The following is a 123,149-nucleotide window of genomic DNA, read 5'->3' as shown; positions in this document are numbered from 1 at the left end:
CCTGGAACACAAAATCCTGTCACAAAACTGTTCTAACAAAATCCAGGAGCCACACAAGAAATATAGCAGCTTAACGAGCTTAAAATCTTCTGGTGCACATTGAAGTCCCTCTCCCAGTGTTTGGTTTATTGTTACTTCAGTTGGATGTTTGAGCTTCACTGTGCAGAATGATGTATGTGCAGAGTTTGACACTAGAAGGCTGTGTTAACATCCATCTCCTAAAAGTGGAAAGTTTCTCTGTGCTCATCGAAAATCTGATTATTAAGGCTATGAGTGTGATTTGTGACATCACAATTAGTTTGGAGTGTGAAGTGGAAACTTCACACCTCCAGTGCTTCCACTGAGAATAGACTTTATAGTGAAGTAGAGGACAGTTTGTATCCAGCAGTTAAACTTTTGAGATGAAAAATATTTTACATATTCATAGATTCTGGATTTTTTAATGAATGAGAAGGACTAGGTGTCATTTTAAGGGTTTTAATGAGATAATTGAACTTTCTTTGTGAAAAAACCATGTCAGACACAGATTATTATTCAAAGTAGAGTGTTTTATATACATCTTTAAACATGTCTGGGGGGGATCTTTAAGTTTTTAAAAGTGGCAGAAGTGGTTTGTTTGGAATAATTACAGAAAGAACTGGAAAGTATGTGTGAGCATTAATAGCCAGCATGACTGAAAAGACTAAGAAAACAGCATAACTTACAGAAACTCAAACTTTATCTCAAGGCGAACTTAAACTTAAATTTAAAGCATGTACTATTAAAACATCCACTACTAAAGTCTGGACGTCAAGTTGAAAAATAACCTTGTGCAATAAGGTCACATGCAGGTGAACCTCAACTCATCTTGAACGCAACTTAAGTCTCTTGATTATTATCTCTGACCTCTAACCTTCCACATGCAGCACAGAAACGGATCACGCTCGATCATTCTTCTTCCTTAACGCACCCTCATACATATGCTTATCTCGGGCAAGTCTCAGTTATTAAGTTGTGTGTCCTGATTTATATATTGGCATATAACTCAGAGCAACTCTATCCACTCTAAGCATGTCATGAATCCGTAAGTGTCTCTAATTTGGGATGGAGAAAGGAGAGCTGGAGCAAGGTGACCCAGCTGAGTTCTTAATCATCAGCTGGTCTGGATGAGGTTAAGAATGAAAATTGGTTTGGCTCTGAAGTGAATCTATTATCATATCTCCTCACCCCTCCACCCCTCTTTTCTTTGTTTCTCATCTCTGTTAGACACCATTTTACATCTCGCTCTCTCTCCTTGTCTATCTGTCTCCTCTTTGTCATTCACTCTTTCCTCCCGCTCACTTTTTCCTCTACGATGTCTTCTTCTCTGTGATGTAAAAACTGCCTCAGCATATTGATAATAGGATTTATTTAAATAGCCCTCCATAAAGCGAAGGACATTCTCTATGACATCTGCAGTTATTATATTGAATCATGTAGGTGTCTGCATTATTCCTCTGCTCCCGCCCGTCTGTATAATCCTCAAGGCACTTGCTGACCAAGAATCAGACCGATTCTCTGTATTTTTTATCAGCGTTATCTTCACGAATCATCGATCGGCGTTTGGCAACAGAAAGCCTTCCCTTCTGCATCCATTCACACAACCCAGACACAGTTCCACAGACAGTATGATGGTTTCCTTTCACAGCAAACACTTGTTGGTTCATTAGGAACCTGTCGGAGTGACTGACTGACTGTGCCTTGTTAGGCTGATTAAACCATCACGTCTAATTAGGGGCTGTATCACGGCTCAGTTCACTGCTGCTGTGGCATCAGAAAGATAGAGGATACACTGTAAGCATTAGAATTGCTATACTCTCCCTGCCACCTGACTACGGAGCCCAGCAGTGGTCTCCACTTGAGTCGTAGTCGTGGTAGCGAAGTATTAATGTGTGCACACACACATATTGATGATTGATTAGGGATCAGCATATCATACCCATCAATTCATTCCACTTTGTATGTTTAGTAAACACTAAATGAAAAAAATAAAATCAATACACCTGTGCAATCAAGCAAATGTAACTAATCATAGCACGCAAGGGAAATCAGAAATTTGCTTCATGAACTAAATAATACACACTAATTTAAAAACATTTTTTGTTAATTAGTTCACACTGATTATGACATGTGCACACAAAATAATTTGAACGAGGGCATGAATTAACCAAACAAAACACAGTATCAATTAAAATCAGAGCACTCTCTTGTACATAAGACACTATCTGATGCATTGAATATATTAAAGCAACTTCCATTCAAAACTGTTTTTCTTCTTGTTCTCACAGTTGGATGTTTGAGCTTCACTGTGCAGAATGATGTATGTGCCGAGTTTGACACTAGAAGACTGTTTTCACATTCATCTGCTGAAAATGGAAATGTTCTCTGTGCTCACTGGAAATCAGATTTTTAGGTGAGGGCTTATGAGCATGATTTGTGGCATCAACACTGGTTTGGAAGCCAATAATGGTCTAGTATGCAACCTCTGTCAAGCAGTTAAGTTTTGGAATGAAACATTTGCTTATTCATAGATTCTATCATTTTTAATGAATGAGTAGATGCCATTTTAAGGATTTTAAAGTGGTAATTATACGTTTTTGTGTAAAACATATCATACACGGATTATTGTTCCAAGCAGAGTATTTTTATGTCTTAATACATGTCTGGATTGGATCTTTAAGTTTATTATTCTGCAGATGATAAGAAGGCTACAAGATGATAGGAGATTCTTAATCAATATTCCTGTTTCTTGTATAATTTATGCAATATCCAACAGCACTATAGTGTTTGTAGTACAGCTGCAGCTGCATCAGTAGAACAAAGGAACAACTCTGCCCAAATTGATGTTGTCACATTAAAACGCACAATTCATACAGTAAAGATATTCTCCCATCTTGCTTTCTTGAGAAGTTTGTTTTTCCATAACATCACAGGAGCGTTCTCTGCGAGGACTAATTTATCGACTTGGCACTCTTGGATGTGATATTCACCTGAGAGGACATTTTAAGAGGTCTGCTAGAGTCCGACTCAGTCTGCATCTATCCTGCATCAGCAGTGCAGGTTTTTGCAAACAGCGTCTGACAGTAAAACAGCAGGGCAGGAAGTTGATGGAGTGCAGAGAAATGTTCATAGTGTCAAGCAGGGATCAGATATGTTAACATTAACCTTTCATTGGTTTAGGAAGCCGTGTGCTGCAATGTGAAAGAGGTTACATTACAAACTGTAACCTAAATGTATTTGGCACACAGTCAGAACTGTGGCTGTTTGTTTTTGCAAAACCAATCATGTTTTACATTATTTTTTTAGTTAAATTCGGGGTCAGGAGGGCTTGTGGGTAGTGAGATCATCTTAAGCCTCATTCCTGAATGACCCAGGAAGCCAAAAAACAAAACTGTGAATCATTCAATCAAATTTTAAATATTCTTTGAAAAATAGCTAGTTATTTTTACTTCTTCATGCTATGGCCTTGTACCCAGCTGCAGTAGTGTGATAGACAGTTTATCGATACATGACTTGATGTTAATTGTTACAATATAGCCATTGATTTGGTGGATTTGGACTTCAAATTCCTCAACCTGACAATAGTAAACAAGTGACACTGATTCTCAGTCTCAGTTTTTTAAGATGTTACCATATGTTCCCACTGTGAGAAATGAGATCAGCAAGTCACGAGAGCTCCATTTATTCACTCCAGAGCTTGGTGAACAGGGAAAGTCAGCCAGTGTCGTGACAAACAGCAGGCTTGTTGGCCAAAAATAGTTGGCCGCAATGATGAGAGCCACTCAAGAAAATTAGATGATTAAAGTTGATGAAACTGAACTGACAAATGTATTTTTAAAGTTGAAATTGGTTTTATAAAGGCATGAATAGTTGATACAGTACTTGATAAAATAAGAAACGCCTTCATTTTGTTACTGTCTTTATCTTGCTATGCTCACTATCTTTAAATGTTTGCACTGGTGTGAATATTTATCATCAAACATGACGCTGTCAGTCATTAGTTGACACATCATGATTTCTGTTCTTAAAGAAAAACTTCAACAATGTTAGTGCACCCATTAATTGTGTATAATACATTTGGTGTCAATATGGTGGCAGCAAGCAATGAAAGGGAATGTAATGCAATTAAAAAAGAAGGGAAAAAACTCACTCTCATGCTGCCGACGACTCAAAGCCACAGTGGGTGTCTTGTGTCTTCCAGTCAACACAATCAATAGTTGAAGCAGATGATTTACCTTGTGAGGCAGCTGGATTGGCAGGACCACGACATCTCGAGAGAATCCATCTTGTCAGACTTCAAGTTATGCGCCTGAGTCAGTGTCCTTTGAGGATTCTCGCGAGATCTCGAGAATCCAGCTGCCTCGCAAGACAAGACAGTTATAGACAGATGGTTCATCCAATCACCTGCCAAGTATTTGTTTTTGAAAGTGCCTGCCCTTTTCCAAACAGTTTCCAAGGATGACTTCTCAGATGGTTCCATGCAACAAACCATCTGGCATGTCAGGTTACTCATTCATATTTTTATTTTTTTATTTTTCACCAATATCAATTGGTAAAATTACTATGAATGATGTGAAAGGAGTCGTGACATTTTATGGCGTGCAACCTCACTGTTTTGATTAATTCTCACCATTATCGTTTCCAGTTAAAAGCTTGATTAATCTAAGACTAAGCTAGTAAGTTTAGCAGCTAAAGAGCCAGGTATTTCCCTCAGGAGCTGGTGGAGACCAAAACAGAGCTAAAAGGAGAGTGAAATTTTGACTTATATTCATCAGGTGGGCCAGAAACGCCTCTCCAAAAAAATCCAACTGCTGCAAATAGCGGACTGTTTCTTAGCATGTTCGCCATATTGATTTTACAAGGTGATTAAAAAGTCAATGTCATGTTTGCAACTTGCAAAAAAATCAATTAATGCAGGTTTAATAAATAGAGTGTGCATTATCAAGATGCATCTGGATTTAATAACATATTCTCCAGTTTCTTTATTTAAAAAAGGGTAAATTTTAAGATTGTGTATAAATTTCGTTTATTTTAAACAAGTCTGTTCTTGTAAAATCTTCAGCTTCACTTCTAATATGTATTGTTTTGGTACTGATGATATTTCTTTTTTGAATAACAGTTCCACCTGAAAAGCCTCCAAAAACTTGTTAATGACGTGTAAAAGTGTGACCACATTTATGTAACAGAGTGCATGTCTTTGAGGGGGCTTAAGACAACAGTTGAATAGAGTGAAAATGAGGCTTGGTGAATAGCTGCATCACTGGAGGTTGATGATAACACATTTAAAAAAAAGTTTATGAGAGAAAATACAAAGGCAGCTATAATACACAGTATGTTAAAAACTTCAAAGCTGCAGATCACATATATTCAATCAGAGCCTGTCACGCAATTATAAATTAGCACTGTTAACCCATTCATGCCTTACCTGCATTATAAGTGCCTCATTATCCAAAGTGTTTTCTCTGGCTTTGAGCGATAATTTACCATTATATTAGTTTGCTAGCATGCTGGCTACCACGCCCAGCCAAAAAAGCTATGGTAAAAAAAAAGAAGCTTGAAAACATGCGGTCTGATAATAAAAACAGATGCTACAAGAAAGGCATCACATCCCAAACATCAGTAATACACAATTTACTTGATTTCCTACCCCGTCTGCAATTGAATGAGCTCGCGAATGAGTCAGTGAGAAGATTATCAATAGCAGGAAATAACATGATTCACTGCACTGTAATTAGAGATTCAGTGAGATGAAAAGAGAAGATTTGCTCTTTGAGACGGGTCACCCACAGAGAAACACAAATACTATCTAAATGTTATCAGGCACACTGTAGCTGCAGAACCTTGTGTGAGAATGTGCACAGTGAATTCATTATTTTCATCTATTTTCATCTCACCACCATTATGACTCTGTCAAAGGAATGTGACTCACAGAAGAAGAAAAATTGGAAAGCAAAGTTAAAAGCCAAGGAACAGCCAAGGAAAGTGTTCGATTTTTTTTTTTTTTTTTTTTTTACCCTCTCAAATGAGAAATGCTCTCCGGAACAAATAGAGTCCAATATTAATTTGTATGATCAGATTTCTGTGATGATCAAATGGGACAACGTCTTCATTATATATGACGAACCGGTAGATTGAAAACTATCTGCGGCTTTATCTCCCCCTCCTTGGACTTGGTGGCTGAAGCTATCAGAGCACAGATCAGTAATTACTGCAGGTTGTCAACAATTTATCACTGAGGTCCCATGGGCTCCTACACTGACGCTGGACGTGATTGCACGCATGCACACTCATGCACACACACACACACACACACACACACAAGAATGTGACCGTGTACGGACACAAATGCATGGGTTGGCAAACAAAGTTACAGGAATGCACGGAGCCTCAAAGACACACAGGTGTCACTGTGACAGTACATTACCTCTCTGTCCTTCGTGATAACGCTGAGTGCCCTGAGGAAGGTTTTGTATGACTCTTTTAGACACACACATACAAGAGCAGCAGCAGCAGCAGCCATTCATTGTGCGGCCAGCAAATTGGTTTCTATAAATATCACATTTAGTTTTTTTATTCTATTAGTTTTCATTTTGCAGGTAAACAAACCTCTCACTTTGGTGCCACGCAACATTAACATAAAAACCGATTAAGCAAATTTTGTTTTGGCCATTATTTTTACAGACGCACATTTATTGAGTGAGTATAACATCAAGTTTAAGTTTTTTTTTTACGCTCAGTTGTCAACAGCTCATCAAAATAATTCTGTTACGGATGTTAAAAAACACAGCAATCCATCATCGAGCTGCTAAGGTCACGTTGTAAGTCATTTCCTCTGTAGTTTACGCCTCTCATTGCACACACACACACACAAACATGACAGTACACACTGACACATGCACACGAACCCTCCACCGCCATACTGTTAAATAAGATTTATGAAAAGTGACAACAGCATCAGTGTTTTTAATTATTTAGAAGGAAGAGTCCATGGGAGTCATCTCTCAATCCTCCCACAAAGGTAATGGGGTTATTTGTTGTGGTGGAGGCCCTTAAACTTTGATTCATTTGACAACCGTCCCTTGTGTCAAGTGGTACAGCAGCGGCAGGTAGATAAGAAGGCTATTCCCAGTGATCCAGTGACATTGACCCACCTCACAAGAAGGTACATGCACTCACACATGCCTGTGCGCACACGTACGCACACATTTAAACCCATTTAATCTTTTAGCCAGTGTTACAAGTCCCCCTAGTAGGATACTGACACTATTACAGAGGCTGAAGGTCAGGGGGTGACCCCTTCTAAATTGCACTTCAGTAGGACTGAATAAAAAAAAAACACATTAAAAGGTTAAACGAAAAGGTTAAGTGATCCTACTCACACTGCAATATCCTTCCATAAATCCGAATGTCATCAATATTTATTGTTTATCCAGATTTTAAAATCCAACCGTAAATGCAGTCTCACATGGCTGCACGCTGTGTTTATCATTCCAGGCATCTGTCATGCTGCACAGGGGTAGGTAAGGCACAGCGCTTCAATCTGTGCTAATTACAACCCTCCTGTGAAGGTACACTGTAGTCCGAAACCTTTTCACTGCTCCTCTTGCAGGACTGCAGGAGCCCAGAACAAATTAGACTAATAGCTGGAAAGTGCCTTCTAAGCAGTGGCAGAGGCTCAAACTAGCTCAACTAGCTGTAAACACACGCTGGTGCGCTGGACAAGGACAAAGCATTATGAAGCAGGCTCATGTCATTACCTTTGGATCTGATGCCTGAAAGGTGTTCCTAACAGCAAACAAATGCAGAATCACAGGCTGATCAGCATAATATCAAAGTGACATAAACTAAACTGCGCATGATTTTCAAGCTAAAATTAATTGAGCAAGCAATGAGTTAGACTTAGCTGAGTGTTGCTAATGTGTTTTCTCTTCCTCACACAGCATATGCAGTTACAAATGATAAAAATTCTGAGTAATCTTTAAAACAATGGGTCCTTGTGTTCAAACATAGGTTGACTAAATCTTCTCATTTCTAGTTGGCCACCGTATTTTGTCAGCTGAAAAACAATCGTCACCAGCAGATTTTATCAACTAGTATAGCTAGCTAGCTACTTAAGTTTGTTAGCTCCATGAAGTGGTTGAAAACAGTCTTTGGCTGACTTTTTTCTTTTTTGCCGAGTCATTTTAAAATTGGAATCCTGTAAAAAGTGTCTCAAATATGCACTCGATGGCTACATACATGATATTGTGTTTAAAGACTGAGTCTAAAGCTACATATGTCCCAGGCAAAAAGTGAGATCCTTCTACATGGAAAATAGAAGAAACAATTGTGTTTGTATTTCAGAGCTACGTATTGGGGGGAAACGCACATATTTTTTCCCATTTTGCTTAGGAAACTATTACACATGCAAGCATAGATTGTACTAAGTATGATCAAAAAAGACAATATATGATGGAAGAACTCAGGAAGACTAGAGTTCCAGAGCTCAGCATTAAAACTTTAATGAACCTGCCAACTGGGTGGAGTAGCAGTTTTTTTTTTTTTTTTGAGTTTATTAGACAGACAGGATTGATGCGTAGGATTTAATATTTGGTCTACAGTCTGAAGCAGAGGGTGGCAGTAATGTGCCTAATATGCTATAATTTAGCTATCGTTGAAGTGTGTGGCTGTGGGGTGGCATCGAGTTTTCATGTTTCGCCATGACAGAGGACATTTCTATAACTTTAGTGCAAATGCTCCAGTCTGCCCCAAACTTTGCATGTTTGATAAGAGTCCCGGCCTGAACACGTCCTCATGACAATATTCAGTCAGTGATGCAAACTGGCTGAATAGCGCCCCCTACGAAATTGCAGCAAAGGAGCCCCAGCAGCAGCAAAACAGTGGACAAAGGAAGTGATGTTTATCTCCTTCTTGCACTGTCATCTACATGCCCGTGACAGAAGCCCTTTGACTGCGCCGCGGCCCGACGTGCACAAGGGCGTGAAGGCCCGTTCAACGCTGCTTTTATTCTAAACCTGTTTGGTGATTTATTCTTATTTTCAAACTACATATTTTCACATGTAAATGCTACACAATCGATGTGCTAGTCGTGAATTGGGCATTTTTGTAAGTGTAACCTGTAATGCCACAAATTAATGATATGCTCTTGTCCTTGGAAGAAATGGACAGTTACTCCTGTAGATAGTAGGCTACATAGTTAATAATATAAACACACTGTTTAATCCATTTAGACCATTGTGTTTTGGGGTTTGGGGGAGCTAAAAAAAAAAACAGCACTTTTAAAACTTTTTAAAGTCAAGATAAAATGAAAAATGCCTTTTTAACCCTTTTACATCACATCCGCGGTCATATTTTACACCTACGGACGGTTGACAAATTGAAGGAAAAACTGGTACAGGTCTGAATGCTTGACCCCTACAGTGAGGGAATCTGGTGGCTCTGTTATGCTGTAGGGGGCATTTTGTTGGCATGGTTTGGGTCCAGTTGTCCCTTTAGAGGGAAGGGATACCGCAAATCAATACAAAGTTGTTCTGAGTGATAACCTTTATCTATGATGAAACATTTCTATCCTGATGGGAGTGATCTCTTCCAGGATGACAATGCCCCATTTCACAGGGCACGAGGAGTCACTGAATGGTTTGATGAGTATGAAAATGATGTGAATCATGCTATGGCCTTTGCAGTCACCAGATCTCAACCCTATTGAACAACTATGGGAGATGTTGGACTGACGTGTTCGACAGCGCTCTCCACTACCATCATCAAAACACCAAATTAGGGAATATCTTTTTGAAGAATGGTGTTCCTCAGCCTTGGCATTGATTCTACAGTCTCTGAACTCTTCTGGAGGGATGAACGGAAGTTTGATACTTTCAAAATGCTGTTTCATCTGGACTTTAACCGGAGTGTATTGCTCTTACTACAACCCCATGCACACTACTTTAACTTGTGGAGAAAGCTGACGCTTGACAGGCCTGCTACAATTTCGAAGCTATGACTGGATAGTCACAGTTCAGAGAAGGGTTTTAGCCAACAATCAGTTGAGAACCCTTTTCATCTTCTGCAGGTAGCTAAAATTGAACACACAGTAATTAACTTCAATACATTTATGAATATTCTCTTTACATTAGCTGCCCTTACCCATCTTTATATGTACCAGTATATAAATGTCTTTCAGCTTAAAAATCTCATTACCAGTGTTACTACATGCTACACCCACAAAGTCAACCATTAAAAACATAACCAGGAAATCCATCTCTGTCTAAGATCACGCCACTATCTATTTGTTTATCCCTCAGAATGCATCAGCAAACCAAATTAAAACTCATATCTTTGTGCTCCAGGCTTCCCAATATTATTTCCAATCAGGAAGAGAATTATTCACCATTGTGTGACTATAGCGACCTGCTATATTTGTAAACGGTTAGGGCATATTACCAGCATGGGAGGGTACAGTAAGGACAAGATTAAATATTAATTGCTTATGTATTTATACTGCATATTTATATTTATCACCCCTGCCGAAAAGCATGCAGGCTGTGCTGGACAAGAGCCCTTATTTCTGTTCTGCAAGCCACAAAAATATCAGCACTAAATGATTCAACCAGTACAGAGAAACATTATAAACACAAGTTTTTTATTTTATTTATAACAGTGAAACATATGATTTGCAAGCTACAATATGTCATTTGCTGTTGCTGCTTATGGTGTTATCATTGAGACTGAATTTGATGGGAACCAGGTGAAACTGAAACCAGATGTCTTTTGCACCTGCTGGATGTGTGTTCAGTGGTAAATGAGTACAACAGCATTGACTAGTAGCATTGTTGCTATAAAAGTTTATATGGCCAATGTGATAGCAAACAGTTGCATGGAGCAACATCAGTATTCGTTTGAAGTTGTGTTTGTGTCCACCTGGTGAATGTCGATCCAGTATTCACTCTCCTTTTTAACTCTGTTTTGGTCTCAACTCCTGAGAGAAATATCTGACTCTTTAGCTGCAAAATGCTCCACCATGTATAGCACCTGAGAGCAGTGGGAGTGAATTAAAACAGTAAAGCTGTGAGCTGTGACACTAAAACACTCCGCTGAAAGACACTAAAATGCTCAGTAGAGCTGAGAGAAACTGCAGAGTTGAGTGATAATTATTTGTGTATCTGTCACTACCAGGAACTCTTAATTTCATCCTAGGGTTAGGGTTAGGGCTAATCCTAACCCTAACCCTCATCTTATTAAAAAACAAAAAAAGTATAATCAATATTTTTAATTAACAACGGATCACATCAAATATTTCTGATTGTTAACTTAACATTCAGTTGCTACAAGGTGTCACAGTCACCGGCCATCAGTCTACCTATACAGTCAATGCACTTAACACGAGCACTGCAACAAATTTGGCTTTGTCTTCCATGTTCAACTCCCAAAACTCAGAGAGTCTCTTTTCTATTAAATGACATCATGAAAGTATCTCAAAAAATGTACATATTATTTTTTAATAAGCTTAATAATCTTCACTATATAGGGCCATGTCTGTAAAAGAGTTACTATTTTTAACCTTCCCGCCCCGTGGTTGCTGTCAATGATAACAAGTGTCAGTGTCCCTCAAAAAAACAGTGATATCCACTGCAGGTCCATTAATTCTGACACTTTCTTATTATTTCCTCTTTTTCTTTTCATTCTCATCTTTCGGTGCCAACAAAGTCAGGAGGTCTCTTTTCATCTGCAAATGCCAAACTGAAGCATATTGTCACAAGCTGTTCTTTTTCTCCGCGCTCCTCCTATCACGTCTCTTTCTCTGCCTCTCACTGAACCTCGTCGACAGGTTGCCGAGCCAGAATTATACGGCATCTCAGGATTAATGAGTGGCTTTGGAACATTTTTCTCATATTCATCAAGATGAACCTGCTGATCCCCTGTCTCTCCAGCCCTCTACTCAGTTTGTTGTCTAAAGTTTTAGAGGGACTCCAACTTCAGACTTCACTCACAATATCACAGGGATTAGAAATTATGGAAGTTTTTATTAAATAATGGGCACCCTGGAGACTATGCTGGTCTAAGACTGGAACCTTTTCTGGCATTTCCTTTGTGTCAGATGTTTTGAACTCTAACTCTGCTCTGTTACAATCAAGTAAAAGTTTAGAAAAAAAATACTGTCTAATGCTAAATAATAAATAACAATTTGAGTTTGCTCCCTGCTTTACTGGATGAAAGACATTTTCTTCATTTCACTCTTTCTAAATTTCTCTCTGCCCTACTTGGTAAAGACCTACAAACCCCCTTTTTCCCCTCAAATGAATCACACGATTGTCTTTTACCAGCAGTCTTGTGGAAGAGACATTCACTGACTTTCAATTACTAAATATGGGATATAACTGGCCTAATATGGAAATCTTGTAAAATGTTTCACTGGGGCAGCAAATGGGATTTGTGGTAGTAGTGAACATTAGTTCTTGCATTTGTGAGGTAATGGAGGATATATCCTTCCACATCTCAGTCAGACGCAGGGATTTGCTTTCACTGAAAATCTCCGACCTTGTTCCAAACCCATTTGGAGGTGTAAATTCACCAGGCTTCCCTCTCAGAAGTCAAATTTACCCCAACTCCCCTGATAATTTCTTCTGATCCATTACCCAGCATGCTGATGTGCTTTGTTGTTTGTAGCTGCCGTGCAGCTGCGTCTGCTGCAAAACATACAATCAACCGGAGGCAGACCTAACAGACACAGAAGAATTTATTTTGTAAACAGGGTTTTATTTGATTTCCTGTTGTGCTGCAGCATACAGTAGTGGAAAATGACATTGTGTTCATTAGTTTATGTGCATTAGCAAAGGAGTCTAATGGTTTATGCATATGAGGCCAACAGCGGAGGGTGCGGATGATTTAGGGTGATGCTCCTTTTATGGAAATCAAAGCAAGAAATAAGAATAGTTCTTGTAACGCACAGATGCATCCTCTCCTCCTGGTTCTCTGTCCTGCAGTTGTCTCTGTCAAGACAATTTCTGTGCCTTTCCCCATCCCCCCCACCCCCCCACCTTCTTTCTCCTTTCGATCTTTCTCTTTCACCTTCCCTCCATCCCCTTCTCTTGTCGCTGTCAGAACACATTAGGACGTTGCTAACGAGTGACTTAAATTAGGATCCCCGCAGTCCTATCCAGGTGTGGGTAATGAGGTGGGAAGACGGGAGATTGGGACTCCTCCTCCATTCTTTCACTCACTAAACAACAGAAAATGATCTTTCAGTGTGTAAAATTCCCCTATGTACCTTAGGTATAACAAGGTTATATGCTGGTGATATTGCAGACAAAACAGTGAGTGAAAAACATACATTTTTGGATGTTAAACTATAAACAACACAAGCACTTTTACTGTAGCCTTCATGACAATTGTTATTTGTTATGTATTTCTGTGGGTTTATGGAGACTAGCACTGAAATACACTAATGCAGACAAGCTTAATGATATGGAAATTGAAGTCGTAAGTTCGTGAAATGCAGTCATGAGTTCTCTTCTCAAGGCCATCAGTTAGATCTGAGCTCCCTGCAGCTGATGGGCTGTGATCTGTTATCTTCCCTGTGGCCTGGCCTCTCACAGACAGGCTAAATAGGTGGTCTCCCTCCACTGGAGGTGGAAATGAATCTGGCCTCAGATCCCCACTCCTTTCTGCTCCCTCTAACACCCTGCTTGTCTCCCCGTCTACCTATCTAGGCCATCTCACTTCGTTTGACGTGACGGATGCGAGCAGTGGATATCTGTGTGTGTGTGTGGGTACATGTGTGTATATCTGTGAGCCAAAGCCTCAACTTTCCAAAAGTACAGAATGATCAACTGCAGCACGATTTTATTGAATGCAATTGCCTTCGATTCTTTCTCAGGCTGATCCAATGCTCTAAAGCAGCAGAGTCAGCTAAACACTCAGGGACTCACATTTTTCCTGCTCTTCATCACTGTCCATCAAGCCGCCATGACTTATCAGGAACAACAGAGGCCTTGACAGAGTGACATAGTCACAAATGATGGCCATCTACCTTGAATGAAAGTTTTGGGAAAACTGATCTGATTACCATCTCTCCTCACTGCCTCAGCAGGTTTCTGCTCCTGGAGCTTTTAATGTTTGAGTCACAGTGGAGAAGCAGAGACACAGACTTTGAGTTTCCATATATACGCGTAATAAGGTTCACCGGTTGTCTTGTCTGTCTACTGGGTTGTTAAGATGTCGCTCCAGACATAGTATATACACAGTGTCTGCTCTCAGCCTCTGCACTCTTTTATTAAACCCTTTTCAGGAGGATTGCTGTAAGGATAATAATGTTAAGTCAACGTGGTGGGTATCACTCACAATAATGCAGGTGTGAATAAATCCTGGATCTGAACTCTGGTCATTTGAGAATGGCCAAAATCAAACTACCATTCAAACACAAAAACATATAAAACATGAATTAATTATGAATTGATCTGTGAAGTTCATTGAAGGAGTTATTTTGTGTGTGTGTGAGTGGAGTGGGGTGGGAGTGGGGTATGTGGGTGGGGGAGTTCACTCCCATTCCTTTAAACTTTCTCTAAAAATGTATTTTTTAATTTGATGACTTTCAGTAGTTCCCTGGATGAGTTTCAAAATTCCCCAGAGAATAAACAAGAACTTTCTGTCAGTCAAATGTGCATTTACATAAAGCTAGTTAGCATACCTGGATTCCTCTGTGTATGATGAATGTTGAACCTTATGAATGTTGGTGCAAAATGAGTCTGGGAAGACGACTGAAGCAAAAACGTCATTTACTATAATTTTAGTGCGACTGAATTCCACTGTAAAAATGCTGTAACTGTTTTGATATGAAATCATTTAATCTATGTTTGGCTAGTTACTGGTTAGCATTAGCACTCCGCACAAATAGCAAATTCATATCAACAAGTCCTCTGTATGACCGTGCTAGTGTTGTGATTTATTAAAATGCTATTGAGAAGTGGATGTAATGCATTTTATAGTGCTCAGTTGGTCATATAACAAGAAATGACAAATGAACTAGCTGGATCTTTTATAGTGTGCGGTGTCTGATCTGACCTTGGCAAACCAACTGTATGACTAAAAAGTTCATATACTGTGTTTTACAGGGAGTTACATGCTGTAACTGTTTCGTGGTGAGAAGCGGCTAGGTGGCAGTGACTTCCTGGAGTCCTGCAAGGAAATTGTAAAAGTAGGAAGGGTCATTACATCACTGTGTAGCATGTGAACACACATTTGTGCCACAATTGAAAGCTCTTGGCGCAGTTAGCATAGTGTTGAATGGGCAGACCACTCTGTCATCTCTCCCCTCTCAGTTTCACAGGTTATCAGTCTGGGTGATGGAGGCACCAGTACTTTGTTGTGTTTTTATTTAGCTAATGTTTCATGTTTTCTCAAGGTAAATTTCATTCAATTTGAATGTTAATTCAATCATTTATTTGCACGCACGGTACATTAATGTTATGCTAGATTTATAACAGACTGGAGCTTCTTATGTGATTGAGGTTAGTAACAGACTAACGTTAGTAAATTAGTTAAACTGTGATAATACCCTAACACTTGCAACTTTTTTTTTTTATTTGCCATGGTGAGCATTTAAATTTGACCTGCCATGAGCCCTGTTAAATATGACTATAATCATCTTTGGATACTATTTTGAGTCCAATAGCAAATAAACGAATGCGCACATTTGGAAAAATCAGTCAGTGTTCTCTGAAATATGTTCTTTCATTTGCTGGAGGCATTTCTTCATCAAAGGTCATACGACATAGATATGTTGGGTTTTTGTGTGCTTCTCCATGCATCTTCCATAGGCTTCAATAGAACTGGCATCAAAGTCTGGCACCAAGCAGAGCATTAGATGTTGGTATTATGACAATGACCCTTCCTTCTTTTATAGTTTCCTTGGAATGTTGTCATCATGTGAGGTTTCCAGGTGACCAGTAAGGACTCCAGCCTCCAAAACTACATTTTTGCATTTCTGTTTGTGTGTAAGATAAACAACAAAATTACAACATGTTAATTAGTAAGATTTAGAGGTGCTGGTAGGCATATTTTTAGCTTTGCTAAAATGGCTTAAGTGACTCTAAACATGGCGTTGCTGGTTTTCTGGTCAGTCCACCATTGAAATATCTCAACAGCTATTACATGGATTGCCCTTAAATTTTGTACAGACATTCATAATCTGCAGAGGATGAATCCTACTGACTTTGGTAATCCTTTGACCTTCTAGCAAATCTGAGTTGCAGTTTTTGGCTTTTAGTGAAATATCGCAACATCTATGTCACAGATTGCCATGACATTTTGTAAAGACATTCATGGTGCCCAGAAGATGAATCCTTCTGACTTTTCCTCTAGTGCTATTAGCTGGTCAAAATTGTCACTAATCCTGAGAAATATCTCAACATGTATTTGGTGTATTGGCACCAAATATTCGACAGAAATTTCTGGTTCCTACAGGATGAATTCTACAGAGCTCATTGGACCCACTCAGAGACAGCTGTCACCCTGCCTCTCACTGTTAGCAGAAATTCTAGTCTGCAGTATATTTAACTTTAATTACATTGAGTAAATATCACATAAAAGTTGACTTTCAGTAATTGAATGAGCTTATTTCCAAATATGTTCAAGAAAAGATGATATTCTTATTGTAGTTATTGTATTTTTTTGTTGTTATTTGTATTTTATTGTTGTTAAAATGCTCATAATGAACTTTCCTTACTCACAGGAAATTAGGTGACAGGAGATACCGGTAACGTAATCGTTACCGGTATCTCATCTTAGATTACCACAAAGAAAGAGAACAACTGTTGCAAATAAGTGGCAAATTGGGAGAACTGAGAATGTTTGGACTTAAAAATAAGAAGCTGTCCTCTGTAATATCTGTGATCAAACACAGAGTTTGAAGATCTGAGTTGACAAAATAAATGTGACAAATTATAACGAGATCCATCACACACTACAGGATGAGCTGTCTTGCCAGAATCTCTTTGGAAGCTGATTGGACTGATTGGATGAGCTCCAGCATGTTGTTGTGGAGCAGACTGGTCCCCAGTAGCACCTGGTGCTTTGTCTCCATTTTAAACAGCTTCAGTCTTCATAGCTGGCTCCCTTCCTGACACAAAACTCCCCGGTGGAAAAAAGAGAAGTGAATTGGTGTCTGTCTTCCTCTCAGGTACATCCTTGATTCCTCTTTTCTCCTCTGCTCCCTCCTCTTCCTCTCTCTACTGCAATCCGCTGCCCACTCAAGCAGCTGTCAAGGTGAGGCGGTTTTACATGGTGAGGCTCCAATGCCCTTGTCCAATTTCACTTTGGAGTGAAGCTGGGCTGAACATGCCAATCCTGATATTACCAAACAAATTAAATCACGCGGTTGGGCGCAGAGGAGAGGGAGAGTGCTGACGATGCTGGGATGGATGGGTGGAGGACAGGGAGTGGGGAGGGGAGCAGTTGTCAACCAGGCTTAGCAGTTCTCTGCCTGGTCTGATCAGGACATCCTAGGAGGAGAATCATTAATTGGTTCGCGATGGAGGGGAGCACTGGTGGGAGACGACTCGGTTGCTGCTGGCCATGTCCATGACGGAGCCATGATGGCTGGCAATTAAAGGCCTGATCAGAGATGAAGTGGAGTAAAAACTGGTCACGTTAATTGAAAAAAATCTACCTGATTTAACATTTCCAGGTATGTTTTGGTGGTCTATTCGTCCTCTCCTCATGGATTAAGTCACAAATGATGTGATATCATTTTGTGGAGGTTCAGCAGAAAGACTAGCCACAGTAGCAGCAGTGTGAGGTTGTACTTGTGCTTTGAGCTAAATGCTAACGTCATCATGCTAAAATCTGTACGATCACAATGTTAAAACACTGATTTTTAGCAGGTATAACTTAATGTTTAACATGAACACCATCATCTGTAACATGTTTACATTTTCCAATTAGACATAAATACAGCACAACTGAGGCTGATGGGAATGTTTTCAGGTATTTATATCTTAAACCAAAGTATTAAACAATTGGAAATTTCAACTTGATGATGGTGAGAGATGAATTCATCCTATGTGGGACATGGTTGTTGGTACCTAATTTCATGGCAATCCATCCAATAGTTGTTGAGATATTTTAGTGTGGAACAAAGCAGTGGTCCAACTGACAGACATGAGCTGCTGTGACTATATCAAATGTATCAAGGCAACATTTGGCATCACAGCCTCATAATCATACAACAAAACTTCTTGCTGATCGTCAACAATTATACAGGAAGAAATCCATTACACAAGAAACAGAACTGCCAACTTTCCTACCAAGAGTGTCCTCAATCAACTGAACAGAGCTTCCTGACTCCACTCCTGCTGCTTTTCATTTGACATGGCTAATAAGGAATGATTTAGACCAGACACCAGGTGAATGCTGTTGGACGACTGCAGTTTGGAAACAGCATAACTCAGTGTTAGCCACTGCATTTTGAATAAAAAGTGCAACTTCTTCACTGAAAACAAAATGCTCTTTTGCTCTTACTACTGAACACCATCAGTACTGCTTTGCCGTCTCTAGCTCCACTGCTAAACCATTGCTCAGTGCCACAAGTTCAGGCCTGGTGGGGTTGTTGTTGAAAGTGATTTTGTGAAAGGTGGGAAATCTCTAACTTAAGTAGAGCAGATAAGGTAGGTTGAGGGAAAATGTGCACCAAAAGGTATATTACAACACTTCATCACAAACTACCGGAATGGATTGATCATAACAGTAAGAGTATCATGGGGTGAAGTTTTCATCAAGTAAAACTGGTTCACTTACTTATTCCTGCTGGCATGTATAATATATTCTCTGAATTACTTTTTCATTTATCTCAAAAAGCTTTGAAATCTATTTCATCACCTGGGAAAGATACCTGACATTTTTTTTTACATTGATGCTGGAGAAAGTGTCCACTGAGTGAAGTTTAAATTTTATTAGAACATTGCTCATTGAAGCTAAAGGAGAAAAATATGAGTGCGATATGAGCTCGTATTCTGGAAACAGACACATCTCTCGATTTAAAGTGAATCATTTTATAATATAATTCATGAATGGAGGTTCTCAATGTAAAACCATGATTTATTGCATTTACCAAATGAGCAGGAAATTAACTGTCAACCACCTCAGAGAGACTTTTTACTTAAAAGAATGGTTTGACATTGTAGGAAATACTGTTATTCACTTTCTTGCTGAGTGAAATGAGAAAAATTGATACCACTGTTATGTCTTTTAGTATGCAGCTACCACCAGCAGCCAGTTAGCATAGTTTAGCATAAAGACTGGAGACAGGAAACAGCTAGCCTGGCTCTGTCCGAAGGTAACAAAATGTATTTAAGAGTGTATCTGAAGTTCACAAATCTACATGTATCTTGTTTATCTATTCCAGACAAAGTTAGACCAGCTGTTTTCCCTTTTTCATTTTTTGCTAACTAAGCTAATGGGCGGCTGGCTGGTTTAGCTTCATATTTACCATACAGTGGTATTGATCCCCTTATCCAACTCTTTAAGTGAATACATTTTTTTCCCAAAATGTCAAACTATTGAAAAAATTAAAAATGCTTGATTTTGCAGTGACTTTTCTCAAAAATTGCAACACAATTTGCAATGTTTTATGTGCTCTTTTTGTGGTAAAATTGCAGGCAAAGGAAAACAATGCATTTTTAAAAAAAATTAAGAGTCAATAACTTCCTTCGATAAAAAGCATACTGCATATCACAGAAACAACTTAATTTCAGTGCTAATTTCTTTTATTTTCTGAACATGAGGGTCAGAGTTATGTAAAAAAGAAAATATTGTACTTGAGTTCCATTTATAAGCCTTTATTAAATAAACTTTCACCTCAGCATTAGCACCAAATAAAATCAGTCAATAATTCCATTGAAATAAATCCATTAACGCCTGAATCCTTGCTGAATTTGCACTGCAATGACCTAACTTTACACAAAATGAAATGCAGCAATTGGTCTAAATCATAAGCAGTCTAATGATTTGGCCAAAATTGCAAGCTCTCTCAAATATTATGGAGATTTCTTGAAATTCCAGTAATTATTATGATTACAAAATCACAATTTCCTGGAGGGACTGCATTATGTAGTCTGATAAATTCAAGAGATAGTATTACTGCTTTACTCCTCTCTCTTGGAAAACATTTTTTTCTTACAAATACAATCACAACAGTCACCATTTCTCCTGGAATTAAACTGCAGCAAGTTTCGAAATGGTTTAGAAATGTTCTACTATGCAAAGGACTTGTCATTACATGTGTCGTTTGAAGCCACACCACCTCATACTGCTCTCAGGTGCCATTGCGGGCTACCCTTCATTCAAATCCAAAATCCGTCACTGGTAATTGACTTGCTGGTCAGACAGCCTCCTTGTTCTGTTCAGGCAGTAACATTGACAACAGCCAACACATTCCCAGATACGTAGCAGCGAATCAATGTGTGCAGCAGGAGCAGAAAGGTTCACACTGAGCCCTACCGCACAGGATTGATTTCTGAAGCACTGTGATGTGCTAAATAATGTTCAATATCAGGAATCATGTGAACACTACTCAGCCAGCTACTCCTGTGATTAGAACAATGCTTGATTAAGGAAGGAGTAAGGCTTTCTAATCATGGAAATGAAAGGGACCACAGTTAAGAGAAACAGAAACGAAGAACAGAAAAAGACCAACAGATGATGTTACATAGAGTGCATTCGAAGGAACACACTTAGCAACACACTTTTTAGTACTGCTACAAGCTAGACGGTACTAAAACAGAACTCAGGTCATTCATATTTCATGTGTTTCTGTCCTAGTCAGTACTGATATCTCACTTTAATGTTGTTCTGTTCTGTTCTTACCTGCACTCTGTCCACCTGCAACCTACTTAACCATACTTTAAGAGTGCACAGTGAGCCAAAGCTGAGGATCAGCCACAGGTCTGATATTAACTAAATAAATTAATACAGTGGATTGCATAGAAAATCTTTTTGATACTTATACAGTTATGTGAGCAACAAGCACATGCACACTTTTGTTATTTTGAGGGGAAAAAGGTTGTTTACAAAATGATTTATTTAGACTGAATAGGTGTCCCATGTCTGAAAAATACCAATGTGAAATACAGTACCCTTACCACTTCATGCACACTTACACTAATAACACTTCAGCACGGTATTCAGTGCCAAGTTTATTCCTTAATTAATTACGCTCTACTGCTCCACACTCCATTACAGCTGACGCTGCCAAATGGCAACAGTTAAGAGCAGGAAGTTGATGTCATCACTGTCTTTAGTGCAGTTTAAGCTTCGACATCATGACGTGATGTCATCAACACAGTGGCCAGATCATTGACTGTATATACATATGGACATCGTGCTCCCTTTAAGTGAAGCCAAAACATCTTGATCGCCCCCTGGTGGCTGGCTGCTGTATAGGTCATAAACCCCGCCCCCTCCATGTTAGCGGATGGGACCTGAGCCACTCTAAAAAAAAAAGTACATGTCATCATTTCTGTCATTTTAGGCAGTTCTTATCACACTGATGTTTGTCCAAATGTTCATTTTTCTGGTAGGTTTGTTTTTAATGAGTTATTTGATGATATAAAAAGGGGTGTGATGTCATGATTGACAGCTGTGAGAACCACTCTCAAACCTCTGGAACCTCAGGAAGCGAGACAGCTGAGGGGGCGACAAAATCTTTGAGTAAAAGTTTGTTTTGGTTGATAACCAGATGTACTGATTGTGTAATTTTTTTGGTGTTTACACTGAGATTTATAAAATGCCAATCAATGGCGCATTTACAAACAGGCCTTTAAATTGGCGTGTTGATTAATCCATTTTGTGTGATTCATTTGATGATTCTTTTGATTCTTTTAGTTTACAAAGGAGTCAACACTGTATTTTGCTGTTAATATTCTTTTTATTTTATCCTTAGTTGTGACACACTTTGTAAAGTTGGTTTAGAAATTTGTGAAACTGCATGTTTCTTTCCTGTTTGTTTCATTAACAGGTGTACAGACTGGTAGAGCAGGCAGCAAATTGATATGAAAACGGCTGGTTAAGGGCATATCTTCATCCATTTATGGATACGGTGGGAGTGGAAATGAGGCTCATGTACGTGCGCCCAGCTTCACAATGACTGAGGTTATAAATATGTAATATTTTTATAGAATCCTGCTGTTGTAATGCTAGCTAGTAGGTTCAGTAATAACAGTAACATGGCCAATGTAACTTCTTTAGGGTCAGTTTTTGCTTATTCAGAAGTTCATATGATGTGTTGTCCAACCACATTGGAAATCAAAAGTGTTTATAGTTGTTCAGAGCGGCTACGCTGGTGGAGTGAAAAGATGGCCATCACAGAGAGGGGACGTGATATCGTTAAAATATAGGGATTCTTTTTTTTGACAGTCTCTCCTGGTAGAGTTGGCGGTGACTGAAATATTGTGTAACAAATGAAAAAAGTGAGCCAGAGAGAGAAGTTCAAACCCTGACTCATTTCTCACCTCCGCACAGCTGGCTGATCACGGCGTGTGTGAAGTAAGTGTGAACGTTGGATTGTCCGTTTTGGAAAGTAACAGAAACGGCCCTTTGTAATCCAACTTTAGAAAGGTGTAGGGGGAAGTTTCCAGAGCTATTCAACCAGACAGAATATATTGGCCCCTTTCACAAACATGATACTTGGAATTGAGTTGCCTGCAGCACAACTGTTGCAATTTAGGGAGCACAAAACATGAATATGTTTAATCACAAGCTTTGTTTAAGGAATAAATATTACTCTGGTCTCATTCTGTATGTCAGAATGGAAGCTGGTTGCTTATATAATTAGGTAAAAGGACGTTTTCCACGGCAGACATTTTGACTTGTCATAGCAGGAAAAGCGCAGGTGTTACTAATAACATTAATAATGGCTCCATTTTATTTGACAATGTGACACTGAGCCACTCAGTTAAAAGTAACAATGAAAAGTAATAATGGCTTCCTACATTATGTTTCAAACCGAAGAAGATCCAGTCATTAGAAGTTATGTTTCCACATTGCTATAAAATTATTAAACTGTCAATTGAAGCCCATTCTTTTCTGAACCCTCTCCTCCTCTAAAGTGTATGAGTACATATTTAAACCAGCGTGAGTTGTTGATGTGCCACTGCATCACTGTCACCAAGAGGGGAGGGAAAAAAAAGGGACTTTGATTGCCTCCCGTACTGCTGCGTGCAGTTCGGGCAATTAAAATCATAATGGCAGATTTTAGACACAAAACTAATGAGCTCAACTCCTCTGAGTGAAAACGCCATTAGAAGTCCTAATGGGGCTCCTTCACTGAGCAACAAAACAAATCCTCAGCCGCCTGATATGAGACGCTTCCCAGACTAGAGATCACAACACACAATCGTTATTTGATTAACACTGTTTGTTTACACGAAGATACAAAAAAAAAGATTCTTCCGCCTACTGTGCAACGAGGCCTGATACAATGTGCCGGCTGTGAAAACAGGAAAAAAAAGATTTGGTGGCATCCTGGTCTTGAATGATGAACTGTGAAGAGAGGAAAGATTAGAGGGTATTTTTCACTTCTGTTCTCTTTATACTCACAACAGCTTCATCCACGTTTTCTGTGATTCAGCAGACTCGGTGTTACAGCCGCCGATTTGTGTACAGATGTGTTGAACGATGTGCGGTAATGTGAAATGACACTTTGCATCAGCGGGAATCAGGAAGACGGAGCTTTTGTGTCACGCAACTCTCATTTCTACTGTAAGTTTTCATTGCTGTGTATCCAAATATGCATCTAGACAAATGTTATGACAGCTTAGTTGCCAGATAAAGCAAACAGACAGCTCCTGAAAAATTCTCCCCCTCCTCCGTTCCTCCCTTAAGCTCTTCCTCCTCCTCCTCCTCCTCCTCTTTCTTCCCCCTCACCCATCCTCCGCGGGGATCATTGGAGGAGGTGGGGGGGGGAGGAGGAGATTTCATCATCTGGTCCTGCCAGGATCTATTCCTGCTTTGGTGTGTCCTCTGAGATCTCTGCTCTGTGCCAGCGCTGACGATGATCCAGGCTCTACACCTCCGCTCCCCCTGGAGCACATCAATTACCTCCACTCCTCTCACACTACAGCAGAAGGAGGGAGGTGTGGGAGTGAGGAGGGAGGGGGTTGCTGGGGCCCTGCACTTCCACTTTACTCATATCAGGCAGAGAGAAAAAAGGAAAGAAAAGGAGGAGGTGGAGGTGGCTGCAACCATCACCTCTGATCCTGTGATATCTGTCTGCAGTCGCAGGGCGGGACTGATGCGAATAAAAGAAGGGGCAAAGGGGCATGTGTGTGCGTGCATGTGTGTGTGTTCTGCTGTTGTGGGTTTCATATTTCACCTAATCTCCCTCAAATTGTAACAGACACCTGAGGCGTGAAATGGACGCCTGTCCCAACAGAGGGCAGCTACAACTTCAGACCGGACGTGTGTCTCCGTCTCCTCTCATTGAGAAACTAATTCTCTCCATCGTGTAACGACCTCAGACATGACGTGAATATCGTTTCTCGTTTCTGAAGAGGCATCGGTTTCAGGTCATAATGTCAGTCTGGCTGCTGCTGAAACCCACTGTGACTGTGCTGGGAAAGTGTCTGAGTCAGTAGGATGATATAATTACAGTATTTTACAGTATACTCCTAATTTTGGCCTCAGAATCTCACATAGCAGACATTTTACTGTAAGAGTAATTTAGTTTTATGTGAGGTTTGGAAGTGAATTTTAACAGTTTTTAAAATAGTATATAAGCATGTGCAAATTTGACTGAAAATAAACCGAGCTTGAAGTTGTAGTAAGAAAATGATTCATAAATTTTTAAAGATGTGGTCACTGAATGCATCTCGTGTCAAAGCAGTGAAAAGTGATCCACAGTTTAGTCGACATTGTTCTGACTGAAACTGAAATGCTCATTATCATACAATGCTTTAAAACTGGAACTAATTCTCATCAAAACAGTTTGAAACAATCATCTTAATGGTTACAGACAGCAATGAAAAAAAAAAACAAATGTATGCAGAACTCAGTATTTAAAATGATGTAGGGTTTGTTTTATTTACTCAACATGCTGCATTAGTGAGAAATAGATAATGAAGTCTGGACTTAATCAAACAGTAAATCTGACGTTCACACAAGGAAAAATCATCACTGCGATTGTATTTTACTGCATCAGTTTCCATTTTCTGTTTTTTTATCGACCATGTTTGTTTTTTATTCAAAACATCAAACCTTAAAGAAAACCTTGGATATGTTGATCGGAACTACAGTCATGTTGTAACACTGGAAAAAATATAACATTAAACCAGTTTATATAACTGTAAGAGATATTCGATACATTTTGATGGTTATTAAAAGGAAAAAGTAATTTGCAATTATTTTTCAATGTTACCGCCAGGATAATATTATTAAAGTAATTGTGGACACATGTTGCATGGATTCAGTGATCTGTACACCTGGGGATAGAAGGATTGAAACTAATATGAGGAGGCTGTATTCACACGACTGACTGTTTTGCATTTTGTAGAATTCTGTGAGTCATTTTGCACTAAAGGTTTTGCACATTGAGACTGTTGGGAGACATAAAATACTGTAACTCTGATACTCAGCTGCTTCCTGATGTTGGAAGATATTAAAAATGATCTCATTCAGGTGCTCCATCACGCCATCCCTGAATTCAGAGGCAAAATGATCATCAAGTTCTTCACATCTCCAGCATAAGAAAATACTGCAACTGAAGAAAATTGTTTTGAAAGCATGATTTGCAGATGCAGAAAGATGTCCTCTTATTTAAGCCAGGTGTAGTATAACAGAGTAAATGAAGGAAAAATGGAGAGTATCCGCACACTGGATTAAAGCTCTGAAAAAAGCTTTCAACCATATTTATTTTTAAGTATTTCTGTATATATTTGTGTGATATCTATAACTGTTGTGCAACTTTTTTGATGTTTGATGATGTATCTGAAAGGTCATATTGTCAGTGTTGCTACATATATATATATTTTATGATCGCTTGTCAACAGGATGTAATCACTTTTGTTCCCATATATACTTTGTCCTTTGGCTTTTTTTTTTTTTTTGCTTTTTTCATGCCAATAAAGTTTCAGGAGCTTTAATTCAAATGAGTCAGATGTTGTAAAATGACATGACTCACCTTGTCAGGCAACTTGAAATGACTCTTCTTCCACTTTTCCTGCATGTACACAGTTAAGCACCTAATAAAAATATACCGCAGCCTTCTCAAAAAACTAGAAAATGTAGATTCTGTTGGAAACTACCAGCTGCTGAGACTTATAGACAACACAGTGTTTCCTTTCCTGTGTGGATCAGAGAGGAAGAGAAATGTTAGAGACAGTGTGTAAACATGTTGAAGCGGAGGCTGTGTATGTGGATTCTATAGAGGCGAACAGAGATATAACCTTTGTTTATGAGCGCAGGCGGGCCAGCTGACAGCGTGTATAAGTCAACGGGGCAAGCCCACTCGGAGATCTACAGGCACGCATTAATCACACACCAGGGGAGGAGAGAAACGCCTCAACGCACCTCCACAGGACTTTCTAAACACAGGGAGGGAATGACCACAAGGTTATTGTACCTCCAAGAGACAGAGCGACACTGCTGCGCTGCAACGCCTCTCCATAAATGTCTACTAGCTGTGAACCGTAAGGATGATGGCAATAGACTTTTTAACGTCACAGAACAGTTTGTCTGGAGTCATTTCACTGCATGAGTTATTACTGCAATAATATCCAGGAGTGCATCCTTGGGGGTGATTATGGCTGTGACAGTGATGCAGTAGATGGGAAGCACAGATGGGGATTACTGGTTATTATTTTTGTTTTACAACTGGTTTAAAAGAAACAACTCGGGTAGAAAAGTAATTGTTTTGCTTTATGGTAATTGTGAGCACAGCTGAAATTTATTTTTGAGATTCATTGGTTGAAAATGTCTTAAAGCGTAAAGAAAGACACTGGAGGAGGTCACTGCACACAGTTTCCGCATTAAAAAAAGAGCATTTTATTAAAACAAAATGCTTATTTACAAGGCAAGAGATAATACTTCTGTTGGAAAAAGGCTTCTGTACCTTTACAAAAAGAGGAAGAATATGCATACACGACCAGCTTGGGAATGACATATAGGCATTACAGCTGTTATAGCTTATTACAGTGTCTATTTCACCCTGAAGTTTATTACATTTTTCTTAAAACAGGACTGATGGAAAGAAAATATGTAAAGTAAAATGGCTTTTGGAAGAGTAGTTCAGGCCGTGGGTAAAAAAAAAAACAAAAAAAAAACAAGAGCATCATCTATTATTCACACGAGCACAATATTCTTCATTCCGCAGGAATAGAAAACAAGCTACACATTTTTCTGTTTAAATAAAAATACAAGTTTCAGAAGACAAATGGCTATTTTGTGAAAAAAAAAAAAAATCCAAGTAGAAAATTTTTAAGCTATTGATGCAGGTGAAATACAACACGGACACAGTTAAAGAAAAAAGATTTTTTTCCCGTCTCTTAAATTATATAAAAAAAGTCCTGTTAGGTTTACTGAGTGGCTCATTATGACACCAACACATATTTGTTCTGCCTCCTTGTCATGTTTAAGACACGACGAGTGGCGTCACAGATAGATTCCTTGTTATTTAGCTATAAAAATAAATAGAAGTTGAAGGAGAAATTGTATTTTCATAGAAAGATTCGCATACTGGCAAACCCTGTTCAAACCAACAATGTGACGGTCGAGCCTTTGTTTCAACTTGATTCCACTTTGCAGAGTATCTGCGTGTACTTGTGTCAAGAGAAAAAAAATAGTCCCACGTGTGCATCGGGCCTCTGTTACAGTGAAGAGCAACACACACCTAAAAACCTTCATCTGTGTTTGTCAGATATGTCATAAAAGTAAACAAAGACACATCTTCTCGCCCTCATCTTCCTAATTCTCCTCCTTTGTGTCGTGTCTTTTTTTTTTTCTCTCTCTGGTTCCTCAGAGCCAGGGGTGCCAGGCAGGGTCCATGCGGCACAGGTTGTCCAGGCTGTTTGCTGCAGCCACCAGCGTGTTGACTTTACTCTCTCCTCCCTCAAACTGAGCCAGGTTATGGAGGCGGGTCATGATGGCTGTCACGGCCTTCTGGACCAGTGAGACCAGCTGCTGGGAGTCCATGTTCTCTGGCTGGCCGGCAGGGGACAGAGGCATGGATGTGTCCTCCTGGGTTTTCTTGTGCCAGGCGATGATCTCATCGCGAAGGACTGCCTTTAAGATGCCGTCCACCTATCAGAGACAGAAGAAACAAAGATTTATTTTTTTGTCTTTTTTAAAATTAGAGGTGGGGTGTGTTTATTCTTTTTAAAAACAAACTATTGAAATTTTATATTGTGTTGCAACAAATTATGCAAAAACTCAAGCTTTTCACAGCCCTGTATAATTGCTGATGAGATTCAGAGCTAACTGGATACCATTAAAGTTTAAATGAAGTTGTCAATTATGCGTCTTAAAGAATGCTGCAACGGTTTTTGTCCGTCATGGGAATGAAAGCACTGAAACATGATCAAGCCTCAGTTATATAAGCCTCATTGCCAATTTCAAACATACACATAAAACAAAGCTGTTACCTCCAATCTAGGATGTGTCAATCTTCCTCGGGGAAATCTGTCTGTGTTGTTAGCAGCTCATTATGGCGACAAAGAGCTGAGATATATAACACTCTACACCATGACGGGGCCACAACACCAGCAATCATCACCTAACTAGGTACACACAGTTCCCTTCCCTTAAGTGTTTATATGGTCTCAGGCGGCAATAGATTGTTTATATGGTTTAAGGCTTCACTATATTTGAGTGGATGATTGGTACGTGTTTGTTGTGTTGTTCCGCGCTCCCTGGAAACATTTTCTTCGACCTCAAGAAACGCTGGCCTCTGGCATTCAGCTTTAACTAGCTTACATAGTGGAGTGTTTTGTTTATTTGCATCTTAAAGTTTGAGCTATACATAGACACCACAAGCCCGTCATTACTGCCCTGCTGTAGATACATCATACCACCCTCTGCTTGTCTTTTTCATTGAATTGTTTTTTGTTTGGTTTGGTGAACGTTCTTTCTGGGTTTGTCTAAGTTTAAACGCTCAACGATATCCGGAGAGTTCGGCAGGAGTTTAAAACTGACAAGATGATCACTCACTGCAACCTCAGAATGAAAATTAACCTCAATGACACCGCCAGCTGACTGAACCTCACCTCCCAAATATAATTCTTCTCCAAGTCGAGCGACTACACATATATGTAAATACTTCTATTTTAATGTAACATTGTCACAGTTTGGTTGAATGTTTCAAGACAATGTTAGCACTTTTCGCAGAACTTTTTAACAAAAACACATCGAAGATATGTCCTTTAAAGCAGCCTTATTACAGAAATTCTAATTTTTAATTCATGTATACCTGCTTCATTAACGCTATAAAGGCTCAATTGTAACTGGCTAAAGTTGAAACCATTGCGAAAAACTTTAAACTCCATATCTCATGTCATGTATTGTAAGGGGAAAGCCTCTAATCACGTACTATATTCAATAACAACCCTGAGCTGTAGTATTTCAGAAAACACAATATTGCCATATAATATGAACAATATAGGCTACAATAAAGGCTTTTAAAAGCTGTAGTATGTTTGAAAATCATAATACTGTGAAAAGCTGACAAGCTCTTGCAGACAAACTACCTTAAAGTTTGGCTGTGCGAAGCATCGTGCCACGGCGATCATGGAGGCGGTGAGCGGCCCGGAGACCCCGATGGTGGTCAGGAACTCTGAGATGTTTGGCGTCAGGCGGAACGGGACGGGCCGATTGGCGTCCAGGTCGCCCGTGGCGTCGTTGATGTCGAAGCGGAAGTAGGAGACGTTCAGCTTGCCGGTGTCCTGGAAGCAGAGGAAGTCAAATTTAAGCTACATGTTAGCAGTCTTGCAAACAAGTGTGTATATATGTATTTGTAAGAGGGAGAATGTTTTAAATAAAGCTTTGTTTGGAAGTATCTGCACATAAAGCTAAAAAAAAAAAAGGACAAATGATCTATAAATATTACTTAATGCGGCGCTCTTCCTCTTAGACCACATAAGCACCATAAGACAATGACTCTTCTTCAGAAAGGCTGGGGGGAGGCACAAAACAAGCTCACACCAACGAAATGGCTTCTGTTATTGATCTGTGTGCCCCAGACACAGTAACATGTCAAACTATCAGCAGCAGAACATCTATAATCCTCAACTCACTCCCACTCCCCCCATCCCCCCTCCCCCCCATCCCTCTCTGCTGACTTAAATATATACAGCCAAGTTTTCATCTTTAAGCCTGCATTTATGTGCGAGAGGACCGCTGCACGAGCAGCCAGTCCGGGGAAGATAAGCTCCCTTATATGAAAAGGTGAGTGGCTCTGACAGCTTTATAGCGGAGCATTTCATTCCAGCTCGTGCTCCCTCTCCTCCTCCTCCGTCTCGCCTCTTTCCCCCTCCCTTCCCCTCCCACTTCTCTCTCTTTTTCTCTCTCTCTCTCTCTCTCTCTCTCCCATGTCATTTGCTCCTCCAGGCCCTGGCGGAGGGCCTCAAGGCAGTGGTCTGAGACACCAGCAACCCCCAGGAGGCTCCGATAAGCTCCGCAGACAGTTGGATGTGGAGGCAACGCTTGGAATGCTCAATCGCCACACTACTGGCCAGCGATGGCTTCATTTTTTGGGGGCTGGTGTGAATGCGGTGACGCAACATTAGAGTGTCACATGTAGCGACTCTGTGCTTGACTGTGGGAAATGATGGATACTGGGTCATTTTCAGAACTAATGTCAAAGATATCAGAGGAGATAATTACACCAGGAAATTCAACAGATTCTCAAAAATTAAGCCCTGATTACACAAGCTGTGTTTCATAAAGCTGTGCCCTCTTTTGTGTTGCAGCATCACCGGGCTCTATAGGTGCCCAACTTGAAGGAACATGAGGTCTCTATTTAGTCAGGGTTGGGCGTGATGTTGAGGCTATAATGTCCTGTCCTTGCACTCTCTCTGCCTCTCTCTGTTTGTGTGTGTGTTTGTGTGTGCGTACACTCTCCGCACCATAATCCTCCTGTGTCTAATGGGATCTGCGGAGTGGAACAGGCAGAGTGGGGGCTTAATACCAGCACTTAGCTGCCCGGAGGAACGCCTGTCAGCAAAGGCCGATTAGGATCAGAGGGGAGGGGTGGCCGACTGACACAATCATCTTTAATAATGACTTTGAGAAAGCTGTCTGCAGACCCCGAGCATCCAGACGGATGCGTGTGAACCAGGAGGCGGACGCACACACAAACACGGCCTCTTCAAATTGAAACGTCTTTGATAGCTGGAGAGCAGAGGGACTGCATATAATGTTCTGTCAAAACATCCTTCGCATTGACAGCAGCTGGCTGACTGATAGGCCTAGCGTGAATGTCATCGGGGAGAATGGTAATTCATACGGCCAGATATGAAACGGGTAATGCTGATCTCTCAATGCATCTATGAGAGCGTGTATCTATTGAATTAGCCGTCACATGGATCCCGCTCGCCCTTGATAACATGCGTCTGCTTGTGTGTGTTTGTATGAATGTATGTATGCGTCTCCTACCTGCGCGATCTGCAGCATCTCTGGGTTGAGCCGGTTGAGGTGGAGCATGAACTCGGCCAGGCCGATGAGGGCCAGCTGGATGGTGAACATCTTCCGGAAGGTCCAGTAATCGGTGGCGTTGGGGAAGGTGTGGAGAGCCCACTCCTTCAGCATGCTGCGAGGTACCATGTTGCCTTGCACCTCCTTCAGGATGTCCCGCAAGACCTAGTGGTGAGAGGGAGGAACAGCGAGGAAGGAGAGGTTAGGTAGGTGGCGCTGGATCTGAACACACTGAGGATACCAATGTGTAGACATGATTCACTGTCCACATTCCAATTTGCTGCTGGATTTTTCTTATTCCAGAGGGCAAAAGTGAACAACCAGAGAGCAGATCATTTTCTGAAATGTTAACAGTAAATGTCAGGGTTTGGTATTTAAGAATCTGAGTGTGAAGGCTTTTTGCTGGTGCCAACATTTAACTTTTAATCATACAGATATATCTATAATAGACACAAAAGATACTATTTCTCCAGAAACCAGAATGCAATGCATTCACAAAAACATTGCCAACTGAATGAGCTAGACTTTAAAAAAAATATATTTGATTTTCAAAGATAGTTTAGGTGAAGATCTCCAGAAACAAACACGATGATTTTACAGTTTGTAATCTTGAAATAAGAGTGAATGACGACACAGTACGTAGTGGCATTTAGCCATCTGGTCCAGCAATAATTACTGTGTCTCTAATGCTTGACATCTGTCTGTTGTGTGTAAAGCACTTTGTAACGTTGGTTTTGAGAAGTACTATACAAACAAACTTTAATATTATTATATTCACTTGCAGGAAGGATTAAGGTTGAGTTTTCCGTGAAGAAGAACACGCCTATTATCCACTGACTGGTTAATATAAAAGCTTACAAAAGGCCACTTTTAAATTAGAATTAAGGATGAATATTAATGCAGGGCATTAAAAGTTATCCCAGGCTGCACAGCTGGATTATGTGCTGTCTATTTTATGTTTGTGTGGATGCAGATCGTCCTCCGTACCTGGTGGCTGGCCTGTGTGCCTCTGGCCTGCACGGTCGCCAGACGATCATAATATCGGGAAATGGGGTTGTCATGCTCGATACCCTTCTTGGCGCAGCGCTGTTTGTAGATTTCCACCAGTGACAGAGATGAAGGGTTGTCCTCTACTAGCCGCATCTGAGGCGACACTGCCACCACTCGGGGCACTGGAGAGATGGAGAGACGGAGGGAGGGAGGGAGGAAGAAGACAGGAGGGCACAGGTGGGGAAGAGATGGCAGAAGGGAGAGCAGAGGGAGCAGATAAGGTGAAGGGAAGCCCGGGAAAAAAGAGAAGAGGCGAAAACAACCACGTCAGTGACACATAAACTGTAAACATTTGGCTGCACTTGCTAGCACGCAGTTCCTGTTTTACCACAGTGTAAACCTCAGATCTAAACCTACAACTAAAATACTCCAGAGTTGGGAAAACAACTGCTCTGAAGGCGTGCCATCAATCAACACTAAGTGGGGTCAAAGAAGGTAAAATGCTGTGCATGGGCTGCATGGTGAAAGCAGTCTAAACATTTACATACACTGGCACCCCAAATCAAATCAATACGAGCCATTCCAGTTGGGAGGAAATGGGTTGGAAGGGACTGTTGAATTCCCCGTCCATATTTCCCCTTAAACAAACCAATCAAGTGCATAAATTGAGAGTGGGCAAACATCTGGGTGGAGGCTAACCACAAGGGGATGACAGAAGAGGAAATAGTGCTTGAAAGCGAATTGAAATTTTGTGTGTGTGTGTGTGTATGTGTGTGTGTATTGGAGACAGAGAAAGAGAAGAAAAAAAGGAGAGGGTCACTGCGACACTGGGACACAATACTGATGAATTTTTGCTGCAAGCACCTACACCCCCCCCCATCTCTCTTATCCCTGGTCCTACCAGTGAAGAAAAGGTGTCTCTTGGTGGTCTCTTTCCTCTTCTCCAGACAGGGGTTGAGGAGGCGCAGGAGCTGCAGGACCCTCTCTTCTCTGCGTGACTCGGTCAGGCAGGCGTCGTTCATCACCAGGTAAGGGTAGATCTTGCCGTTGTGGCCGCGGATATAGAGACGACGTGCCGCGGTATTGTGTTTCTGAACAATTTCCACTCTGGGCATGAACCTGGAGAGAGGTGCAGAGAGACAACTGTGGGTACATCTCTGCTGTGTGTGGTGTGTATTCATTTTCTGTTTGGGTTATACAATTTTTTTTCCCAATAGGTGTAAAAGTTAAGGATAAAATTCATATTTTGTTCTACTCCAAATCTACAACAAAATTCAGTCTGAACAGGATAAGAAAATAAGCAATTTAACTATACTTTGTACATTCTCTTACAATAATGACACATTTTGGCGTGCCTGAAGGAGAAGAGCTGGTCAAAATGAGTAAAAAAGTCCTTGATTTTTGGCTCACACAGTAGCTGATGTTAATAACGAGTCTGTTACCTGGCAATCTTGATGTAGTAATGCGTAGGTTTGGGCATGAGGAACTCCCCGGGGATCTCCACCTCGGCCGTCTGTGCTGAGAAGTTGCTGAGGAAGCGGCACTTCTCCTCAATGAGGAAGAACTTGGGCAGCTGCTTGGTCTTGGCCTCCAGGATCTTGATCCACTTCTTGAGCTTGGAGATCAGATTGTGAAGTTTCATGGAGCCTGGGACACTGAAGTCAAAGTCTGGTAGGAAGGAGGGGAGAGGAGAAATGTTATGTGGTTATAACAAGAATCTTCTGATGACCTTTCTCTGTGACAATCAAATAAAGCTCACTTGTGCTTCAAACCGCTTTTTAAGAACTGCATGGAAACAAAAAAACAACATCCTGCAGCTACCTCCAATCATGATTTCTAAAAACTAACTAAATAACAGGATCTTGGTGGGCTTGATGAATTGAGATCAATGACTAAAATATGGTATTTAAAACTGAATTAACTATTAATCATCTATCCTCAAAATGCTCTTTAGCAAGTCACTAACCCCCCCAACTGTTCAAGAGAAGCTGCTCTCAGCTGCCAACACTGCAAGACTGTAACAGTAGTGGGCAGCTCCCAGGTGTGTTTGTGTGTGTGTGCAACCTTTAACCTCCCCCGCAGCTATATGCTCCCAGACATGTGCTAAAAATATCAACATGTTTCTTAGTAACCTTGCCAAATAAAACACTGTAAGGGGTTAAAACGCAAGCAGGCAGCATACACGCAAGGGACGCTGCTAAAAGTAGAGTCAAATAAAGCTAAGGAAATAGAACGGAGATAAATAGAATCAAAAAGGATAACGTTTAAAAGGTTGTATGTTTCGAGGCCACAAACAGTTAAGATTAATTAAAGAGAGATCTGGGTATTGACTTTACCTTTATTTACCCAGTAACGTGGACTAAGAACACCTTGTTTTTCATAGTGATGGCTTGGGGGAGGGCAGTTGCTACACAAACTTACATCTGGGAAATGTCCATTATAAATATTGTGTTGCACTGCTGGCCACTCCACTCCAGCAGCGTGGTGCAGTGCCTTGCTTAAGGGAACTTCACAGATAAGTTATTCATGGCAGGCAGGCAGTACAAGGAGAACTGTTTGCTCTATCGACTTAAAACTCCCTCGTGGAGGCTGGGAGCTGATTAAATTAGAGCTATAAAAATGAGAGTCTTAAAGTATTAAATTCCTGTTTCAAGTCACAACTCATATTGCACATAACATATTGTGATGAGCTGCAGCAATAACAACGGAAGGAGGAGAAGTGAGACAGGCAGGTTTTCCATTTTAGAGAAAAGCCCCTAGGACATCTCTGCAACATGAATGCTCGCACACACACACACACACACACACACACACACACACCTACCTACATCTCCTATTTCAGTACACCCTATTGTGCCGCCTGTTATAATGAATCCATGAAACTGCAAGGCCTTGCCATTTCAAACACATTCAATCTGAGACCTCCTAATACTTTAAATAAGCCCTTTAAAACAGCCAATGTTCTTTTTGTAGCGGCCCTATTTTGCTATCCGTCTGCCTGCAATTCACCTGCCTCGACAGCAGAGGTAAAATTGAAACAGTCCTGAGAAATTGCCACCCGACAATTCAGCGCCATGAAAGTGTATAATGCTTACAAATAGAAATGGCAAGGCATGCTCCACTCCTCCGTAGCTATGAAGCCATGTAGTAATATAATTCCAGCTTTATGGACTGATATAAAACCTTTTAGCTGTTTATATCTGGAGATGACACAAGTCACATGTATTGTGTTATCAGAGCTCATAAAAAATACCAGATGTATAAAAATGTATAAAAAAAATTCTACTTTGAATAATAGTTTGTGTCTGATATGTTTTTCCACAAAAAAAAGTTCAATTATATCATTAAAATCCATAAAATTACTTCTAATCTGTTTCCCTCATTAAAAATTCCAGGATCTATGAATATGCAAATATTTTTCATTTCAAAAGTTTAACTGCTGGACACAAGATGTCTCCTTGTTCACTGTAAAGTTTATGTTTGTGTTTGTGCATTGGAGGCCTCATATTTCCTCATTCCACTTGTGTAAGTTGAATATTGGACCAGGATTGGCCTCCAAAATAGTTGTGATGTCACAAATCCCTGTTTGTAGGCCTGCCTCTTAAAATAGTTCTTTCAATGAGCTCAAAGAAACTTTCAGCAGATGAATGTGAAAACAGCCCTCTAGTGTCAAACTCTGCATATATATCATTCTGCACAGTGAAGATCAAACATTCAACTGTAGGGACAAGAAGAAAAACATCTTTCTGAGCGGAGGGGGACTTGAAATATTTTAAGAAGCCAAAACTTTGGTTAAACATGAGCAACCTTGTTTTAAGGTTCTATTATAGTTCCAACACGAGTCTTTCCACAAATTTGAATGCTTGAATGTCGTGGTGAGCTGCAACATGTCCACACCTTTTGTTAAAAATCAAATCAGTGGTGTATGAGATATTGTGCATCACATATTAAAGTGTGAACAAATGATGTAGCACCTATCTCCCCCTTAGGCCGCTTAGTTTAACTTTAAAAAATGAAGTGACAGCAAGAGATGCATCACTCCTCATTTTTAGTAAAATCCAATTTGTAAACCTAACAAACATTGTAGCGCCACCCTCAGGCCAGCCAGAGCAAAGCAATGGAACAGTTACATCATATTCATTATTATCTACCTTGCCACACAAATTTGCGCAAAACATTTTGATGGTGAGAGCCTTAACCCTTAAACCTGACTAGATTAAAACTGCAGACAGTTGCACAGAGAAACTACAGGAGTGCTATGTAGTGAGTGCAATACAGCCAGCCAGACCAGGACAGAGTTATTTTCACTCTCCCTGAACTCATCTTTGACCCCTGCTCTGTCAGCTAGCAGGGGGAATAGAATGCTGAGAAAAATAGTGCGGTGTGGAAAGTAGCCAGGCTGCTCTCTGACCTGTGTGTAGAAACCTGTGCTGGTATTCTGCCCTATCTGGCCTGACTGACAGACCACAGCACAGAGGATCTGCACTGCTACACCAAATTATGGCTCCAGAAATCAGGAGGTAGCCCACCTCTGTGTATAGGACCATTATTGCTTCATGTACCTCCTTGTTCCGAGCTCAGTGTGGGACTGCATGTATGTGTGTGGTGTGCTGGAGTCACTTGATTATGTCTGATTGGTGGGCTGAAGTTGTGAGTGTTTCAGAGGTCATCTCAGCAGTGTGGAAGTAGGTAGACGGGTTTCTGGCTTCAAGCAGTAAAGGTTCACATTTAAAGGTTACTACTGAGGACTAACTGACGGTACACAGGTACTCAGCCAAACTATTATACAAAATTAAAGTGAGTTGCATTTAACTATGCTTAATGTCATTTTAATGAGTATTCAATAGGCACACAATTAAAAAGATAGGAAACTTGTGCAATTTTTTTCAGGAAAAGCTCTCCTGACAAAAGTCTCCGGAACAGATCCACTGCTAAAACAGTAACTCATGCAAATAGCATTCTCTGTAATTGGATTTGAATGCCTCCCTGCTGCCAAATGTTATATGTGCACACATAAACCCATATTTTCCGGCCCACAAACCCTGTGAAAGCGAGTGAGCCACTAACGTGGTGCGGGGAATGGGAGCTTGGCTGCTCAGCAGCTCTGTAAACCCTGTTTGTTCCGCTCTGGAAGGCTTGTGTGGTTTCAGTCTCTGTCGGCCCTGCTCCCACGTCGCCGTGGGGACAGCTGGGTAGCGATGGTCGGCAGGCACCCTGCGAGGCAGAAGCCCTGGTGATGCCTGGCTGCGTGAGCACAGCTGGCACTGCAACATCTGGTAAGATTCATCAACGCAGCGCTCGCTCTGAGTCTCGCTCACCCTTTGTTTGTGCTGTTCATTCAGTCGGTCTATGTGCCGTTTCCATGCTTTTGCTCGCTAATGCCATCACACCTGTCTTCTTGGTTCCTCTCAGGCTCTCGTTCCTATTGTTTTCTATTTGCTAATCTCCTTTCTTCCATCTTATCTGTAATTTTCTATGCTTGTCGGTTCTGGCTTGCCCTTATTGTGGCTTCTCTCTCTGAGTCAGGTGATCCTTTTTCTCCCGAGCTACTTTCCATTCACTTTCCCTGTCCTCCTCTATCCCAGGGCCAAACACATTAGTTCTATTGGCCACTCTCAGGACCAGTGGATGAGAAAAGCACATGAGAGACTGAAGAGCAGACAGGTGGAGAAAGAAGCAGAGGGAGGAGTTGCTGTGTGGAAATGCAATGAAAAGGACACACTGGGCTTTTCACTGAGAGTGTAACTTAGAGAACATGTATGTGCAGTCAGCCCGTAGGAGTGAAACGGAGTCAGCAAAGAGGTTTATTTGAATGCTGAAAGCTGGGGGAGCTGCAGACGGTCCTTGTATAAACCGGGTCCAGTGAACTGTGGTTCAACTCCCTTATGTAATGTAGGAAAACAGACACGTGGCTTCCCAAAACAGGGGTATGATTGTTTTCAGAAAAATGTCTCAGAGGGGGCCTTGGCTAAGCTAAAACTGCACCTGTCCTGTTGGATTCCACAGCTTGCATATGAATCCCAACACGCAGGCCAAAATGACTGGAGGCTTCGTCATGGCCTTACAAGCATCCACATGAGTATCACAGAATTTCTGCTTTGAAATATGTTAATCTAGAACTGGGGATAGATGAGAGAACTGTCTCTCATTGCAGAGTGTCTTCCAACTCCTAATCTTTGATGTCACATTGGCATACAACACCTCAGAGAAGAGATTGGGAAAGAAGAAAATATGCCAGTAGGAATTTTCTCAGGTTTCAGGATTAAGAAGGTTGTCAATTTGGAAATACAAGCTACATATAATTTATAATTCACACTGTCAATGGGTCACCTCAGTGATGTTAAACAGCATGGTACTCTTGTATATCATCCTACCTTGATGACTAAATTGAACCTGCACAGACGAGAGTTGTTTATGTTGGTAATTCATTGCCAATTGTACTCTTTAATGAATGATTTTCTCTGTAATGGGAAGATAACAGCAACACTGGTATTATTTTAGACTGATATATACCAAAGAAATTGAATTAAGGGTTTCATCTCTGTGCCACAGGAGCTGAAGTAGCTGTAGACTCTTGAATTCAGCTACCTGTTAGAATATCTTATGAGCCATATTCACTTTTTTTCGCAAGCAGCCTGTAAACAATTCTTGGTTTCTTGTCAAAGAGGCACAACTTCCAGCTCCAGCAACAATAAAACACCACTTGACTGGTGGCTAGTGGTAATTTGCCTAGCTGCGGTTATAGTACATTTATATTTCAATATAAAAGAGCAAAAGTAGCCCAGTGCCAGTATGGTGGAAATCATTTTACTCAGCCTCCGGTGGACTTTAAGTCTATAAAACTGCATTGAGATTCATTTCACACTGATATAAAAAGCTGCTAAGAAATACAATTATTTCATTACAGTGCGTTTCAGTAAAAAGATGTAGTAGAACAAATACTTTTATACAGATTTAAAGATTAAAGACTGGACCTTTACACCAGAGTTCACTGTTTCAGCAGAGGCAAGAGCAAACACAGTCTTCTGCTTCATTTCATCAAACCTGGACGGGTTTGGTGCCTCATGTGATCATCGCCACAGTGCTGCTCCAGCTTAGATTAGAAATGCCGCTGACTTGTGTATAATCAAAACCAGTGTGGGTGTGTGCACACAGTGTAATAAAGAGACAAACAGACACACACACACACACCTTTTTCTGACCAGTCACTAGCCCCAACCCCTCCCTGAAATCAAATCATCTGGTTGGAAACCTTAATTACATCGCAGAGCACCAATTCTGCAGTGTACTTTGCTCTGGAGATATGAACGATATGAACAGCGGGAGTGTCCACACACATATAACAGAACCGGTTCAATATATTTCTACAGAAGCCAGCTGAGCAGCCGTCTCATCATTTAAACTGCTGTGGACGTAGCATGAACACTGCTCTCGTTTGCTGAATGGTTGTTGAGTTCTGATAAAGGGCTGCAGGGAGAAGAACTTGGAGGTGTTGCTTGTTTTGTTACCTTGCTACTTGTTGGTTGCCTGAAATCATGTGCGTCATGTTTTGTGTCTTTTCAAATTTCTAAGTGTTAAGATGCAGTTTCAAAGAGGTAAACAAGTGATGCTAAAAGTTAAGTTTCATGGCTGGGAGTCATGTTAAGTTCAAAAAGTAAACACAGGAGAAAGAGGGCAGGTGTTTGTAAAGAAAACCTCAAAATGAAAGGCCGCTTCCAACACTTGTTTTTCTTTCTGTCTGTTCTGTATGTTTCTATGTCTACACAAGCCAGATGTGAGTTGTTTTTGTTTTTTTTTTTAAAGCCAACCAACCTGTTGTGAACTGTCCCTTCATCTTCTGGAAAACAGGGTCCTGGGCTGTGGCTTGGGCACGGCGGGCTAGAGACTCTGAGGCGGCGCTGGAGAACATGGTGGAAACATTGGAAACGTTCTCCAAACCGACACCGAAGGTGCTGACTAGCTTCTTGACAAAGTTGAGTGTGTGAGGCGTGATCTTGGCGTCAGATACCGCGCCGCTCTTCTCAAAGGCCACTGAGTAGCATTTAGCCAGGCCCTGTTGGAGCTGCCTCAATACCTGCAGAGAGAGGAGGGTGGAAGAGAAATAATATTATATTAATATTAATTAGAAATGTCTGATATAATTTTTTGCTCTGATCCGAATCATTTCCTTCATTATGTTGAGTCTGATTTCTGTCAAATGGACAAAATTTACAGCTTGAGTATCTTGATGAACACACATTTAAGAAACAAAGACACACATATGTTTCTTAAGGAACAAAGGTGCAGCGATGTGATGTCATACAGTAACCAAAGCGGGGGGGGGTGGGGTGGGGGGTGGGTGGGTGTTTGGGGGTGATGATGGCATAGGATGCCTCTGCCCCTGCTTGCCCAGCGGAACGAAGCATAGAGCCTGCAGCTGCTACTGAGTGCCCCAAACCATCACAGATAATCACACAGACACACGCGCACACACATACACACAAACTTCCGGCCCTAAATCCCTAGCCCCATCCTACACGCTCACTGCACCCATCCATCACCTGTCTCAGTCTTCTCCCTTCCTGCTGCCTCGTTTTCTCCCAGTCTTCCCCTCCACCTACAGACCAGCTACCTTGCATGGATGCTGCCAAGCATGGCTAAAACAATTTGCATCAGCACCAAGTCTAGTTTGGACACTAATGTCAGGAGTACTGACTGCACTGACATCCACACAATTAGCAAGGTGAGTTGACATGTTACCTAACCCTTCTAAAAAAGGGATTTGAGAAATTGGCACACAAGATATAATAAAGTTAAGGGGGAAATCTGTCTTGGATTTTGTTTAAGTTAGTATAAATATGGTGGATCAGTCTGTCAGTTTGTTGCATCACACTAGCGCAGTCAGAGAATAGGACGCAGTGATGACCTGTTCATGGTTAAAGACAAGTCAGGAAAAAAACCTTATAGACTAAACAGATGTGTCGGCCCACTAGAGAGACAAGATCTGCCAAACTGCGGTCATCTGTTTGACCAGGTGGTGTGACCCACAAATACGCTGATGTGATGTGTACACTAACTTGCTTTCACACATATGCACAGATTCATGAAAATTCTCACCGCCAGCTGTATTATTTTCTCACCATCTGATCCACTGAAAACACACACACACACACACACATTGCAACAAAGTCACACACGAACACAACCGGCACCTTTGTTCTTCTCACCTCTTCATGCCAGTTCTCCCTGAACCACACCATCTGGTCCACGATGCCCTCCAGGGAGGAGAGCAGGGTGGGGTGTAGCTCTCGCTGCATGTGCATGATCCGGCTGCAGCGCCACATTGGGGCTGTGGCCCGGATAGGCCCCGGGTCAGAGGCCCCTGAGTGAGGCTGGGCCCCCACTGAAGTGGGCTGCTGCTGTCCGGATGCATCTGAGGGGAGAAGGAAAGGATGAATGATGGAGATGTGACAGGAGGAAGAAGAGGTAGGGAGGAATGCTATTGGTACAACTGGAGAAGTGATACTGAACTTTATAGAGCACATTCTATATGCTTCAACACATTTTCTGCACCTATACGTACTTTTTTAGTAAAAGCAGACAGGAGCTTTTAATGTTCAGAGTGTGGTACAGAGACAACACACTTTAGCCAGCCATTTACTTACCACTTTTGTAGCGTTCCCTCTGCTCGATCTTGAGCGTCAGGTAAAGGGTGCGGATGGGGAAGTAGACAGCCTGGGGATACACTCGTCCCACCTAGCAGATAAAAGAGGGTCACAGATTACATTTCAAAGACTCCCCCTCAGGACTGCAGCGGAGAGAGAGGGAGAGAGAGAGAGAGAGAGAGAGGAGGCAGACAGAGGTGGAGAGAGGGACAGAGAGATACTGTGTGTGTGTGTGTGTGTGTGTCAGAGAGAGGAGAAAGAGAGAGAGAGAGAGAAAGATCATACTGATACAGCTAGAGACCTCTGCTGTAACAGAGGGAGTGTTTGAAGCTTTGAGTCAGGGGAGTTAGGCAACTTAAAAACATGTCATGGCTGAATTACAAAACTGAATGTGACTGATGATGAAATTGCCCTCAAGACTTTCAAGAAAAGTCACTGACAACATTTGGAGGCTTAATGGTTGAAGTCAGGACATAAGAGGTTTCAAGTTTGAAATACATTGCAAATTCATCTCAAACTTAGTGGAGGAGGATTCCTTTGATAAGTAATACATCAGGTATACCTTTGGTGTATAATTCATATATCTGTCTTGGGTCACAGTTCGTTGGGAAGGCAGGATTAGTTAGCTACGTAGCCTGTAGTTGAAGGTAGATACTTTACTGAACTGCTGCATTCATTGAAAACGTCCTGTTATTAAACCAGGAAATAAAGCAGATTTTTTTTTTTTTTTTTTTTGAAAAAGCAGACATTTCTGATCCTCGGTTTTTGTTTTGTTCAGTGTATTATGTATGGTATTTACTATAGGGCTGTTTTAAGTCATGCTGGGCACCAGTCGCCTATTGTATGCCAGTCATCCATTAGAGAAGGATGCACCAACCAGCACTTTCAGAGAGTAGATGCCCAAAGGAAGATTATACATCCTACAAACAGCCCTTGATAACTAGAGGCACGTTCATCTGCTGTAGTTTTTCCCTTTATCAGTCATGTTGTCCTGCCAGGTCCGATGGCAATATAGAAATGGTAAGACAGATTGCCCTTCTGCTCTCCTCTGTCAACACACAAACACTAAGTGTTTTCCTCACATGCAGTAAAAGCTTAATTCTCAAAATGCCCCCCTTTCTGTGGCTACAATCCCAATTCCACACTTGTCACCAAATGACAATCTAATACATAAGAGGGCACCGACTGCGACAAATCACACGCAGAAACTGTAAAGGAATCACCCTTTGAATGAGAGAGGTAAACTCAACTCGACACTGATGTATTTTGTGTGTGTGACATTTGGCTATCACTGTGACTGCACAAAGCGAGTGCCTAAAGGTAGAACATCAGCTGTGACAAAGAACCCTGAAATTGTACAGGGGTGAGGATAGATATCTGCCACTTTTTGTAAAACTATGAGCCAAAGTAAAACAAGCTCTGCCCACAGCTTTTCTTTTTTTTTAACCTTTCCAAAGGTGGCTGTCTTTAAGGAAAGATCTTTTTTTTAACATTTTAACATATAATCAGAGTAATATTGGAGGTTTGTTTATAACATGGAGGATCGTCTGACCACTCATGTTCCTTGCCAGGGTTTTAGTAATGTAAAATACTTTTTAAAATGATGACCAAAGAAACAAAAACAATAACCAAGTTTTACACAGAATTGTCCTTGAAATTCTATGTGGGAGAGATCAGCGAATCTGGCTTTAGGCCCATTTGATATTGCTGGAAGACCAAACCACAAGGTTCTCTGAGGTCTCTGAGCACAATTTCATGGGCTGCAATTACAAGGCTATTTGATTCCCTTTAGACCCCCTATACGCCTGCGAGGCAGAAAGGGATACCTCCACATCTCGACAAAACGGAGCTCAATACCACTGAAGGTGGATCGAGGATAGGCGGTGGAGGAGGGATACAGGAGAGACGCAGAGAAAGAATAGAGGACTTTTTCGCACTTAGTCTAAGGGTAAATTGATTTTGGAACCTCTAAGGTTTCTCTGACTGGATCCACATTCCTTTGACATCTAGCGCAGGTCATGAGAGGGGTTCTCAAACTGCACATGTCAAGATAACACGAAAAGTAGCTCGGGTTCAAAGCGGCCTGGAGTGAAAATGGGTCGGTTCAAGGCAAAGTGTACTGTAGTTCTCCTTAAACAAAGTGGACCACTCAAAGAGCTTTCTCAGAGCTCAGATGCAGCTCTCTCAATGCATGTTATACACAAGTCAGTCATTCAGTCAGTCAGTCAGCAGTGGTGTGCTGCACAGGAAGCACCAAGGCAGGAGAGACAGATAGGATTAAGTGGTGAAAGAGGCTGCTGCTGTTGTGGGTCTAAGCCCGGACAGCCTGGAGATGATACAAAGGAGAACAAAGAAAACCATTATTAAATTGAAGCTACGAATACACTTCCCATTTCCTGGAGCGCCTTCAGCCTCAACTTTACCACGAGAAGTGTTTAGCTGCTCTTTTGTGCCTAAAGTAGATCTGTACAGTGCCTCAAGTACAAAAAGCCTCAGCCATGAAAAACTCAAAGTAAGTTATTGTCACCTTTTCCATACAGGGGGCTCCACTTCCTGCAAATGTAATTTCTCCAAAGTCAAGTGAATGTATATATATATATATATATATATATATATATATATATATTTATATATAAAAAACCTATTAAGTTATACTTATTTACATCCCTTACATGAATGTACCGTATTCTGCAATTGTTTACATGCTGTTTTCTTAAAATCTCATATTTCTCAGTTTTATTTGCATATACAGTAAAAGCTCTGTAATTTTCACAATTCTCTTTTTCACATGCTTCAAAAACAGACAGGAAAGGAAAGAAATATTTAAAATGAAAAATATACTACTGAAATGAGAAGTGAAGGGCTAGAGTCAGGAGTAACGGGAAGAGGGAGTTCTAAGTGGCAGCTAAGAGCAGCATTAAAGATGAAAGAGGAAGGAAGGCAGAGAGGAGGAGGAGGAACCAGAGATCAGCATGCTAATGGGAAGATAAGAAATGTCATATTTTGGCGAAGCCGAGGTGGGCCGAGGGGAAGAGGGCGAGTGGTAGACAAGGGAAGAGGCAGTGAGGGAGGGTGGTGGCGGTGGTGGTGGGGGGGCACATGAGGAGGGGTGTTGAGATTCTCTGTTAACTTCTGATTCATCTTCCCCGCCTGCCCCCCGGCACTCTTCTCCTCACCTTCATCAATATTTCAGCATACGTTTTTTAAACATCCCGCCGCCGCAGAGAAACTCTAAATAATTCAGGCGAGCGGCAGAGATAAAGCCTGCCATGCATTAAAATGTGTTTCTCTCTTTACATAAAAAGGGATGAAGAAAGGACAACCTTTTATCCTTCAGTCATTACAGGGTGACAAGGCAGACCAAAGGGAGGACTGGATCTCTATAGATGGAAAATCTGTACATTCACCCATTGACATCCACTCATAATCATGCAGAAGGGCAGGCACTGGTTTAAGTGACTAAAGTGCAACTAAAAAAGTCACAACTTTGAACGCTGTAACAACCAAATGTCCTGCTCAAGTGTTAACAAACCTGAAAATATTAATACATTATATTAAAAAATTAAAACATGAAAAGCAAACTATATAGAATGTTTCTACTGTGTTCATTTATTTAACATCTAATTTACATTAAGCCAGCTTGTTAATGTTAATTCCTATTTATCTGCCTGCTAAAAAGATTCCTTAAGTAAACATCACTTCATCACACACTTACTCTGTCTTTCCATGATAGTACATCCAGCTCTTACACTGCCCACTTGTATTTCAAAAGCCCGTCTCTTCCTTCTCTTTCCTTTATCCTTCTCCACACATTCTCTCATATCCTCTATACAATATTCCTGCTCTGCTGAGAGACTGGCTGTTTGTTATAACAGACTACTCTTTGAAGATCACCCTCTTCAAATTGTGCGGAAATAATACTCCATTAAGCAAAGCAAATTAGTCCTCGGTTTAATTACTTGCTCTGTTCCCGCAGTGCGGATGCGTACGATATTAACTTTATAATCATTTCTTGAACAAATAATTTAAAAACCAATTCGCCAGGGACGAGTGAAAGCCAATAAATTGCTGTAAAAGGGACAGTGAAAGAATCTGAATGCTTAATTTGGTAAACAGAATGCAAGAGAGAGGCCACTTTGGCGTGAATGCAGTTAATTTATCTTGATTAGAAAGACGTGCATGAGCACTAACGCTAACACATCAGCCAGATGTGCTCCTCTGAATGGATGGAGGAAGCCCAAAAAAAAAAAAAAAAAAAAAAAAAAAAAAAAAAAAAGAGAATGATCGATGGGTGAGCAAGACATCCAGACATGAAATTGAAGACGAAGTAAAAAAAAAAAAAAAAAAGCGATGAGGGGGAGTTTCAAACATATTCTAAATGGTCAGATAAGTTGACAAATGCTTTTACTGATAAAACATTGATAACAGTGATGAAGAGGATTTTGGCTTGGGCACAAATAGTGATCTACATCTGGCTATAGGACCAGGGACATTTGTAAAGGCTTTACCTGGCTTATTAGGTTGAGCAGAGGTTTGCCTTCTGAACCAACCAAACAGGTCAACAGCTGCGGTATCCATGCCAACCACTGGATGGGCGGGACTCCGATGCAGTACTTGTCCACAGCATCTGCCAGGGTATTCTTGTCATCGAAGCTGAGTAGCCACAACACCTGCAGATGAAAAAAAAATACAAAAAAAAGCAACATTCTCATTATTCTGCCAAGGCAGCCACATGGAAATATTTCATACATTTCCCAACAAAGTAACTATAACACACCAAGTAGCAAGAGGAAAGGTCTCTATCATTAATTAGACCATCACTGCTTCCCTGGCTTTGGTCGCAGCAGGAAGGGGGGGTTGCAGAGCAATGAACAAGTACATCTTGGCAATCCTTACTATGATCAAAGCTGAGCCAACATGGAGGTGATCTCTCCTCCCTTGGTGTGCTTGTGTGTGCATCTACATTATGATGAAGACATTAACCCCACTCAACCCCCCCAGGCTCTCTTCAGTGAGCCGACCAGGGTACACAGATTGTGTATAATTACTGATAATGACTGGTCATCTCGCTTCATCCATCAGGACTACTAAACGCTGCCAACCCAGCTTGGCAGCACAATACCAAGGGGTCACCAAAAAAACATCTAATTGGAATGTGAAGCTGGTAGCAGCCATTATTAGAACAGATAATGATAATAATGCTAACGCTGGACTTGGCAAGACTATATTTATAATTTATCCAGCATGGCACATAGAGGTAGCTGGACTTTCGCTCTCTGGATAAGCCTCTCATATCTAACTCTCTTGAGGCTGTTTGAAAGCAGAGATCCTAGCGGGCAGTTTAGGAAGGTTTTCATAATTTCTAAGCCAGCTCATTAATCATCATTTCTAAGAGAAAAAAAGAGCTAAAAGCACACCAAGAATTTACCAACATTTCTTTAATTTCATGCTGTGATTATCTGATTTAACGTTGCCTCTTTTTCTAGTAAAAGTGCCACCTGACATGTTCACCATCTGTCTATCTGAGTTAAGTAGGGTGAAGCACAACGGGTCTCAGAGCTTTACCTATTAAAAGAGCATATAGAGGTCTTTCTGTGTTACTAACGCTAACCTCTGGCGAGGCAGTAAAGAAGCCGATAGAATGAGTTGGAGTGTGTCGGTGTAAGAGGGAGGGATGCTTGTTAGCACAGAGACCATCTCTTTACCTCCCACACAGGCCACACTCAACTGGGAAGTACGGTAGCATTGGTCCGACTGTTAGAGAAAGGTCGGTCCATGTAGAGGGTCATGAGATTGGAGTGTCAGGGGAGGCCATTAGTCCGTTAACCCCCGCGCCAGAGGATGGCCTTCACTCCGACATCGATCTGCCGTGGGAACCCATCCACACCGTCTACCACTGGACTGTAATTGATCAAATTACTGCTCTCTGGCTGTAACTGTGGCAGAGGCTGAGAGAGGGGGGAAAAGCCTTTCTTCTCATCAGCACCAATAATGCATGAACTGGATGGGGTCAGGAAACCAGGGAATTAATAATGACCCTATCTGAAAATTTGTAGCCTGATTGAGGCTGCTGATTTTATAGAAACAGTGGCTACTGCAGGTGCAGGATGGGGTAGCTGATGTGGTAGTTTCAGAACAAAACAAGCATCCATTCATAAATCTCAACTACTCAGCAACTGAGGACATGAGATAATCAAACAGTCAAACAATTATGTTTATGATATTAGCATTTGACAGGAAGAAGTCCTCACAATTTGCCAAAATCATGATCTAAAGTAACGACCACGCACACAAAAGGCCTCTTTCCCACTTTCCCATCTTATCACCTTTGCTAGGTACTTGCGGGACTTGCTCTCGTTTTGGTGGCGGCATGCGTGGAGGTAACAGGTAATGGCGGAGACTCCCAAGTGGAGCTGACGGTCCTTGACAAAGATGTTCTCCAGGTAGTCACCCCACATGGCCCAGGCCTTCACCAGGACATCGTGCATCTGCACTGCTGCTGAAAAGGCCTTGTTGGCTTCCTCTGACCTGGAACAAGGAGGGAGGGAAGGTGGAGAGCATTAGAGAGCGACGGTAACACAAAGTGTCATGGGCAAGTGAGCAAAGGGAGGTAGATGGAGGGCAAGGAGAGGAAATTAGATTGAGTGAAAGTAAGCCAGGAGGAAAAAAAGAGATGCAAAATAGAAAGTGACACTGAGGAAAGGGGCTGAAAGAGTCAAAGAGATGGATGCAATGCTCGTGCGGAGAGAGGAGAGGGGGGTTGAAGGAGCGAAAGAAAATGAGAAAGATTGAGTGAGCAAGAAACAGATTATGATGATCATATTCTGAATTATGTACTACACATCAATAAGCACCATATTTCATTTGCTGTAATCTTCAAGGCCTTTCCCCTTGGCATTACAGAGTAAGCATTTAACCCAGCATGAATTAATGTCACCAAGGGTTCAGGCGTTTTGCTATAATGTGATATGAGTTGAACCCAGCCCTATCATACTGTGCCGATCAATACATTTAATACCGGGTGACATACGAGCTTAACATCTTCCTATTTTATCAGAAATGACAGTGCCGCAGCAAGGTATAAACCTCAGAGTAATGGCTATATTTATCTGTATACAAATACATTGACCGTGAAGAGCATTGCTACAGCTTAGAGAAATCTGCGGGCTGATAAACTTGAGAATCCTTGTGGAAATTTTTTTAATCCCTTTATCCTTATTTTTATACAGTAATCTAGCAGTCACACTTTCAGTATTCGATTTGGAGACTGTTAAATAGCAGGCAAAGAAATAGACAGGTGAAATCTGGCAGGTAGACCTAAGTTTTGACTGCACCATTTATGCTGACAGGGAAATATATTCTGAATCATCAGCTGTTTTCACCACACCAAGCAGCTTCTAACCACTCGTTGGCACACGGGCTGAATAATTTTTAACGCACCTTTCAGCCTTTGATTAATAAATAAGATGCAAGAGGCACCCCAAGATGCACTACCCCTGCAGTCAAAACAAGGAGACAGGCCTGACAATGAAAAAGCCTTGCTGAGGCGCAGTTAGTAAATGGACCTCCATTTTAGGAATGCTTCCAAAACTACTTTCCCGCTTACTTACAGTGAAATGCCTCCCAAGCCAATCAATTAAAATGTGTTATTATAAAAGGCATTTTGGCATGTGATTAAGAAATGGGAGCTTGATTGCTATGGGAGTCAGAGCCGAAGACCCTCCAGTAATACTTAATGGGGTTGCCTCAGTCACTTTGCCAGTGTTAAAGTACATTAACAGTTTCTACTACCCGGCTCAACAGGAGCACCGGCACCCAACAGACTGTCAAATCTCTGACACCCGTTTAATTGAACGATCCCAAAATCTTTAGCACATGCGGTTGCACATGCACACAGACACACACACACACACACATAAAGGCTTTCTCAACCCCTAACCCCCACTCTACGGTTAATTCTCCCCCGGTGTAGGAGAAACTTAATGATTGCAATAAACCCTGCTGAGGTGGAGGCAAGTTCTGCTGATCCCAGAGATTCCTGCAAATTGCCTGGAGTTAATTATTGAGCTGCATATACATTTAATAAGCCTCCCTCAATTTGTCTTTCACCCCTCAGGATGCCATGTCACGTCAAAGATGATGGGCGAAAAAAAAGGGTCCGCTGATATGGTGTTATAGAGCGTGGCTGTGGGTATACGCGGCCCAGTAAAGCACTGAGAGAACAGCCGTGTGCTCCACAGGTAACCCCAGCAGCAAAAAACACATTACTGACACTGTCACAAACTGATGACACAGATGTACCTTAATATCTAAGCCTTGTCATGGGGGTTACCTAGTAACATAATCTCAGAGGTGTGTCAGCTTGAGGCAAGAAGTACCGATTAAATATGACTGCCATATCCCAACAGGATAACACCCACAGAGAGTTAAGGGACCACTGACACAGTTTGAGGACAATGTGATAATGAACAAAGGGAAGACAGTGACAGACAGACTGATAGACTTGGAATATAAAAAAAAAAGGTGAAAGGAGCTAATCTAAAGTTGGCTCCAAAGCGACAATGCTTATGCAAAGCTAGTCAAAGACCAGACAGCTGGTGTCCATACTTGTTGATCTGAGCCAGGAACATGCCCTTGAGAGCGTAGAACTCAGCTGTCATCTCCTTGGTGAAGTACTTCAGGTTGGTCGACTCTATCACCTCCAAACCCTAAGCGATAGCAAAGAGAACAAACGAGGCTCAACTTCAAACAAGACTGCAGTGAAGAAACTTTCGTCTACACTAGAGAAAGGAATCGTGTGGCAAGAAGATGCCACGACATTTTGTTTTAGACAGGGCCGTAATCACAGGTGAAAAACAAACAAACTGCTTGGTGTTCATTAAGAAGTAAGAAAAGAGGTGTTCAGGGAACTAAACTTCCATTATGGTGAGACTCTGATTAGGTGTCCCCTATGTACCGCTGTGACAAACGATGTGTAGCGCAAGAGAGAGACAGAGAGAACCAGAGGAGATGAGATAGAAGAGAGAAAGAGAGAGAGAGAGAAGAGTGTCTACTGGCACTTTTAATGACTTGTGGTGTGCTGAACTGCTTCTATTAATCAGAGTACTCCATGGGCTTAAGAGCAAGCTCCTGAGTTACACTCTCTTATAAGTCTCGCTGCTATAGCTTGTAACCTAGAGCCACCCCAAACACTTCTTGCTCTTGCTATTATTCCCACTCATAGTACCACTAACTACACCACCGGCAGTAGCTGGTGGTGTAGTCAGCAGAAATCAACCCAAGTACTTGAAATCACACTAAACACATCAAATGTGTTGTTCTTCAGTAGACGCTGGGTGATTTCAAATGATAAAAAAGGGCAACAAGAGTCATTTAAGTTTGTGTCTGCATATGCATGCACATTTAGTGTATTTGTTGAATAAATACATGAAGTGGCAACAGATTCTCTCATTTGAGACAGAAAGCAGAACAGAGTGATCTTCCATCTTACCTGCATGCATTCATTCTTTCCCATGACGCCAGCCAGCTGCAAATAACATTTAACCTGCTGTCTGATCTTCTGGAAGCAGTCAACGATGGGCACTGTGGGGATGGTGTGGATACGACTCAGAATGTCCAGAGCCACATTCACCAAACCCTGGGAATAAAAACAGTGTGATATGGTTTCACAGACAGAACTGGCATGTTTATAGAAAGCTGAGAAAGAAAGGTGTTTAACACTTCAAATAAAATCTGTGTTGATGAGCTGTAATTGAAAACCTTTTCATTGTTCTAATCAAGGTGCTCACTGTTTATTGATTCACACTTCAAATTTATCTGATCAAAAGAGGCTTATGAGCTTGAACCGGTACCTGTTTGCGCCCTATCTTGCCATACTGAATGATAGCAGACGCCGAGGCATGAACTCCCAACATGGCATTGTTGTTGTTTGGATCGTGCTGTGTGTTTGTCTCATACGCTGTCACTATGGCTGTGGACAGAAACAAAACAGTAATGAACATGGCTTTTCTCTTATAAAAGTGTGAATAGTTGAAGAAGTAAGCAAGAACAGGGGAGCATAGAGATGTGTGAATATTGAGGATCCTAAAATGCTTTGCTGTCATAACGCAGAGGAGGGCACTGGGGACACTAAACATATTGAACAGTAAATGGGGCATGGCAATGAATTTCATCAAGAAAATTCCATTTCACTTTAACATAAGTTTGAAGGCTGTCATGTATAAATGAAGTGGATTTTATTGGCATGGTGCTGCAGAACCAGCGCTATCATTATTTCAGCACCTCACAGTGTGAGTTGGAGCTCAAGTTGCTTGAGACATCACATTTTGCAGTGGCTGCCTCTCTGAATGGTTTCAAAGTCACCGCGGGAGAGAGCTGAGCACTGAGCAAGGTAAATATATATGTGTGTGTGTGTGTGTGTTATGTCCTGCAGTGAGAAAGAGAGTGCTTTAGCAAGCTGTATATCACTGGTAGAAAACTTCAGACATTAGGAGCAGCACTTGTGTGTGTCAGAGTGTGTGTCGTACCTTGGTAATGGTGCTGGCGCCACATGAAGATGCTGCTCCAGTGGGACAGGTCATCTGACACAATGGGCAGTCGGTTCCTCCATGTTTTCACTACAGTCTTCATGTCATGGAGGCTGGTGTTGTGGCCCAGTTTAGCTGGCTGAAGCCCTGCATTAATTTGGGCTGCCTCTTGCAGCTCAATGATCTGCTGTGCAGCCTGGGGAGAAATTATAAGTTAAATGTCTGCTCTCTAACTTGTTGGATCTTTTATACGCTCTCGTGAGCTTGACCACACCAACTTCACTCTTTGACTCTAATTTAAAACTTTTATGCTGTCTAAGAGGTAGAAGATCTGGAGCAGCAGCCAAAGGGCAAATGACCCCCCCTCCCCCTCGTCCTTCTGCAATGGCTAAATGTTTTGTTTACATTTAACATTTTGTGGTCTCAGGCCTGTTCTACGGTCTGTTTCACAGATTTAGCCCAAACAGTACACCAGCTGCACTTAATCTTGATAATACTTTGTCTACATATCTGAAAAAAAAAAGGATGCTGCTGGCCAAATGTGCACTGCATGACACACATGTTGTCCATCTGCCTTCAAAAGGTTATCTGGTCACTTATTTCATAAAAGAGAAATCTCATGTAAACCATTTGTTTTCTTTTGGTGTTCTGTTGATGCTCCAAAACAAAATGCAGTTATTTATTGTTGTCTTTTGTGGGTGGTGTAAAGTATGATGAAGCTGAAAAACTCCAAAAATGAAATCCAAATGAATTAAATGAAAAGAAAGGAGAGGGAGGAAGGTGTTAGAATAGAATGGATATGGTGTGTGTGGAAATGAGAGTTAACATGTGAGATGTGAAGAATGAAAAGGATGAGGATGGGAGGAATGTGACAGCAAGACAAAGTGAGACTGCTATATTACTGGAGAAAATGAGACAATAAGGTAAAGGCACTGACATAAAAGATAAAGTGAAAGGTAGAGACTGAAATAATATGAAAAAGAGGGCTGTTACTGTTTTGGGTATTGACGGTTATGAAGACAAAAGGCAATGCTAGAGCTTGTCCTCCTCTAGATCACTGGCTTAAGGCTTGATCCCAAGGATTGAAAGCCACCACAAGCTAGATAGATCAAAGTGACCGAACATATTTACCTCTAAGGACAGCTAGACTAGAGGGAAAAAACACAATGCTCTCATAGCCTCTTGTAGCAGACTTCAACACAAATTACTAAAAACCTTTGACACTTTCTAGACTAATTTGATTGAATAATCAGAAGAAACATGGCGCTCTGCATATGTAAATATTTCACAAAAACATTCTTCTAAAAAGGCAAAAGAAATACCCTCACTAAATTTGTACATTAAAAAAAAATGGTGAGGCCATCAACATAATTTAGTGAGAAAAATCATTATGTGTTCCTACATTCCTTCAATAGCTAATCGACTCCGATGTGGCAGAGAAAAAAAGGACAAGGAGATGGGAAAATGTGAAATGATAAGCGAGGGCTTCTATTTCATTCTGTGAAAAGAAGCCTCATTGATTGGTCCAAAGCCTCTTTGTGAACATATAATCAATCATTCCATTATAACTACTCATCAATCAATATTAATGCCAACCCTCATAATCGATAGCGTGGGTGATAATCCATTGATCGTCAGTCACTGCTGAGAGCTGGGATTTGATGATAGCTTGATTCAAATGGTATTTGAACCCTTCTGTATTTGCAGAGTCTGGGCTTCTCATTCTCCGAGGCTCATGGAGTCGTGAACGTGGGATATAGAGTTTGGGATGGAGATTTACAACAGGCTGCTTGGCTAGCGAGAGGAATAAATAGCTTGTTTTCCCTCAGCTAGAGTAAATAATTGGACTGCACATATGCAAGCGCACGCACACCAGAACACACAGATAGACACACGTGCGCACACGCACGCACACACAATAACAAAGAACGTAGTCACCCAATTCAAATACCCATTTTGAAAAGATAAATGTAGCGAATCAGAGTTGTGCTGAAGACTTAACCCCCCCTGCCGAAATCAAATCTTCCTAAACAAAATAAATTAGGCAATACAATATTTTTCACAATTATCTGTTAATATCAGCTGATGGCCCATTTCTAACCTTCATTCAGACCGTCCCATTCATCATGTAAATGTGATTCTGCTGCAGGTATTTAATCAAATGGTATCTGATGGCAGGGAAGTAATTACAGCCATTCTAAACTAACTCTCTTTCTTCCCTCCTCCTCGTCTCTCTTTCTCCCCCCCCCCCATTCTGTTCACTCTCCACCTTTTTCAATTTCCATCGCCTTAGTCTCCCTTCTTTCCTCATTCTCCTTTTTCTTCTCTGCTCCTGTCTATTGTAATCTCTCGTGGTGGAATAACGTAATGTCTCAAGGCTACTGATAATCTCTTGACATGCATCTCCTCAAGTGCTTATCACAATAAACTGACTTCCTTTCACTTCTCTTCCTGGCCTCCTGACTCGGTCTAACTGGAGCCTTTCAACAGTCAAACTCTTGCATTTTTTTTTTGTACTGACCTGCAGCAGCGGTGTGTGCACGTGGGAAACAATGTGAGGCAACCTCCTCCATTCTCGGATGGCCAGGCTGGAGGCCATCTCCACCAGTCTCTCTATGAAGTTGAGCTGCTGCTCCTCTGGGTGGCAGATGGCCAGGTAGCCGCGGTGCATGTTGACCTTCCAGGCCATCTCCTTCGGACAGCTCAGCTCGACCTGAAGATTCGCACAGAAAGCGAATATCCAGATTTAAAACACAAACATGCAGTAATACAAGCATGTGGATACAAAATGAGTTATTGATTTAAAAAAAAAAATACTTGATGAATAACCAAAGCTATGTTTTATTAAAGAATAACTGTTAGGGAATGATTGACATTGAGATTACAGTCAGCAGTGGTCTTAATGCTTGAGTTTCTCAAAATGAAAGCTACTTATCAAAATGATTCACAAGAAAACTGCTAATGTCAGAAATGGGACTTTTGCTAGTTTTGCTCTTTGTTCATCTAAAGAGTATAAATGTACTTTAATTTGTTTTGGGGGTTTTTTTCATCAGTTTTTCCACTTGTTCTACCATCTGCTGTACCCAGAAAAATCAAAGCTGTACTTGTGTTTGCACTAGAGGAATAGCTTCATTTTGCTCTTTTATGTCATGAAGCAATCCGCCAGTTTTCTTGCAAAATCGTTGCTGGTAGCGCACGGGATGAAAGGCAGCATTAAGAAAGCAGTTAATCTCCTCAATGAACATCTTGTTTAAGGAAATATTACTAAGCACTTATTTTTAAAAGTCTCAATTTCCCTGCAGTAAACAGACAGATCAGTCCTTGTTAATATTGACTGATGTTAGAATTCAGCATCAGGAACCAGAAGATTTATGCATGCACAAAAAAGACTGGCTCTCCAGACTTTTTGCATTTTTCTTAATTTTGTGTAAAATCCATAGGTTACCATGAATTATCAGCTTGGCAGACTTGATGCAGTAATCTGACTCATATGCACTACAGCTGTGTTGTGTCATGGTAGTGAAAATGTATATTATTGGGAGCAGCTGACTGACTCACTGACAGATGCTGTTAGTTGCAGCTAAAAAAAAAGAAAAATTGGGGACATACTCTACTGAAACAGCTACTCAGTTGGTGTATGTGGTGCGCAGTTTTCCTGTGTGTGTGTCAAGCAGAAAAGCAAGCACTCAGTGTGGCAGTTTTAATTAAATGAAAACATCCGAGGGGAAAGGGCCTATGACACTTTTCTTGCATAATTTAGTACATGGACAAACACACAACAATACTGTTTCAAATTCATTTTCTGAATGGTTTCAGCAGGACTTTCGTACTAATGACTAATCAACCTGACGAGTCTGACACGGAGGCGGAGGAGAGGAAAAGGCCCTGCTATTGATTAAAACGCTGAGTGCATTAACACTAAACAAACAACGGCCCTGGGGAGCCTGCTGCGTCAAACCTGTGCTTTGTTGTTGTGTGTTCATAAGAGAGTGAGAGAAAGAATGAGACAAGACCGAAACAAGGAAGAGTGAAAAGAGTGACGGAGTAGGAAAACATAGGTGTGTATTTGTGTAGGCTCTTCTGATGTTGGAGCAAATTACAGTGATCGGTCAAAGGGCACTTATCAGAGGTGGCGCTTCATGAATATCCTGGAGACAGGGCCGCCCTTGGCCTTATCAAGAGCCAGCTTTAATTGAAAGCGGGGACATTTGGACTTCGCCTCTGTGCTGGTGAGCGGTGGGCGGGCAGGCAACGGAAAAGCCTTGCTCCTCTCCTCCGCCATAAAACAAATCACCCTGCAGCAGATGCCGGGGTAATTATTCACGCACACAGCTGTCGTAAATATTAGCTGCTAAAACCAGAGCCACGGAGCGAGGGATGAAGAGATGGAGGTGGAATTGGAAGAAGAGAGGGTGGTAATAACAAAAAGAAGACCAAGTAAAGAAGTGAAGTTGGAGAAGTACGAAACAATAGAAAGAGAAATGGGTACACTGAGGAAGGAAGGAATGAAACAAGGAGAAAGGGAGTTGGTGCTGCCATCCAGACAATTTAATTAGGTGTCACCTTAGGACAGAGTGGCTCAATGGATTGGTTCCAAGTCTCCTTGAAAGAGCAAAGCAGGAGTATTTGTTATATGTCAGGTACTATCACGCGCTTGCCACCCGTCTACACTTTGTTTTAGGAAACATGAGGCCAATAAATTAACAGACCAAACAGCTGAAGTGCATTTCTACAGCTTTACGGTTGGCTCTCTCATTCTCCCCTGGGGGGTGGGGGTGGGGGTGAGGGGTTACTGAGGGGCCGGACGGTCTCAATATCACGTTACTATACTTCACACTGACATAAGGCCTGGGCTGAATTTACAGCACTGTACCGGAAATCGGGAATAAAATTAAAAAAGTAGAGTGGAGATTCTGGTTCACTGAGTTCAAACCCTGAGGCTCCACTATGTCTGTGATTGCGTTAGTAAGAACTGGTGGTTATAGTTTTCTACTTTCTTTCAAACAGTTGCTGCACTTTTTCCGAGTGAGTGTGTAGAAATCCATGCATGCATTTTTAAATAGTGACTGTGCACTCCTCACCTGTACCAGAGCCTCCTTCATGGCAGCCCAATTGGAAACTCTCCAAGCACACTCGAGCACTAGATAAGGGTTTGAGTGGCCTTTAGATTGGCCGTATTCTGTCAACGGTTCCCACTGGTTCAATTCCTTAGAACAGCTGGATGTGAAGAAGGCAAAGGAAATAAATAGTTAAGGCAACTTTAAACTTTAAACATGCTTTGACATGTGCTACAGCTGTGCCTAACAATATTTTAGTGATAAAATGTATCCTTTCTGCTAGTCCAGCTCACAGTGCATCATTTGGAGGTGCCACCGTGGGAGGTTTGCCAAGCTAAAAATTCACTGTTCATCATTTTGACTTTTTCATATTTTTATGAATGATTTGCATGGTAAATACAGAAAAGTACAAGAGGTAAAATACACTAAATACTGGATTCTAAACAGGCAGACATACAACAGGGGAGAGTCATTTGGTTCTGCAGGGAGGCATGGTGGTCATCCTAGACCGTGACTGTTATTATGAAGCCATCTAATTCAGATAGATCACAAAGAAAGTAGACTTGATGAAAAATTCCCTGCTGACAAATACATATTTTCTCAGCAACAGTATCACATCCATCCAACAAAAACTATATTGCATGCTTTCATAAAGAATGGTGATAGACAATATCATGGAGGAAAAAAAACATGCACATCATATAAAAATTCAGTTTGTTCATTACGTCCTTCAAATGCACTGCTGTGTAATTCATATGATGAGCAGAATAAACCTTATCTACTTTGTACATTCAATTAAAAATTTGCCATGTTTTATGTTAGACAGACTGCCCTCCTGTACCAGAAATCTTACCGTATCCAGTGGTCTTCCCAAAGCTGGTACTCAGGGAAGATTGCCGGGGAGACGTTGCTCCTCTCATGTTCTTTTCTTGCCTTCTCCATTGCTTTCTCGTAGCTTTCCTGGGCCTGGAAAGACACGTTGTTAGTACGAGTTATATAATGCTAATAAATTGAACTTCCAGCAAAACTTAGTCTGCCGTCATTGATATAAATGAGGTCGACAAAACATTAGAAATATCTTGCAATGCAATTAACACAAACTACAGCCTCTAAAATGACCATAAAATTGAATTAACACATTCAGAAAGGTAGGATTTATTTGCAGAATGTATTAAACTGCCTTTGTTTTAACTAGGTGAACCTAATGAACTGCCAACTGAGTGATATCATACATAATTTGAAAGTGGTCCATGGTTGCTCTTTAAAAACGTTCTCTCACCTGTTCAAAGAAGCCATGCTGCTCGTAGGCAATGGCTGTGGCGGTCTCAGGAAACTTGCACCTCTTCTGCCACAGTCCTGCCCACATGTCCTCCTCTTGGAGCAGAGAGTAGAGCTCTGCTAGGGAGTCCAAAATCTCCTATAGAGAAGTAGAACAAATTGAAAAATGTAAGATGATCAAACTAATTAATTGAGATCAGCTTTGCTAATGAGTCTAGTTCAAACAAGATAAGCTAATTTAAATCAAAATATTACCTGTTGAGGCGGTGTGATGCTCTCCTGCTCGTAGAACTCCGTGCTCTGCTTGGGTTTGCTGTGTAGACTGAGGCCCTTTTCAAAGGCTTGCTGCTCCAGCATGAGAGTGGAGCGCAGCCAGAGGTTGTGTGTCTTGCCCAAGTACTTCAGCACACAGGGGCGGATGGGAATAGGAGGCACACATTGGGACATGGCCTCCACAAAGCAGTTTAGGGCGCTGGGCTGGCAGTCTCTCTGGGCCTGGTGGCTGCCGCTGCACAGGAAGGGACTCATTTCTCCTGAAAGAGCCTGGAGAGGGAGGAGAGGGGGGGTGAGATAATCAGCTACCCAGTCTCACTTTAACAGCAGTGCACTGATATAGCATATTGATAAAGGCGTTCTGTTGCATGTATGGGATGCAACATGACGCCTTTTTCCAGTAAGAGAGCAGTGAAGAAACAGGAAAGAAGTAAGACAGAACAAGTATGAGGACTGGGAAGGGAGAAATGACAAATTGTATGCAGTCTTCTCATGTATTCAAATCACAAGAAACATTATCAACAAGTCACTTATCCAACCATTTTTCCTAGTCATACTCATTTGCTTTCAATTAACGTAACCTATTTAGCACCTTTATTTAAGGCAATGCAAAAAAATGCGTCATGTGCTTGTTCTAACTGCACAGGGCTGCTCTATGCAATGAGAGCTCCTCAGAACGCCCACAACTGGACAGAATAGACTTAGAGCGTGACCGCTAGTGCTCCGATAATCATGACTGACACACACTCAGAAATAAATGATGCATTGGTATTGAATATAATTTTCACTGCCCGTTGACGGCACGGAATAATTAATGCCTTGATGTCACTTTAATTAGGCTGGTGGTGTTAAAGGCTGATATGTCATCAAATTTCTTCCAAAGAAGAAGATGCATTTCTATCATTCCTGTGTAATAATCAGCTCAGTGATATAAAGCCTGAGCAGCAGTAATCACTCTATTCACCATAGATTGATACGGTGTGATGGTGGCATGAAATGCAGAGCTGTAGACAGGCATCAGAATAAACACATGTGACATGCAGTATGTGTGACTTCATGCCTGTCACAGGAAGAAAATACCACCATTTTGAAGGCATCTTTCAGATCATCTTTAAGAGCTCAATCACTTGAAATCAAGGCCTTTCAACGAGTCTCAAAAATATGTTCATCTGGTTCGTTAAACTCGTTACAGCTTTCCTCTCTCAAGCTTTCTCGTTGCCATTTTTAGCATGAATGAATCTGTCCTCATTAAGTGGAATGGCACGTTTTGAGACAGAAATGGGATGGCCAAGGTCAGAGTTACTGTCTGCTTGCTAACGTAATTAATAAGATGCAGAGAAGAAAATAAATATTCTGACTGTAGTTGAATTGTCATTTTGGATTTGGACACAATGGACGCATCTTGGATTTTAAGAGGTAGTGGGAAGAGATACAAAGTATGCAAGCTGTGTCAGGCGAAGGTCAAATATTTTGGCAATTGCTAACATGCAAAATCACATTACATATTTCCCCCTGGGTTTGGAGGAGAATAATCATAATGTTGGAAATATGTGATGATTGGCTCACACATGTAACCTCAACCTCTGGCCTACTTTTGCCATGTTTGTTAATAATAATAATAATACAATGATTAAAGTAAGACAGTAAATGGTATGTTAATAAATAAGTTTGATGCCAAATCTGAACTTCTGTAACTGTATTCCAAGCAATACAACTACTAAAGTTACCTCGCTCTGCTTCTCTGTTCCAGTTGTAACTGGAGTGACACCAGTAAATTATACTCACATGCTGCTGCCTGTCAGAAAGGATCTTCCAGAGGCGAGGGAAAAGCTGAACCCAGGTCCTCTCAGCCAGGGGTGTGGAGATGTGACATAGCTGGACCAGGGCATTCAGGAGTGCCCCCGTCTAATATAGAGCAGAGAAAAATGACAGCGGCTGACTCAGCAAGGTTCTAAATCCTTGTCCCCCAGTTTCCTTTCCTAGTGGGTGGTTAATTGTATTCAACTGCTGTTCCCGGTCAAAATCAGTTCCTTAGCTAGAATAAATTTCTTATCATTCTCCCAAGTTTTGTCAAAATCACAGCCAGAAAGACCATCCTTACCTTGACCTCTCGTAGTGAGTCCAGAAACTTGTCATGGCGGTTTGTGAGCATGTGCAGTTGGTTGCCTGCGTCTCTCTCAGCCTGATCTTTAGTCTTGGGGATGGCTGTCTGGTCACCTGGGGCTAACTCTATGTCTATCTCCACATCCTGCCAGAGACGACAAGAGAACAGAAGAAAACAGTCGTCTTTTGGGAGAGTCTTGACATTTAGTGCTCATATTGGAAACAATGCTGTTTCTAAAGGGAATTTTATGTGAATGACATTAACCGTCAACAGCTTCAAGGTAATGGGTGCAGGATGAGAACAGGGACTCATTTTAAAGACAGATGAAGTGCGGAAGCCAAGAAGCAATCTTTTCTTTTCAAGACCACAGTATGTAACACACTCCTAATGGGATAATGTGCTAATTTATGTGAGAGAGCATGTCTCTTGACTCATTGTGGTGTGCGTGTGTGTGTTTGTGTCTTACCTCCTCCTTGGTCTCACTATTCTCCCTCTCACGCGGCTCCTGCTTGACATGCGTTGCCATGGCGAAGGCGGCACGGTCATGGCTGTCAGCCAGGTTGATGACGTTAGTGATAGACGGCAGCATGGATCCCTGGCAGCTGGTGTCGATAATGGTGTTTCGTTCGCAAACTGCCAGCAGCAGCTAACAAGCACACAAAGAAACAGAAGATCAGTGACAGTAACTGACAAGTAGCAGAAATGAGGTTAGTTGAGTTTTTTTTTTTTTTTTTTAAAGAAAAAAAACAAAAGATTTGTCTTTTGAGTCAACAACATATTCTTTTTAATGCTGGGTAAAGCTTAAAAGGCCTACTGAATGATCAGAGGCAGCATTCTGTTTACCTCTATGCACTGTTTGATCCAGAAGTGGCTGCCCATGGCCTCCCAGTTCTGAGAACAGCAGATATAGAGGAGCCTCTCATAGACCCGCCGCTTCATGGAGGCGTCAAACACCTCAAAGAACTTGGCTCTGATCAGTGGCTGAGTGCAGCGAAGCCCCGAGAGAAAGGCTGGCTCCAGCTTTGATGTGATGTCACTTCCTGAAAGACTCTCATCCCTGAATAATGTGATGGACAAAACATTTACTTGACAAGGCTCGCATGCTGACTCTTACCCGTTTTACTTCCACTATTCATCAAAGTAGAATACAGGCATTTTGTTGATCATTAAACATTTATTGCACTTCTGAACATCTGCTGTAAGTGAAAGTAGTCAAGACAGTGATGCAGAGAGCCAAAAAGTGCAGTAAGTCAACTGTGAAAATTAGAAAAGTAGGAGCACCCGTACAATCTAATGTAATATATGCTTAGTCAGTAACATCCAGGCAATAAGCCCTACATTTTTGATGCTATATGTCATATGTGAAATATGCTGTATGCTATATGTAAAGTGTCAGATAGAGTCAGAGAGGTTCTGATTCAACTCTATGGTCATTTTGGAAGTTAAGCATGTTTAAGCAGGTCATCTAAGGCTGTAGGCATTGAAGTCAATTACTTGAGTTCCTCAAGCAATTTGAGTATTACAAAAACTTCATACAAATTCTCTGCCTCAGAGCTTCATTTCATCATGAAACTTTTATAAAGCAGAAAGTGCACAGACAATCCCTGTCAAACTAAGAGCTGAGTGACATGTTAAGACAAGTTGTGATATATGCAAATATTCACCGGTATAAGCCAGCACCAATATGTTGCAGCAATTTCATCATCTCTGTGCGCTCTTCATTTTTAGGAGACAAGCGCCAACATATTGTTTCTCTTTATCATGATTTTAAACCATATATTTTCAACAATACTATGAAAGTAATCTATAACTGCAACCCTCATTTTCTGGTAACATTTTAACCAAACATGCTTGAGATTATTATAGGGGTAAATTCAAAATATATATATATATATAATATAAGTAAACTAATCTCATACATATATTCAAATGTAAGGTGCCAGCATGTTTAAACAGCCGTGTCATGCACTGCTGAGGATCACTGACAGTGAGGAGGTGGCAGTTAACACTGAATATTGGGTGAAATTAAGTGTCTTAAATGCAGAGACGGCTGGGATAGTAAAACACCAACGGTCACACATTAAACACTTTAATAACAAATGTCATCATTTCTACATCATCCTGCTGCATTGAATGGGCCTCGAGGGTATGATTCACATGACAGAAGGGAGGGAAAGTGGTATAAAAGGAACAATAAAGTCAAGGGTACCACAGCTGCATATTGCCTCTATTTGTGCCATTTTCTTAATCACATATTGTTCTGGCACGGCTGCTTTATCATGCCATTATCATTACTTGCTGTCCATCACAGCTTTACTACTTGTTTTAAATCTTTTGTCATGAAGAGCAGATGGGGTGGAGGGATACAGGGCACATTTAGCTGATTAAATGTGTATGTGTGTAAGACAGAAAGACAAAGACAGCCATGGTTTGATGAAATGCAGTAAAGTAGGGCAGTCTCTCCCCTCTGGACCCCACCTGCTGGGTGTCCTGTCATGAGTTGGCTGAGTCCTGACACCACTGTAGTCTTGTGAAAGACCCTTGCATATTATCTGTCTCTATCATTAACTGCTGTTCCTCTGCCCCGGTCCACACAAGTCCACATCCCGCCACCTTTTCTTTTATATCTTATATCATTTTCTATTAATTAATTCTTCTGATTCCATGTATCACCTATTGATTCTAACCATTTCCATATATCACACTATGATCTGTCTTTCCCTTTCCTGCCTTCCATGTTAAAAAAAAGATGCATGGTACACTGCTCATGCTTCAAATTCCCTCCTCCTAATCTCCATTTTCTGTTGTTCCTTGACCCAACCACCCGTGTCTTTCCCCGCCTCAACCCCCTGACCTTCATCCCCCCTGTTAAGATGGATGCAAGGGCGGCGTGGCGTCAGTGGCACGGCCATTTGGCCATGTGATGAATGGCGGTAATTACCTGTAGACGTAATTAACGAGGTCCAGGAACTGGGCGTTTAACTCAAGTTCATCAGGGAAACGCTTCTCTATGTAGGTCATCATCTTCACCAGCAAGATGGACTTCTCGCGCAGGTTGGGCATCTGGAAGGAAGAGGAATGTTGGTTAGAAAGGAGAGATACAGGGTTGAAGGTGACAGGCAGGAGGAGAGGAGAAAATGCAGCTCCCATTTGTTAATGCATCTCTCTGTCCACCTCAGCCTTTAGCGGCTCGTTCTCCTTCTACAGCTTAAAAGAAAATAAAGAGTAAAGACACCTCTGCGAGTATTATGTTGATGTTAACCTCAGTAGGGTTTAAAATGTGCTTTGCTTGTTGTTTAAAAGGTTTCGCACCTTTTAAAAACGTACTTTGCTGATTCAGTTGAGATATACACCTGCTAGTCTCAAAGAAATAAAGCGATCTGCTAAATTACACATTTTTATTTGTTTGCACAACTTGATATTGTTTCACATTCTGAACTGTCTTACTGAGAAAAATTCTCACCTGATTGGCAGCCATAGGCGAATTGTTTTTCACCCACTCTTCCACAATCTTGACGACAGCTCGGAGAATTTTGGGGTCGGGTGACTTCTCAATCAGCGATGTGAGGATGACCTGGATGAAGTTCTTCCTCATTTCCATGCTCATGACAGATAGTCGAGTCTTCACAAGGTCGAGACTCAGCATTACCAGCTCACTGGTCACTATGAGAGCAGAGAGGTTAACCATCAGAAGCTACCATGAAACAGTGTCACAAAATTAGCAATTTTAGTATTAATATTTATGAGAAATATTTGTAATAGTTTGTGGATAAATGAGCTATAAGAGAGTCAAGAGACAAGCTGACATTTAATTTCACATCACTAATTTTACATTTACTATGAGTTTTTTCCTCATATATTTCTAATAGTGATAACAGCCAACATATAACTAAACAGTTTCAATACAGTCAGGGTAAAACTACCCCAGTTAAACTTATTAGATTAGTGAGACATGAACAATCTTAAGAGACAAAGGCCTGACTGGTCAGATAGCCTTTGGTCTGACTATAACTGCTCCTAGTGGAGGGTAAATGTCTGTTTCCCGATATAGTCATTAGAGGCCCATTTAAAGCACTGATTGCATCTTACAGCCATTACCTCTGGTCTGAGAAGTAGCAACAGGAATTATGTACTGCCTGACTTCTATAAACCTGGTGAAGCAAAGCTCAGAGACGAAAATGAGCAGGAAATGTCAATGAATTCTGCAGTAAACTAAACTTATTTTCAATGACATTTTAACCTGAGAAACTCTTTTCTTTACCCTTGCTGACAGACATAGGAAGGCAAGTTGTCAAGAAGTTCCGCGTTAAACTGCCCCTTTCCTTTCAAATCCACAGCAAAACAGCACAAGGTGACCATCTGTTTGCTTTACCCCAGAGAAAGACCAGGAGACAATACATTACCTGTGAAACCAGACTATCTGTAGAGTGGATCTCCCCTGACCACTAGCTATTGAGAACACAGCTAGGGCCACTGATATAGCACTTCTGATACAGTCTTTTTATGGAGCCAAGCACCACTCAGATACACATGCACAACTGACCTCACACACAGGTTGGGGAAAGTACGTACACCACCCTTCCTGATAAATGTCAGCCAGTTGTATCTGTAGCCCTGCAGAATAAGTTTAGCTGAAATGGTAGGTGACGTCTGGTGAACCTTTGAGCTCTGATGGTGACTCAGGTGCAGAGATCTCAAGAAGGGGTTAAATAATCGATCCACACAGAAAGAGATACTGGGAGAAGTAAGGATATTGGGACAGGCCTTGCTGTGGAATCAGTGATTTACTGAGATTTGGAAACTATCTTTTTGTTTGTGTGTGTGTTGAGGTTCGTGTGGAGACATGGGTGTGTCCATGGTTTTTAATTCATGCTCAAGTGTGTGTGTGTTTGTTGTATACTTTAAAACTGTTTGAGCGATGCTTGTTACGTATGTCCAACAAATGTTATTCCGTTGTACTTTACTGTCTATTGTATTATTTATGTGGTTATACAAAGTAAACTGCAGTCTCTTGTATGACTGCGTCTGACTAACTCATATTTTTGGACTGGATTCATGTCCATGTATGTACCTGTGCTGGTCTCAGTAACCCCTGGGTTGGCCTGTTGGGGGCTCAAGTGTTCCCGCACCATCTTCTGTAGGGAGCGCATGAACACTGAGATGAGGCGGTCGATGTAGCTGGCATTATAACTGCAGGCTGACTTCAGGATCATCAGTGTTCCTGGAAGACAGATGAAGGGGAAGGGATGATCATGAAAGGAGGGGAAAAATGGGAAATACGATAATCTGACAAGAACCTAAAGCTCTGTGGGGTAACGTAACAGACAAACACACACATGTACATCTGCAGTCAGCTTGTGTTCTCTCACACAGCATGATAAGGACTTGACTTTTTATTTTTTGGAGGGAATCTAACAGAAGTTCCAGGGTGTCACAGAGACAGGGATAGGTATGAGTAATGTCCCCTCTCTGTTGTTGCTCCCTGGAGGGGAGACAAATGTTAAAATGTCACCCCCCCTGGCCAGACGGATACATCACATCAGTGCTACCTCTCTGCGACAGCAGGATACCAAAGGCTTTTTATTGACCACAACTGCCATTTTGGGAAACCGTATCAAATAGCATTACCTTTAGACTGCTCTCAAATAGCTATTTGTCACCTTGAGAGCCCTGTATTTGGAAAACTACTGTATGTTTCAAAATAGTTGAGGAAAATAAAAGGAAGGAAAAGCTAATTACTGTTTCTTTAGAATAAGGTTCAATGTAAGCTATTCCATAAATACCCACTGACATCTGTGTGGATAAAAGTAATGTCTGTACAGGGAGGATGGCCGAAATCAGCAGTCCTTCCCGAGAAAACCTTTCCCAAACTGCTGGACTGTGGCCTCTGTTTAAACAGACCAGATGTTAGCCTGAGCAGCATGGCCCATCGGCTTGCATTTTAACGACCTACTCACTGCCTTAATTGCTGAAATTGACTGAGAGGTAGCTTGGTTTTGTAGGGAAAAGTGTGAGAGCGTGAATTTTTTTTTTTTTTTTTTTTTTTTTTAAATGACAGGGTTTATGAGCAACACAGTGAGAGTAAGAGAGCACAAATGGGTAGAAAGTGATGAATGAGAAGAAGAAAAAAAGGAGAGCTGAGGGTCTTACCGAAGAGCTGTGTGGGGTTAGTGTTGCTTGTGGCTTTTTCATAGTTGGTAAGTCCCTCATAGATGACCTTGCCCACAGCAGCATACAGACACTCCAATTCCTCATACTTAGATGCCACTGTTGATGTGCCTAAAGGGAAAGTACAAGCTTTGCCTCAAAAAAAGAAAAGCTGAAAATCTAAACCAATGACTTCCTTTTAACAAATGGCATGGTAAAAGGAGACTTCAGAACTTAATCATCAATCATCCTAACACAATAGTTCAAATATTTTGGCATTTCATTAATAAAAAATAGCAGGGTATTTCAGAGCTAGAACTCAGACATGTATTGTTTTCCTGACTTTATAAATGTAGCTGGCCCTGACTCTGTGACGTATTTAGGCATTAAGTATTGGCAGCTTACTGGGCTCAGTGGGGAAGATGCTCATGAGGCGAGAGAGGAGAGAGTGGACAGCACGCAGGACTTTGGTGTTGCCGCAGGTCATGCAGGCAGCGATGCCTCGCTGGAGGGGCTTGAAGTGGGCCAGGATGGCTGGGGACTGCAGCACAGTCAGCAGGAAGCAGAGAATCTCCAATCCAGTGCAGATGTTGGAGATGTTAGCCTGTGCTGGCTGCTCCTGAAAGGACATGGAAGAGAAGAGTGAAACCAGGAGTAAAAAGAGGGTGTACATGGAACAAAGAAGGGTGGCACAATTAGTAAGCTTCATGTTTATTTTTTGTTTTAACAGCTAATAATAGCAACCAGATATTAGTATATTATAAACCCTGATGTTTTCTTCTTAGATGCCTTTTTATCAATGAAGGGTTAATGCGTCTTTTTTTCTTACATGTTAAATTTTACAAAAGACATGAATATTTGCCATCTACTGTTCTCAAAAAACATGATCCCCATATCTTGATAAATATCGGCTTATCATTTTAAACCGTGAAACAAAGCAAGAATTCATACATTAGATACATTAATTATCCCAGTTTTTACTATACAAAATCCAGACAACTCAGAAATCAATATTCTACACACAGAGGTATTTCTCACACAAAAGAACTGAGGCAATGTGATCGCTGCTAAACTAAAGATCAATGGCCAACATCGGGTCCTAATTTTGTCTAAATTGCAATCACAGTTTACAAAGATGGCGGGGTCGAGAGGATAATCTGGGACAGATCCATGGCGCTAATCTTGGCTAATGAACAAGGTGACTCTTGTGATAAGGCTCCTGGTAGATATTAAGGTAGTATTGATTTGGCACTGTATTAACAGAGTGGGACCTTGTCTCTGGGGTCATGTAGATAGGGAATATGCATGTATGTGTGCTAGCATGAGATTGCCTGCATGTTTTTGTGCGTGTCCCCTACCCTCTCACACCACTCCTTCTGACTCTCAATCACAACCATGCCAGTACAATGAGTTGATAAAAAGGTAATCCGATTTAGGGCATTGTTCATTAGTCTGAGTAAGACGGCTGGGCAGGTAGTGCATGCTCCCAAGGGAGAAGTGCCCGTGTATGTGCATCTGCATAAGACCTACAGAAAGCCTTGTTTGTCAGATCATCCCCAAGGGATCTGGAGGAGTTGATTGGGTTTGCGTGTGTGTGCGTGTGTGTGTGTGTGTGTTTGTAGGCAGAGAGAAAGGCGTGGTCGATGCAGTGATCCCCAAAAGAGAACAAGGGAAGTACGTGACAATTGCCGGCGCATGGCGATAACCTTGTCTGAACAGTGGCACCGAATCAGACCAGAGAGATGAGTAGAGAAGGAGAGAAGCGACAGATAAAACAGAGAGAGAGAAAGAGAGAGAGGGAGAGAGAGAGAGAGAGAGAGAAAAGAGCAGCTGCGATAAGAGGCTGAAAAGAAAAGAAGAGATGAGAGGGGGAAGTGGTGGAAAGAGACTGAGGGAAAGGCGAGGAGAGGTGCAGAGAGGCACAGTGGGGCGATACAGAAGGCAAGGATGAGGAGTTTAGGAAGAGGGGTGGGGGCGTTGAACGAGAAGGCACAGGCCAACCCGGATAGACTCCTGTTATCTCACCACTGTCATTATTTTGTCATTATGGCGGTTGGCGCCTCACTTCATGTATTACTGATAACAGACAAAGGACTCAGAGGCGTTAGAGCAAACACTAAGACAGAGCTTAAGCAGGGACAGGGAAACTTCTGCAGTCACTGGGAAGGTGAATGGCAGAAGCACATTAGTTGTCCTTTCCTGTATGCTGCTTATTGCTTGGAGGCGTGACAATAACAAGTCTGAATATTCTGACTTTTATTCAAACATGTTTTCCTAAAACAATGTTGATAAAATACACTTGCAAGAGTAGCTTCAAATCATCAGTGACATACTTCTAGAAACAAATGCTGTTTTTGGACTGTACAGAAAATAGCACAAGTCACCATAACTAAATGAAAAAGATAAGCCAGACACCCTCAGAAAGTTAATAATCTCTGGGAAATGCGGTGCAGAAACACTACAGTATGAAAAGCTTAGCACCGAGATGTCACCAAAACAATATGACTATAACTAACTATATGAAACAGGCAGACTAACAGCGTCACAATATCTGACTGATTCATTGTGAAAACATATGCCATCTTACCACTGTCATAAGCAGCTTGTCAAACCATTGTAGCTTGAGCTCAGCACGAGGCCACATGTCAGGCCTGAGGGCAGTCTTCATCAGGACAACACAGCGACGAGACAGCAGCTCTCCTGGAGACCCAGCCACGTTAGTGCTGTCGTTTACCTAAACAGGGAGGAGGGGAGGAAGGTTAGTATCATTATCATCATCTCTGACAATGGGTCCTTCATCTTCAATATCACAATGGTGTCCTGTAAAGGCGAGAAATCACACAGGGCAAGGAGTGACGAGGACTGTCACCGTTTGTTGCAATTTCATTCATGTATCTAACAGTGGCATAGCCAGAAAGGAAACTGTCCTGTGGCGTTTTTTGGTCGATGGTGATCCCTGGGGTAAGTTAAAAGATACGATTTTTCAACAGGGATCAGTTTAGTATCACAATACGCTGTTATCAAGTAAAACACAAAGGAAAGATTATGTTTTTATAGACTTTTCTGTGAGCAGCGAGTGATCCCCGCCGGTTATACAGAAGGTTATATTCAACAGAGATGGTTGGATGAACAGTGAGAATGAAGCTTGGCCCAAAAAAGAAAGTAGGAAAAGTCAAGGTGAGTGAAATCTCAACAGTCTATTTCAGGCTTATAACCAAGGTCATCGCTGCCACTAGACCAAAAGATAGCTGTGTTAGGAGACACATAAAGGACTGTATTTGTGTGTGTGTGTATGTGTGTGTGTGTGTGTGTGTGTGTGTGTGTGTGTGTGTGTGTGTGTGTGTGCAGCCACCAGGTGTGTCCTACCTTCACCACCGAGGGGTTAGAATAGTTGTGTCCTACCTGGCAGGCGCTATGGATGGCAGAGCTGTACCTGGTGTGTGTGTGTGTGTGTGTGTGTGTGTGAGAGAGTGTGACGGTGCAGGGTGTGTGATGATAATGGTGGGAGTGTTACCTGGCATGCAATCCTGATGAGGAAGTTGACCACAGTGTCCGTATGTTGTTTCTCGACAGGTTTGGTGAGCATGGTCTCTGTACCTGGCATGGACTGGCTGCGGCCAAACACCTAAAAACACAAACATTATATGTGTTCTAATATGTATATTTTTTTTTAATGAAGAGAAAAGAAAGAATCTATAAACAAAGAAGATTTTAAACTTTAGAGGGCTAGGAAACTAAACAGACTTCATAATAAAACTCTGTGACAGCACTGCATATGCTGCATGAAGTCCTTAGGCGGAAATATCAAAGAGCCTGCAGTCAGCGAGTCAGGTTTCTGCCTGCATTACTTAAAGTGAAAAGTAGGCTGCAACTATGAATTTCAGATAATTATCCTGGCAACTTTCAGAGCAATTAACATTTCCTTGGCTCAAGCAGAAACAAATGCTGCTATTACACTTTTCTCATAACAAGTAAAAAAAAAAAAAAAAAGACATTTTCACCAATACTGTTTACATTATATTAATGAAAGAATAATAATTTTTGCTTAAGCATCAAGGCCATTTTTTAACACATCATAATAAAAAAGCATTCCATCTTAAAAGAGGCACAATCTGTGATGAGAGATGCTTTGCTAATAACCAGAAGTTATATGCAGATAGACACAATCAAAATGTTGTTATGTCAGAAATATGTCAGTTTTGGTTCAGGAGTATTATTAGAGAATCATCAGCAACAGATGACACAGACTGATGGCTTGATGTTTTCCACGCTGTCAATGGGGGATGCTCACATTTTGGAATTCATTACATGTATCAAAATTCACAAAGAAAAAATGTGAAATATATAAATAAACTTAGTTCTCCAACACACAGCAAAGCACAGATAAACAGGTGACTGTTCTGGGACTCCAAGGAACCTTTAAAACATTATTTTTTGAGTGTATCAGTGATTGCCCATGATGGTGAAATCCAACAACTAAGAATCAGAAGTGGCTGATTTGAACAAATTCTTACCACAAAGCATCTCAACCAGAGACCACAAAAACATCAGACCACAGCGCGATTCTTGATGAAACAGATGCAATACTGTTATACAGTAAAATGGATCAAGGTAGCAACTACCACGCTGTCATCTCCTGTTGACAATTTTTGTCTCAAATGTAAAAACAGCAGTTTGATCAAATTATGTTTCAAACTGTTCTGCTATAATTTAGAGAAGCATGAATTCAGGGAGAAACTCGAAGGTAAAGAGGATGCAGCTGTTAATTCTGGAGGGTGTAGGAGAATTTAACAAGGTGTAATGAGCTACTGTGTCGCCAATTCTAAAGTGACTGCATTCTTCTGGCATCTGAGTGATGTCCAAGTGAGCTCACCGTAGAGGCAGCTCCAGCTGCCGTACGGAACCTCTTGACGTCCTGTCCAGCGGTGGCAGATTCCACAGACAGTCCTCTTTTTACAGCACCGCCACTTGTCCCTTCACCGCCAGTTCCTACTTCAGCTTCGGACTCCGGCTGCAACACCAAATTAAGGGACAGGACAGGACAGGACAAGACAGGAGTTAGCATACTTATAGTTAAAAAAATGAAACATATGAGTATATCTTGTCAAAGTTCCTGAGAAGCTCATACAGGGTTAGGAGTCGTTAGTATTTATGGAATATGACTAAGAAAATGTTTTCATCTTAATGATGAATGCCCTTTTCTTGTAAAACTTAAAGTATCCACAGCCTGCAGTGATTCATTAGTAACATTTTAAAGTTAAACACATCATTTGGTGAAACAGTTTGAATGTGTATGTAAACAGGGCACCTTGTTGCTTTTGGTAGTCACAAGCTGACAAGACTGACAATTGTTAAAGTAAAAAACTGTAGTTGGGACAGTCTCTTTTGCTTGCTTTTTGGGTGCGATTGTATCTGTGTTTTTATTGCAATTCATAAACACCTGTTGGTCTTTGATCCTCTGTAACTCCCATTTGATGACCACCTCGGCAAGGTCCACAGCCAGTTTCCTTTGCTCTATAGTCACACTTGGAGTGAAGCCCAGACGCTGCATTGCACTGATCATGTGCTGCACCAGGTGGTGGCGCACAGGATAGTACACCTGGGGAGGGACCACAGTAAAAATATAAGTAATAATATACAACATTTTTAAGCAAATACATGTTATAAAAAAAATAATAGTGATTCAACACAATATTTGGTTCTATATTTAGTATTCTGAACACCAAGTGTCAGGTAGGACTTTTCTGCATTTCCCTTTCCTAAGGCATCAATGGCAGATGGGCACTGATGCCAACAGCAAAGTTTAAAATAAACAGAAGAAGTTCACATGAGCAATGAAAGCCAGCAAGGTTGAACAGACGACAGAGCAGTAAGTTCAAAACTCAAACTTCAACATAAAATGCTTTTGTTGCTTGGGGCCTGCTTTTTGCATTCTCTAGTTTTATCCTAACATCTCAAAACTTGAACTTCCACTTTTGGCAAAAATGCAATCTACCAGATACCGAATCCAAATATTGGAGAGAGGGAAACAAGTGACCAACTGTGCAGGATTATAAGCTTACAAACTACTCTGATTTGCTTTTTTTTTTTTTTTGAATAGTTTGCTTCATTTTCAGAACATCTTCCCTCAACTTCTCTCAAACCTTATACCATGATGTTAAATGGATAGTCCTGCCAGTATCAACACAAACTGACATCTATTGCCTTGGCAACCAACCAAAGCAATCTAAGTGTGAGACCCTGTTGCTATCTCCAAAATCACTGCCGACCTGACCACAACCCCTGCCTCATGTCAGCTTCATCTTGCTACAAGATATCCGGCCAGCCTGCCCACAAAGCATCATTATGATGAATCAAAGGCAACTACATTTATTTAAAAGAAGAGTGTAATTTTTCTACACCGCCGATTCGCTCTAGATTTTGGGGTGATAGCACATACTAAGTTCAACAAGATGAACAATCACTCTGAGACATTGAGTCAGAGGAGGCAAACTCTGAAGTCGTATTTCCACTTAGTCTCAAGGACATGATGACACACACTTAGCCTGGAGCATTCACACTCTCAAGCGTCACACTCAAGAGTCACTTAGCTTCATCGCAAAACCGAACTGAGACTCTCAAACACACAGACAAAAGAGCAAGAGATGAGATGTCTATCTGAGGGCTGTTGCCAGTGTCAAAGAATATTAAAGCTTCTCAGTTTGAGGGTAATTATAGTTGATAGAGCAGGACTTCACAGCCCCTTTATGAAAGTGTGGCTAAGCCCTGTCCATCACGTGTGCACACAGACAAACAGCACACAATCTCTCTATTTCTTTATCAAACTTACACACACGCACACACACACACGCACGCACACACAAAGTCTCTCATCTGTCTGTCATTATCTCCTCCCCAGCGTAATTATGCTGATGTGATTACATTAGATTAGTCATCTGGCCCAGTGAGAGCAGCCTGTCAGTGAGAGAGAGAGGGGCGCTGAGGAAAATGTCAGTCTTCTGCTGAGAGACTGTCGCTCTCTGACTGGCGAGGCGGTGAACATCAGCTGAAGGAGCGAGAGGGCAGAAAGTGTCTTTGAAGTTGAAAGAGGAACGCGAACATACAGGGCCAATGATCCTTTGGGGTGTTGACTTGGGCTGCAGACAAGGCACTGTTTGACTCTGCCGATCACCGCTGCGAAGGGTGTGTCTGAGAATGTATCTGCATTAAGGCGATTACAGGAAGTCACCATTAGCTCCACTGCCCGTTGCAGTTAATGATCCAGCTTTTGAGTAGGAAGCACTTGAGCGTAGCGTTGTTGTCATGGCTACTGCCAATATGAAACTCAAACTTCGCTAACTGATGTCATGAAAACTATTCATCGGGCCAAACACGATTAATCCGACTTTGAACATTGTTCCTCCATTCCCGTTACGACTGGTGAACAGGTAATTCAGGACACTCAATCAGTAAAAATAGCTCCTCCACTGTTTTCCCCCATGTGGTTCCCGGCAGGTGCCACAGGCACACTGAGCAGTGAGCTCAGCTGGCAGCAGCAGCAACAAATAGCCGTACATGCACGGTAGAGTGGCAATGTCTTCTCACTCCTTGTGGCAGCAGCTTACCTCAGTTTACCATAAAAGGTACAGTATAAGATGCTGATATTCTATAGTCAGTAATCTGTCATCCTTAGAGAGGTATTACTTTGTGTGGTCTAAATTGTGATGAACGCCACAGAAGGTTAATTACAGCAGAGCGCACAGACACGTCCATCATGATTACTGTACATTACAGGATTCAGATTCGCTTGGCTTGATCTCTCTGCCACACCCAGTATGAATGAATACACTGGGGATCAATACATTCAATGATGATGGGCTGGCAAGAGGAAGTGCACTATTGACCGCCTCCAAGTAGTTTTGTGTGTTTTGTATCTACTTACCCTGAAGTGCTGCACTATGAGATGCAGTATGTGGACCAGCTGCGGTACAGTGTGACCTTCCTCCACAATGATCTTGCGAGTCCAGTGGGTCAGCATCTGGTGGCCGTCCTCCATGCGGGCGGGCACGGCTGGGGTCAAGATGGCCATGGCCTGGCGAACGATGGCCCGGGCCTCCATGGTGTGGGCTTTCAACAGGCTGTGGAACACCTGAACAGAGCACCAACACCAAATCTCATTTGGTAACGTACCTTCTTTCCTTCAACCGCTGTATTTCCTTTCCTACGCTTTCTTATGTCATTGGATGTGAGATATGAGATGGAGTAGACAAGCACACACATACACACCCCTATCACATTCTCAATTCCCCTATGGCATCACTTTCTCAAGAGGCACTATTTGCACATTAAGTGTCCTTGTAAGTATCTTGTTTTCTATCGTGTATTCATGAGTTGTAATTTCACTTCAGTTGAGCCTTTGTCATCTTGGTGTTTTGCTTGTTTCGCCTGTTTTCCCATAGATTAGCTTTACAAACTCATTTGGTGCTTTTATATCTGCTGCACAAACATGCCATATTTTATCTTTGTCCTCTGTTGTTAACTGTGTGTCAACTTAAACCCACGCTCCACTGACTTTCTTTCCCCTCCTCCTTACCTGCAGGACAATCTTCTTGTGAATGGCGAACTTTGCAATGATGTGTGCCAGAAGTAAGTGCCCACTGTATTTACAGGCAGGGTCCACACAGGCTTTAGGCAGAAGGCAGGGCCAGGCGAAGGTCATGAGGCGCCGCAGCTTGCTGTTGCGTGACTTGTTGTTGTCATGAATGTGATGGGGTGCGTGCTCCACCAGCAAGGTGGAGAACTGCAGCAAGCAAATTCGCAACGAGTCCAGCAGGTCAGCCTGCTTCTCTGGGTCCAGCACCTTAGAGAGGGGATGGGAGAGATGCCGGATTAAAGATTGTGAGAAGGGTGAAACTTTTTTCACACTGTACATCTGCAAGGATTTGACCATGTTGATGATCAATACCACAACAAATCAAGTGGTATTTTTCCAGGTGGTGAGATTTTTTTTGTGTATAAAACAAAAATGGAAAGAAATATCACTATACCTTTATCATTAGCTGATTTACAATGGTAGAAGCTATGAGTGCATGAGTTTGCAAATCATTCAAATTTCAAGCTAATAAAGCAGCTTTTACAGTACTTACAGAGTTTTTCACTGCGATATTATGTCTTTACTAAATGTTTCTTTTTGAAGTCTGTTCAAAGTAACTGAATTCTCTCTGTGAGGAAAATGCAGCAGAACGATTCTTCTCAACAACAAGCTACTGTCCTTCCAGGGTATGAGAGGTTGAGGTGTTGCTGTAATTATAACCAGTTGCCGACAGAGGTCAATAGAAGTCTAACATTACTTAATGCCCCTTATGTACATACATAAGAAAGATAAAAATGTTTCTGTTTTCTTAAATTGCCTGAGTACACTGCAATTCTGACTAATGTTGGCTTCCCAAAATTATATTTCATTGGCAGTGTAGCACAAAGCAATCTATTTTTTACTCATACTGACAACCTCTTAGAAAATGACAGCTCCCCATTCAACATACACATCACCATCTGAATCCCCTGGAGAGGAGATACAGAGGAGAGGAGAGCAGACAGAAAGAGGGAGGTGAGTGAGAAAATGAGTTTTAACCAGACCGTAGAGGAGCCATTAGCAGCCATTAGGACTGGTGTTAGTCAGTGATGAGATCTGCCACAGCACAAACAAACATGCTGACCTTTAGCATGGTCACACCGTGACATTTACACTAGGAATTATAGTCTGGTCTGATGAATGAAACGTGATGGAAATAGAGGACCAGTGGGATGGTGGGAGGATGGGAGGGAGAGGGGAAAACAAAGACAGATGGAAAATAGAAAAAGGAAGAGGAGAAAGATGGAATGACAGCAATTAAGTGATCAAGTAATGTGCGGAGGACATGAGAGAAGAATCAGAACTGAGTGGGATGTAGTTGATGATGACTGAGAGTATGGAGATGTGCTGGACTGATAAAACATTATGAGAGGAAATGCAGCAGGTAATGAAATCAGAGAGACGGATGGAGAGACAAAGCTGTTGAGTAATGAACAAAGGAAGGGAGGGGGGGGTGGCAAATGGGCTGAATGTGAAAAAAAGATGTTGAGAGGAGGAAAAAGAACGCACACAAACAAATCTGTGCAAGTGTACCTTAGTGATGAAGACACTGGTAATGCTTTCAGGATTGTCCCCTTCAGGGTTGGGCGGTCCAAGCAGCTGCTCACCTTCCCCCTTTTCAAAGCTGTGTAGGAAGGCTGGATTCAGGATGTGCTGCAGCACCTTTTAGCCGGGAAAAACACAAGTTGAAATCATTTTACTGATGGAAGAAACTCCTGAGAATTTCTCACTTTATTTAGGGGAATATGCAACCTTCACTCTTTCAGGTTTCCAAAAAACAATAACAGATGATTTCACTGACGGCACATCAACAAGCAGAGAGGAGGAACTAATTAGTGAAATCACCTAGTGTGGTCTCAAACTCAAAAGTTGCAGGAAAGAAAAACCTGCACACTATCAGCTCTCCATGGCACACAATTAAGTGATGAAATTGTAATCTACTCCAAAATCTACAATAAAAACACAGGGACCTTTTCAAATTGATAATAAGGAGGTGAAAAAACTTTGATTCATTAGAGGAAAAAAAACAACAACTCATGAGCCTGAAGACAGGCTTGAGGCACAGCGATGTCAAATGTGACCCTTAACAATGGCAATAAATGATGTGACATTTTAAGAGTCAGTTAAGAAAACTATTTCTACGCTGACATATTCTGTTAATTAATACATAAGCATTGACAGCAAAAACTTCCAAACTATCAACAGAGGCCAGGCATAAAACACTATTTACTAACAAACCTGCAGCGATTGTTACCAGGGATGTGCCCGTGAAGACAAAGGCTTGATTAGCTAGTAAAATGCAGAATAACCCGAGCACAATACAGCTTAACGACTGCATTTATTAAAGAACCTGCGATCTGTTAATGAACCCCCCTATTCAATCCATCACTGGGGAGGACAGGGCATCGCTCAGTGGAGAACGAGCTGTGGCAGCATATGTTCCAGCTCCTCCATTAGCACATTATTCACACGTTCTGCACAATGTACACACATGGTTGATAGACTCACACATGCATGCAGAAACACATGCACCCCTAAATGAAGACACAAAGAAAATGCATCGAGTACCGGTCTGTTCTTCAGTCTCATCTGTTCCTATTAATTCTGAGCTTCTCTGACATCAATCACTGCGCGATCGCAGCATATTTCTGTAATACCATGAGATGATGTGCTCCTACAGGGTGTGTGTGTTAGTGCATGTGTACGCACACAATACCTCTGGGCAAGCAGCCTAGATCTCGTTCTGCAGGTGTCTTAATTATCTTAAATCCCATTTCCATACCCGTAAACAAATAACAAGTGAGTGTGTGTTGCGGTCCCGCTAGGGTTCCTCTCCAACCAAATTAGGAAGGAGATAGTGACAAGCTGGGCACAGAATATGTATCATCCACTACCAGTCGAATAGATTGGTTAAGTTATCTAGTCTTATTTCAGTCTGGGCAAACCTCAAATTAGGGATGTGGGAGTATCAAATTTTCACACTATGATTATTGTAGGTAAAAATATCACAGTAAACGGTATTATCATGATAATCATGATCCCCTTGGATTTTATTCACTGAATAGTGGTCTGTATGTTGCAGCTTGTCATAAGAAACAGCATCAATCAAAAACACTTTGAACTGTAAACAAGAGTAGGTTGTTGACTGGAAATCACTTCAAATGCAGCCCAGTGTCTGTGTCTCTTATACGCATCCATTCATATTTTGAAGATTTATGAATTTTTCTTGATGAAATTGACAGATCAATTTCTGGAGCGTGTTATCTGCTGGCTGTTAACAGTTAAATTCATTTTTAAAAAGGCAGAGAAATGTGTTAGCTCAAACCACTAGCGCTGACTGCCTCTCTACACACATCAACACTAACAAACAGCAGCAGAGCTGAAGCTGACCTGTGAGGTAGAACATGATGTGTGTGATCTTGATGCAGGGAGTTTTTCAGTCAGGTAAAATGCAGCTCTCTCTCTCTCTCTCTCTCTCACTGAACATTACAACTAAACACCCAAAAGCCAGCTGCGCTTCAGTGGGTGGCTAATGGACAGTAAATGTTAATATAGATGATCATGACCAGAGTATCTAGCTCAACAGACAGGAGTCTGGTTCTCTGTGTTGGCGTTGTTCTGCACCTGTTTAACCAGTAGAAAGCTCCTTCCTTGTGGCTAAACAAAATCAAACTGCTAATGAAGGCAGGAGAACTGTTTACATTGTCCTCTGAAAACAATGATTATTATGGTAATGAAGGTAATGGAAATGGTTGGCGGTATTGATACCACAGTATATTTTAAAAAGGTATACTGGCACATCTTTACCTCAAACCTCACATAATCAAGGTAAGCAATTGAGTCCAACTGAAACCGTCTTTGCAGTCGAAAACAATGTCAACATGTTTTTTTAAAATGTATTGGTAATAGTTTTGCATTATCAGAATAAAGAAAAAAGATCTTTGGAAAAATATCAGAAATGCTCCTTTTTGTCTCAGCCAGCTGCGAGGGCATGTCACTGGTTTGTTTGATTGACATTAGCTGGCAAGCTACCGGTGTGACATCGTACAGAATGAAGACGAAGTAAACAAACTGCTGTAGCTACAAGTCATGGACAGACAGTGTGTTGCTGACAGGGATTTTGAAGAGTAATGACCAAACCAGCATCTAACTGGACCGAGGTGACATTTTCAGGTCTGTTAACATGCTGTTTACTGTGCTGCAGCTGAGCAGCTAATTAGCTATCTAGCCTGCTAACTGACATTACCGATGCACCTTTCCCCCGGTGAATGTTTAATTGGGGGCTCATTCAACAAGCTAAGGTGCAGAACAAGATGTGTGTTCATGTTTGTAAATTCAATAAGAAGTAGACTTTTAGCAGGAAAGCTAATGTGGGTTGTTCTTCGGAGTCTGTGGCTCTTGTGTTGTGTAGCAGGATGTTATCAGGCTCAGCGTGACTGTCTGATAGAACACCACGTTATCGCTTTATGCAAGATTTGATTTGCTGTATCGAAATAAGGTCTCCTGCTACACAAGAAGATGATGGATCGGTATTTTGGTTTTTAGTTACTTGCAGGGAAATGTCTTCACTTGTAAATTTGGATTCCTCCTGTTCAATCTATTTTGTTGTTTACATACACATGCTCAGGCATATAACAGGTACTGACAAAAATATCCATAAGTTGTTTCAACTTAACATTGTACTTTGATTTCAATCCTCACTTAGGAAATGATACTAGCACAGCATATAGACACATTCTGCTTTGTAGAAACTCTGCTACAGTATATGTCAGGCTGGGAACAAAAGAAAGCACTCTAGCAGAATATGAAACAGATGCATTGTGCTTCATAAATTTCATACACGTGTTTGCTTGTCTGCTTGAAATCTATTCCATGAATAGTCATATACTTTTGAACAAAAAGCAGCACAAAGAGCATTTTTCTGTAATAACTGGATAAAACAAAAGAAGCGATACAAGAGCAGCATGAGGTGAGTCTGTGCCATCACAGATGATTCATTTGCTGCCGTCCCACACTGTCTCTCTCCTCTCACTTACATACTCCTCTCTGTGGGTACATCTCAAGTCTCTTATTTGATCTTTCCTCACTCCTCGCTTGAACCGTTAGTCGGTCTGGACCGCCATTTTAGAGGCAGTCTCAAAGCTCTTATTTCTGTGCTGAGGAGCGAGGACTGAGGAGCGAGAAGGGATCTCTGAGGAGCTGTGAGCGAAGATACACAAGAGCAGCCTTCACTGAAGTCTTTTACCGGCCAATACGCCCCCTTATTGGATATCAGTTATTGATTGGACGCTGCAGCTGATCAGACTGTCTGATACATCACAACATCACTGAGTGGAGGCAGATTACAGATTAAACTCAAGTTTATCACTCCCAAGTTTTATATTTTGTTTTCTGATTCACCATCTAGTTAAAAATCTGTGTTAATTGTCAGTCTGATCAACAAAAGAACCATGAACAACTTTTTTCATTTATTAAAAAGATTTTTCTTTTCATGACTTGTTATTTCCTCCATTAACTTTTATTATGGATAAAGTTAAAGTAATGGAGAGTCTGTCTGTCAGCAAGAAACACATTTTAACGTTACATCAATTCTCGTCATTTCCATTCAATCACATGTGAGGCTGAAAATTCCTGAGTGCAGGGTTTTGTTATGAGTTACATCATTTCCATTTTCCCTGAAACATTTAGGCCAATAGATGATTTCCAGTGTTCAAAAGACACCCAAATCATATTCTGGGTTATTAAATAATGAATTCACAATCAGAATATCAATAAATACAGACGCACATAATGAATAAATAATATTAACACATTCTGCCAGTAGAAATTTTTCATGTGCCTCTGAGCAGGACACAGTACACAATATAAATACAAAATGCAGGTTTTTATTCATGGTTGCCTTGCGTGTCTCCATGCATCCTTGGTGGGAGGGACTAAGACGCAAGGAAAGGACGCAAGTGACGGAAACATGGATGCAATTAAGAGACTTGAGATGTACCCTGTTTCTGGCTCCAAGTGAAATATTCTCCCAGACCCCTGTGATGCTACACAAGAAACTTTGCCTCTATCTAACACCCAGGCATACTGAGAACACACGCACACACACACTCGCGAGCGCACACAGGCACACACACACACTTCCCTTTGATATTATGCCTCTGGGAAAATGCTAAAGGCAATTATTTAAATGTCAGGGGAGGTAACACACACACGCTCGTTCTCTTGCTCACGACTCGTACACCAATAAACACAAACATGTTCACACATCAACACATCCTCTCTCTTCCTGTCTGTCTGTCTTTCTGCCCAACATGTACAGCTAGAATCTGCTGCGCACCAGAGGATGACAATTAAGGGAAAAACAACAATATGAGCAAAATTCTGTTGGGGGGGTAGAGGGTGGGGGTATTGCAGCTCTGCTAGCTAAGAGAGTAAACTACTAAAAATTCTACCACAGCATTTCAGCTGGGAAGACACAGCACAGTGAGTTGGCTGAACTCTCTCCCCTGCCTTTATTTTGTCTCCTCTTTTTTTTTTTTTTCTCAGAGTCCATATGCCACTGACACAATGCAAAATGAACATGAGCAAAAAGGGCAGGGTGGAGTGAGCAGCATCATAAACACAAGTGTATGTCCTTGGATTTGGAGTCTGAGTGCATTTGTCAGCTTCTTAACAAATATACTCTGTATATATATATATCATAATAACGATAATATGAACATTAACACAACATTAAGATTGATATATATTAATTATATATATATATACAGTATTTCCTAATCATGTATTTGAGTGTATGTGCGCGTGCGTACAGTTGTGTGTTCTTGCCACACAGCCATTTGGTTATGTGCTATGGTGTGCCAGGGCAGGCCTTCCCCACTGACCCGTTTGTACTTAACAGCAGTGCTGTTGCTCCTCTGTGCCAGGTTGTGTGCCTGTTACAGCTGTTCAAAATATGTGTGTGTGCGTCTATCTGTCTGTGTGTGTGTGTGTGTGTGTGTGTGTGTATGCGTGAGTGCATGCATGCGGGAGAGTGAGCTTAATTAAAAAGCAGCCTGAATGATTGTAATGCTTGGAGCAGCAGGTCAGGTAGAGAGGACAGACGCATTCATCTGTGAGCCTCTAAGGGTCTAGAACCAGACAAAATGACCTTCCTGACTCTATCAAAGAACTTCTGGTACAAAGCACACCAACCATAAAAGTCACGCAGATCAGGTCCCTAAATGCCTGCATTTCCCATATTGAGGAAGCAAAGTAAGTAAGCTGAGGTGACGCTCTGAGAATTTATGCAACATGATTTATAGTGTTTTATTCAGTCTGGGGCTGGAGACATGGCTAAAAAGCCCAGTCAAAAATGTGTTTAAAGCTTATGGGCATCCAGAATTTAAATCTATTCTCCCATACAATGCAAAAATACTAAAACCTGATTCAAATATTATAAATTAATAAAACCCTACATGTGCCCCAGTTTTACAATAGCATATTTACTCAATTATATCTTTTTATTTAGCAGGCTTCATCAGACAAAAATAAATTATACCTGATGTCCTATAATCCTAATACCACCATTGATACAATTCCATAAGTCAGACATTTTACACATTGTACAAAAAGAAAAACACAAGCCTATCCTTCAATTAAATTTCATTCAGTCCTTCATGTACTCCTTCCTTTTTTAGAAATTCTCTTGATTCACAATGTGAATTGGTTCAGGCTGTGGGTAGGTAGCAAACCATCATCTGAATGTCAATTCTAAAAGCTGGTTGACAAAATTGTGTAAGTCATTGGAGAATTTCAGGTCCCTGTGGCATGCAGTCGTAAATTGACTTTCCTGCTCTGATTGCTGGTGTACGTACCTTGGCTTTGAGCTCATCGTTGAAGTGTGGGTCATTGAACTCGACGAAGCGGAAGAACAGGGCTCGTTTCTGGGCAATGGAATAGTTCCTGGGAATCTCCTCCTCCATATATTCCTTCAGGAAGGTCATGTTGCATAAGAAGCGACCCGTAAAGGCTCGCAGCAGCTGGAACAGCAGCTCGATCTCAGAGTAGTTGCGCCTTTTGAGGAGACAGGGGGTCAGTCAAGTTCAATGTACTGGTCGAGATATGTCTAATGTCATGACACCATACAACAGACCTTTCAAATAAGATACATAACAATGTGACTCTGGTCATTTGTTACTTTCACAATTTAAAAAAGAAGGTTGAGGTGTGCCCCAGTAGCCTACTGGTTGAGATGGATGCTACATAACCGCGACGTCTGTGGCTCGATTTCAGCAGCGGACCTTTGTTGCTTGTCAACCCTCATCTCTCTCTCTCCCCTTCTTTTCCTGTCAACTCTCTCCACTGTTGCTATAATAAAGGCACAAAAATGCCCTAAAAATATATATGTATTGAAATAAACACTCAGTAGGTGATTTTTTAATTTATAACCAAACCCTAGGATGAACCTAACCCTAACCCTAGTACTGCGGGATTATCATACAGGCCAAGCCTAATTCGTGATATTCTCATTGTGATTACAATTTCACTTTAATAGAACTGCTATTCGGCTAGATACATACTTTGTGTAGGCCTATTTTACTGGATATGGCATTTTAATAATGCTTATTTTTCAAAACACATCATAGTTTTGACAGTGTAAACTTTACAGCAGTGCACTGTGCAGTCAATGCAGGTTAATTTCCTCAGTCACATTACTTGCTACACTCCCAGGTTACACCAAATATCTGTACTAAAAACTCCATCTGTTGTCATGTCTCCCCTAAAATATTTTGTTACAGAGGTGGCTTGGTCTGAGGGTGTATTTTCAGCAGCACAGACACTACTAAATGATAATAGAAATATTATAGGAATACTCCAGGCAGCAGTGTGCCTCTATGATCCTCTCGCTCATCCGCAACTACATGTTGCTACTTGTCACTTTGATCATGAAGGTGACACTACTCTATAGAGTATATAGGCTACAATATACTACAGAATTTAGTATTTATAATAAATAGTTTAGAGAATATTATAGATCCAAGACAAAACTGACAGAAGGGTGGGACTGAGAGAAAAAGGCGCAATCACAAATCCATCTGCTACTCTGCTACTAGCACCACGGACAGCGCCATGGATATATCAATACACACACAGCGCAGTTAAGCTACTGATATTTCAGAGCCCCCCCCAATCCCTACTCAAATCGACTACTTCATACACTCTTAACTATCTGCTGGAGTGGTTGGGGGTTAATTGCAGGGTTTGAACTTAACATTTGCCAAGTGTCTAGTGCACCATGTGTGTTACTTTCTCGGTGCTCAGGCAGAGAAGTGGGTTGAGAAGGTCAATCATCATTGGAATGTCATTAAGTTAGTTAAAGGTAGAAACTGCATTAACTTTAAATAAATTGCATTAATAACTTGAAAACTATACTCAAAGGGTAGCTTCAGTCATCATGTTTTAATTTCAATTAATCGCATTGTGTTTCTCATAAGTTCATAACCCAGATTTTGATATCAAATGGCCATTTTCAGGTCACATGACAACTTTGTACAACATTTATGCAACTGTCACCCCTATTAAAGTCCAAACAAGAGTACATACTTGCAGTAGCTCAGCAGACAGAAAGCCAGCAGCTTGGGCTCCTTCCAGTTGGTGGCAGCCATGTTGTCTTTGCGATGTCTCTCCTGGAAGGCCTCGCTGACCCAGACCCGCCTGAGCTGGCTCACCAGGGAGTGCTGCCCTGCCAGCCAACCTTCATCATTCTTCACTATGATGCTGATGATCTGAGCAGACGGGATGAAGGAAGAGTTAAACAGTATTCAGATCAGGATGAAGTACCACATCATCCTAATCTGTAAAAGTGTGTCTAAAGGATGTATACCTGGGTAGAATTGAAATGACAACATGTATACCTTAATCGCCTGAAACTGCAGGTCCAGTCTGGCTGTGGTGGTGGAGGGAGATCCAGGTCGGACAGTGGCTGCAGTGCCCGCAGGAACCAGCAGCGGAACGAAGCGGTTGGGATTGGAGGCCAGCACATCTCTTAGAGGCTTGGCATCTTTGTGTTTCAGAAAACTCTGTATATGGAGGCATACATATACTGTAACTACAACACCAAATTACAAAAGGCTAGAGAGAATTATGTTTGCATTGGATCAAGAACTGTAACAACACATTTAAAGTAACATGATACAGAAAATTGGGAATTTGTACTAGGAGTGATCCGTCTCAATGTGGTGTTAAAAGGACTCAGAGCCTCAAAACACCTAATATATCCCTGATTATGGCTCATACTGAGGCAGCGAAAAAGCAAAATGCTGTTTGAACAGCAAATCTGTCTGTGAAAAGACTAAAGGGATAGCTCCTTAGAGCTCCCAGTGTCTGACCATGAACATGCGGCTCCACTGGGGGTCGTTGAGCGTAGCCTCCATCATAAATAGCTCCACTGTCTGAGATGGGTGACGTGTCAGGAACTTGATCAAAGGCTCTCTGAATGGACTGCCGGCCTGGCAAAAGAGGGAGAGAAATAGTAGCGTGGAAGGAAAGGAGAGAAAGCAAGGGGAAAAATGTGACAAAAGGCAGAAAAAGGAAAGATGGGAATGATTTTTTTGAAAGCAGATTAAGATTCTATCACTTTCTTGTGAATAGCATAGTATAATGTGCCATTGGCATTATCATAAGATGTAGATCAAACAGGATTAGGAAGCTCATTCCTTAATATCATTATCAAGTGATGAGGATTTATTGTAAATTGATAATCTATTTTCACACTACAATCTGTAAAGTAATGTCAATGACCAAGCTGTAAGATACTTTAAAACATAACTTACATAACACTTAATGCCAATTTCCTCATCTTTTTCCATCGTACAAATAAATTCTGATCCAACTCTCCTAAGGGATTTATTTTTTTACAACTACAGCCTTATATGACCAAGGAAAACTGCAATGATGAACCACAAAAACACCAAACACGTCTTTTTCAAAACAGTAATTGTCTTCTGTAAGAACACATGTTGGTAAAAAAAAGGAAAAAAAAAAGTTGCATGTTAAAAACAACTAATAACACTATCCATATCTTTGCCTTTCTCTAATCACTGCCTGACTATTCAGTCCAACTGGAGTGGAGTTTGTTTCCTACCTCTATGAGCATGGCCCTCTCCGTCTTCATGACCACTTCCAGCAGGGGTTTGACCAGAGTCTGCGGTGCGGCTGGTATCAGGTGGAATAGGTTAATGATGGCAGAACAGATCTTCATCTCCTAGAGAGAGAGAGTCAGAGAAAGAGAGCAGAGGGGAAGAAGGGAGTGAATGTAAGTCTTGGAAAGATGACAGTGCTGGACACAGACATCATTTCTGACAGACAGTCTTGATGGACAGCCACTGTGAAAAGTCTAGGATGAATTTTAGTCAAACGACTGAAAATGCTGTCTGTGTTTCTTTAGGTAGATAACTTCCACTCGCCTGAGTTCTTGGATTACAAACGCACGGGGCACAAACAAATAAAGGACAGTATGCATGATTATTTCTATAAACCATATATGTATCTTGGAAGTAGAAATGTCACTGGGGAAAAGGGGCGAATCTCTAAACAGTCAAAATGTGAGGTTAGAGCGAGGCTGAGATGACAGTAACGTTTCTGAAGACGACCACAAACACACGGACACAGAAATACAGGGCAACTCCACCAGCACCACTACCTCGACATTGGTTCAGTTCACCAGCATGACATTTGGTTCAACTAAGTTTCAATCACTGACAGAGAGTCACCAACAGAGGGTGCGACACCAGGTCACATCTCACCTCAACGCCCTCCAACGCAGGCTGTACCGGAACGGGAGACAATGATAAGAGTCAGCAGAGCAGTATGTATGCATGTTTGTGTGGCTGTGTCTTTGTTCCATATTCATACTCAGTCAAATTAAGTCTTTTAATTTTCCTATTTTTCAGACTCACACCTCATTCCTACACTATATATAAACCTTCTTTCATGCCTTCATGTTTGAGGCCATCCTGCTTGGTCCTCGTCCATCCCTCTTTTCCAGTTTTTTATCAGTCTTTGACCCCATGACCCTGGCTTTATTGTCACTGCCAGCCTTGCTGTCAACAGGCACAAAGACCAGGAGTTGGGGGGTGAGGCAAAGACAAAGGGCCAATTTGCATTTCATTAAGCGCACCGTTTTGAGATGGGATAGAATGAACTCTCATAAAGAGAAGGGAAAGGAAAAAAAAAATTCTACATTCTTCATTTCTACGAGGGAGAGACAGCTGTTTTTTTTCCACCTGTTTCTGTCTCACCTTTTCTCTGCCTTTAAAAGGTTATCTGTCGGGGAGATAATGAGGAGACGCAGCACCGGGCCCACCACCGCCTGCCTGGCGCCTAATTAATCATTGATTGTAATATGGCCACTCACTACTCATCTGGGAGGAGGCCACACTGAGAAGGTGTTGTCTACATGTGACTATGGCTTTGTGTGTATAAGAAACAATTTCTCGACCCCCTCAGTGAGTGCTGTTTGGTTTAGGAAGGACAGATCAACTGAACAAAAAAAAAATGGATAGCTGTATTGACCTGCTTCTAATGTATTGCATCCTTCTGTATTGAATTCAAACAGGAATTCAACTAAGGTAAATGAAAGAAACAAAACACATCTACACGTTATGAATGAAGCCTTACATGTGCATCACATTTCTTAGAGCTGTAGGGTGTGTGTGTGTGTGTGTGTATCGGGGGGGACTCTGTCTGTCTGTGTATACTCACACTGCCATCACTCCGCTGGCCTCCCTTGTGTGTTATTACAACCACCTCCATCCACTTCCTCAGGTGTTGCTGACAGAGACAGAGAGAAAAGATTGAGACAGTGCGTAGGTGTAGCGTGTGTGACCAACGCACCGACTAAGACTGAAAGAATTACTCAAAATCTCGACAAATAATCAAAATCTCTGCTGCAAAGCTTGGTTCCATTGTGAAACTATTATACAGGAAATGAGTGTGCAGACAATAATTGCTAATTTGCTAGTGGCATATCCATTTAAATGCTCACTACCATATGCCACAGAAACAACACCGACATGTTGTAAAAATGCAGTTCTTGAGCCATAGTCTTGTGTTAATTGCTGTTTTAATTTTTTACAATTTGATTAACCTGCAGAATATTCAAACTTTGCACATAATAAAATACTTAGACATATAATCTATAGCTGAAGTCCTAGTAGTTTGTTAAAAAGGTTTTTATTGCCATGTTTTCCATGTTGATGCCATGATAACTGCTGTGCTGTCGGGTGTTTTGAATAAAGAGACAGCAAACAAATGTTGCAAGATGACAGGAGGAGGTTTCTCACCATCATCTGGTCACAGAACTTGTCGTTGAAGGAGTTGGGGAAAAGACGCGTGACAGAGGTTAGGCGGTTCACCACGTTGAGCGTCAGGCTGCGATAGTCACCCAACATCATCAGTAAGGGGCGCATGTGAGTGTGGATCTGGTCCACCTCGATCGTAGCACCTTCCAGGAACTACAAAAGAATACAGAGTCACATCATTTACAAGTTCAATAAATGTTTTATAACTAGTACACTTAATAATTTTAAATAAACAAGATACAAGTTCAAATATTGAGGGTAGATTGTAAATATATGTCTATAGAATTTTGTTACGTTATTATCATAACTAAAAATACATGTCTGCTTTACTCTGATGTTATTAAGCTTACATTAAAAAAATCCATTATAGCTTCAAAGTATTATTCACATCTGTGACCAGATCTTTTTACCACCCAAGGCATTAAAACAAATCATTTTCCGTGTACATTAGACCTGGCCTTGTCAGGCTCTCTAGCCCTGTGAACTGCTCACTAACCCTTCTGTCTCCATTAAGGAACTAAGGCCACTCAAATGAGGGCACAGCCAGTCGTAAACAAGCACACATGCCAACACCAAACACTGATGACGCACACCCGCACCCTCACACAGAAGGGAGGGGAATGATGCATGGCAGCCACATTCATTTTCCTCTCAGCGCTGAGAACAAACACTCCATCCTGTATCGATCGGGCCATGGCAACGCTCATTAGTGCTAGCAGGGCAGAGATGAAAGAATGGAGAGAGCAGGCAAAAAAAAAAAAAAAAAAATATCACAGGATAGTGAAAAGGAGTGACAGTGGTAAAGAAAGAAAATGAGGACACAGAAATGGAGGTGAAAGGGGACAAAGAGCTTGGGGTGGATGGATAGAGACTAAGAAGTTATGGATACTGTGATGAATAGAGGCAGGACTGGTTCATGGAGAGTGTGATAAAGCAGAAGGAAGTCCATATGAAGATAACTGGGTGGGGAAATGGGATGAGGGGAGGATTTATAAAGGACTTCTAAGATGGCAAATGACATGATAGAAACAGAAAAAGACAGGAAGCAGAGGAAGAGGACGACGGAATACAACATAATAAAAACTATACTTACAAAATAAAAAAAACAAAACAAATAGATAATATAAATATGAAAAGGACACAAATAGATAAAGAGGTGAAGGCAAAACAGGTGACAAAGCAGGGTGCCATACAGAGGTGTGGAAAATGTGATCTTAGAAAAGATTTAAAGAATGCCACCAAATCCACGAGTCCGATTCTGTATAGATTGCTTTGTAGCTAAAGGGCAGAGTGTTTAATCCAGCTGTAGAAAGGTCACGTATGCGGGTCGTAAGGTTGTGTTTTTGCTCAAAGGGAGTTGAAGTTGAAGTGATATTCCGCAGGGCTACAAGTAGTCAATAACATCTTAATATCAATTCTAAAACAATTTGGCAGCCAGCGTAAAGATGTTAAGATAGGATTTGCAGATAATAAGGGTGCGGCATACCTCGTGACAATTTGCAAATTCACAATTACATCATGAATACATGGAAAGCTAATTTTCATGTCTGGTGTTGGAGCGGGTGGAGAGAAGAAAAGCTCAAGTGAGAAACAAAAGCAGCAGAAATAAAAGGATTAGACATGTTGCACTGACCTTCCTCATGCATGCCTCTCCTGCTTCCTGCAGTTCATTGTTGGTGGAGTTGAGAGCTTTGAACAGAGCAGCAATGATCTTCTCTCTGGACTGAGGCAAGTAGTTACAGGCTGCCAGGGCATCTAAGCAAGAAGAAAGAATATGAATAACAGTGAACTCTTTCTTTGTGACAAGAAAGAGAAAATCAACTAATCAAATAAAAAAAAATTCAAGTATGAGAAGACAGATTATTTAAAAAACCTTTTAAGATTTTAGTGAGCTTGTTACTAATTTAATTCACTCAGTGCTAAAGCAAAGAAAGCCATAAAAAGTAAGAATCAAGACAGTCTCTGCTAACATGAGTAGTTTTAAGACCATTAAATTATAATAAAATCTGTCAAATTGATCTTCCCCAGACACAAAGTTGAGGATTATTGTTCGCATGAAAGCAGGTATATAGCTTCATTCAGAATGACTTGCAATGAAAAGACTAAGAGGCACCATTTGCAAAATACCAACATTACAAGGAAACAATATCAAGTGAAGCTGGGTCTACTCACTGAGAGCGGCGATGCGGAGGGGAACCAGGGAGGGAAGGCTCTTGTAGCACGGCAGCTTCATCAGAGCAGCATCTTCTGCCTCACATAGATTCAACAGCTAAAGAAAGAGACATAGAAAAATAAAATTCAGAATCAATCAGTGTGCTAAAAGTGGTCGTTTAAGATATTTAGGTGAAAAGCAGTCCACAGAATGTGAAACGTTTAAAGTGATGGAACACAGATTTGCGTCTGAAACACCTTTACAATATATAAAACATTGATATATGATTCATTCATTCAGATGGATTTTAATACGGGGAAAAAAAAACAATCAGCTCATCTAAAAGTAGAGCTTACAATGTGCTTAAATGTTCTTATACACATAAAAACAAATGAGGTAAAAAAAAACAAAAAACAAAGAGAAGAACTGAATTTGCTCAACGCTATTGACTTCTGTATCTTGCATACCTCTGTATAGAAGACCTTGTGCTCCATGACATTGAGGTCCATGGTAAAGAGGCGGGGCTGCAGGGTGGTGCAGAAGGTGTTGCCCTCCATCAGGCCAATCTGGGCGTTTGCAGGCTGGTGGCGCAGCAGGTGTTTCTTGGGAGGAACCATATCTTGCAAAACCTGAAGAGAGGGAATCAATCAGTCAATAATAACATTTTGTATTACACTCTCAAGATTCAAAGTCCAGAGACTATCAGAAGGTATCAGTCCAGGGTGATGGGACACACTCCCTTATTGTAGCCTATTTTAAGTTTAAGCTGATAAAACAGGTGCATTTTACATACAAGTATTGCATAGCACAACTTTAAATCATGATATACAATTATAAAAAAGTTCAGTCTTCAGCTTCACCTCTTTGTGTGGTTCCATAATGACAGTGACACTCTTGCCGGTGACCTGGGCGAGCACCTGCAGGGAGTGCATGGCTTGCTTCCTGACGGTTGAGTTGGGGGAGGTCACCTCTCGGACCAGGTCATGTGTGACCATGTGGAAAGACTTTTCTTGGGCAGCCAGCAGTTCCTCTGTCTTTTCTTCATCTTTCAGCGGAGTGGCACAACGCACCAACAACTGCTCCAAGGTGGTCTTAGCCATGGCTACCGCTCCATTCGACACCTGAGTGAAAATCAATACATAAGTACAATGCCATAGCAGAAAGAGTACAGCAGTCCGACAAGAAAAGAACGTTACAAATTGTAACAGTGCACCTGCTGCAAGCCTTTGTAAATGATCAAAGGAGGACAGAAGTCTAAAAAAACAAATGGAAGCTGGTAAATCTTTACACTAAATAAAAAGTTTAATAAGGTAATAAAATTCTACTCCTTTTGACATTATTTGCTAAACATCAGATTAAGTCTATCTCACCTCTCCTGTGAGGTCCATCATGACGAAGAGCAGGGCCTTAAGAAAGGTGAGCTGGTTCTGTAGCACCCAGATCAGAGGCAGTCTCTCCATCAGGAACTTGATGGACACCACACCACCAAGCTTGGCGTACCAAGCCTGCTCGTAGCAGCACGCACACAGACGCTCCACAATGTAAGAGAACAAGGGCAACTGGCATGCCTGCAGGCCAAGATGAATAATTGATTCCCATTTAGAAATTACGTACATTTAAAAAACAAAAAGCAAACACATAGGAGAATATTTATTAAGTAACAAAAACTTTCACAAATTCCCAAATAACTGAAAACTCCTCCCGGTGACTTACTCTCTCCTTGGAGCCGAGGATGATGCTGGCTACATCGAAGATGACTGCCAGAGCCACCTCTCCGATCTTACACAGCTCCTTCTCCTCATAGGCCATGCAGATAGCTATGGCATCAATCAGAACCAGTGGATCCATGCCTTTTGAGCCGTTCTCCTCGCTGTGGAACATGGCTGTGCTCGGCTGGCTACCCAGCTGGTAGCACGGCAGGAGAAAGGGACCTGGGATGGGGGGGGACAGCAAGAGATATGAAGGAAAAGAAAAAGAATTGTGTTTAATGTGAAATATATGAGATTAAAGCTATACTCATATACTTGTTTAATAGTACGGTGGCTTTTTTCAATTTTTATTAAATTTCTTAAGCCAGGATTTTAATGAGATCAAAGAAAGTGGAGAGAGACTGATATTCCTGTGCAGCTGGGAAACAAACACCAATCCCAGATCAAAACAGAGAGCTAATATTAGATATAGAGAGTAAGAAGAGTTTGAGTCCCTCACCACACTGCTGAGCCACAGCGACCATGGTGTAGTGACGAATCAGGCTGGCTACGAAGGGTAGCGCACTGGGCCTCAGGTCCTTTATCACTGCAGACATGAATGCCCCAGTCAGAGCCTGTTCAAAAGTTCTGCGAGCAGGTGTGTCCTGAGCCTTGTAGCGGTGAGAGATGATGACACTGGGGATCCACTTCTCAGTGAAGCTGATGGGGGGAAAAAAAAACAAAACAACACACACACAATGAGTAAGAGGACGGCGTATTAACAAGGACAATACATTCACATTTTTTGAATTCAAGGAATCCCAACAATAATTTAAGCGTTAGTGTTCAGCTATTTGCCAATTATTTCATAATGACAATCAGGTCTGCAGTCCCCCAGCCTGCATCTCTGATTCTCTTTGTTCTTTAATTTTCTCTCTTCTCGGTTCCCTTTTGTCTTTCTACTCCTCTGCCTCCCCCTTTCTCTCTCTTAGTCCCCTGTTGGTATTTTTGTTATTTACTGCAGCTGAAGACAACTGGGCCGTGGTGTGATTGAGCAGCTGTTTTCTCCATGCTTGAGCTTGTGTTTTATGCCACACGCCAGGGGCAGACCTGATGGATCGCTTCATTTCATTATTGCCATTTAAAAGACTGCTCTTTGGAGGAGGAGAGGGAAGAGGTGGGCAGGGGGGGGGACTGAGTGGAAAGGAAAAGAGTGGGCAAGGAATGTGGCGGGTGGAGAAAGTGAGGTTGGGGGGCGGGGGGGCAGGGGTGGTATGGTTGACAGAATGTCAGATCAATTGCCCTTCACTCATTCAGGGGCCTGCCACTCCTACGCTGCTCTGTTCTCCCCGCTTGGCATTTCAGGAATTGCTCTGTGTCTTTTTTTTCTTTTTACACTGAAAGGCTATATTTACAGTGACCAAATATTGAGGTTAAGAGCGAGTGTGTGAGGAGGATGAATGAAGGGAGAGAGAAAAAAAATGAAAAGAAAATCTTTCACGAGAGAGAGGACACTGCAAATCGAGACATCTGACAAGAGGAGGCGGCAGGCGCAGCCCCGCTGATCATAACTGACACACTTCATTATCCCTGCAGAAATGTGCACACAGACTCATTCGTGTGCATGTGTGTGTTAGTGTGTAATGACAGGAGAGTGTAAGGGGCAGGGTGTAGCGTAAACAGACAGGGGAAAGTCAATTAGCCCCTGCCCGGGGATCAATGATGGTAATGTGACTAACCCACCCGACAACCTCCCCTCCTTCCTGTTTGTCTGTTCATGTATGTGTCTTTGCCTCGCAGTGAAGCCTGCCAGAGGGTTGGAGGGGTAGGGGGGCTGCGACTGTGTAATTAGCAACTCGCAGTCTTGAGGCGGAATTGATGAGGCGGTGGTGAAGACGTGACGCAAGAGACTGAAAGCAGGGCATGTCAGCAGGTGGCGGGACAGGGGGTGGAGGAAGCAGGGAGGAGCTGGTGTGGGTGGGGTGGGGTTGGGAGAGGGCAAACAGGGAGAGAGGGGTAAGCAGTGGGCAGGGAGAAAGGTCAAGGTCAAGTTGAGTCACATAAAAGGTTAAAGAAGGGGGTGACTGATAGCAGACGTGACTGTGTTATGTCTCAAAGCTCAAATTCATGAGTCGTAATTTGAACAATTCCAGCCACAAGAGTTTAGTAACGATGCATGACCTATCAGTACGGATACAGCAACACATAAATATTCTAAATATGTACTGAATAACTAATAAGACAAAAATATCAGGCAAGGCTAGCAACATTTTCCCTAGATAAAACTTTACAATGAATATATGCAGTTACATACACTGCAAAGGACCTTCTTAACAAAATAGACTTTTTATGACAGAAAAATAGGAAAGTGTCACATATCGATATTCTATTAATGCATTATAACTAAAATAACAATCACTTATTCTGAAATAAATATAATAGCTAATAAATCCCAATGTGTCATAATATTTCAGGGCCTGTTCAAAATCAAAACCAGAAAGTTTACTTACTTGGGATGAGACAGAAGCTGGTAAAGAGAGTGTTTGTTGTCATCCAGACTGGTCATGGCCACCAGGAAACACTTAATGACCTCCCAGGCCTGTCGCCTGTAGTAAGGCTCTGTGTTGGCACTCTTCAGACAGTCTAGAGCAGTCTCTATCGCCTTGGAAAGAATATAACACACATATCTTACTTCAAAATCTACAAAAGACAACTACTATTTATTCTTAAAGGACAAGTCTGGATGTTGCAAAATGCCAATATTCTTAAATTATTCATATGGGAGTTAAATTGCGATATATGACTACATATATATATATATATGTGTGTGTGATAAATTCGCAGGAAGTAACAGAGCACCATCTGGCCGAGCAAAGGTCATTATGATTTCTACATTATGGGCTGACAAGCCACAGCAGCCAGGCACTTAAAAAGGGAGAAAATGAACTAATTAATGCCACTCATAACAGAGGGGACGAGATGAGAGGGAGGCAAGAATAAAGGGAGGATGAGAAGAGTTGAGGGCACAGCGTAATTGAATCGTAGACCTGTCAGTCCTTTAGAATATCAGGATATTTCCGCCAGGAATGGGACTCTGACAAGTCCTCTAGTACAAGTGCTTAGATATGAAATCGAAGGGTCCAACTTCTGAGAAAACACGGCTTTCTCGTCAGGCTTTTAAGAGCTTGAAATTCCTGGAAAAACGTTTCTGAAGTGGTCAGTAAAAAGTAAGATTTAAGAGTTAAAATGGAATCGGAGAAGAGATATTTACCTTCAGTAAGTTGCCCTACCTTGAAGAGATTCAAGTTATTCTGATCACTGTTATTTGATCTCAGTGTCTACTTTAGAGCACTTTAAAATGTCTCTCACACAGTGTGCCAAATAATCATATGGTTGCATCACGAGTCTACCAGACTCATGCCTTCAGCCTCTGCATGTGGATTTGCAGTGTGCGAGTGTGTGTGTGTGCTGCCTGCGCCTATGATGACGGTGAACACACAGACGGATAGCCAGAAAGAAGGAGCAACCATTAGTGAGAGTAAATAATGCCGTCATGGTGGCCCGCACTAGATTGATGATTACTGACTGGGGATGAGGAGGAGAAACAGGAGATGAATTTAATTACCTTGAGGACACACACATCTCCTCACTCAGTCTCTCAAACACACAAACCTCCTGACAAGGATATATTGCTCTCTGTGGAGAACAATAATGAGGAATATCAAGCTCTTTTACGCTTAATTCTTTCTTTCTAAAGCTGAAATATAAAGCAATAAGGGGGGAGAGAGTGTCAAAGTAATTTTAGGCAGTGTTGCAGAGCGGAAAGATCGCAAAACTTTCCTCTTGAGAGCCCCGCAAATAACTCAACAAAGTGGAGGACATCATGCAAGCATTTGTTGAAAATAGCAGTGTGGTCTTACTTTCTCCATTGGTAGCTGTATTGACGCCTTGCAGTCGGTGAATTCGGCCTTGATGCTGGGCCCCTGGACCTCAGTCACCACATAATGCAGCCTCTGAGACTCCTTCAGCATCTTCCTGTTGCTGCCACCAAACTTTCCCAAGACTCGGTAGGCTACATGGGAGATGCTCTCTGCTGGGTTACGGAGGGTACGCCACAAGGCCTGGAGCACAGGGTCAAAAAGAGAGAAAATATATGCTCTGATGTTGAACAAACCGAACCAGAACATTTAACTGCATACCTTAAAAAGTACAACTGATCACTGTCAAAATGACTGAATACAATCATTACCGCTACTAGACATCGATAAAACGCTAAGCTCACAGAATTGTAGCCTTAATTAAATTAGAAAGCCTTTTTATCTATTTGGCTGGTGAAAAAGTAAAAACTCTGGCTAATACCAAGCTTGTGACTGAAAAAGAATTTAGTGCTGAAGGTGTGAATCAACCTACACGGTCCTTGTGGGTGATCCTGATTCAGTGTGTTGACCACTAGAGGGCAGATATGCTAACTGATATTGAGAGAATGATCTAATGAATGGATGTGGGAGTTACTTTACTTTTAAGATTCAAAACTGTGTCCAGCTGGTCGCGGTGAGATGGTGAGAGCAAACACGCACCTGCATGAGCTCAGCCCTGACAGGCTGGATGTGGTCGTAGAGGAAGTCGGGCTGTAGGTTGTCCACACACAGCTCCAGGGTGCGAAGGCCCTGGCTGACCAGAGTCTGAGAGCCATTGAGGGCAGATACCAGCGGATCCATTAGCATGGGCAAGTAGGGCAGCAATGAGCTGAGACGCACTGGCACTGTCAAACACAACTCCACAAACAGGTCCTTCATGTGCTGCTTGTGAAGGCCACTCTGCAGCATGTTCAGACCTAATGACATGAAGATAAGTGATATGCAAGAATTTATGTGTGGTTCATACAAACAATTATTCTTTTTCCCCACTTGTCAAATACAACTGATTTTCACCTCAGAGAAATGAGAGAAATGGCGTGAAGCTTTACCTTGCAGCAGATTGGGTAGAAGTGGTAGGAACTCTTGGTAGAGCAGGTCATGGCTGCCTCCACCAATGGAGCGAAAGAGAGCCCGGAGGAGCAGGAAGTAGTTGTAGGGTTCCTTAGCTGATTGGGCCAGCTCCATGGAGCTGTTCACTATCTTGTGGAGGTGTGGCTAAGGAAACAGGAGTAGTCATATTACTAAAGAGTGACAAACGTGACGGGGAAAAAACTAGCCTATCCGTCTCACCACATGCTGACTTACCTTGAGCATCTGTTCATTCTCTGCAGCAAATAGCGACACCGATCCGAAGACCAGTTTGAAGAGCTTGAGGTAGAGGTTTGAGAGCTCCACGTTGGAGCCCATCTCTGGCAGTCTTTCCAGAAGATACTCCACTAGGATGGTGGCAAATAGAGCTGATGTTGACAGGTTGGCCAGGAAAGAGTTTGCCACAATCTAAGAAAAAGAGAACAATAGATGAGATTTGAGCTCAAGTGATAAATGAAGACTGAATAACACTTTCACAAAACTAATAGCGCATTTCTTATCTATATGTGAGATAGCGTGTACCTGCAGTGCGTAGTTCTTAGAGATCCTCTCCACCATGTACGGCACAGTAGTCTGAAAAATCTCTTTGAATGTCAGGGGGTTCATCATGGTGAAGACCCCAGCAAAGTGCTCCAGGACCTCTTTCTCCTCCTTCATGCGTACAGTCTGGCAGTTGGCCACCCTGATGTATGTCTGTTGGTTGTTGGCAACCTGTACCTAGTCATAAAAGACATGAGAGCTGTTACACTGTTGTTGGATTCAAAACCATTTTATCAATCATAGCCATGTGCTTATTTGTTGAATTTTTTTTTATAAGTGCTTCTAGGAGTATAAAAGTCTGCAAACTTTATTTTGTTTTACCCTTCTGCTTTCTTATATCTGTGTTGAATATTGCACAAAAAATGTACAAGCTCAAATCTGATCTCTGTTGGTATAGCCAAGAAATTCTCTTAAAGTACCTGGTAGATGTCCAAGGCCTGCATGGCATATTTTACCAGCTTAATGTAGATTTGTGTCTCCTTTGGCTGGAGCTGTTTGTTAGGAATGAATTGAGCCTCTAAAAAAGAACAGAAAACAAAAAACAGAAGTTAGAAGGTGATTGTAGGTATTATTGACACTTTGCAAGATGCTTTTAAACAAATGGTTGTTGAGCATGGATCTGTGTCCTCTCACCTCCGGGGGCCTTGCAAGAGGTGATGCCCCAGGTAATTGTCTTCACTCCGCACACCAGCGTCTTGACTAAGCTGCGGCAGTCTGACACCTGAAACGTCTGCTTGTCTTCCTTCTCACCAGGTCGGTCAAAGGCCGTTGCAGTGGATGGTGGTGCCGTGGCAACAGGCGTGGGAGGAGCAGGAGGTGCAATGGCAGGGGTGGTGGATGGAGTGGGTGTGGCTGGTACCCCCGGTAAAGCCACCGGATCGACCACACCCATCTCTGACTGGGGCTTGCACTTCTTGAAGATGGAGACAAGCTGGTAGCGTGCAATGGTGTGAAACTTCAGCACAAATACCTGATTGATGAGAGAGAAAGAGGGAGAAATGATTTAACATTCCTTCAACAATACCTGTGTTTTCTGTTGATCTCAGCTCTGCACCGCCTACCTCCAACATCCTCATCAGGATGTCCCGTCCATTGCCGTTCTCCTGCTCTGACTTTGAGCGGATGCAGTCCACCAGGTTGAGCAACAGCTTGCAGGACATGGTCTGGATGTTACTGGGAAGTGACTCGTCATCAATGTTCTTGGCGAAGAGCTGCACAGCCAGGGATAAATCTGTCAGGGGCAGGTTCTGACGAACGTGGTGCACCAGGTCTGCTAGCGTGCTGTAGGCCAAGGGTCTGGAAAGGAAGAGAGACATCGTAACTGTGACATTTGGAGTAGAATTCTAATCAGATTTTATGACTTAATTGTAGTGAAAAACACTGTGCTCCGATGAACTGATCCATTTTTGAAAAAGGAAGAAAAAAATAGCAATCAGGAGAGGAGAAGACAGGAAAAGCTTGACAGATATGGAAAGTAGCTTGGGGATGCAAGTAAAACTGGCATATGTGAGGGAGAAAGAGAGAGAGAGAGAGAGAGAGAAGGTGAGCTAATGAGTGACACTGATAGTCCTGCCAGGTTTCATCCAACTGCCTTGTTTCCTATGCAGTACTAATGCGGATTGACAGCTATTTTGTTGATGAGGTGAGCCAGTTTGGCAACTGAGGGAGGGTCAAGGAGGTTTTGAAATCGACATAAGGGAGGATGTGCGGGCAGCCTGCCCTCTGGAGATGCAGGTGTACATGACAAGTTGACAGTGCGATCTGTGCTGCAGTGTTCTACTCAGCTTCCCTGAGAATTTCGGCAGTGCTGAGATCTGCCTGATTAATATGCTAGGACACTTAACATGCACCTGGCTGAGCAGTGAACCGCCAGGAGAGAAAGGGTACTGACGCCAAGGAGATCAAATAATCGTAATCACACACACACACACACACACACACACAACTCACCGAAGAGTCTCTCGAGCGGTGTAGCCAGAACCAATCAGGATGGATTCATCAAAAAGTTTGTCCATACAAGGTATAAACTCTGAAACACACCATGAAGATATATTTTAATGGCAGGATTCAAAGATGTTAGGTGAAATTTCAAATTTAGGTTGCAGTTCTAAATTAATGCAAAACCAAAGAATAATAAAACCCAAAGCTGTTTGTTTTATTGCTTTGGAAGCAAACAAATAACTGTCACCCAAACACCCAGTTGTGGTTGAATAATTTCCTCCATTTTCTATGACTCCACGAAGTAAAATCTCTTGTACAAAGTGAGCCGAATTGCTGAAAATGTTTTGAGCCGCAGAAGTAACTCTCAGAGTAATGCAGAAAATCATCAGAAATGTGCATCGTTGTCTCAAGATTTCACTGATGGGCAGTTGAGCTTTTATTCCATTTCATTCAGTCTCACTTTTCACTGCTCAGTCACCAAATCAAAATGAGGTTCTAAAGGCTCAGTTTGACAGCTAATAAAAATGTTATTTCAGAGGTGTGAAAGACGAAAAATGAGGTGTGACTTGGCAAGAAAATGTAGACTGCTAATGTTTTGACCAGGAAGAACACATTAAGCTGCAATTAGCCTTAAAGTTTCTCCAGCTTTCACCGGTGAGGAAAAAAAACAATCTTGTTTCATATAAATGTGTGTGTGTGTGTGTGTGTGTGTTTGTGTGTGTACGTACGGCTGCGTAGGTCAGTCGTGAGGATGTGCTTGGCTGCAATTAGCAGTTCCTTGCGGAGGTGAGCCGTCTCAGAGGGGCAGTTGGACAGCAGCTGCAGCATGCCCTTTACCATCTGCTGAGAGTACTTCCCTACCAGGTCCTGATAGAGTGGAGACACACACATGAAACATATGATAAAAAGAGCAGTTCATTTTTAAAATGACTGTATACCTGGCAAGCCATGTTCTTTAAATAAAATGTGAGGAACAAATGAACAAAGTTGGACATTGGAGGAAAACTCTACCTATGGAAATACAGAATTGCACTACAAACATAAAACATGATTAAAATCTCAAACTCAGGCAATGTACTTATGAATTATATTTTTACAGAATATTTATTTATTCACATCTTATTGTTGGTAAGATTGTCAGGATGTTGTGATACATTCAATCCACTTTATTTTCTCTCTTTTTTCATTCCAACTTTTACCCTTTGTCAGGTTTTAGTTGTTGTTTTTATGTTTCTACTGAAAGGGCCATGCCTCATATTTTGAGCAACCTTTCGATGTCTGTTCATTTGAATTTCATATTTTGTTTCTGGACAGAGGTGGGGGATGGGCTGTTAAGAGGACAAAACAACAGTACACTAAATCTCATACTAATGGAATTCTTCTAGGTGGGTTAGAAGTTCATTATTGTGGTATTATCAATGTTTTTTCATACTCATGCCAATTTCCTAGGTTTTTAGTGTCTTTTACACAGTTCCTGAGCCAGCAGAGTTGGAGATAGTTTCAGAAGATGCTATTTCAATTTCATGTTCAGAACTAAAGTAAATATAAAGTCTTAATTTAGTTTTTCAAAGTGTGGGTTTTATCTTTATTCTTTGCAGCTTTCAGTGTCTTCATATCATTGAGCGCATTACATTAGGCTCTGCTTACTGCCAATCACCTGACACCCACAGGAAGAAAAGAAATCCACCATAAAAGAATCCATCAAAACATGTGTGCTTCATTTACTACATCTTTTTATTTAAGGGATCTTTGCTAGAAGTTACTTTAAGTTGCATTTTTAAAACATTTTAAAACTTTAAATAAGTATAAAACATATGGCAAAATGTTGGTGGGAAAAACCATGCACAGACAGAAGTGAAAGGGCTTTGACTCACAAAGGATGACTCACTAAACCAATTCATTAACAGTGGAAACACTCCATCAAACAGGTGTACCTGGTAGATTCGGATGATGTAGGCTAGAAATGACAGAGTCTTGATCTGCGCAGCAATGAAGTCTGCATACAGCTCCTTGTTATAAAGCTTGTGTTGCCTGCAAAGAAAAACAGCACAATTTACATACAAAAGCCATTTAGTCCCATGAAAGACATTAACGATGCTGTATACCTGCAGTAGGTGGCAATTATAGAGGTTGAAAAATTGGGTCTACATGAGTCAATTCTACATGGGTGACTTGTTTTGTGTTTGTGTCACAGCTGTTACTGCACGTCAGGAAGAAACTTTCTCCGTACCTGCCAGAGACTGCTGAGGTTTTTTTTCTAAATTAACTCTGCTCCATTTCCTTCCTGTTCGGAATGCTTAACGCAACCCTCTTCCCAACCCTGAGAGGTTTCACCTCCTGCTAAGCCAATTTCTACAATTTTAACTTCCCCAAATGGATTTTAACTCAGGCTTTGGCAGGCAAAGTGCCGAGCAACACCATCAACAAACTTACTGCTAGGGAGGAAGGGCGAGAAAAAAAAAAAAAAAAAAAAAAATCAATTCTCTTAAACATGCCCAAACTCATTTCGAAGGCTGTAAAGTGAAAATGAAATTTGTTAAAGGCACACTCTAACTCCTATTTGAGACACACTGGCACGGCCCACATGCATGAGCATTAACACACACACACACACACACAGATGCATCTTACCTGGCCTGCGGGGACACCTGGAGCATGATGGTGTTCATGATGAGGGGCACAAACTCTGACACCACGTTGTGAATGTTCAGCTTATACAGCTGAAGGGATAACACATTACCTCAGTAAATGAAAAACTAACCTCATTTTAATACACACACATTATCACAGCTGAAGGGTATAATTCCAGGACTGGACTCCATATTTTTATATGTACTTTAAGGGAAAACATGCTACAACTTGCACGACTCCAATTATCTAAAAATGTAGATGAGTCAATTCAGTTAGCAGTGTCAAAATATTTGAAATAAATAGCAACTTAATTTCCCCATTGTCGCTGTGTTTATTTCTCTCACCTGATACATCAGCACCACTATGATGGGCAGCTCCGCCAGCACCTTGAGAGACAACGACCCCCGTGGGATGATGGTGTGCTAGCGGCAGAAACAAAGTCAACAACATAATGAGGATGACTCTAATGACTGCAATGACTGAATGACGTAAATGCTGGTCACTCGCCACACTCCTCTACATCTGATACATATCAAATAAGGTGATTCTGAGAGATAGACCATTGCCTCAGTAAACAAAAGGTTAAACTACGTCAAATTTAGAGAACAGAAGGTTGCTGGTTTGAATACTTGTCAGTTCTTTTACATTTTCCATCACAGTAGAGTTTAAGGATTTTTTTTCTCACCCCTACATTGTTTTGATTTCAGTCTGTGCAACTGAAGACCACATTTAATTTCAAGAGAAATGATCTTCAAGAGAAAGGCAGTCAGTATAACACCAACTTCCTCCAAGACTCAGCACCACATTCAACTAAAAAAAGTGCTTAGGTGTTCAAACTTTTAATTCACCAAGAGCTGAGGGCTGTTTATTAAGCCTCATTAACATTCTTTTGACCTTATTACCGACCCTCACTGACTATAATCTGGATGTCCGCTGCTTGGAATACAATTAAGTCGTATGGCTACATGGCTTGTTTGCAACTTTGCTAAAGTTAAACATATGAAATCTCTGTTACATGAATTAAAAGGGACATACTGTAGAAAGGGAGATTTCCATTTCTTTTTTGACTATAAAGCAGTTCTAGGTGCTATATAAATAATGTGAAAGTATCAAAATGCTCAGTCCACAGAGATATGCACACAGCCCGTATTCAGAGACTGTGCCTTTAAACGAGTCGTTTGGACTGTAGTAATGTTGTGATGTCATAACTATACGCTCAGTGTTTCCCTCCATTTACCTAATTTATGTGCACTTGTTTCATTTCAGCTCAGTGTGAGATTCTCTTCTGTGTTTTGCTGTCATTTATGGTCGCACTAGTTTCTCTCCTCTCCTCTGCTCTCTGTATTTCACCGGCAGTAGGGCTCAACCCCTCCATACACACACAGAGCGGAGCAGAGGAGAGACAGCTGCAGAAGAAACTCTGCACAGTTGTTGGATGTCAAGAAGCCAATTTTTCATTGCACAGCCTTCCAAAGTTTGGATAACATTATCCTCACTGGTGGCCATCACAATTTACCACTGAGTTTTACCCAGAGCCCTGGTTTTACCTAGCTACAGTAGTTCACAATCTGTTACCTGTGGTTAGCCTTGGTGAAAATAGAAAATAGTCAACCAATCAGAAGAGAGGGACATTGAGCAAACACAAAACAGCCTGTTTCAGGCTGAGTGAGACAGAGGAGCTGCATCCAGGGCTTGTACAGCTGTAACTAGGTGCTTTTTGACCATAAAAACATGCAAATAGACCACGAAAATGAAAATATCAAACTGGGAAAGGGGCATAATATGACTTTAAAAATATCATTCTGTCTATTTGTGCATCTTTGTCTTTGATTCACAAATTTACTAACATAATATCAGCTTTCCATATATTTAGAGATTTAGATCTCAGTGGTCAGTGATTATAATTACATATTCAGTGACCTGTTTCACATGAACTACAGCGTGTAATGTTTGGATTTTATGGATTTTCTATCTGAGAATAATTGCAGTTTTGTTGTCTCTTCTGTAAGTCTGCTAACAGCGCACTACTACCATCCAGTGGTTACAGACAGTAGTGTGAAAGAATGCAGTATGGAGATTTAACAGTGGTCACATAAACTCCTAGAAACTGTTTTTCATCTTACCGTTCGTGTTTCACTGTCTTCCCTCTCAGGTGCAGTCTTAACCAACACCGAGGTGATCATTCCCACCATTTCTGGGGAGGGAACTGTGTTCTCTGCTATCACCTGCGGGTTCTCGAAGTACCTGGCCTGGTGGGAGCAGAAAGACAAAGCGTTTAGAGGAAACAGAGGGGAATTAGGAATTTCACAAAGGAAAAGAAGAAAATGGCATGGTACTCAGTGCTTCCAGTAAAAAGCTCAATCAAATCATTACCAAACACTTCACTGCATGCAATTCCACCTGCTGCTGAGGCTGTACTTACAACAACTTTAGGAAGGTCTTTGTAAATCTGCTTCACAAAGTCCAGAAAGTGATGAATCTGAAGAGAAGATTATAGAGAACATTTAAATGCAAGGCACACTCAACTCAGGAAATGTTCAAATGTTTTTCTTTTTCATAAGAATAAGAGGAAGGCGATTTTTTCTCTATGTCTTACTTAACCTATCCTGATTAAATCAAAGGGGAAAAAAATCATCATTATCAGTCATAATGTATTTACTAGCGCTGCCGTCTATTGTTATTCATTCGGCTCCTGGTCAACTAAGTAATTTTTGGTCAATTACATTTTTTAATGCTCTTCACTTTGTGAACTTCACTACATTCGAAAGATAATTTTCGAAAACTGTATTCATCTGCATGTGGACACAATACTGGGAAAACAATTTCACAGATTTTTGAATCAAAGCACTGAATTTGAATAGTAACTTAAGAATGTCTTAAGTTGAGAACAGCTCTATCAATATCACTTCATGAACTCAAGAGGAATTTCAAAGCAATAAGGTTGAGATTCTCACCTCCTGAGAGATTGGAGGGCGGAACTGTTTGTGCAGCTCGATAATAATGCGAAGGCATATCAGCACATTTTCCTCACTTTCAATCTGGGAAAAAAAAAAATCAAGAAAAAACATTAACATGAAATGGCCATGCAATAGCTCCTGTCTGTATGTAATAACTGCATATGCAACTAATATTTATTTTTCACAGTAACCACAGTGAATTATAAATTTCGAACATGACCAGCAATTTCCTCAGTTTTCTCATCCAATGAACCCTTCTCATTTTATTAATTCTTTGAAATTGTCGACCACAGAATAAAACTATCCCAGCCACAGGCTAAATTTTCCAGCATTTGACACGTGGTTAATTTTAATTCTCCACAACTGTATGTGCATTTACTAAGCTTTGAAACTGATTAGCTTGGAACTTGAGGCAAAATCCACTACTAGCAATAAAATACTCAAAATGAATTTTTACAGTAACTGAATGATGCAAAAGTATAAAATATAAGAAGAACAGCATGTTTCTGTTGAATTGCAAAAGAACAGGACTCATACCTCCAGGAAGCGGAACATCACAGACAGGATGTTCTTAGTGTGTGGGCGAAGGTGTTCATTTGTTGGGATGCGGTGGATGATTTCCAGCACCAACTTCCTCAATTGCTGTAAAAATAGACCAAATTTTTAAAGCCAAGAATCGAGCCTTGCATATACTATTTGATATGAACCAGTGAGGTGATAGTCCAGGTGATGTGTTGTGATGAAAGTCACAACACAAAATTACTCTGAATTAAAAGTAAGATTACAGTGTTAGCATTATGCTACAGTGGACTACAGTGGTTCTACATTATTGAACATTAATTAATCGGTAAAAACTGACAAGTGTAGGCAGAGGCCACATACCTGTGTAGGTTTTTCTTGAAGGAACTGCACCTCTCCATCTTGAAGAAATGTGAGGAATCGAGGGATGATGTGTTCCAAGAAGGTGGAGTATTGAGGCGAAGATGTCACATTCTGAAATGGACAAGTCAATAAATAGTACAAGAAATACATTTTATGCCATCAAGCAACTATCCTGAGTGATGTTTCAGTGCTGTGCAACATTTTATCAATGTAGTTTTTCTTTCGTGCAGCAAATTTATTTAAATCAATGTTTTTTCTATTTGCAGTTCAAAAAAAAAACTTTGGAGAATTTGGAAGAACTCAGTATATCCTGAGTCATGTTTCAGCGGTGTGCAACATTTTATCAATGTCAACGTTTATTTAAATCAAAAACATGTTTTTTCTAGTTTCAGTTACCACTTCAAAAAAACTTTGGAGAATTTCTCTTTAGTGGGATCCATAAAACCTCTTAAAAACACATCATAATCCATCAGCAGAGACAGAAGAAAATGAATCCCCTCCATTACACACTGAGAACATTCATCAAACTCACCTCAAAGTTCTCGCTGACCTCCTGCATCATCTTCAGCTTAGTTTCATCAGCTGGAAGTTGAAGGACATAGTGTCACTATTAATCAAAGCTGCTAATGATACAATTTGACTTTTCATGGCCATCTCCATGTGCTCAGCAGGGACTCTCAGATCTTATCAGTTTTACTTTCAGCGCCCAGTTTATCAAAAGGTACATCAGGAAACACACTCGCACTCAAACTCACACACACACTGACAAGCACTCTCCCAGACACACGTACCTTTGACTGGACTAAAGCATATCGCTCTCATCACATCGCCCATGCTTAACACAGATGCCTAATATTATCTAATATTAATTATTAATAATCTAATAATCAAAAAAAATGTTTAAAGCTTTGGCAAGAAGTGTGTACTAATAAGTATGACTATTTACAATGATTTAGTTGTCTGAATGTGCAGTCTTAATTATTCAAATTCAAAACAAGACATTTTATATTGACCTATTATGGTGTGTGTTCATTAACTCTTAAACACACATGCATTATCTTTCTAACATACAAATATATAAACTGATGATTTACAGTAACTGAAACCCAAAGGGGATATGATGCACTCACACAAGTTCCTACCACATCTGTTCATGCAATAAAGTGAGACATCAGCCCAAAAGGTAGCATGAATGAAAAATAAAGGAAGAAAAACATGCAATGCAGGTACAGCATATCATCTTTGGGTGTTGCATTACTGCTGGAAGAAACTTTTTGGGTTAGCACCAAACCCCTGAGAAAGTGCATTCAATTTACTGACTTTTATATTATAAATAAATTACTTTGTAAAACCTGACTTTGATAATGTGAATGTGTCATTTTTCAGAGATCTAACATAACTCATGTCCAGCAATAAATTTTAAGATCAATGAACTTACGTGTGTTTGCGTCTGTGAGTGCTGCCACAAACTGCAGGTACTTCTTCATCAGTGTGGTCTGGTCGACCACAGTGGGGCTCGGAGCAGGCACGAAGGCCATGGTGGCAGCTGGAACTGACTGAGCTGCAGAGTGAAAACGGGGGCAGATCTCAGTGTGGTCTCATGAGAACTACACAGATCTCAGTGTGGTTTCATGAGAACTACACAGATCTCAGTGTGGTCTCATGAACACTGCACAGATAAGAGGAAATAAAAGACTTAAAAACATTGGTACTGACAGCAATGCAGAGATTTTAATCTAAATGAATAAATAGAGGTTATGTTCACTGAACATTTAGGCAATAATCAATGTTGTTGAGGAAAAATTAGTGCTTGATAAACAAACCGGTAACAGACTCCCAAACATGCCTCGAAAGCCCAGCGGGCGCTTAATGATGACGTCATTTAAAGCATCAGCTAGCACAATGTTCGTACACTTCGGCAGAATTTGTGAAAAAGCTGGTTTTTCGGCGTCAAATGTGAACCCTTCTATCACTTAGAGGCCGTACATTCTTGGTCACCCGCACCATAAGCCACACTTACAAGGTACAAAGTCACTTATAAGGTAAATCTTACAGATCACATTCGCTGCAGTTAGCTAATAAGCTAACTTCGCTTTCCCAAAAGAAAGAAAGCGCTCGTGCATCCCTTGCCGTTAAACTCTATATGAGAGCAAATAAACAGAAACCAAAGGCAGAAATCTATTTTTCTCAGATAAGAACCTGTTCAAAAGCAACATGCATACAAGAGGCCGTGAAAAGCACCTGATATATCGCCAAAATGTATTAAAATAAGCAAACCCATCTGCACTTACCCAGCGCCGCAGACAGGAAACCGCCGCTCTGTAGCTGCCGCGCTGCTGCTCAGATGGGTGATATCCCTCCGCACATTGCGTACAATACTTTCCCTATAAATGTAAATATACAGTATAATTATGTCTGTGTGACGTGAGTTTAATGCAAAGAAGCGATACAAGCGATGTCCAAGTCTGTGGAAATAAATGGGTTTACTGGTCAAAGCGTCTTATTCTAGTACCAGCGGAAGGATATCGTGTAATAACCAGTGGATATAAGACCATCGTTTTCGATGGTCTTCTGACTGCTGGGACTGTCACTAAAGGAGGTAACTTTGCGGGTAACTGCGCATGGTACGCTGCGGCAGCGCCATCTGGGAGAGTTGAACAGCACCTTTATACTGTACTACAATACAGAATGTAAAGTTGTGTAGACATATATTGTTTAAATATATTTGCTAAATAATAAAAACTTAGTCTGCTGTTTAGGCAAGAGATTTAAAGATCCCCTCCAGACATGTTTTTAAGCCATAAAAATACACTGCTTGGACTAATAATTTGTGTCTGGTTTATTTTTTTCCACAAAAATTTCACTTCAATAGTTAAAAATTCTTAAAATTTCATCTGCTTCTCAATCAATGAAAATGTATTTTTCATTTTCAAAACTACTGAACACAACACATTTCTCCTACTTTAGTGTAAAGTTGATTCTCAGTGTACAGTATGTGCCTATTGGACTGGCATTGGCTTCCAAACTAGTTATGATGTCACAAACTATGCTCGTATATGGATGCATTAAACTCAAATCTAAGGTGAAGCTCAAACATCCAACTGAAGTAATAAGCAACAAGCCAAGCAGATTTTTGACTGGAGAGGGACTTTAAAGTTGTAATGTCAACTCTAAAGGCCTGAAGTTGTATTATTATGATTTTGGTACCACTTTCTAATAAGAGTTATAAAGGGTTTAAGGTTATAAGTTCTAATTAATGGTTAATAAATTCAGTTAAATTTACTAAAGCTTTATAAGCCATTAGTAGAACAAATGTGCAGGTTGTGTGAAAAATCCCATTTGCTGTTGTTTCTCCTCCTCATTAATAAAGGCTAATGGGTCTAAAACAAATTCTGCAGCTACAAATGTCACTAAAATTTTTAACAATGGATCGTAAGTTTCACATTTTCTAATAAGCCAACAACTCTGCAGTTATAACTATTGGCAAGTCATTAATAAAATGTTTTAGAAGAATCCAGTCTGTAGTTGTAAATTTTAATAAATTGTTAAATTCATTTTGGTCCATATGTCCTGCAATTCTTTTCCAGATGGTCAAAGGTCAAATGATTCAGTGGAGGGGTCTTCCTAATGAATTAAAGATTTAAAAACACAATGCAAGTGTCATGCTGAAGGAGAATAAACACCAACCAGAGGTATATTTTGCAAATTAGCAACTCAACAGATCATCATATTAGTGTGGTTTGTTTTTTAACCACAAGATGGCAGCTCACTGAAGCAGACTGCAGGTCTGTGAACTCTCCACATTCTGACATTCTCAATGTTATAAGTGAGAAAAACCTGATGCTAACCCTTTATGAATAATAGAACACCAGGGACTGCATTTCATCTCTTGAATTGAGTCCAGCATAGGCCGTTTGACCCCTTTGAACATAACAGGTAATGAAGTTGGCATGAATTGTTGCAAATGTTACACTTCCACATCGCTTTTCTTATCTGATGCCTGTCATAAAAACCTATGTTTTGGGAAGAAACAGAGGAAATTGCTCGCATATCTTGATCTTCAGAGATTATTTTTTTAATAACTGAGACTTTCATAAGACCAGGACAGTGCTAGAGGATAAGTGTGCAACATTTAGTAGAGGTGCTGTATTTTTTCTGTTTCTTTATTTTTATTTTTTTCTGATCATTTTCCAGGAATACTGATCAGTGTCAGGACAGTCAAAATACATTTTCATGCTTGTTTTTTATATCTTCAATTTGTCAGTTCTTGTTATATTAATGTAAGAAATCATCAAATTTGAGAACACAGGGGCCAAAAATGTATATATAGCATTGTCCCTTTCAGTTTTCAAGAATAATCTTGTCTGTATCTTTTCTTGACCAGTCAAATAAGCAAAACAGTGTCAAATCAGAGCATATTACCTTCCATAATCATTCTAAAAATTGCTCCAAAGTTCATTGACACCAGTCGCTGTCATGTCAGATATTGCTGTCATGCACACCACTGTGGCTCACAAATGGACGTATGCGTATCTGGCAACAAGTCTCACAATTTTGCTCGTTTCAACAGCTTTGTAAGTAATAAAGTCTTGTTGAAAGATGGTCATTATTTATCTTGCTCAATCTATCAAGCCTGTCTCCTGGCCCCGTGCTTAGTTAATGGGGTTTAATTCATAATTCTCTCCTTCACAGCCTCCTCCTTCCAAAGAATGAACCCACTGGCAAAAGACTGCAGAATGAGATATTCCTTTCAGTAAATGTCGCACATAATGTAAGAGATAATTTGACATGTAATATGACATTCTCATTCTCTTTCGCGCTCTCTGTTCCCTGAGTAATAACGATCTGCTAAAAGATGTTTGTCTCAGGCTTATTGCGGTGTCCTGTTTGTTTCATTAGTAGGTTCTTCTTTTTTTTTTTCTCTCTCTGACAGGAGCTTTATCCTGAGAGTGGGGGGACGGGGGGACGGAGGGGGGAGTAAATGACACAATGGTTCTCCAGCTTTCCATAACCACTCATCTGTCCATTAGATCTGTGTTTTGCCAGTGCACCGCTGCGGCTGCTGATGCCCCCCTGCATTATTTCTCATATAGAAAGAAGTGCACTTTCCTTGAGACTGAGTCTGAATCATCAACAATACCCTGAAAATCTATTCATGCATTCGAAAGCTCACTTGCACATGCACTCTTTTTACCCATGTGCACCCCTGAGGTCTGTATGATAAGAGATGTTTTTTATGAATCAGGCAGATAAACAGTTGTGTAAAAGACCTGCACATCATTGTTATTGAACATATTCATTTTATAATGAGCGTTTTGTTCCTGGTCTAATTAAAGTCAATTGTTCCGTTTCCACGAAGGAGCTATTTGATCAGCTGGAGTTTATGTTGGGCTGTCAGGTAGCTTTTGTCATTTGTCACCTGGTAACCAGAAAATAGGTGTGATGTCAGAGTAAAATATTCTGTGTTTAACCAAGGGAGGCAGAGTCTGTCACCAATGATGGTGATTGGTTTGCACAGGCTTCACAAAGCTACCAAACCCTGTGTACAGAGAATTGGAGGTGTTGATAGTCAGTCACAGCTGCCAGATCCCACCTCTGTCGATTTCTTTTTCTGTCTTTCTTTCTTTCTTTCTTTCTTTCTTTCTTTCTTTCTTTCTTTCTTTGTCATGTGCTGGGTTTATTGTGTATTTATTAACTTAATGTTGTAGTTTGCTGTATAAATAGAAATTTATGATCACAATAAATATTGTACAGCCAAAAACTGAATTTTGGGAAATTATTATTCCCAGATCTGAAACCGTACATCCAAACATAATGCATCAATGAAATCAGCCACAATGTTAAACATCTCATATTGGTAAGCTTAATTTTGCTTTCAAGATTAATGTTCTTCATTTTTTCATTGGAAATGGCTTTAGTTAAATTGGTATTTATTGAACAGTCACAATACAAAACTGATTAGCTGACAACCACAGCCCCTATAATTTAAGAGAGGGGGACATACTGAGAACAGGCTTTCCATTTCAAATGGCACAAACTAAATTTATTGATTGTGGAAATAGTTTATTGAACCTGATACTGCCTGCAACTGGGTGCCCTTTTACAAAAAGCAACAACTTCATATGTTATCACTCTAATAACAGCATTTTTTATTGACACATCTTTTTTAAACATTTATTCAGAGCAAATTTAGAATTCTCACAGCTTCCTCTAATACAAAAACTGTTGTTTTAAAGCACAAAGTGGAACAATGGGTACTTTGTGAATTTGTTTTTACTTTGTCATAGAAATCTCTGATTGACTGTGTGATTTGGAGCATGGTTGGAAAACATGTTCAAAGCACAGTGGTATGTCTTCCAGTCTGCACACCAGGATTTATTGACCTTTCACAGCCAGGCAGGCAGCTGTTGCTAATTGTTTACCACCACATCCTGTTTGTTCACCACTTGATTTATTGAGACTCACTTGCATTAAAAATGATTTGTCATGTGTTTCACAGCAAGGAAAAGTTACCTGAATGCTTATATCTTGACCTAACTCACTTATCAAATGATTTTGCCTTGTATTCAGTGTTGAGTTATGATCCAGACACTATTCAAAGTCAGACACTTGGATATGCCTCATTCAGGGAATAAAGCTATCATATGAATTAAGTTATAAGGAAACTAAAAGAGAACATCACAGTAAGCATGGGACAGAATAAATATGAGGCCATGAAATTATACTGAGATGCAACAAAATTAGATCTTTCCACTTTTTATAGCATCCCCTTATAATTAACTCGTCATTGCTTAATTAACTTTCCAAATCGATAAATAAATGTTTGACCCACCTGACTGGTGACGTCAACCTACTACAACCAATCAAGGCGCTTCTAGAGACACCTTTTTTGGTAATCCTCTTTTCTAAGAGGAGCTGTCCGATCAGCACCACACTGTGCGCTCTGTTTGCGCCAGGAATAGTCCCGGTAGCCAAGCCACATTAACCGGGCTTACAGTGACCGACTCATGCTTGATGGGATTTCCTGCTCAGGCTTTCCTTGATTTTGTTTGCTTGACATGGCGCTATTTTGTAGAAAATAGTTATTGGTGATGTTTTGTGGGTAAACCACCACTGTGGGGGTATACTTTTACGCACTGAACTTGAGACTGGATTTCATTAGAGAGTGTTCAGGCTTTAGTGTTCTGCTTTTCACTTATCACTCGGTTTTCCTTAACGGTAAACATTGTAGTTATGTTTTCATTCTTGTACGGATTGTTATGTTTTTGTGCGCTGGGTTGCAGTCGACAAGCGAGCGGCCAGGTGGACGATGGGAAGCGGTACATCTGCCGGGCAATACCCCTCAGCGGCGACGCCAGTTGCCCGGTGACATTGTTACCTGAACTAAACGCCGGAAGCCAAGAAGAGGAGCTCAGAAACACTGTCATGCAGCTACGGGAGACAATTCTACAGCAGAAAGAAACGATTTCCAAACAGTTAGGTACCATCAACGAGCTGACCACCAAACTGTCCCTCTGCGTCTCAGCCACCGACGATAGGAAATACGAAAAGGGGGGTTCATGGGGTAAAGTAAAGCAAAATACAATGGGAGATGTTCCCAGAGATCCAAACGACACGATCGACAGTCTTGGGAAAACAATGCAGGGGCTCAAGGACCGGTTGGAGAACCTGGAGGTAAGGCGCATTCAAATCGCGCAAAGCACAACCGTTGTGCCAAAGCCATGCGTAAAAATACGGATTAATTCTCAATATGGATTTACAGGATTACGATACATTGTCGATTTACAACTCAACAGTCCATCTGCACTTCTTGGAATTAGAGAGCCTATAGTGGAGATTAAACAGAGGGTGGGAAAGAGATTAATTGTCTAACTGGCCAGCCTCAACTTCCTATTACGCAGGACCGATTATGTCACATGTGTTTATTCTGCTTGTCTGATCAACTACAGCGCTTAAAAAGCTTCAACAACACTGTCCTCACAGTCCTAAAGTGACTGTCTGACAATATGTATATAAACGTTTTAGTGATTCTGATTCTTCACTTTGTGCCTCTCATGCATGCTGCTGTTTATTGCCATATAATTGCCAGAGGAAACTCATCAGATTTGAACAGGATTAGAAAATTGACCAGAACTATCATACAGTAGACCAAAAATTGCAACTTTTTACAATTTCTCCCACGATGAATGCTGAAACTACATTTGTAGGCCTGTCAAGACAGAGTAACTTCTTGTGACAGTGATGTAAAAGCATCACTTGCAGCTCTCATGGGGCTCACTGTCCCTGATTATTTTTGTGCACTTCCTGCTCATGTTGCCATGTCCATCCTTCCTTAGCAACAGCAGATGCGGGCCAATGTATCCGGCGCATCGTTCCCCAGTGAGCTGCGCGACCTGCTGCAGCGTCGCCTCGGGGAGCTGGAGAAACAGCTCCTGAAGAAAGTCAGCAACCTGGAGGAGGAGAAGAGCATGCTGTCCAATGCCACAGCCGCATACAGGCTGAAGACAGAGAGCACGCTGAACGCCCTGGTGGAGAGGATCAGTGAGCTGGAGAAAGGTATAGGAAAACACCATGACTAAGTGTCTGTTCATCCAACAACTGCAACACAACCCGATTTACATAATGAGATAAAGTCAAGATGAAATATTGTTTTGAGATGATTAGGTAACTCACTTGAAGTATGTAGCACTATAAGTAAGGCACAAACAGCCTGATAGAGGAGAAAATGAAAAGAATATAAAATGATACATGGTGTTGCACAGATGGAGAAAGCAAATAAAGCATGAAACCTATTATAAGTGTACTATACATTAATGGAGTGGAGGCAAGGGAAGTCACTCAGAGAAATAAAGGAGTTGAGAGGACCTGATGAATCACAGAAGGTGAAAAAAGGAGGACAGACATTGCACATTTTTTACATAAAAGGGCCTCTGCTTTTAATTTGTAGCAGCTTTTTTGTCTTAAACAAAAAGGCAAGGTGACATTGCTGTTTCCTCACTTTCATTCTCAGGCAGCAATTAACAAGTTTAAGAAAAGACACAACCTCTTGGGACACTTCTCACCTCTCCCTGTCTCCTCTATCTCTGCCTGTCTCATTATAGGAGGAGGAGACTTCAAGTCTCCTGAGCAGTTTAAGCTGTCCCTCCCCCAGCGTACCAACTACCTATACGGCCGGATCACCAAGAGCCTTCCAGAGATGTACGCGTTCACACTCTGCATGTGGATCAAGTCCAGCGCCAGTCCTGGCATAGGGACACCTTTCTCTTACGGCGTGCCAGGGCAAGCGAATGAGATTGTGCTGATCGAATGGGGCAATAACCCAATCGAGCTGCTCATCAACGATAAGGCGAGTCATGGTTATTTGTGTGTCACTCACAATATGAAAATGGCAAAATGAAAGTTTGTAGCTATAGCTAAGTACAGTGTATTTTGCCTCTAGGTTGCCCAGTTGCCCTTGGAGGTACGGGATGGAAGGTGGCACCACATCTGCATCTCCTGGACCACACGGGATGGCCAGTGGGATGCTTACCAAGATGGGGAGAGGCAGGGAACTGGCGACAACCTGGCGGCCTGGCACCCCATCAAACCTGGGGGAGTCATCATCCTGGGGCAGGAGCAGGTAGGGACGTGCAGCGGGTCCCAAAATGTCAGAGGAAATTAGGGACTGTGTTTGACACATGTCTGTATCTGTTGATTTAGTCATTGCTCTGCCTCTTTTGTCAAGATCAAAGACAACAGCTACTTACCTGGAATTACATCACCAGTACTTCTCGTCTTTATGAAGTGACATTTCTTTACATAGAACAGACAAAACGAACCATCAGCCGTCTAATACAGCATGTTCATATTATCACAAGCCAAAAACTTCAAAGTACAATGTCAAGTTGTTCCACTAATAAGCAACATTATTTATAGAGTGCCTTTGCAAAACAAGAAAACCAACCAGGCCTAAAGTAGCAAATAATAAGATAGTGGCAGGTTATCTAAACAAAACAATTAACAAGACAACAGTAAACCTGTCACTGCCCACAGATGCTGAGGTCTCCCTACGGACCAATCAATGCATTATTAAAAAGAATGGAGGAATGAGATGCATCAGTCTATTAAGTTCTGCAAAAATCTAATCAACGGTGTTTAAGACATTGTGTTTTTAACTATTGAATGATAAAATTTGTTCCAGCAGCATCTGCAGAGATGGCAAAGTCAGTCAGTTGTCAGTCGGTTCACCATATTGGGCCAGACTGAAATATTTCTATAACTATTGGATGGATTGCCATATGTTGTACAAAATGTTGTACTGATATTCATGGCGTCCTGCCAATTAAACCTACAGACTTTGGTGATCCTCTAACTTTTAATCTATTGCCACCATGAGGTCAAAGTTTTCACTGTAAAATATCCTGTAAAATATCTCAACATTTACTGGATGGATTGGCACACACATTCATGGTCCTGGAATGTCTGTGAAATCAGATTTCAAACTTTTTCAACCCAATATACTCTTTCATACTTTTAGCTATGAACTCCATTCAAACTTGAAACTATTCAGCAACATTACTGGTTGCCTTAAATTTTTAAATACCATTCACACTCTTCAAAATATTCTTTCAAACTTTGTCTGAATTTATGTCATAATGTAAGTGAAAGAGAGAAACCTTTGAACCCACTCCTCTTCAACCTCCTCATACCAATTATTACATTCATGTAGCAACTTACGTCAAACTTTAAACAGTTTACAAAACGATCATTCTACTGTACCTTTTGTTTAGTACTAATAAGAAAATGTTAGCATGCTAACATGCAAGACTAAGATAGTGAAGAAACATTACACCTGCTCACCATGAGCATGTTAGCTTGCTGACATTAGCATTTAGCTCAAAGCACCACTGTGCCTCACAGAGCTGCTAGCACCTAAAAATTATTATCCTTTTTAAGTACAGTTGAAGAGCTAAACTGGAAGGCAACAAAGTTATTCAGTTGTAATTTGCGCTTATAAATGAAAGTCCAACTGTATCATAAACAGTGCATCCACACCAAACACCAAATTCCCTCTTTTTGTTATGATCCTTCCACTGCGGCTGAACAGGAAAACACTGTCCATCAAGACACAAAGAGGGATTTTTTTACTAAAAAAGAGAGTAACTGTGGAAGATATCCACTTTATTTGACTGACTCAGATGACTGAAGCCTCATATCATTATCTTCAGATAAACTTTTAAATACATTTTTGCTCAAAACGAGGACTGTGGATTCGGTCTCCCCATCACTTTCATTATAAGCACATTTGGAGGGAATCATCTAATGGTCAGTATGAACAGGGGGGATGATTATAGCAAGAAAAACCTGTTTCAATGTTCATATGGATACCTCACTGTCGTTTTAAGACAGACTTGAAAAATTGTCAACCTATCTTTTAAATAGGCGCTGTACATAGTGACGCTTTTAGACTACTTAATGCAATTTTGAAAAGGGCAAAATGGAGTAATGAGATATAATTTCCACAAGTTTCATCACACCACTTTCACTGGTGAATGAGATATGTACAGACATTAACACAAAGGTTGTAGCTCCATTTTATGTGCTTGATTAGCCAAAACAAGGGAATAACACTCATTAAACCTTAAAGTTTAATGACCAGTCCATCTATAGTCCCACAGACTGCCTCCTCCACGTTAAAAAGATTATTACCTTTAATAATGTTGTTGTTGATGCTTTTTAAATTTACATCCTGCTGTTTATGGCTCTTACAGGACGTCGTGGGTGGGCGCTTTGATGCTGGACAGGCTTTCGTGGGCGAACTGAGTCAGGTAAACATTTGGGACCGCGTTCTGAAGCCGGTTGAAATCCAGTCTATGGCCAACTGTACATCCTACATGCCCGGTAATGTGATCTCCTGGCTAGCGAGCAATGTGGAGGTCTTCGGGAGGGGGGCATTCAAAAGGCCTCTGGAGGTGTGTCAGGAGCGATTGCCCAATGCTTGAAAACTGTCTGTCTGCCTCTCATTTAATTAGCTGTTGTTTCCATCTGTTCAGCTTGTTTTTTTAATTGTCTGCTCTTATTGTAAAGCTGTTTATGGAAAATGTGTTAACAAAGCATGGCACATACACGTGATAGTTGTAAACACTTTGACAATCAGATGTGTAGCATTGAGCGTGAAAACACACTTAAGTGCAAATTGTGATGTGGAGGCTTACACATCAATGCCATCATTGACTGGTTGCTGTTTCATTTCTAGTGGCAATCAGAGAGCTAACATGTCTTTCTCTACCATAATTAAGATACTTCACTCCTTCAGTACTACTACCATGGTGAAAAGGTGCCCTCAGGTATTATTGCTAAGACATAAGACCAACCGCCTTCCCACACAGTCTCCCAATACCCCTCCCTCCAGCCTCAAAGGCTTTGAAGTAATGAAAATCCACTGTAGTCCAGCACAGACGCATGCATGCAGCGCTACTACTACAAATACATCGAGGCCCAGACTAGCTGACAGTTTGGCGTCGACATGTGAGTCGGCGTTGCGTGCTGTGTGGGAGTAAGTAAGAGGGAAGATTAAAGGTCTGGCTAATGTTATGTCTATTCCTTAACTAGGGAATGGGCTTAGAGCCAACATCAATCAAACCTCTTGTCTTGGCTCTGGCTGGTAGTTGGAGCTTGTGTGTAATGGCATTAAATACTTTGGTTAAACTTGATTTTTGGGTAGAAATACAAATGTCCACTTAGAGTTGCAACAAACAAACAAAAACTTCACCTTCTTTTATTCTTCACACGCAGACCTGATACCAGTGATACTAGTGAGTCTATCACAGTGCTTTTTTTTGTTGCCTTTTCCATTTGAACAAAACCTCTTTGAATGGAGGACCATGTCAAAAATATGTTCATAGCTGCAATGTTGTGAAATATTTTTACTCGTGATTTGTAATGTTGTTACAGTGGATTGTCGAACCAAACATTCAGCAGAGAAATGTAACAGATTAGCTCACCGATCAAAACTCTCTGAGCATCTATTTTGAATGTACTTGTACACTAATAATCATTTTTAAGTGTACTACTACAGTGTCTGTCCAGGAAACTTGTTATGTAGCTTTTTATGTTATCTTTACACAGTTAATTTAACTGAATATTTATCAAACAACGTCCACCCTGTCTTGTGGCCTTCCTATGGAGACTAAAGTGCCATTAAATGTTTTATAAGCATTGAAAAATGATTTGCTTTGCCAATAAATGAAAGTGTGGAAAATAAATAAAACTACAGCTGAAATTAATTGACAAATGTTTGTGGTTTATCTGTCAACCACTATATTTTGGACCTCTTTAAGTTTCCTGTTGATCAGGAAATTGACACACCACTTGGGTTTTTAACTGTATTGGCAGGGTTAGGGTTAGGGTTAGGCATATGGCAGATTGACACCAGTTTAAAATCACCTGGCCACTCTTGTTAGGAGGAGTGACATGAGTAGTTAATAACACAGGCTGAGCAAGATCTTTTGACTCCGATGGCTTGGGTCAAGACAACAACAGGTGTCCTGTGTGGCATTAGTGACGCTTAACAGAAGATAGAGGCCGAAAGGTCAGGGGTGACGTCACAGACACATTCCCTCAGACAAAGCAGCTCCTTCCAACCACTCACTGCTCTGAAAACATGTCAAGTAGAGCTAAAATGATGTTTTTTTAATACTAATATGCTGATATTACTGGATACGGTTACATATATGTGACATAAACCCAGATTAAAGAAATCCTAAATGGTTATCAGCTCTTTAAAAGCAAGATGAGCGGCTTAACCTGTTAAAGTAAAAACTTTGGGTTACATTTTGTTTCTAAATGCAACTGTCAAACATTCAAAAAAACAAAATGTGTAAAGAAGGTTTTACAGACAGTTTCTATGTGACTGTTAAATGCACCTCTTTGATATCTGAGATAATATGTAAAAAAAAAAAAAAAAGGTGACTCTGGCCTGCTACATATAAAAACATTATATAGTATGTGTCTCTGGAGACAGACGTAGGGTTTTGTTGTTGCAGCCTCTTCAGTGAAGTCGTCTGATTAATTTATATGATATTAATCCACACAGACTGTTTTTCAGGTGGCCTCATCTGAGGACAGAATTAATGCAGCTTGAATGTTCATGTCACAGTACAATAACGTTCTTTATTGTTCTCACAATATGTCATTTCATATGATGTTCTATATGTCACAGCCTTTTATCTGGGCTGAAAGAAAAGAAGCAATAACATAAAAGTCTTCATTTGGCTGTTCAGAGCTGAATTTCATCAATAATGGTCATGGAAATGGAAAAGAAGATGTCCAAGGCCAGTCTACATCTGTTTACACTTATCAGCCCGTATTTTGTGTCTGATTTTACAAGCTGGATAAAAGGATTAAAAAAAGAGTTAGTTGGTAAATAGTTGGCTTATTTGTACAGGACAAAATTCAAAAGTTAGGATTTATTAAAAATGATAGAGGTGCAATGAAAAGCATATAACCCTGACACCCCTGAAAAAAGTAATCAAGTGCAAAAACTCACCATAAGAATCACGGTGACAAGGTGAGACACAACAAATTTAATAAAATAGAAATAACAGAGTTGAAAATGATAAAATCTTGTGTCAGTGTGTGGGTGTGTGTGTGTGTGTGTGTGTGTGAAGGAGCAGTAATAGTAATTTCTCAGTAATTTCTTAATCACTGAACTACAGCTCTTATAAAGCCACTGTCCAACACCAAACAGCAGGCAGACGACGTTTGTGACTAGTGACTGGTGAACATAGGAGCATTTATCAGCAAAGGAGCCAGATATTTCTCTTGGGAGCAAGTGGAGACAAAAAAAGACCTTTAGGTAGAGTGAATATCAGACTTATATTGATCAGGAGGACAGAAACAAGAGTCAAAATGAATACTCATGTTGCTCTGTTGACTGCTAACAAGTGTTCCAGGTTGTTGTGGTTGTGCTGCCTCTTTATTTACTGTGGTTATATTAACAATAGTCATAGATGTTGAGCATGTGGTTGTGCTTATGCCCACAAGCTATTTTATATTTGGGTTGAATATTGGTCTAGTTGAAAAGACATGCTACTTATATAGGAGGTTATTTAAGCCTGTTCTGTCCATTTAAACCCAAACAGTAACCTAGAAAATAGATCTGACACATCAGAAACTTTAAAAAACTTCTTGTAATCAAAAGGTTGTTTCAGTTGAGCAAGTAAAGGTGCTCCAACATGTCTTACTTGTATTTGTCTCAGTTACGTGTCTGGTTTTGATTTCAGCATCTAACTACAATACAAAGTGATAGATTAAGTAGACAGGTTCATGAGATGTTTAAGCCTCTAAAAACCGATAAAAAAACGTGGACCAATAAAGACTTTAAACACTGCACAGCTCAAGGTCGTTGACAAGGTATTCATCTTCCCAACTTCTGCTCCCCACAGCATCTCTGACAGCTGGCATTCATCAGGAGACTTCACAATTAATAATGTTGTGACATCTCTAACAGAGGACAAGCTGTCATTAAACACCATCAAGGTAATAAAAGGCATAAAACTAATCAGCGCAGTTGGTAAAGAGTCAAGGGTTTTGTTCTGTGTGAGGTTATCATTAAAGTCATTAATTCTAATGACTTTGATGATCTGACTTTTCCTCTAGTGCCAGGGTCAAAGTTTTTACTTGTCCAGTGAAATATCTCCATATCTACAAGATGGG

General features: G+C 41.1%; 2 protein-coding genes across 2 annotated transcripts; one reads left to right on the top strand and one right to left on the bottom strand.

The window, feature by feature from the left end:
• Positions 1-27,018: 27,018 nt before the first annotated feature.
• On the bottom strand, positions 27,019-109,843 carry trrap (transformation/transcription domain-associated protein). Its single transcript, XM_067577416.1, has 72 exons — positions 109,745-109,843; positions 108,892-109,014; positions 107,986-108,035; positions 107,454-107,564; positions 107,109-107,213; positions 106,569-106,652; positions 106,037-106,093; positions 105,738-105,863; positions 103,959-104,036; positions 103,615-103,703; positions 102,918-103,014; positions 101,712-101,850; positions 100,993-101,071; positions 100,104-100,338; positions 99,676-100,012; positions 99,462-99,559; positions 99,025-99,219; positions 98,719-98,910; positions 98,463-98,628; positions 98,074-98,330; positions 97,417-97,617; positions 96,007-96,158; positions 94,017-94,216; positions 93,522-93,739; positions 93,179-93,376; positions 92,669-92,929; positions 92,276-92,437; positions 91,829-91,925; positions 91,290-91,411; positions 89,639-89,809; positions 89,058-89,126; positions 87,439-87,558; positions 86,684-86,803; positions 86,210-86,374; positions 85,899-86,080; positions 84,170-84,368; positions 77,847-77,975; positions 76,275-76,541; positions 75,624-75,830; positions 73,143-73,301; positions 72,576-72,713; positions 71,217-71,327; positions 70,290-70,436; positions 68,108-68,321; positions 67,706-67,834; positions 66,627-66,776; positions 65,019-65,218; positions 64,497-64,618; positions 62,399-62,612; positions 62,022-62,201; positions 61,553-61,699; positions 61,237-61,356; positions 59,434-59,721; positions 59,180-59,317; positions 58,754-58,866; positions 57,925-58,060; positions 55,365-55,556; positions 52,844-53,039; positions 52,169-52,287; positions 51,808-51,954; positions 50,925-51,025; positions 48,644-48,845; positions 46,826-46,987; positions 42,318-42,408; positions 41,880-42,085; positions 40,486-40,747; positions 34,116-34,341; positions 33,575-33,792; positions 32,671-32,855; positions 31,645-31,848; positions 29,739-29,933; positions 27,019-28,296 (listed from the first exon to the last, which is right to left on the bottom strand). The coding sequence occupies exons 2-72, from the start codon at positions 108,989-108,991 to the stop codon at positions 28,012-28,014; spliced, it is 11,532 nt and encodes a 3,843-aa protein (XP_067433517.1). The 5' UTR covers positions 108,992-109,014; positions 109,745-109,843; the 3' UTR covers positions 27,019-28,011.
• A 4,558-nt stretch (positions 109,844-114,401) lies between these two features.
• Positions 114,402-120,683, top strand: nptx2b (neuronal pentraxin IIb). The gene is made up of 5 exons (XM_067576024.1): positions 114,402-115,127; positions 115,790-116,009; positions 116,555-116,799; positions 116,893-117,072; positions 119,204-120,683. The coding sequence occupies exons 1-5, from the start codon at positions 114,687-114,689 to the stop codon at positions 119,432-119,434; spliced, it is 1,317 nt and encodes a 438-aa protein (XP_067432125.1). The 5' UTR covers positions 114,402-114,686; the 3' UTR covers positions 119,435-120,683.
• Positions 120,684-123,149: the final 2,466 nt, after the last annotated feature.

This window comes from Thunnus thynnus, chromosome 20, assembly GCF_963924715.1.
Source record: "Thunnus thynnus chromosome 20, fThuThy2.1, whole genome shotgun sequence".
Lineage (NCBI taxonomy): Eukaryota > Metazoa > Chordata > Actinopteri > Scombriformes > Scombridae > Thunnus > Thunnus thynnus.
Note: the sequence above shows the minus strand (reverse complement) of the source record. Positions and strands in the feature narration are given on the sequence as shown.

Excerpts from the sequence above, each read along its gene's own strand:
- trrap (XM_067577416.1), bottom strand. The coding sequence starts at position 108,991 with ATGGCCTTCGTGCCTGCTCCGAGCCCCACTGTGGTCGACCAGACCACA. Across the intron at positions 91,412-91,828 it reads CCTCCGCATCGCCGCTCTCA|ATGCCCTGGCAGCCTGTAAC; the intron begins GTGAGTAGACCC and ends CTTCTTGCTTAG. Across the intron at positions 70,437-71,216 it reads TCATCAGGATTGCATGCCAG|GTAAACGACAGCACTAACGT; the intron begins GTAACACTCCCA and ends CTCCCTGTTTAG.
- nptx2b (XM_067576024.1), top strand. The coding sequence starts at position 114,687 with ATGTTTTCATTCTTGTACGGATTGTTATGTTTTTGTGCGCTGGGTTGC. Across the intron at positions 115,128-115,789 it reads ACCGGTTGGAGAACCTGGAG|CAACAGCAGATGCGGGCCAA; the intron begins GTAAGGCGCATT and ends ATCCTTCCTTAG. Across the intron at positions 116,800-116,892 it reads AGCTGCTCATCAACGATAAG|GTTGCCCAGTTGCCCTTGGA; the intron begins GCGAGTCATGGT and ends TTTTGCCTCTAG.